This window comes from Ischnura elegans, chromosome 3, assembly GCF_921293095.1.
Source record: "Ischnura elegans chromosome 3, ioIscEleg1.1, whole genome shotgun sequence".
Classification (NCBI taxonomy): Eukaryota; Metazoa; Arthropoda; class Insecta; order Odonata; family Coenagrionidae; genus Ischnura; species Ischnura elegans.
The window spans coordinates 65885332-66029510 of record NC_060248.1 but is presented as its reverse complement, the minus strand read 5'-3'; the positions used below and the strand labels follow the sequence as shown (position 1 = coordinate 66029510).

Here is a 144179-nt window from a genome sequence, read left to right as displayed (position 1 = left end):
TGGAAGAAGACGTAAATCGATTGCAACGGAATATTTCCATAACTTCTCTATGCACTGGAAAACCATAATGATAGTTGTCATTCCCTTGATTTTTCTTCCTATTCTGATAAGTGGCAGTAAGGTGGGTGAAATATTTTCATACCCTTATAGAATAAAAAATATTAATTATTGATCATTCAATTTTTCAATGCAAAGTCGCAATTAGGCTCAATTCAAAAATGACCCTGAAAGACGTCATATTTAATATTATCTTCCTCACAGCCAGGCACGGAGTTTCCCCGTGTTTCGGGGTGCCAACCATCCAGGGGCAATATGAAAAAGGGTGGAAACACAATTATAAAAATATTTGGCAAAAATTACTATTAGTAAATAATAAGATTAAGATTTATTTCTGCTCCACAATCAATTTGATGATCACGGGAGGCTCGAGCGCAATCCACGATTTACGTAAAAAGTTATCATTTTTTTTCCTCACTCTAAATTCCTAGAATATTACGAGGAAAAAAAGCTGTGAAAAAATTCATCACAAATAAAGTAAACTGTGAAAAAAAACAACACAAAAAAGATGCAATCACTAAGCTAAACTAATCAGAACTTAGTTGTATCCATATTGTAGCTTAAATATTTTAAATAATAATTGGGATATTAAAACTAATCAAGAGGGCTTAATAGAATGGTTCAATGATGGTTAGGCTTCTAAAATTACCTAACCACATCTACATATACTCACCCCAGTCTACAAGCTACTGATACCTCTCAGCATCATTTTAACCACCGAAAATTTCACAGAAGAAAAGCTCTGTGCTGACCTTTATACGAACCAAGATCTCCCAAACTTGCAACAGGCTCACAGAATCATACAGGCTTTTTTCATACTGCCCCTGGGTAATCCGCACCCCGAAATACGGAGCAGCTTTCCGGGCCTGACTATGTTTCAGGAAGGAAGGCCGTTGGCTCAAGAATTCTCTGGCTTCCATTGCAAAATGTAAAAGTGAAGCAAAATCGAATAAGATTTCATTTTATTTACCTACAGAGAAAATTTTTTGTATACTTTTTCTTTAACTCGACACCGAAACGAAAAATATACTGCTATGACTGCATAACTTTACTCATGCCTTAGAATAAATTGATAAAGTTAAGTTCATTAAGGCCAATGATACGAGGCGAAATGCAAAATTGTAACTGTCTGATGAGATTCTTTTCCCTAAGGTATCGGGCCTCGTTAATCCCATTGCACCAGAGCCCTGCTAAGGAAAATGTTTTCCCAGGAATAGGCACCTCATGAACATTTCTACTTCTCTGCGCAGAGCTCCCTGGAAGAGTAGAACAGTTCATTAGCATTGACCCTTCAATCGATAAGTCCCTGTTTTCACATCATAATATAGCAGCAAAGCTTCTACATTAATAGTTTCATTCAAGCAAAAATTTGTTGAACTTTACATCTATTTTCGCTTAAATGTAGTATCCTTGTGTTCTTCTGAGCAATTGATTTTTTTAAAGAAATTTCTAGTGTGATCATTCACTGATAAAAGAATTTTGAATTGTTTTTGATAATTATGCTAATCGATATAGACAACAAAGCCTTATTTCGGATTCTAATACTAATTCAGTCTTACTTTCCTCGCTCAACAAATGCATTAGTGCTACTTTTGAGAAAAATAAGCGAATATGACCACACATATAAAGAAAGAAAATAAGAGAAAGATTAATTTAAAGCTGGAATCAAAACACAATTTATACCCATTATTACAAAACTGAAGATTTATATATCATTCTATTGTGTTGAGGTCCAAGATAGAACTCCATTAATTATAACACTATAATTTCCATTGAAAGTTGTAGGGAGTCAGCAATTGGTCCATATTTTAAATTTTCATTTACGCATACAGTATTTGTTCATAATAAAATTGCCAATTCTCTTAGTTAACCTTACATTTATATTTATAGAGAACCAAAGGGTAGAGTAGAAAACCCAAAGAGTGGTCCTAAACCATCATTAAGCTGGTTAGCAAAGGGGTGGCGGTACACCTGAGTTAATTGCTAAGGACATGGTCAATTCCCATTTCCTACATTATCAGTTTCTTACATCAGATGCTGTCGATGTTCATTCTTTAGCATAGGAAAAAACAAAAAACTTGTCAGCTATAGTCAGGAGAGGCATGAAAGGCTTACGCTGCCACGGCATCTTTTTCCCCAACAGATTTATTTCTACCAAGACATCTCTATCGCTGGCAGGAAAGTTAGTAATGTGGTAACTTAAGTAGTAGAGAGCACTTGGCATGGTTTGAACCTAGGATAAAGTAAATGATTTTCCTCTGGAAATTTTGCACCTCACGTGCACTGGTGGTTAACTCTCTGAAGGCACCACTCTGGCTACTCTGAGGTTATTCCCTTAAATAATAATTTTAATGAATTTCCAAGAGTTCTACAGATAACCTAAAATCCTGCAGCAATTAAAAGAAAGAAATTAACATTCTCCTGAGATAAGATAGATTGCGAAAACTGCATGCACAGCACTGGTGTTAACGTCATTTCGATTGGAAGTTGTAGGGAGTAGACATAAGCTTCATTGGTCCACATTTTAAATTTTCAATTATGCGTTAAGTATTTGTTCATAAAAATATTGCCACCAAAATATTGCTTACCTTACATTTACTGTTCTAGGGAGTCAAAGAAGTCCCTGCATGAGTGGTTTTAATCCATAATTAAGCTGGATCAAAAGAATTAATACCAATACCTTTATGTACCCAACCATGTATTATGTATGTATTTAACCCAATACCTTTTTTAACTTTAACTATGCTTATGCTGTGGATGGTATTAACACAAAGGCAACAGACAAAGTGAAGTACTTATGAGTTACGATAACCTCAAACCAATTGTGGGAAACACGTATAAGAAATATTTGTAGCATAGCCCCGAAGAAATTAAGATTCGTCAAGCGTGTTGTGGGAAGATTTTCATTTGAGAAAGTAAAAGAAAGGTGAAAGAAAGGTAGTTAAGCAATATTAAAAAGAATTCAAATCAGAATGTAGTTCCACAGCATTCCCTCAAAAATCCTCGAGCTTAACTAAGTTTTCCTGTAATAACAAAGACTGACAATAAGCATTATGTTTTTAGGAATTTCAATTCTTAACTTAGCTATAACTTAGATAAATTGACTCTTCTGTACCTTTTACTATGAAAAGGTTTGATCAAATGTTGGACTTCTCTCCATTGCCTCTTAATTCATTTATAACATGCAAAACTTATCATATCAACACACATAAAAACAGCACATACCCCTAAAACACTATGCATAAAATATATATGTACAGGCATCCCCCGAGTTACGTAAGAGATGCGTTCCGGCAGACTATGCGTAAGTCGAAATTTACGTAAGTCGAACCTTTGCGTTGGCGCTTCAGAGATTGCTGTATAACAAGTTGTATCGTAAAGAAATGAGCGCAACCACATACGCCACCACATCCATCGCTAGAACTGCAAATTTTCACGTTGATTGCTGACTTGGGATTTGTTGTAAATTTAAATTGCCGCCAAGGTGTGTTTTATTTTATGTATGTTTTTGTATCTCGTTTGTTTATGAGTGTCAAATTTTTTTTTTTTGAACTTCCGGTTCAATGCTAGTGTAATGGCTGTCGTATCAATAAACGTGTTGTGACGCATGATGCGGATCCAAGTTTATCTCTCTTATTATGGCATTAAATGAAACATCCCAACAGGTTATGGGCCCAGAACGTTTCGAAATGCCTGGATACATTGAAACGTAGAGAGATACGGTTAGAAATAGTTATATTTTTTTGTCTCGTGGTGCAGTTTTTTTTTTTAATCGGTGTGTTTCGGTTTAAAAATGTCGGCGACTAATAGTTCGCGTTTAGCCACTTTGGTGGAGAAACTGAAAGAAAAGGACGATTATATGAACTGGAAGTTCAGCATGCAGCTCATTTTAATGAGAGAGAAGCTGTGGACTTACGCCACGACTCCGCTAACAACGGATGCTGACGCAACGGTGAAGGAAAAGGACACTGATGCTTGGTCCTTAATTTGCCTTCATGTGGATAAATCCCTCTATCCATACGTGCAAAATACCACAACGGCAAATGAAGCTTGGAAGTCGCTGGAAGATTTGTTCGAGGGAAAGACAAAGACGCGGTGGATGAACTTATGGGATGCTTTGCTGGATGCAAGGTTAACGAAGAATAACGGTAACGTTCAGGAGTACGTTACCTCCATCCTGGAGCTAACAAATAAGTTAGCAAGTATGGGGAAACCTGCAGATGACGGCTTGGTTGCACTAATCATGCTCTGGGGTTTACCGAAAGTGTGTTTGCCATACCGTATGGGGATTGAGGCGACAACGTCGGATAAGGATTTCACCACCAGCACCATCAAGGAGAAGCTCCTCAATGGCAGCCTGGATGAATATCTAAAGTTGGAGAATGCGGAGGAGGAGTCCGTGTTGTTCACCAGGAACCTGAAGGGCCAGCATTCATCCGGTAAGCCGCCGAAGGAAAGGGAATCGACATTGAAGTCGTCGAATTACAAGAGGCCAGATAAAAAGAAGGTTAAGTGTTTTAAGTGCTGGCAGATGGGCCATTACAAGTCGGAATGTCCCATGAACGAGGCGAAAAAGGATTCGTCCTTACTATGTGCTCTAGGTGTGTCCTCATTCAGTAAAGATGACTGGATTATAGATTCAGGTGCATCAGCTCACATGACCCCACACAAGGTTTTAATGCGTGATTATAAGCAGGGAGTTGAAGGGCACAGTGTGCGATGTGCTGATGACTCCACCCTGGTGAGCACAGGGAAAGGAAATGTGCTAGTGAAATTCTCTGACCAAGAGATCAAACCTATCAAAGATGTAACTCTAGTGCCTGGATTAGCCACCAACTTAATATCTGTTTCCCAGTTGGCGAAAAAGGGTTTTACAGTGGTGTTTGGTAATGATGGCTGCAAAATATATGACCAAGGAAACTGTAAAATTAAGGGTAAAGCTGATTTTTCCGGTACTTTGTCAGAGGGTATATTTAAGTTAGATGTCCAAGAGCCTGTACCAGTTGACATTGCATGTGCTGTTGGTGATATTTCAAAGGTTTTGTGGCACAGAAGGCTTGGGCATGTCCTCTCTGATTCAGCTCTGAATATTATTGTGAAGGAGCATGGCGTGGAATTAGAATGTTGTGACTTAAAATTAAGTAATGATTGTATTCCTTGTTTGCTGGGTAAGCACCACAGATTTCCATTTCCTAAGGGTTCAGTCACTCGTGCTGATAATGTCTTAGATCTAGTGCACATGGATCTCTGTGGTCCAATGAGTGATATATCTGTGGGTGGGGCAAAGTACATGTTTGTTCTAGTTGATGATCATTCCAGAAAATTGTTTTGCTATTTTTTGAAGTCCAAAACTGAAACTTTTGATAGATTCTGTGAGTTTAAAACTTGGGCAGAGAATAGAACTGACTGAAAGTTAAAGGTCATAAGATCTGATAATGGTCGTGAGTTTGTAAATCATAAGTTTGAATCCTTTTTAAGGCAGCATGGAATAGAGCATCAGACTAGCACCCCATATACCCCTGAACAGAATGGTGTAGCAGAACGTGCTAATCGCACAATATGTGAAATGGCCAGATGCATGTTGTTTGATTCAGGCTTGCCTAAGGGTTATTGGGCGGAGGCCTGTAACACTGCAGTCTACATTAAAAACCGTGTACCACATAGAGCCATTCAGGGTAAGACACCACAAGAGTTGTGGGGAGGAAAAATTTCATCTTTAAAACATTTGAGAGTTTTTGGGTGTCCCGTGTATGACCACATTCCTGACCAGAAAAGAGGTAAGTGGGATGCTAAAGGGAAAAGATTAATTTTTGTTGGGTATTGTGAGTCAACAAAGGGTTACAGGTTGATTGATCCTAAGAATCCTTCAAAAGTGATCAAAGCCAGAAATGTTGTTTTCTTAGAAAACTTTGATAGACAAAATTTGTTGGATGAAAGTGTTCCCAGTAAGGTTGAGAAAAGTGGGGTGTACCATTTTTTATCTTTTTTCCCAAGTAATGAACCCAATTTGCCTGAAAATAATGTTGAATCAATTGGGATTAATGAAAGGATTGAAGGTCAAGATTGTGTCTTGGGTAGGGAATTGCATTCTGATATCCTAAGTGTAGAAGATGGTGATGGATCTTTTGAAGTTGGGGAATCAAATGTGGAAGGGGAAAGAAGGTACCCATTAAGAATTAGGACCCCTAAACAGTACCCTGACTTTGTAACCTCTCTTTTAGCATTGGGCAGTTCTGTAAGTAGTAAGGATCCCATATCAGTTGATGAGGCTTTGACTGGCCCAGAAAGGTCATTTTGGAAGAAAGCAATGAATGATGAAATGCAGTCCTTTGAGTTAAACAAAGTATGGGACTTGGTGACCTTACCGGCTGGGGCTAAAGTGGTGGGGAACAAATGGGTTTTTAAGAGGAAGCAGTCCTCAGATGGCTCTACTCAATTCCGTGCCAGGTTAGTGGCCAAAGGGTATTCACAGTCCTACGGGGTGGATTTTCAGGAAACTTTTGCACCTGTTGTCCGCAGGTCTACTCTGAGAATGCTAATTGCCCTAGCTGCTAATCTGGACTTGACCATCAGTCACTTTGATGTAAAGGCAGCATTCCTTTATGGCAATTTAAACGAAACTGTTTATATGTGCCAGCCAGAGGGAATGGAGTCAGATAAGCCTGAGAAAGTGTGCAAATTAAATAAGGCCATTTATGGCTTGAAGCAGTCAGCAAGAAGCTGGAATGAGAGAGTTACTGGTGTGTTACTTAATCTGGGATATGAGCAAACTGAAGGTGAAAGCTGTGTATTTATTAAATCATCAGTCAATTGTAAATTAATAATAGCTTTGTATGTAGATGACTTCTATGTGTTTCACAATAATGAAGCATGTAAGGATGATCTTTTGTTTGAGCTTCAAAAGCAGTTTGAAGTTAAAGATCTTGGCCAGGCTACTGAGTGCCTGGGAATGAGACTTACCAGGGATCTAGGTAAGGGGACAATTGTATTAGATCAGAGTGGTTACATTGAAAGTGTTTTGGAGCGTTTCCACATGACTGATTGTTTCCCCTCAACCACTCCAATGGATAATAACTTGAAGGTTAGCCAACTTAAAGGCAAAACAGTGAAAGTGCCATACCAAGAGCTAATTGGTTCTCTTTTGTATTTAAGTTGTAACACCAGGCCTGATATATCATTTGCTGTAAGTGTTCTTAGTGGGTACAATAGTAATTATCAGGATGTGCACTGGAATTTAGCGAAAAGGGTACTGAGGTACTTGAAGGGAACTATGAATATTGGACTTGTGTATAAAAAGGCCACAGATGTGAATTTAAATGGCTATGTAGATGCTGGTTTTGTGTTTGATGATAGTGATGGTTTATCGTATCGAGGGCAGGCATTCATGCTTGGGAAATGTTTGATCTCATGGGAAAGCAGAAAGTTGAAGAGTGTTGCCCTAAGTTCGACTGAGGCAGAATACCTGTCTTTGTCAGAGTCGTGCACTGAGGCCCTCAGCCTGCAAAGTTTACTTGCAGCCTTCACAGGCAAGAAAAACGAGGTTGTGAATTTGCATAATGATAATCAAAGTGCGTTGAAGTTGTGCAAAAACCCAGTTTTTCATGGAAGAACAAAGCATATATCTGCTAAGGGTCACTTTATACGTCAATGTCACAGAAGAGGTGAAGTGAATGTGCATTACTTGTCCACTAGTGAAATGCCAGCAGACATTTTGACTAAGCCATTAGGCAAGGTCAAGCATGGAAACTGTATGCAAGGACTATGCATGGCGTCAATTTATGGGGAGGTGTTGTAAATTTAAATTGCCGCCAAGGTGTGTTTTATTTTATGTATGTTTTTGTATCTCGTTTGTTTATGAGTGTCAAATTTTTTTTTTTTTTGAACTTCCGGTTCAATGCTAGTGTAATGGCTGTCGTATCAATAAACGTGTTGTGACGCATGATGCGGATCCAAGTTTATCTCTCTTATTATGGCATTAAATGAAACATCCCAACAGGATTTATAAGCGATTTTTCTACAGAAATTAATGTAATTTCCTTCGAGGAATGACAAAAATGGGTCACTTTGTTATTTTTAGCACGTAAAAAACTCTATAACTATTCGATATTTTTTCTACCATAGGTTGTACGAGCGAATATCTACTTCTTCGCGCTCGCATTCGAAAATTAACGTAATCATTTGAAATACGGTTATCGCTTACGTAAGTACGGATTTACGTAAGTCGAGACATACGTAACTCGGGGGATGCCTGTAGTTTTAAAAAATAGCTAGGGTAAAAACTGTGTGAACTGAAAACAACAATAGGGTGGTTTCCTACTTTTTTATGCCTAAAAAAAAGATTATTACTCCTAGAGTACGTATTTCAGGCTTTTAGATTTTTAAGTGACACTATCTATATTTCCCGATTAAAGGAAAAGTGAAAATTTTCAAGCGCGCAAAAACTCGATGGCTAAGTATGAATGCTGGGAACAGCCCGTGTGACGTCTTTCTGGTTCAGGCTACCGCTGTGTGAGGCCACCTTGGTGCAAGGCTATGAGCGCTGGTACAATGCAGGCTGCTAGCAGGTAGCAGAGTACCCTGCTAGCAGCTAGCATTTGGCTTAAATAAGGATTATTAATACCCTACCAAATGAAGGAAACTTTATGACCATAGGCAATTTTAATAGGTGATTATTAAAAGATGTTTCCCTGAGCTCTGTGCCTCATGCATGCATTGGTAATCTCAGATGATGTAAAACTCCTGACTATGTACTAATATAGCATCTAGGTCCCTCTGACATCACGTGAAGAGGCATTGCATGGGCACCAATCTGGCATTTTTCAAATGAGGTTAAAATTGACCATTAACAATTGTCTAAAGTGGGATTTCTAAAACCAAATATGTATATTATGATTACACTAATGGTTGGTAACAAATTGCAATTAATGCCTTTCGTTTTCTTTGATGAAGGTGTAGCAATTACTACACTGAGTAATACACTTGTGAGGTTTCTGCAAAGGGGCATTAATTACCAAATCAAAGTACAGACTAATTGTTGGCCGAGATGGCTTGCTTATATAGTGGCGGCAAACTCTCTCAAACTCCACGCCAGAACTTCCTCAAACATTATGGATTTTCTCTGAAAAGAGGCAGATAAAGTTCTGGCCGACGCCGGGAATCGAAAACGGGCCGCCCGATTGGTAGTCGAACATCTATCCACCGGTCCAACTCCGTGTTGTGGCGGATAATGCACCACACTACTCTGCCCTTGGAAGAGAGAGAGAGAGAGAGTGTCAGCCACAAAATGGTCCGGGGGACGGACGGTGCACCCAGAGCGAGTGATAATATCTGGTGATGGAGTAAGCCGAGAGTCCTCCTCAAGAAGATGGGCTTGAGATGGTTGATGGAAACAGTGGAAGGTTTGCCATTAATGTTTAGGGTATAAGTCTTCTTATTGCAGCTGAGGACAGGATATGGTCCCGTGTACGGTGTTTGTAGGGCTGGCCGCACAGCGTCTTGGCAAACAAAGACCAGGGAAGACGTGGCCAAGTCTTTGTGGATAAAGACACGCTGCAAGGAGATATGGCGTGACGCAGCAGTCAGACGAAGCTGACTCATGTGGTCACGCAGCTGAGAGACCAGATCCGTTGAATCCAAATGCTGGTCAGAGTTGACGAGGAAGTCCCCGGGAAGATGCAGTTGCTCCCCTAAGAGAAGATTGGCAGGGGTTGTCTCTAGGTTGGCTCTCCAAGTTGTGCGGAGGCCGAGAAGAACTGTGGGTAGTGCGTCCATCCATGAGTTGGAAGAAGAGTACATGAGGGCTACCTTGAGAACGCGATGTGGTTGTTCGAGCGACCCATCCAAGAAGAAAGGCGTGGGAGACGCTGTCTTCGGTGATTTATTTTAGGGGTTCTGCAACTGGCCAGCAGGAGAACCGGTCTATAATTGGGAGGAGGTACCAGTAGCCGTAGCAAGACGGGAGAGGTCCCACGATGTGCATGTGTATGTGTTCGAAATGCTTGGTTGGCGAAACGAAATCTCTGAGTGGCATTGCTATGCGACGAGACACCTTGCAATGCTGGCAGGAGAGGCAGCTGCGATCCAATGCGTGAGTCCTTACGCATGGATCACCAAACATATCGACGGGAGACGAGTTTCATGGTGGAGTTTGCACCAGGATGATTAAGTCAGAGGATGTTGTCAAAGATTTGCCGACGATATGGGGGAGTAATTCCAGTGAGTCCAGAGTACCTAAGTCCAGAGGATTATGAACAATCCAACCAGCATTCACGGTACTTCATAAAACTACACAAAAATAAACAGCTAATTTCAGAATTATGGCTTGATTAAACACTGACACGAAACTGTATACACAATGGGTAAAAAGTTCCATAGAGTGAAAAATGAATATTTAAAATTTTTCTGGACCCATTTGGTTTTAATGAAGGAAACTTAAAATGTGTGTGAGCCAAGAATATTTTAGAACAGCCTATTGTGCTTTGTGCTCCCTTTAAGAGAACACTATAATAAATCCTTAGACTTACGGAGCATGCTAATGGAACAGTAGAAATATTGAAAATAAAGGGCAGTAAGGATTCAAATGGTCCTGAATCCTGCAACCTCTGTGGGCCTGCATTCAAAAATCCATTCCATTTGTCCATTGTGCTTTTGTGCTCCACAGTCATGTATACATACAAAAAACCTTGATATATACATACATAATGCGATCAGCAGTCCATACTCATGCCACAACATAAAAATATCATCTTGATATCAGTCATTCCGGGTGGTTAAAAACTGAAGCCAATCAAATGACCTAGCAATATAAGTAGCCTAGTACTGCCAGTTTAGTAAATATAGTTGAATTACAACAAATGACAGAAAAATGATAACATGATTACATATTTCATAATAGAATGTTTTAATCTTGGCCCCAAATCTACTGAATTTTGAAGATGTTATTGTCCTATTATGAATTAGTAACTAACTATGTGCTTTAAATACGTATCTTAAGTTGGTACATATATTGTCATATACACATAATGCTGTCAAGTGTGCCATTTTGCATTTCAACAGCTATAATGTATGAATTATTAAAATTCACATGTACTGATCCATGGCTTGGATGAATTAAGATGTAAGTAACTGTTTCACTATCATTTACAGGAGGCCCGCTGCGCATATGTTGTCCTTCTGATGGCTGCATACTGGATGACAGAAGTTTTACCACTCCCTGTAACATCATTAATTCCTATTGCTTTGTTTCCTCCTCTTGGTGTAATGACGACAGACGAGGCATGTTTAAATTACTTTAAAGACGTGAATGTGATGCTTATTGGAGGACTTATCATGGCCAATGCCATAGAATACTGCAATCTTCATAGCAGAATAGCACTTAAAGTTATTTTACTTATTGGTACTAGTCCACGATTGTAAGTACTTTCAAAGCATTTGTTCTTGCATATTCCAATCAAGTACACTTTCATTCAACATTTTAGGAATAAAACCAAAGAACGTAATTTTTTTTAACATCCCATTGATACCCAAGCTATATCCTGCTATAACGTATTTACATATTAATTTCTCATTTTTCATAAACTATGGAAATCTGCCATAAGAAGTTAAATAAATCACATTTTTATGCATAACCTAAAAACAATGATGAGCAAGGGTTGAATTTTGTGGGGCTAAATAGTTCTCTTCGTAAAGTACTGCTTTAGTGCCAAAAACCTTTGAATCCTTTCGGGGGGGCTAATTCACCATAATTACCTCACCAAACACTCACTTGAAACACAATCATTTAAATATTTTTTGACAGACTGATGCTAGGATTTATGATCACCACAATGTTCCTCTCGATGTGGATATCAAATACTGCAGCAACAGCCATGACAGCTCCCATCGTTACCGCAGTATTAAAGGAAATCAATAAGGTAATTATAATACAAGGGTGAGTCAATAAATAAGTGGCAAACGTGCATACACCTTTTACCATTTGAAATAACCCACGCATCTTTTGCCAGCAGATCCATCCAGCATACAGTCCTGACTTAGCCCCCAGTGATTTTGATCTTTTTGGGCCCCACAAAAATCATTTCAGTGGCCATCGTTTTGACACAGATGATGCCATAATCTATGAGGTAACACGTTAGCTGAGACAGCAACCAACGGACCAGTGGCAATACATATGGGGGGTGCACGCTCCCCCCTTGTAGGGCTGACCGCATTGTATAACATGCAGAACCACAATTGTAACTTTTTTAAATCATAAGATAGCATTGTCTAGTACGAACTCTTCCAATATGCCACTGACAAACACAGACATAATTTTGTTACAAGAGACACACTTATCACCTCATCATTCCTTGCACAGTAAGCACTTTCACATTTACAGACTGGACTTCATCACCAGGGGAGGATGAGCAGCACTCTTGGTCCACAAAAGCCTTCCCAGTGCATACAAGCCTTTAATCAGTTTAAATAGAACTAAATATCTTAAAACTTTCCATGTAACTTTATTATTTTTCATTACTATAAAAGTATAGGTAGCTATCTTTTGCCCTACCCCCTTGAGTTTTTTCTGTATCCACTACTGCAAAGGACTTTGCAGCTGGATTTCAAGGACTTGTATAGTGATGGGATAAGTGCCTGAATGTACAGGGTGAACATGTGGACAAGCAAAATAAATGTCAGAACGTTACTTACATTATTTTCGCCTCAATTCACTTTTGTGACTTATTTATTGACTTAGCCTCGTATATTATAGAAGCATATATTTTCCACTATTATGACTAGGAGCCTTTTGCTATTCTTTTTTATTTTCTTTTTCATTGCATGAATGCAGGTAACATCTGGTAATAAAAAATATACTTTCACCACCTCTCATCTTCCCATATTTTTCATACTTCCCATTTTTTATGCAAGCCCCTCCAGATCAAGCTCAGACCTTCTCTTCGGATTTATTTATCCAACTTGATTGATTTATGTACTAAATGAAGTACCTACTTACAATTATGCACAGAGTGATTCCATGTAATAACCAACAAAAAAACTATTTATTAACAAAATATTGAGTGTATCAATGGGATGAAACTCACTTATAATAGGAGAGAAAGTGATCATTAACAGCTGTGAGGTCTTGTGCCAGATGATGGCTCGGTGAGCCAAAATGCGCTGTACGCAGTAAAACAATTTGTGGAAAAGTGCTACAATCTTTTATTTATTTAAATACCTGTGAGGAAATTTATGTGAATAAAATTGCTATAGTAACCCCTCCTCAATTCATATCAATTTTTAGGACAGTAGTCAATGGGCTTATTTTCAAGAGGTTAAAAAGTATTTTCAAATATTTTTCACTGCAATATTTCTTACAGAGTAGAAAAAATTTCAAAAATCACATTCAAATTATTTGGTACACAGCGTAAGCAACACTTCAGTATGCTAATGATACTATGCTTTCTCTCCCAAATTATTACCATCCTGGAACTTTGTGGGAGACCATCTTCTCCCAGTGACTCACTCAAATCAGATTTCAAATTCATGTGCAAACGTCATATTATGATTACAGAAGGATGACAGTGATGGTGCCCAGGGAGAACAAAATGATAAAACAGAAGACCAATTAGAATTTCCACAAGCTAATGAAGAGAAGGCAGAAAATACAGACACAGAAGACCTAGAAAAAGGTATTTCAGAAGAAGAAAAGAAAACCCAGGATGAGAGAACAGCAAAGGAAGATAGCACTAAAGCTGCAGAAGAGAGGCATGAAAGGTATGTAACTAATGAACTTGATGAAGAGCAAAAAGACATTTTTTTCACATATTGGCTGATTACTGTCAGGAAACTTGGGGAAACAACTCAATATTGTAATGGACATTTTGTACTACGAAGATCTGCCAAGCCAGATACAGCAGGCGATTCTTCACACATGTCCTAACAACAAAAGGGTTAGAGCAAAGAATGTCCCATATTTGGAGGCAGGAACTGTTATAAAAATTTAATTTAAAGCACATAAACATTGGACTAGGTCATTTACCAAGGCAAACAAGAAAAATAAACCCAATTGCTTTCTCCAGTTACATATTGAATTAATACTAATTGTAAGTAAATCTAACAATTCTGCATATGATCCTCTCTTTCTTTCAATGCTAAATCTAAAAACAACCAATCTTACAATTTTGTTCTGAAACCTCAACAGCAGCTTCATATTTCAGCAAGTAGCAGGGATTCCACACTAATTCAAGTATAGTATTCAAGTATTCCATATAATTCAAGTATTCAAGTATAGATCTAGCTAAATTAATATACAAAAATCAGTAACCGAAAATATTGCTTACCTCTTAATAAAAAGTCTTTGCAATGTGAACATACGACAATAAATGCTCATCTTTCCAGTGGTCCAGTTGAGACAGCAGACAAAATGACAACCGGGTACTTCCTAAGCCTGTGTTTTGCATCCACTATAGGTGGGACAGGAACATTGATTGGCACAGGTACAAACCTCATTTTTGTTGGAATGCTCAAAAGGTATGAAATCTAGCATCAACTTATATATTAGTATGAAATTATGTATCTCTATATTTCATGCATGTTAGCCACACAAATATTTTGCATTACATATTTTTTTTATTTTATCTCATGGGGAAACTACACTGAAGCATGTTCCCAGAATCTATTCCGGTCAATTTTGCCGCCTGGATGGCTCTTACAGTTCCCATCATGCTACTGTGCACCTTTTTTGCTTGGATTTGGCTACAAGTGTATTTCTTGAGACTATTTAGGTAAGATTTCCTCAAAATAGTACCTTTATTTCAACCTGATATTATGCTTACGAAAATTGGTGCATACCCAAGCAGTAATCAATATCCCAACAACATGCAGATAACATTGTCGGCATTAACATATGACATTCATTTAATATCCATATTGATCTAATTGAAGTTGCATGGATATCTGTAAAATATCCAAAGGACCTGCCAAACAATATTGCAATAATGTCTAAAAGTGTACATGGAGGTCCATATTGCAACATCTCTTATATATCTTCACAGCATCTAATGATTAGATAATGATTATTATGGTTTTTGGTACTCCCCAGACATTAAGCAAAACATTTGTGTCAATTCTATACTGAACATATGCTACCTATGGATAATGTTTGGAATAACAATTGTTTTAATATCACTGATATAACCATTTGGATATCTATGTAACATTATTTTTACAACTCATCATGGACATTTGAAATAGGATACCTATGTAACCTTGTCATACTATCCATCATGTATTAACAAAGTGTTTTGGATACATCAACCTTGTTTAGATATCCGATAGATATTATCTGCTGCTTGGTAGCATTCACAACATAATCACCAATACATTTTCCCAAAAATAAATTATAGCAGGCAATTGGGTAGTTTCCTTCATCAAAGAAAACTAAAGGCATTGACTGTGATTCATTACCCACCATTAGTGTATTCATAATATACATATTATTTGGTTTTAGAAATCCCAGTTTAGATGAAGGTCAATGGTCAATTTTAACCTTCATTTGAAAAAGGACAGATTGGCGGCCATGATATGCCACTCCGCGTGACGTCACAGGGGCCCAGATGCTATAAGAGTATTCAGGAGTTCTACATCGTCTGAGATTACCAATGCATGCATGAGGCACAGAGCTCAGGGAAACATCTCTTAATAATCACCTATTAAAATTGCCTAAGGTCGGAAAGTTTCCTTCGTTTGATAGGGTATTAATAATCCTTAATTGAACCAAGTGCTACCTGCTGGCCACCTCCATAGTAGCGGTGCTCATAGCCTCGCACCAAGGAGGCCTCACACGGCGGCAGCCAGAAACAGAATGACGTCACGTGGGCTTTTCCCAGCATTCATACTTAGCCATGACGTTTTCACCTGCTTGAAAATTTTCACTTTTCATTTAATCATGAAAAATAGATATTGTCATTTAAAAATCTAAAAGCGTGAAATACGTACTCCAGGAGTAATAATCTTTCAATTTAGGCAATAAAAAAAAATAGGAAACCACCCAATTCTAAAACAGCAAGGGAGCCATCAAACTGGCACACTGACACAGGGACCATAGCACCAATGGCAAAAAGGCACGACAGCAGATAAAGGAAATAATTTGAGACAAATATAATAAGATAAACTTAAATCGATTTACTACTCCGCCAAAAGGCTATTCTTTTATGCAATCTAGAAATCTGGCAGGTAAATTGTATAACATCAGAGGCATAAAAGTACAATAATGACATGAATGTCGTATCTATAAATGGAAACCATGCAATGTATATTGCCAGTTCGGTGAATAAAAAATTATTATTATTATTATATACCGTTGAAGTTTAAGGCCCCCAAAATGACAATGGAGTCATTCACTCAGATCTGAAATCACAATTCAGTACCTATAGGGATTCAGCATATGGATGGTTAAAGATAGGTGAAGACAAAAAAATCTACCTCATTCAGCCAGTCTCGTAATTTTAAAATAGAAAAATGCAAAAGTTGACATTCACTTCCTATGAGATGGTGATGTCATTAGAGTTTTGGTTCATTTACTCGTTCGTAGACAACTACACATTGAGGAAAAAAGTTAATAGCAAGAGTGCAATAATAACAATGATTATAACCTATGCTGTTCCAGAGACATTACAGGAATGCACAGGACAGATTAAGGAGGTAACAAATATGAAAATGACTAAAAAAAGGAACCAAAATATCAACACAGCCATAAAAAAAAGTACTCTTCCACACTAAAAACACTTTGACATCAAGAACTTGCTTGATTGGCATTTGAATGCACACTTGTAGGAATGATTTTTAAAATGCATAGGAAGGGCATCGTACTATTTAATATATGTTACTCTGCGACCTGAAAAAGCCACCTTAAAGTTTGGCCGAAACACATGTAGGTCAGTTGTATGTCTGGTATTGTGTTCATGATAAAATAAATTTTTAACGAACAAAGATAAATTTCCCCCAATAAAACACATGGTACAATAAATATAAATATGTAGATGGCACAGTAAGCAGGTCTATTTTTTTTAAAGATATCTGTAATGCCTCCGGTACCACAGACAGTACTCCAGTACTACAGATAGTAGTTCAGATAGATCTTTACAATCTTTTTTTGGATTCCAAAAATTTTGTTTAGCATGAAGGAAGAACCCTAAATAACAATACATTACACAAACAGCAATGAACAATGCAAGGTGTAAACAAGGAAAGGAGTAGCTGATATGTACATTTGAGTGGTCCTTATTTTTTAAGTTTTCAAATTTCTTCTGGGATGCCCCCCAGTTTTGTTCCATTTAGTGAGAAAATTAATCATGAAAATAATTTTTGCAATCAGATAACAGGAAAATGTACCCCATCGCACTCAAAAATAAGTCAAAGAGTTTTGAAATTTTGGTATTTTTGGGTGTTTTTCAGACATAAGTGAAGATGATGTCACTCTCGGATTATTCTATCACTTTTGTCCTCCACTATGACTCTTTAGACATTTGCGGAGTATCATCTCAAATTTCTTTCATTTCTACCCTTTGGTTCCCGAGATATCGCAGCGAGAGTGAGCGCGTGCCACCCCAGTCAGACAATTGGGGTGGCACGCGGGTTGTATACTCTCAATTGTGGGAAGATTTTCGGATGAGAAAGTAAAAGAAAGGTGCTATTTCGCTCTCGTCCGACCGCACCTTGAATATGCAGCGAGTGTATGGGATCCAGTGCAGAAAGACTTAATCCGCGAGCTGAATAAGATACAAAGGAAGGCTGCGCGTTTCGTCAAAAACCGCTACGGGCGTACAGACAGTGTTACCCAGATGTTAAGCGAATTAGGCTGGGAGCCGTTGGAGACTCGGAGGCTGCGCGCTAGGCTTAGATTGCTTGAGCAATTGAGAATGGATATATTTAAGAGCGACACAGAGAACATAATCTTAGAGCCACACTATATTTCCAGGTCCGACAGAAGCGATAAATTAAGAGAGATTTTTAGCCGAACGGATAGATATAAGAATTCGTTTTTCCCCCGAACAATAAAGGACTTCAATAAACGCTTGTCCCAACCTCGTTAGAGCACCTCTTCTTCTTTTTTTTTTTTAATAGCTGTAAACGGCTGGTGTCCTAACACCCCCTGCCACACGCCTTTTAGGCGGCTTGCGGGGTATTATGTAGATGTAGATGAATATTAGTTGATCATTCTCACTTGTCGTAAAAGCATAAAATTCTTTACATAAACTTTGAACTTCATTAATATAACCTTGAATGCTATATTTATCACTGTTTATTACCAAAACAGGCATAGTAGCTGTGGTTTATTCTCCATATTTAAATCTTATATCCAAGTGCTTCCATCTAATTTCAAAATCTTAAACTTTGGGGCCCGAGCAGTGGTGATTAATAATGTCCGATTTTGAGAAATTTCTGATTTGAGCCTCTGATGGAAGTTGGCAATTATCCCCCACAGGGCATATCCTATATCTTTCATTTCTCCCCGTTGGTTCCTGGGATATCTGTTGATGTTTTGTACGAACTAGAAAACTAGATTTTTATGAGGTATTAGTATTTATCTTCCATGTTTAATGAAATTAAAAGGATGACTGAAAGTATGCATATTTTAATTTGTAAAATGAACATATATTTTTTTCTTTCAACAACTCTTATTCTACATTTACAATTTTTATTAGCAAATCCATTTCCACAACTACCCAATATCATGGGATAAAATTTTTCCCATAGTAGTGTCCTTTTTTATTGCACACAAAGGTTCTCAAAATTCTTTTGATAAAGTTGCTCTTAGGCAGTCTGGAAATTTTCTCCTGCATTCAGTCACAACCTTCAGCAAAAATTGTTTCTGGCTTTTATTTTTTGTTAGATTTTATAAATCTCTTCCACCAATTTAACTCCTCTTTCAGCAGTATCATTGACTACTCGCAAATGTTTTACTAGCTTTATTCCTTTCTTATATGTCTCGTCACCTTTCCAATCAACCAGATCCTTTGATAGAAATGTCACAGGGATATTGAATCTTTATTAAAGATTTTTCGATTGTCTAGAAATAAAATCCTCGAGTCCCTTGCCAATGAAGTGGAAGATACCATTTGGAGAAACAGAAATGAGTTTCGGTAACTAGTCTCCATTTTCCATTATATCTGACTCTAAGGCCTCTACCATTCGCTTTTTCGTCTCCTATGGTACATTTTTAATGAAAAATCAAAAGGCTACAGCTTCTGGGGAAAAGTACCATAAATGGTTCCAAAATTTTCACAACGCCATACCACTAACTCCACAATCAGACTTTCTGTATTCATAAAGATTTTTGAAAAAAAAATCTCGCCTAGGAGTCTCTCCTGGATTTGGCACAGTAATCCTGGCCTCCACATAAAGATGCACAACAAACAGGCACACATCACGAGATTTCTCCTCCAATGCCGATTAAGGAAACTCCTTACGGTAAATAAATATATTGTCAGGCAATACAAAGCTTCGGACATTTCTTTAGCATGGTGCAAAGCCCCAGGAGTGCAAAATGACATCCCTCGCAGAGGATCCAGATACAAAAATATTAGTTGCTTCAAGGAGTTCTCTGTAGTCCTTTCTCAGGTGATTTTTTAAATATTGCTGCAATGCAAATTTCATAATATCTGCAACTGCGTCCTGTAATCTTCTCGAGAGCCCCTGTCCTACATGCCTAATTTGTAGTTTTCCAAATTTCATCACAGGAATTTCATTGGTATGAATTTTCTCTCAAGTGGCACTGATTGGTAAAAATTCCAGGAATATGTTAATGCATACAGGTGGATGGTCACTGAGAAATAACACTGTAAAAGTTCCTTTACGGGAATGGAAAAGAGGGGGGATTCATTTCTGGGAATTCATTATCCTATGCCCATATCGTCAACGCCCAGACCCATGATGTGCCATTTACTATTGTGCGCTGTGCCATCGCCAAACTTTCCTTTCTCCTCCTGCAATCCTACCCTCATTAGCAACCTCTGATGGTCGAAGATCCATCAAAACTCGGAAATCTACCAAACCTAAGGCCTCTCCTCCCCCACCTATCTAGTACAGTAGGCTCTGGTTAGGCTCAGGGAACCAAAAAACCGTAAGTTCACAATAACAAAGTTCGTATGAACGTTTCTTTTAGGAATCATTGAAAGAAAAAAAAACATACTTTGTCAAAATTTTTCGAGAATTTTATGCTTTTACAACGAGTGAGAATGATCAACTAATATTGAGAGTATACAACCTGCGTGCCACCCAAAGTGTCTGACTGAGGTGACGTGCGCTCACTCTCGGTGTGATATCTCGGGAACCAAAGGGCAGAAATGAAAGAAATTTGAGATGATACCCTGCAAATGTCTAAAGAGTCATAGTAGAGGACAAAAAAGTGATAGCATAATCAGAGTGTGACATCATATTCAATTATGTCTGAAAAACACCCAAAAATACCATAATATCAGAATACCAAAATAAATACAAAAATTTCAAAACTTTGAATGCGGTGCGGCACTTTTCCCAGTATGCGATTGCAAAAATAATTTCCATAATTAATTGTCTCACCAAATGGAACAAAACTGAGGGGCGTCCCAAAAGAAATTTTAAAAATTTAAAAATAAGGACCACCCTAATGCACATATGTCATATGCAATAGTATGTCACATAAACAACTTATCTTAAAGGGGGCTGTTGATTTTTCATTATGTATAGCTCAAGAAGAAGGTGATGGATTAAAAAAATTTAAGGTCTCTTAATTTTTTATGTTCTATAAAAATTGACTATTAAAATATTGGTGAATAAGCACAATGACCCGGATTTCGGCTGTGATTACTATAAGAAACCTCCGCTGCCCTGATGCTCCATGACCCCATGTCCAAATGTGCTGTACAAACCATGGGACAAAACATGATTGGTTGAAAAGAAAAAATGATAGGATAGGAAGAAAAATAAAATCATGATCATACCTATCAGTAATTGCACAATGAAAGAGAAAATTTTAAGAATCCACACAAAATAATTCATAGAACACGACTCTAGATGAAACATCAATTCAAGTAAAAATATCATCTGTTCTGAACTATATATGGACATTATGACAATACATATTGAAGATTTAGCAAGATTGATCATACAAAAGCTAATCATACAGTAGTAGAAGCAAGCCACATGAAAGAAAAACTATCACGGTTTATCCACATCACTGAGGAGAGGGAGCCTAGACAGAGCCTAACCATTGAAAATGACATCACACAAGCATTTCACTTTAAATACCTTGGCATTAAAAAGATTCAACTCAGAATGTAATGTGTTTCAGAAGTGAAAAATTGTGTAATGTTTAAGGTTAAAAAAATGAATGTATTTTAGTCTTCATGACCTAGATCCAATAACAATTAAGCATACAACTTATCTCACAGGGGTGGACTGGACACTGGAGGCCCAGAGGCAGAAAAACGAGTAAGAATATTGATACAAGATAAGTACAATACCTTGGGGAAAATAACTCAACATGAACTCTCTGTGCTCATTCTGTTTGGTACACTTATTCTAGCTTGGATCTTCCGAGCTCCACAATTCATCACTGGATGGGCAGAAATTATATCAGACAAGTAAGTTCTACTTTCACCCTCAGCACCAAGTCACAATTAAGAGTCAAAGATTCACTCAAATTAACTTAACTTATTCACTCACATTAAGATTTCACTTTCTGCAAAAATGAGATATGGTGTAAGACAAGACTTCATTATGCCCACAATAAGATATTCAATATTCTTGTAAGATATTACTGATCTATCCTCCACATAATAACATTATAAAACAGAGAAATGAAAATGAAAGAGTAGAACACAACTCTTTGAAAGGAGACCCAAAAAAAGGTTAATAAGGACCCAACAATGGATAATAGAGGTTATATGTATATCCTAGTTTATTTTAAAAAGGGTGACAAATTCAGTAAAAATAAATTATGCAATGCTAAATGAGCTATAGCTTTGATTTGGTTTTATTTTCAAATACAAATCACTCAAATCGTCATATCCTTTCGTAATATTAATGTAAATATTTTCTATCTTCTATTTTTACGGTACTCAGGGAGATAACTGATTCAACACCAGCCATATTTTTTGTGCTCCTTCTTTTCCTTCTGCCAGCTGATAGTAAATTTGCATCATGTACAGGTGGGTACTACGTATTATTCAAAATTAAATTTTAACACTGTGCATTCAAATACTTGCTAAAGACCAAGTGCAGATTCATCCATTATTTTGCTGCAAAAGAATCACAGAATAACAGTACAAAGTACAATTAATGTTCAATGGTCATCCTTACTTGAATTTGTGCATAGTTACTTCAGTATCACATTCAGTTGTAAATGAGTGGCAATTAACATGATCCCTGTCTATTTGTAGTAAGGGGCCCCATCTATTTCTTATATTTAATGTAACAATTCTTGTTGACGACGTGAAGAAACAATGAGAATAACGTGATAATGGACAACAATTCTTTCTGGATGACGACGTGGAACAAACAAAGGGGAGAGTATTTGTAATGAAAATAGTGGTGTCCAATTGTACGTGTCGGCACTCCCCATGTTTCGCCAGAAGTACTTATTGATTGTGTAGGCAATTTGTGTGTACATTGGATTTGTGAGGTAAAAGAACGAGTCGTCGCTCCCAATTTTCTTTGTGAATAATAACCCTGGACATGTGTTTTTGCGAAGAGGGTATTCATTTAAATTGATTGATATGTTGAATTATAAGTGAAAGTAAAATTATATTATTTATTTTATAAATACTTATGACAAAAACATGTTTTTAAGAAAAATTTTTCCAAGTATGTGTCCAATTCATACTGAGTTTATTATAAGAGAGATATGTATATAATTTTAAGGCCCAAAACCATATTCATTCGATCACACAGTATCTTGCCTTTTTGGATCCATAGTTTTTTTTTCAAGAAGTGCCTTTCCAGATCAGATGTAGTTCTTTGACTTGTTGAGTTTTTTTTTTTTAACTTGCAACGAATGCTGTTCAACAGTTTTGGATTTCGTGCTTTATCCTACTGGATAATATTCCTACTTCTATCAGCCATTATTTTTCCTTCTAAAAGCTGCATTATTATACACATATTTGCAATCACCTATTCCCTAATGTTAACTGTGAATCACATACAAGATACAGTTTTCAGTTTATTAAAAACTTGAACTTACCACGTTGGTCAGAAGGTTTACACAGCATTCAGTGCAAATAGATCTCTCAATCTTTTGGATGCTTTGTGACTTGTACATTCATACCATGATGCTATTTCAAGGATTCCAAACACCTGGTCTTCAAGTAACATGTCCTGGCTGCATTGCAACTTGTGGCACCTACAAGGAAGGACTTGTGCTAAGACTATATTCATAGGGTTGTCACTCCATTCCATCACCGAGGTTCATGTTGCAACATGGAGATTAGAGTGCAAACACACATTTTGATTACATGAGTACCAGCATGATAAGCCATTGAATCCTTTAAAAGATTTCAGGCATTCCCCCTGAGTAGTATTGATTAAATCTTCTCAGGTTTGGCACTGGATAAGGCTGTTTAAGGCCAATGTTTCGATGTGAAACTCCGTCATCGTCTTCAGGGCTAATACTGATGACTATGACGGAGTTTCTCATCAAAACATTGGCCTTATAAACAGCCTTACCCAATGCCAAACCTGAAAAGATGTTATCAATTGAATCCTTTGCTTGAATACCATTTTGGTTTAAAAAAATAATACAAATCATATAACAATGGTGAGATTTCCAGTAAATGGGATCTAGAACATAGATAGTTGTATGCAATAGCTCCATCAATTGTGAGTGTGTTCATGGCAAAGTGAGTTTGGTAAAGCTAAAGATTAAACCATAAAATTGTAGTAGTAAGTCAGGAATATGTCTTCTCAGTGAGACCAGAGACCAGAATTACAGTGAACATGTGTACACCGATTTTACACCGTATGCTCACTTGAAAATCTTTTTTTATGAACATTTGAGGAGAGAAATTGTAGCATATAAAATACATAATCGTATTAACCCTAGATAAAATTATGTATGATTTACTTTTTAGGAAATAGATACTGTCTATAACTTCAAGGTAATATAAAATGTTGGATTAATCTGTTTGAACTTAAAAATATTTTCATCTCGCAACACAGTCTTATGCTATGATTTTCCTTTAATCACTCATGACCCTAAACATATGTACATATTACTTCATTGTAACACAGTTCATAGTATAACAGTGGACAGGGATTAACATTAGAGACAACAGATATAAAAGTTCACCCTCGACCAATTATTCATGATTCAATTATAGAGAGGTTTGTAGACATAAGTGGATACCTGGGCATTGGCTTGGCCACATCAGCATACTGATTCCTATAAGATCACCAAAGTTAGGCAAAGCTGGGCCTGCACTAAGGTAGGGTGGCTGGCCATTCAGGCCTCATACCTTAACCATGCTGGTAATCTTAACAATGGTTCACCAAGTGGCAAGCAGGGTAAACATGGGGTTGCCACAATGAATAACAAAAGGTTTAAATGCGACGTGGCACCTGAAAAAGGCCTCCTCAGAAATGCAATGTCTTTGTCGATAATCAGAAAAGCAAAGCAAAAAATTTTATTACCAACCACAAAAACTATATTTCTAAGGATAAACCAAGGCTAAATTAAAAAAGTATACAGTACATACAGGAGGAGATAAATAACAATTCTATGGCCTGGGAAGTGTCATGGAATAAATGGTACGGAGGAAAACGTGATCCAGGCTTTGAACTAATTTAGGGATACTATAAAATAGAAATGGATGAGGATCTGGCACTTTTTTACAACCCACAACTACAAAATTCCAGAAACCATGACATGCAACATTAAAAATAGAGGAATGCATTGTCAGACCATGGCTAAATGGCTCCAACATCCTTTAACAAATAGTTCTTTTTTCATATTTATATTAATACATTTGAAAAAACTTCATTTCCAATATAAGTTATATTATATTAGAAACTTATGTTCTAATTACAGCCACCATACCTACTTCCACTTTTCTATTTACATCACAGATTATGTAAGAAAATTGTTTCTTCAACAGGAAACCATGAAGTAAGCCCAGCTCTCTTGAAATGGTCCTTTATACACAAGAAACTGCCATGGGGCTTAATTTTATTGTTAGGTATGTCATTTTTAATAGATTATTTATAATATCAAAATATCAAAGGGTCAAATGAGCTCTTAGGCCTCAAAGATGCAGTATGAAATGAAAAACTCAATTGGCTGCATATTAACTCTGACTGCTCGTCCCACTAGCAAAAATGAATCATTGTGTTCGTGTGCAGGAAGGGGTGGTCTCTCAGCCTCCTCATGGGACCCCAGCCTCTCAATGGGTTAAACTAAACTCACTTAAAACAAAGAAATGTCAATAACAAACAAACTTAGACATCAAGGTAAAACGCTAAAAAATTGACCAAAAATTCATTAAAATCTCCGATAGAAATTGAAGTAGACCACTGCTGTAGAAAAATTGATCAAAAATTTTGATAGTGATTTTATGTAATGCAGTATTGAAACTGATGAATGATGACATGATCTTACACTTTTAGGTGGTGGATTTGCTATGGCCACTGGCTTCGCCAAATCTGGTCTTTCTAAATTGATTGGACAAAAAATGACAGTCTTTTCAAGTTTGCCTCCTTTCATGATTGCCACAATCGTATCAAGTTGTGCTTGCTTGTTAACTCAAGTGACCTCAAACACTTCATGTGCAAACATTTTCCTGCCAGTTTTGGGTGAAATGGTAAATATTGAGAATCCAATATCATTATAGTAACTAAAATACCTTTAAAATAACAAATTTTCAAAAAACACTTATTCAAATTAATGGCCCCTTCCGGGTACACCATCACACTACTCCATAGCAGCTATACCTATAGTAGCTACAGCTATACCTATAGTAGCTACAGTATACTGTTGGTTACAGATACAATCCTAGCATTGAGAATATCATGGCCTGCCACTACACAGAAACAAAAGTTTCTCGATCACTGTAGTTTTTAAACCAATATGTTATGAACTATACTTTGGCATAACCAAATATATGGGTATTAGTGTAATAAACTCCCAGAAGAGATATTATCACAAAAGCCCAAATCCAAAGGGTTAAAAAAGCTATCGATTAAAAAGAACCAAATGATTTAATTAATCAAATGTATTAATATGTTAATTTATTCCAGGCTAGAACAATTAAAATCAACCCATTATACTTGATGATTCCCACAACACTGGCATGTTCGTACGCATTTATGCTTCCAGTGGGGACACCAGCTAATGCAATCGTTCAAGCTGCATCTAATTTGAGAACAATATATATGGTAGGAATTTGTATTGTTTATTACATAATAGGAAGAATTTTTAACTCACAAAATTCTGATAGTGATCAGCAAGAGGACACCCCAGGTTTATCATATAACGTAGCATAATCAGGCATCAGAAAACCAAGGCTTGGAAGGAGAGAAGAAATAGGCAACAGCATCTAAAGGAAATCTAAACTACCTTTCTGAAAAATGAAGCAAACTGTAATGAAAAAATTAGCTAGAGTGGAGCATGTATAGCCAAATAACATGCTATAATATTTCTCCGGCATTGAAATTCTTTCCTCAAGTCAGATGGCAGCCCAAAAAACCTTAACTAATTAGTAGCAAATTCATATTTTACCATGCTCGAGATTGAATCATTATTATAACCAATTAATTCTGTGTAGTGGAAATATACTACTGCCAATACTGCATATCGAGAGAAAACTTTAGAGAAAATCCTTCCATAGGATATCCTCTACAATTATTAAATTCTGGATTTTGTCAGTTCGTTCATATTGCCTTCGCATGATTATGCCAATCCCATTTTCTCTCTCCTTCCAAGCCAAGATTTACTGATGCCAAACATGCCCCTGGGGATTCGTCTTGCTTATCACAATGGGAACCCCTTATTACTTTTCTTCTCTGTGTCCTTCCTCTTCCGGGTGGGTGTGATAAAAAGTTGATGACAAAATTAGGGTGGCCACTCAAATGTTGATTTGAAATTCCCTGACTTTTTGCAATTTTTAAGACAGTTTGATAATATGCATTTTGAATGTATAATATTTATGCTTTCAAATTTTAAATCATCGTTAAGTGCAGTAAAATATTAACCTCAAATAAAATTCACATTAATCAAATACATTTTAACACGTTAAGAAGCACTTTCTGAATGACAAATAGGAAATGGTACATTCAAATATCAAAGATATACCTTTATAAGAAAATGAGCCAACATGTTGAATTGAATTTTACAGTAAAAATTATATTTCCAGAATTTTTCGTCATTTTCCTCAACCTTCTAGACACAATGAAATTCCAGACTTTCAAGTTTTTCCATAGAGTGGCCACCCTGTAAATACAAAACTGGTATAGGCATGGAGAGAAATTACCCAGAGTGGCTAACTCTTTTTCAAGTCAGTACAATGAATATCAATCATGAATAAGCTTTATGAGGATGTTCACAACAATCAATGACAAAAAGCCATGTTGTATTGGTCCCATTTTGAGTGACATCACCTTTCCTCAACTGATTTTACAACTCAAGTCACATATGCAGTCAATTGTAAAAACAAAATGAGACATCAAAGATTTTTGAGGCATAAATATTCCCCAATGATTAGGTTCACAGATGAATCTAGTCTTTCAAAAACTAATCCCTTGATTTGAAAATAATGTTCCCAAATCAGACAAATATGGTTGAGATTAACCATCCTAACATGTACATTGAGGCAACTTTGAAAGCTGCACAATTTATCAGAAACTGCTACTGGCATGCAGAAAGTGTTACACAGATGTTAAGCCAATTAGGCTGGGAGCCACTAGAGACTCGAGAGATATTTTGCCAGATGGATAGCTATGGGAATTTGATTTTAATAATAATAAAAGCTATTTGTAATTTTGTTAGAGCATTTGCTGTACATGTGTAAACGGCTGGTGTCTAAACACCAGGGGTGGCGACTTACAAAAAATATTGGGGGGGCCCAAACTGGGGACCTTGCCCCGGTAAATTTTATAAGTAGTGAATTTTAAGTTTTTTTAAGCATTTTAGAAGTCATATGATCAACATTAGAACCCTGATCACTCGAATCTCTATATCTGGACACTACGAGAAGCCTGATACATTTTTTCCTCGCATATGTAATGAATTTTTGGGGGGGCTCGGGCCCCCTCAGGCCTCATGGAGTCGGCGCCATTGCTGAACACCCCCTGCCACATGCCTTTTTGGGTGGCTTGTGGGGTAGTAAGTAAATGTATATTGACAGCCCTTTTTCATTACAGTTGAGTTATAGGAAACTGAAACCACGGTTTGTAGATATCGAAATCCAAAATATAAAAAAATGTAAATACATTAACTAGTGAGTCAGCTATTTACCCATTCAGAGATGTCACTTAAAGTTGTAAACCAAGGTTTACTTTTTTCCCCATGAATGTTACGCAACAATGAAATGCCATTGAGGTTTTAGAGTATCTTTTATTTAAGATGTGCTCTTATTCAATTGATTTTCTCCCATTACTTGATATAAACAATTAAAACTTTTCACTCCTAATTTCATTACAGATGAGAGCTGGTGCAGTGATGAGTATCATCTGTATGGTAACGACAATGACTGTGTTTCAGATTTTAAACCCAATTTTGTTTGATACCACCGAATTTCCAGACTGGGCAAAATAAACCCTTTTTATCTATTTAAACCATTGACTTTCATTACAAACCTCATAGGTGAGAATAAATTATATTTTAGTATTGCAATAAGAGCTAGCCAAGAAAACAACATTAGGATCAATTATTTTTGGATGCTCCACTAACATTGGAACATACATGAAGATGGATACTAGAACATAAAAGGTGATCAATAGGTCTCTGTCCTTCACTGCAGCCCGACCATTATCATGTGCTCTAACTTATCAAAGCATTTGATATGCACTGAATAGTAGAGGCCTTCACGTAGTAGAAATCCATCTTACTAATTTGTGAATGAAAAACTTTGCTGTTTCTACAATTTGGAACTTTATTTTCCTGACTAGTTTCGATACACTGTATCATATTCATAGGACTAGCCAGACTAGGCTAGTCCTATGAATATGATACAGTGTATCGAAACTAGTCAGGAAAATAAAGTTCCAAATTGTAGAAACAGCAAAGTTTTTCATTCACAAATCGGCATTTGATATCCTCGAGAAAGGGGAAGACCACATACAAGTTTACATAGGTAATAGTTACTGCATAGATTTTCGTGACAATGTGCAGATGTAATAAGATTCATTTCTTCCTGTCTCATAAGTTGACATTGGTGGACAACAGTTTTGCCTACATTCCACCAGCCATCTTAAATATTAAGGGAATAACTGTGAACTAGCCAGCAACATACCTCCAGAGTTACCGATAACTGCAAAAATAAGAACATTACACAGAGGAAAAATCATTGTTAGTTCAGGAGATTCAAGTTCTAATTCTGGTCAAAGCAAATAATTTTTCCCGAATGGAATTTTCTCACTCACACATAAGCCATCTTAAGGTCAAAGTGCTTTAAAGGAAAATTGGGCAGATTACAAAGATGAGCATTGGTCTTGTTCGGCCAAAAGTGAAGGTAACAAATCAGATGCCGCGAATGGACCAGAAACTGTTGTCCACCAAAGTCAATGCTCATGATGGAACCCAGAAGAAATGGATCATTCTACAGCAGAACTAGAGTTCACAACATAGAGGGCTGCTGGGGGATCAGTAAAAGTGATAGTGGACAATTTAGTTTTCTTCAAATACCATACCAAGGGCCAATATTGATTACCGAGGTTCCTTTAATGGGCCAAATAACAGTTGTATGGAAAATAATTACATCATTATTACCACTATCATCATGAGGATATTCTACTAAGTTGACCCAACAATGTCTGAATCATTCTTTAAGGTTCTTAAAATATGTATACTGATATTATAGATTTGTTAACTTTTCCAAATAATGAATATTATCAGTAAGATTTTTTGCCTCAAAGTTTCGAAAATTAAATCCGTCAAAATTGCTGGAAACTGTAATCTTTCATGTAGGTACCACATACACCTAATTTTCTTTTCTTGCAGCATTAAAAATGGGGTGCATGTCATAAGTGAGGATACTCTGGTCACCTGAGCATTTCCATTCTTTGGTGGATGGTTTTGTAATACCAATCATGAGGTCTGGTGAATGCTGTGTAGCTACCAACTGCAGACCCATTGTGATACAATATGTTCCAGGCAATAGGGTGGTTTCCTATTATTTTTTTATTGCCTTAATCGAAAGATTATTACTCCTGGAGTACTTATTTCGCACTTTTAGATTTTTAAATGACAACATCTATTTTTCGCGATTAAATGAAAAGTGAAAATTTTCAAGCGCGCGAAAACGCGACGCTTAAGTATGAATGCCGGGAAATATCTCCGTACGTCGTATTTCTGGTTCCCCCTCCCGCCCGGTGAGGTGACCTTGAGGCGAGGCTTAGCGCTGATACATCGCAGGATGCTAGCGGATAGCTGAGTACCTTGCTGAATGGTAGCGCTTGGCTTAAAAAAGGTTTATTAATACCTTATCAAACGAAGAAAACTTTCCGACCTTAGCCAGTTTTAATAGGTGATTATTAAGACATGTTTCCCTGAGCTCTGTGCCTCATGCATGCATTGGTAACCTCAGACGATGTATAACTCCTATCCTCTCGTGTAGAAACTAGGTCCCTGTGACGTCATGCGGAGTGGAATCGCATGGGCGCCAATCTGGCCTTTTTCAAATGAGGATAAAATTTGACCCTTGCCATTCGTCTAAACCGGTATTTCAAAAACCAAATAATTTGTGTATTATGAATACACTAATGGTGGGTAACGAATCGCAATCAATGCCTTTCGTTTTCTTTGATGAAGGAAACTACCCTATTCTGGATATCAGGCAACCTCTCCTCGATAACATTCTCATCGATGAGCAGCATGGATTCTTTGTCGGCAGGTCAACGGATACTAACCTGCTGACCCTCCAGTGTTTCATAATGGACTCCCTCAGTCACTGAAAACAAGTTGATGCATTACACATCGATTTTAGTAACACTTCTGGCAGGATTAGCCACTGGCGTCTTCTTGGAAAGCTGGAGGGATATGGAGTTATTGGTACGGTGCTGCTATGGTTCAAGAGTTACCTCTCTGATCAAAGTTCAGGCTCTCACTGAGGCCCCTTCTACTTTATATGTTTTCTTAATGATATCAAATAAGTCATTTATGACCTCTTTCTGCTTTTTGCTGAAGTTGTATCCCACCATGACTGCCATGTTTTGCAAGAGGCTCTTAGTGACATTCTGCGTTGGTGCTCCTGTAATGAGATGTTTGCAAAACCCAACAAGACTAAACCAACAACTTACAGTAGAAGGGCCAACATCTTGAGATCAGATTAGTTCCTAGAGCGGTCGAGAGGTGTGATATGATTAATGACCTTGGTGTGTGGATTGAGCGCATGTTTGAATTTCGCTCCCACATCAACAAATTATGCTCTAGAACCTTTATATTCCAGGGACTGGTTGGACTGCCAAGCATGGACTGGATACTGATGCTGCAGCTTTTTAGAGCACTGGTTTGTCCACCGTTGGAGTCACTGGCGTAACTATGGGGGGGATTGAGGGGGCACATCCCCCAGCCCAAATCCTCAGAGAAATAAAAAAGTTATTTAAAACTATTGCCTAGTTTTGAAATTTAATAGTTACATCTACTTTAAGTTAGTTTTTTAGGGCCAAAATAATGGAAAATGTATATCCAGGCATACCAAAAATTTGATCGAAAATTTTCCCAGTTGCCTGGGAGGGTCACCACTCGCCACCCTTGGCCATCCCATCCCCCTCAAAGCATATTCCTAGTTATGCCACTGTCTGGAGTACTCTTCTATGGTTTGGTCTTCCTAACAACTGGATCACATTAACCAGCTAAAATCTGTACAAAGACGCTTCGTGAGATTTCTGGGTAGCCAAGGTGGATTCTGATACCTAAATGTTACAGTCGAAGAGCTGTCAGCTGCGCTTGGGTTACAGAGCCTTGAGAGTACACCACTGGTGTCTCTCTCTCTTTCTTGCAGAAGCCTATCAATCACAAAATGAACTATTCTATTCTACATGAGAAAATCCAGTATATTGTCCATAATGGAATTAGGCATCAGCATTTTTTTGAGGATGCCCATGCTGCCGGGAAATATCTTATTCTCAGATTAATGTGTCATGGTAACCAGATATGCTCTTCTATTCATTTCTTCTCCTACAGCCAGCAACACATATAGCACTCTGCTACAGACCCCAGCCATATGAATTATTGAGCCGCCTCTCCCATAGCTTTGCTGCTATCTTCATTTTTATTATTGCTTCGGTTACAGTCTCAAGTTATGATATTATCCAAGAATAGTATTAATAGTCACCAACATTAATATTTAATCGTTATTCATTAGTATTATAAACACACTTTTCGTTATTGTTGGAACTTATTTTAAGTCACGATCTGCCGACTATTTTTTTCCGTGGCCATCTAATTTCATTAGACTGTTGTGTAAAGTGTTACTTGCCGTTGGAATGATCAAATAAATGTAATTTCAGTCAAATAGCAGCTAAAATAATGCAAACCCTCAATCGGCTCACACCATGTGTTCCTTTCATCAGCTAAATAGGGGTTAAGGCACTTTTAACTCTGCCAGGAGCTACAAAATTGAATAAAAGTGACATAAGCCAGTCTCGGCGGTGGGGTAAAGTGCTAGCCAATAAGAGGTCGCGGGTTCGAGTCCCGCCCGGGTAGGTTACCACTGTCATAGGCATGGATGTTCGTGTACGTTTGATTGTTAAGTTAGAAGCCCCGATGTAATAGGTCAAAAATGCTGTTTTCAGAATTACAGGTATAGCTAAATAACCACATAAAGCTATAGGCTACAGACGACGACGGTATTTCAATGCACATATCGCAGTTTCTAGCCGTAAAATAAAAATAAATTTACTTGAAGACGAATATTAAATAATACTAGAGAGCATTTCAACTTGAAGGTCAATTCTCTTGCCCTATCTAATAATTTGAATAATTTTATACCAATTGCGACCGCACAATACATAACACCAACGCCTCATTAACAGATACACAAACCTACCAAAACCTGCCTCGGTGAAATGAATCACAAATTTCTTCGGAACAGCACTCTTAAGCATAATTGATTGTGATTTATAATTTTCCCTCCGACTTTCACTGAAGGTAGGACCATGCTTTCAATCATGAACATGCATATGTTCATGCTTTCAGCTATGTAGGGTTCTTGCCGTTCTTGCTTTCAGCTTTCACCACTGAATTTCGATTACCGCCATAACAACTTGCGTTTATCGTATGGCAATTGTTCTGCGTACAAATTCGTCGAATTCGAGTGGAGTGGGGTTGTCGAAGGCGATGCGATGCTTCATTGGGTTTCGTTCTTCGCGTATTCAATCATTGGATACGACAGCGGTTGTTGAAATACGTTATTTCAAGTGTACTGGATTCCAGATATCAAAAACTGACCTTCTGTGATTTAACGGGACCCTAATGTTGACGTGGCGGTAGATTCTATTCATCGTTTGTGTTGCCATTATCATCTGTCAACATGAAAATATTTCTCGGTGATAGCTTTCCATGTATTTTGAAGTTAAAATTACACCTATAAGGTTACGTGTCGAATTATGATATATTTCCATAGAATGAAGAGTGAGTATGAAATAAAACTTGGCATATGGTCTTCTAATGAATTGTTTCTAACTCCATTGAAGTTTGGAGTGAGTGGATAATGGATGAAGGCCCCAGAAAAAGGCGTATAAACACTCAAGATGGGTGTGAAAATGTTGGTAACAAGGAGAGGAATTCTATTCAAGAGTGTACGAAAAGACCCTCGATTGATAGAGAAAGCACGAATGCTAGTTTTCCAAACGTTCCTAAATTTGAGGTAGAAGATGGGTTGACCAGTGCTGACAGTTTATATAGCAGTACATGCTCCTCTGGTGAATTTTATGAATGCTCTGGCAACATTAACTCAAGTAAGTATATTCTCATAATTAATTATCCAAGTATTTATTTAATATATTAGTTTTATATAATGTTTACATCGTCTTTTAAATACAGACAAGGTTAAAACAAGCAGAATACTAGCTGCTCTACGAAAACCTGTGGATCGGAAATTGCTTCGGTCTTTAGCTCGTTCCGAAGGAGGTTTATTGACTGGTTAGTGGGCAATGCTTGGTTAAAAAGTCAAATAGTCGTATACAATTTCTCTACCTTAACATAAATACTTGTTCTTACAGACGTAATCAGAAGAAAAGCTTGGCCAGAACTTCTTGATATAAATAATGAAAGCACCATATCTTGTGCACCTGATGTTGATATTGAACAGCACAAGGAGTATCATCAGGTTGTCCTAGATGTTAGTCGATCGTTGAAGAGATTTCCTCCTGGTGAGATGTTGTCCCTGCTGTGCAAGAATGGCCAAATGGTTTTCTTAATATATAATCAATGTTTTATTATTTTTCAGGGATTAGTGATTTCGAAAGAAAAATTCTTCAAGAGCAGCTCCTTAAATTAATTTTGAGTGTGATAATCAAACATCCATACCTTTCGTATTATCAGGTAACAATTACGCTATTTTTCTACCGCCGTAATGGAACTCATAAAAATAGTTTTTGATACGCATATGTGTTTTGTGTGCATTGATTCTCAATTCTCCATATTTCAGGGCTATCATGATGTTGCGGTCACATTGCTGTTGGTTGTAGGAGACGAGAAAGAGAATGTACATAATGGGGATGAAGATGACACTGAGGGGTTTGGAGAATCGGTTAGTTCCAATAATGACTTCGAAGATTCCAGTGATCTTATAACGTTAACCGAGAATGGCTTGAATTTCGAACAGGTTTTTTCCCACGCAAGAGTGACTGAGGATAATGGTGCAAATATTATAAGTCTTACAGCTGTGACTGAAAATAACACTGTTGGAGTTGAGGAAAACAATGTCAAAGATGCTGAGCATGCCAGGAAAACATCCACCTGTGAAGACTTACTTTCTGAGGATAATGCTATAGGAAGTAGCGTTGTGAATGATTCAATAATTGTTGAGGGAAAGCCCGTCGCTAAGTGCTTGAAAGATATATCTGAATCGGGTGTGGAGGTAACGGATGAGGAAACTGATACTGTTAAAACATCTCTCAATGGAGTGAAAGTAAAAACAGAGAGTGGTGATGAAAGCGAGAGCAATTTTGGTGAAACTTGGGATCAAGACTGGGACTCCACTATTAGTGAGAAGGAAAACTTGGATAGTGCCTCTAGTGGACATCTAATTAGCATGTGGTGCAACAGTGTTGCTTTAAAGATGCTGGAACATGTGTCATTGAATCATTTTAGGGATTGCATGGGCCGTACAATGGATGCTACCAGTCATTTGCTGCATCATGTGTTCCCCATTGTTGAACGGGAGGACCGTGCTCTGTGCGACTTCCTGGATGAGTAAGTTTATACCATATGTGGAGAAAAAGTATTAGTTTCTAGCTATAAACTGAAACCTGAGATGGACCTTCAGAAATTTGCTTTCAAGTATTAACTTTTTGGTACAGTATTTTTATTGAGTCATTTTTGAAAATTGTAACATTTAGGAAATTCTAGTTTTGAATTTAAAATACTTATGGACAATGGTCATTAACTCAAATTAATAATTTATGTTTACAAAGAAAATGCTAGCAAAGACATATTTCTTCCATCAACTTGGGTTGATAAACTATTCTAATTTATCCCCTAATAATGTACATACTAATTTTTTCCTTATCTTGACCTCGTTTAATTCATGTTAAAATAGTTCTTGGAGTGTAGGTTCTTGTAGTGAATGAGCTACACTCCAATAACTATTTTAACATGAATGTACATATGTATTAATAAAAACATCGCACCCCAAGCATCACAGTGTGACATCATGGGGTCACTATTGGCCAGTAGATAATTCCATTGGTAGTTACAAGGCATGGGCTAATTTTTCACCAATTATTATGAACTTACAATTGTAGTTGTCAACTCTCCTGAGCAGTAGTGTCATGGTAAAATTAACAGTGCAGGAACGCACTTTTCTTAACTTACCTTGCTTGAGCATAGGCAGATTGGGGGACCAGATGCTTAAAAATTAGACAAAATGTTTTATACAGTTATCATGATATTTGTTTTGTTTTGTGTATTATGGAGCATCAATCATTTCACATTAAGATAAACATAATATTTCATAGGGTAATTGTTGTATCTTGTTTTTAATCTCAAGCATGAGTAGATTGTTTGTCTGTCAGACCCCTGTGCCCGGTCCCCAGGAACAAATCCTGGATCCGCCCCCCGATAACAATTGAAATGTTACTCTGTGTGATTCAATTATTTCAGCAAATAGAGAATAAGCAAATTGAAAAAAAAATGTTATGGTTATGAACGTAAATTGGAAATTTTAAGGCACCAAAATTGATAAAAGTGTCATTTGACTGTTATGTATTCTCTTAATCAATGCCAGAACGGCATTCCAGCACCACTGCTCCTGCGATATTTGATATTTCTCTGTGTGCTGAAGCACAATTTCATAGATGAACAGGGATATTTTCGATTCTCTAAGCTACTTGAGATCCGTTATCTTTATGTTGGGGCTTACCTTTATCCTATTTCATCCTAGGTCTGGAGTTGGAACCATGTTTTGCCTGCCATGGGTGTTAACGTGGTTCAGCCACAACATAAACAACCATGACATTGTTGTGCGTCTTTATGACTACTTCCTAGCTTCACCTGTGGCATCTCCATTATATATTGCAGCAGCAATCATACTTCACCGGAAAAATGATATTTTTGAAACTGAATGTGAAATGCCTGCTCTTCATGGTTTGTTATCCAAGGTAAAGTTTCACAAAAAATTGATGCATTCTCTGAAATTGTCACTCCCTGGCTCAATAGTTGATTTTTGCATCCAATGGAAAAAATTTTGCCAAAGTTTTTTAAGGCTAAATATGACTGGCATATAGTGTGAATCTTCATTAACCCTTTCGCTGCTATGAACATACCGGGTACATTCGCATGGCTAGCTGCTGTGAACGTACCTTTACATCCTCCTTGTTATGCATTCAGCGCTTTCATCACATGTGACGGGAAGGTTTACGAAGGGTGGCCTGCAGCGAAAGGGTTAATAGATGGAATTAACACTGGGGAACTCCGTGTTGTAGGATAGCAACTACATAGCACATTTCCTAAAATCCACTGTCCCCCTCCCCTCAGCCTATTCCTCTGCATCTAACAGTAACTTTCAGCCATTGGTTTCGTAACTTTATTGGAATGAAATATTAGTACTTATTATTCATGTGTCATACTTAGAAAAAAAGACCAAGCATGAGCTTCCTTTTTTTGACCACCTCTTCCTCTCGCTAATCGGTTGTCTCTTTCTGGTTCCCCCAACTTGCTGCAAGTGACTGGGGAGATGGGGGGGGCCATGTTTTTGTCTTTCTAATTGTCCAATATATTAGTTAAATCCATCCATTTCTCATGGTTTAAAAATTTGCACAAGACCTTTCCCATGGCCAACATTGTTTTCATCACTTTCTATTATGCCAATAACAATACATTTAGACTTTGTCCATACTACACTTTTTCTATATTATCTCAGTTTACATATTCTTTTGATTTCATTATTATATAGAAAATTAGACCTGTGGTCTACATGCGTTACAGCTGCAGCATGAAGATTTCACACTGATAATTATATCCACCTCCATTCTGGTGGTAAAACAGTATATTGTGTAATTACCTTTTGACTTATGGAAATTCGTCTGTTCGGAGTCAGAGGTTATTGCTTATTTCCAGTGCACCAAACCTTTGACTGAAAGTGATAATGTGGGAAAATAAGAGAGATGAGGCAAGAGATGGTACAGTGGAACCTCGATCTATCGTTTTTCAGGGGATGGATGAAAAAACGATGACTGTTTGGCTAGGTTGCCTATGTCCCAGGAAACACTTGCTTTTGGCGAGTAATTATGATATTCATGACGGGATTCAAACAAGATTTTAGCTGATTACAGGAATATTAGTACTTTATCGAAACACTTGGGTCAATTGTTGATGCGACTAATATATCTTTCAAATATCCTTAAGGAACACACCACCTTGCTAAAAAATGTTTGCACTCCACTCTGCATTTGCACTGCTATTTTGGATTTCTGTCTAATGTAAAAATTCTTATCCATCAAATACCATTTCAAGTACACATATATACAAGAGCAATGTGCATGTTATGCCTAAAATAACTGCTTTCCCTGATGCAGTGATTGGTTCTAAGATGGATCACTAAGGCCAAAAATAGTTAATTATTTGAAATGTTCCTTTCTAACAATTAAATTTTTAATACCATTGAGGCAATGTGTAAAGTGTGAACAGTGTTGCCTTAATCGTCAGTGGCACGCCCACCTGATCTTTGGCGTCATCCCACTTCTTGTTTTCATCAGGCATGTCGCTCTACCCCCACCCCTGCCGTCATGTACTAGTGGACAACCCAAGGTATAGCAATACTCACGCACTTCTAGCCCAGATTCTTTTCTTCATCTTCAATTATTATGAGTTCATCTTTTAAAGTTCTCACTTGTTTCTTCGTAAGGGCCATGTTCCGAACACGAATAAAAATAAAACTAATAAAAATGAAACTGTACTTAACTGAACCCACATGGAAAACACTTGCTGGTTTGAAGTCAACTCACCCTGGAAAGTACGGAACCACTCGCATGAGGTGAAGTTCGGCCCTAATGCTAATGCATACGGCTTAAGCAGAGTATACTGCAGAGGGTGAAGTATGACCATATGACTGCACAATGAAATTTTTTGTCCTATAGAGAAGGCAACTTACCCACTCATTTCTAACAATAAGTAGCATAGCTCTAGATGTGCAGATGAATTCAGGTTGCTAGTAGGGAGAAACAAAATATCATGAGAAGATATCGCTTCATTAGCAACTCTGACAAGTGAGACTTGTAGCATAACTCATAAATTGTAACCTGATGTCCTGTTTTAAAAATAAATGCCGCATCAACTGCCGAGAAGCTCAGCTGCGAGGATATTGAGATTTGCCAGAAATCACCATTATATTATTCCAACTATTTCCTTGATTAAAATGCGTAAATAACGTTAGAAATGCATTGTGTCTAGTCATTCTCTTTTGAATTACGTGCACATTACTAATATTTCAATCTAATAAAAGCATAATACCAATTGCCGAAATTAATTTTTAAAGACCTTTTGGGGTAATTGGTGATTCATCCAGCAGTTGACCTCCACAAACTGGGAACTTTGAAGGGGGTAGGCTGAAAAAATTCAGTGGACGAGAATCGGAGAGGCACCAGACACGTTTATATTGTCGTCGTGTAACTTGATATTTTCTTTTGAAGATAAGGTCTTTGTAATTTGATCCCTGCACGAGCTGGGACCTTTTGTTTGATTTCGGAGAAGAGGAAAGCACAGAGGGGGGGAGGCGAGTGCTGAATGGAGGGGGATAGCGGCTCTTGGGAATGCGTTTATGTTACTATCCCACATTATTGAGCTTCTCCCTATGGTAGTTTAATCACCTTAGAGAAGATTCAAACTATGTCTGTCGTAATTAGCCTCAAATAACAAATTGTCTTCAAATAACACTTTGTATGATTTTTGTCAAACCATGCATGCGGGAAAATTGCGGGACCACAATCTTCAAACAATCAATGCAGGAAAACGATACTTCGGGGAACGATAGATGCAGGAAAAAATTACAATGTCTTTATTGAACTTTATTTGGGACCAGGAACGTCGAACGATGAATGCGAGAAAGATAGATCGAGGTTCCACTGTATTATTTTAGGTGTGAGCGTAATTGTTAAACAAAAACATGAAATATGCTTTTAGGAAAAATAGTCGTTCTAAAAAATGGAAGAAAAATTTTGTTTGGATGAGAAAAATTGTCTGAGAAGATATTTACGGAGATACATTTTTGTTGCATTATTTTGTTCAACAGCAAAGTAAAGCATGTTGAACCATAGTGAAATATAGGAATTAGCCACCCTTTTTACCGCGCGTTCGTCTTTATGACTTCTGATATAGGTAATTGGAAATATGAATTTACCCAATTGTAAAAAAGTTTGAAACTAACTGATTTTGTAGAGGAGCCTTAGGGCTCAGTCTATCGATCTTTTCAATGAGGTAACCCTTCTCTTGTGTAGCACCAATGTCTCCTTTACGGGTTGTAATCTCTATCATTCTGGGTAGAATAAATTATATGCGTTTCCTTGGTAAGTGTTGGGTGTGCTCCTTTGCACTGTTTGATTTTTGTGTTGATAATTCAATGGACTCTCCTTATTACTAACAACCTTATTATGAATTTCTCGTTATTACGAAGTAAATAGTTGGTCCTGACGAAAAGGCCTATCCAATCTTTATAAAAGAAACATAATTACGAAATTACTAACCTCAGTCCCGGTGGTTACAAAATGAACTTTATTACCAAGTTCTGCAAAAAGCAACGGCATTTAGGTGGATATATACTACTCTACATTATCATCTTTGATCTACATTTAAGTTCTCTCCTTTTACTGTGCTCAAGAGGGTTAGTTATGGTTATTTCTTATACTACAATACGAACGCAACATCATATAATAAGCTTCATACCTGTGTAATTATGGTGACTCACTCACTAGCACGTAAATTGGACGTACAGTCAGTCCTCTTCCTACGCTCATTAGATTTACTAACTCTCAGAGACGAACATTCGAAAAATTCAAGCTCGGCACCTTTGGAGTTTACCGATGCGACATGACATGGCGTAGAGGAACTCGCACTTAGGGGATAATCTGAACAAAGAATCATTTAATCCAGTGTGAATTCAGGAACTGCACAGTATTTCGCCCATTCTTTCTTCCGGCGGACAGCAATTTTTTCGGCTCCGGCTACGTTGCAAGCTAGATCAGTTCGTCACAATCGTGAGTTAACGCACGATTATTACGCAGTATTGCATCCTGCTGGATAACAACTCTCCTTGATGCCTCGTTTAGGTTTATGAACTTACAAGCAAGGTCTCAGAATGCATCTTCTTCGTATATAGAGGACTTGTGCATAATTTAATCATGTATACTATAACTTGACTGAAGATTGTAACTGCGGCAGATTGAAAAGACAAGAAATTTTGACAAAGTATGTTTTTTTCGATGATTCCTAAAGGAAACGTTCATATGAACTTTGTTATTACAAACTTCTGGTTTTTCGGTCCCGTGAATTTCGTAATAATGAGAGTCAACTGTATTCTAGTTTTAGTAATTTAAAAATAATAATTTATTTAGATGAATGTATGTGCTAATAATAGAGTATGTATTGGTTTGCATTGGCTTGTGTGGATTTTATTTTATATTTTGTTGTCTTATTTTTTATAGATTCCTGATGACCTCCCTTTTGAGAAGGTGCTTGTCAAGGCCTCTGACTTGTATGAAGCTTATCCCCCTGAAAGCCTCAAAAGCGATGTGGAAGAAAGATCAAATAGGGAGTGAGTATTATTGATTAAATTCTGGCCTTTCGAAACCTTTTTTATTACAAGAGTTTTTGTCAAAAATTCGTTTCTTTTAACTCTCTCCTTAAAGTCCACAATTTTCCTCAAACTTCATGAGTCAAAGTATATAATGGGACATTCTTCACTCTTATGTTAGTTGACATCCATGTCTGCACATCATTTTTGTAGCTTAGGCTCACCTCGGCCTAAAATGGCCATACTACCTGGTTTGTCGAGGACAGTCCCCATAAAGACTGCTTTTGAGGTTGGTTTCTCTACTAAGTCCTGGTTTCGTACATAAATTATGGGAATTATGTTTTTATAATAACAGTTCATAACAGAAAGCTTCAATGCAGCAAGAAGAGTTTAGAATAAAAAAGTATCTTAGCAACTTAAACGTACAATAATCAAATAGCGGTGTTATCAAATAACACCACGCTGGCACTGGCCTTCAGCTTGGAGCCAAATGTCATGGCAGCAATGGTAGTGGAACAATGTCCCTTCCTCTTCGTTAGACCCCATCCCCACCACCTCGTCACTCACTTCCACTGAATAATAATAAAAATAATCTTGGTTTTGATTAAAAAAATCATTTCCATGGAGTAAGGCTATAGATTTTTAGTCTTCACTGAGCCCCCCTTCCTTGTACTAAGATGTCCCGGTCAAGGCCAAAACATTTATGGCCACCCTATGTCAGCCATTATCCTTAAGTGTCACCAGTCCCGTAAGTCGTTTCTTACTTCACCTACCATTTCCCTAAAGATCCTCCTCCCAATTTTTGGAGGTCTGATTTTGAGAAAAGTAACATATTGAGTGTGGAAGCATTTGAGCAGCTTGGTGGGCATTTTGTTACCATCCTAGCTAGGCAGTAAGGTGTACAAAGTCAAGTAGCTCTGACTTGTTGCTACCTGACATTATTTCACCTTATACCTCGCTGCATAGGAAATGTTTAAAGTTGGACCCTGGAAAACTTGATGGGGTGATGGAAGGCGGTACTTGAAGTATTGAGTTAACACTATGGCAGTCGTGTACATATACTCACACATCAATGCAAATATTGAACTACCATTGAAGCTGATGATTGGCACCCTGAAGCCATAGTGGACCTGGCTTTATAATTATCATTAACTCTGCATTATCAAAACATAACCTCAAGTTGTTGAAGTCCATTATTTATTAAAATCTATGAATATTAATTTAAAGAATCAGGTTAAAATAAAAGAAATTGAAAATATACTTTTATCCTCCTGATGGTCAAATTAATTTGCTAACTAGATGGTGGTCTAAAAAATGAGGTCTATTTTTTTTAAATACCTGATAGTGTAATAGAATCACCCTAAAGTTCAGTGTTTGGAAAAAAATTGGTTTTGTGTCATCTGAATAAGTATTCTAGGTTATTCTAGTCGTAAGTTTTCTCTGATGAACTAACTCAGTGGGAAACGACAGAAAACTTATTTTTTGTAACTCTAATATTTGTCCTTTTTTCTTCAATAAAGCCGTAAGCAACTAGAAGAAAGAAGGAAACAAATTGCCCTTAGAGGAAACGCTGTTAATCCTGACTTAGCTCTTGTACCATGGAGATTGTTGGCCCTACTACCTCCAGGATATGCTGACCGTCTAGTGCCTTGGTTTATGATTCCTGGTAGAATGTGGTGGCTGACCAGAGTGATTCCAAGAAGGCATCTTCGGAGTCGATTCGTATTGGCGGCAATTCCAATTGCAATGTATTATGCATACTCCCACTTGTTGACTAATACAAGTGGTTAATCCAGGAATTACCAGGTAAATATGATATTTCTTCTATATTAGTTGTATTCTAATAAAAGTTGCAATAATGATCGTACTGTTGGTTATGATATATGTAGAGAGAAACTAAAATGAGAATGTGGTTACTGGAGACTTTAATGCAAAATACACAGGCAAAATCCTAAAAAGAAGAGTTTAAGAACCTTTACTGCTGTTAGGAAACCACTGATAAAAATGAGTGGTAGTGTGGAAAAACTCAGTTGGACTGACTGAATGACATCTTAAAAATTTCAAGTTGCTGCCCTCATTTCATGAGTTGTTGGCATCACTAGAATTTCAGTTAACTCACTCAGAGTGAATTAAGGAAAGAATTGCTCTTAAGTCTAAACAGCAATGAACTATTCAAGACTGCTCAAATCACTCAATGCAGAAGCCCAAAGAATAGTGGAGAAGTGGTTTCTCTTTCTGCATGAGTTCATCTCATCATCATCTTGAGGGTGTTTTTATGAGTCTCATAGGATTGGCGGTGTTGGAAACGGATTCAGTCCGAGTCGATCGGGAACCTACCCCACGCTCGTCTTCCATGCATTTCACTCATACTATCGGAAAGCATTCCGCTTTTGGTATGACCTAAATAGTCATCCTAAATGGAAAACGATTTTCAAGAGACAAGTGAGCAGCAAAAACAACATTCCACCAGGTTTGACACTTCACAAGGGAGGCGAAAGGTATATACGGGCATACATAAGTGCTAATTGATAGATTGTCACATAATTGACGTTGTGGGGTAAAATAATTTTAGAATTGTCCGTTTGTAGTTTTTTTTTAAGTAATCACCTGTCGTTTTGAGCAAATTACGTGAATGAAGGTAAATTTTAATCGAGTTTGTTCTTTCATTCTCGTGAGAGCATAGTTAATCGTTAAGTTCATGTATCAAAAGAACTTAACTACAGATAGTCGCAAAATCCATTCTTTTTTCCAACAATATATGGTTTACTTACTCAATTGTTTAACCAAATTGTCATATTTTCATTGTGTATCTCATTTCAATATGAATATTGAGCATTATAATATGGCCTTCATGATATGCCGTAAACCCCTTTAAAATTTTCAAAAGATTTCATATAGTTGAGAATGGGTTGCTCACATAAAATTAAAATGGTAATTTTTGTACATGCATAAATAAGAAAGTTAAAATATATAACATATGTAAAAATGACTTCATAATTCTCAATATTCTTGTTGCTACAGAGCGTCGAAGTTCACGAAAATTGCTAAATTCTTTCACGCTACAAGAATGCCCTGTGACTTCAGAGTGCGAGTAAGCAGATTCGCCCCAAGGTAGTAACAAACAGTAACGACGATCACAAACAGCTACGACAATACTGATTGATTGACTGACAAACTGATACAGATGTTTCTAACAAGGGTGTGTCAAAAAGTTGTGAATAGTTTTAAAGATTTTTCGTTAACGTATTACGCATTGGTTGACCCCGACTTCGTAAAGGTGCATTCTGGGAACATTCTGAAGGTAGATCAATTCATGGTCACTTATTTCTTCTCCTGAAATGAAGATTTCTTGGCGTGGAGTGGAGAAGCCGTAAAATTGAAATTTAAGATAAATTAAATCAACTATCTCGTTCGCTAGTAAGAGCTTGGTTTGTATCTTATTAGACTACTCTCATTTACTCATCACTTTTAATGTGTACTGGGTGCAATATTGGAATATGTGAAGTTAATGTTTTGGAGAAATACTACGGACTATACATTCGACGCAGATTTACGTAGCATATCTTAGGACTGGAAGAGAGACATACGGTGATTCAGCAGTTGGATAGGTTCAACTGAAGATAAATTTGAGTGTTTGCACTGTGGGGGCTAATGTGACACCAGAATGTAAAGTGAAAACTAATAATGATCTTATTTTGTGAAAATTGCCGTAGATTAGGAGGGTGAAAAAGTAATAAGTGCTATTTGTCAAGACTCAACTGCATCTTCCAGTATTGGTTTTTTTTAAACTGGGACAAATAGTGTACTTGTACCACGTAAACATCGTTTACTGCACTCAGACGTCACGCTTATGGCAAACATGACGATGGGTCGTTAAAAGTGCAAGATTACTGTATATGTAATTTTCATTGTGGAATTTTACGAATAATATGCAGGTTTGATAAGAATTGTTTTCACTGAAATTTTCAGTGTGGAGGATATATTTTATCGCATAATCATCCATTTTAAGTGGAATTCCCAATTGTAGGAGTGAAGATGTCGCAAAATAATATCTATGCTTGGCCTTTTTTATTAATCCCACCCTTAAACAATAGCTTGCGTATGCTATACAGTAGACTCGTTAATATGAAGTTCACGGGACCAAAAAACCGGAGGTTCATAATAACTAAGTTCGTGTGAATGTTTCTTTTAGGAATCTTCCAAAAAACTGCATTTGATAAACGCGATTAAGTTACGTGGAAATATATTATAAACAGGAAAAAGCATTTCAGTTTCTCAACAGAAGAATGCGGCATGACATAATCGAGGGTTGATATCTTCCCAAATACAGTAAGTCCGATATACAAACTAGATGCGTTCCAAGACCTTGTTCCTTAGTTGATGAACCTACAGTCCGGCCGCTGAGAGTTTTCCGATGAGAATTTGCAGAATGATCTAGGTCGGGGCAGCCTTGCCAGGTAAGAAAGGAAACGCCTACAAAAGGCTCCGTGAAGAAAGGAGGCGGAAGAGACGACAAGCGTGAAGGACCCAGAGGAAGAATCACTTGTTTTGGTGGATCAGGCTTATTTCGGTGCTCTTTATGCATTTGACAGCGTTGTATGACTAGGCGATGGTGTTAGGTGCGTTTGGGGGACAGCAATTGGCTGTAAACCGTGCTGGTGAAGGGTTATCTGCCCCTCCTATTGTGCCGTCATCGGACAACTAACGTAGGCCGGACTGTATGCAAGGAATCGAAGAGTACGGTTATCCTGCAGAATGCCACACTGCATAACAATTGTGCTCTAACTCACGATTGTGACAAACTGATCTAGTTCGGCGTTCAACGCAAACGGAGCCGAAAAAAATTGCTCTCCTCGGCAAGGAAGAACGAGCAAAATGCTGAACAGTTCCTAACTTCACACCGGATTCAGTGATACCTTGTTCAGATTATGCCCAGAGTGCGAGTTCCTCTATGCCGGAAAACGTAGCAATGGCCAAATCCAAAGATACCAAATTTGAAATTTTGAATCCTGGTATCTCAGAAAGTTCCTAAATCAAAAGTGCGTAGGAAGAGGACTAACTATACATCAAATTTACTAGCTGTAATGAGTCGGTCACCATAATTCCACAGGAATGAAGCTTATTATATGACGTTGTGTGTATGGTGAAGAAAGAGCCATAATTGACGCTCTTGGTCACAGTACATGAGGAGAACTTAAATGTGGCGCAATTATTGAAACTTAGCGTAGTGAATATCTACCTAAATGCCATTGCTTATGCGTGGAACTTCGTAATAAAGTTTTTTTTTTTTACCACGGGGACCGGGACTGAGGTTTGTAATTTCGTAATAATGTTTCTTTTCCTATAGCATGGATAGGCCTTTTCTTCGGGACCAACAATTTGCTTCATAATAACGAGAACTTCGTAATAACGTTGTTCATATTAACAAGTCTACTGTATAGCTTTTATATGCTATTGAATAAGGGTGGGAACCAGACCTGGTTTTTTATTTTTTATGAAGGGAAGGAAGAAAACCAACAAGTTTGCTCGCTCTGGAGGAAAATGATGCCTTGCTATTCCCATACTGTGGGAGATTGGCAAACTTTTGGCGATTGGCTTTGTAAAATGGAGGTGAAAACTCCTAGGGACGACCTATGTGCTTTGCAAAATAATCAAGTGGATGTTTCACAGCTTGGATGTTCTCTAGCATAGTTTTCCCTGTGTGTTTACGATCACGTCCGGGAGAGAAGTCAGTGAATTCATGTGTATCGTAAAAGTGAAATGAGGATTTCTTTGTGAATGTTGTGTTAAAAATCTACCTTAATATATGTCATGATTAATTATCTCAAGTTTATTCAATTTTTACTTCAGTGTACCTAAATGAAAAACTGCAGTCATGTCGTGTTGTAAGCACATGTTAATGCTATAAAAACTGTTGATAGGCCTTATTTTATTTGATAAAATGATTTGACTTGTGATCTGAAACCCTCTTTTGGATGAAGTTCTTCAGTTAGCTGATGCATACATCCTTTTCATTCTGCAGTTAAATCAATACATTTATGCCAAGGTATCTTAATTATTTTTCTTTCACATTATAAAAATATGAGACTGAATTAGTGAATTTTATAATGGGTGGTGTTATAATTTTATCTCAATTTCTTTCAGTCATTGCACCTGTTATCGGCTAAAATTACCCTTCCCAGAGGAGGTTTTTCTTTAAGGCTGTGGTATGCATTTCTTCAAGTCAAATTTTGCTCCAAGCATTGTGGTGCTGACCAAGAAATTAAGGCTGGTTGCTTTAAATTAAAGTCACATTGTTGAATTTTGCATTGTTATTAGCACTTGTACGTATTGTTTATTTGATGTACATTTAGTTATTTTTCTCTTGATTTACCAGAAGCAATGATTAATTTCATTATCTTTTTTATGTACTTGGGTGATAAAATATGAGGTCAGTGTGTGTAAATTAGTAATCATACATTAAATTATTTCTTGTTTTTTTTTTGGAAAATCCATGTACTCGTTTTATCCAGTATCATTACTTTTAACATGACACCATTGGATAAAGTTGTGGTACATTGAAATAAGTTTTTTTTTCAATTTTTATGCTTCACAAATTATATATGAAAATTGGAAAGATGGACAATGGTGTGAAGGGTCCTCAAGCATCTGAAAATATACTCTTCAGAAATTGGAACATAATGAGTAAACAGGCTTGGTTGGTGCCATAATAATTTTGTTTTAATTTTTATATGGTTTTTCTAGTGGCAAAAAAGAGGTAGTTCACTATATGCCCCTGATCCTAAGATCTGTTATACTTCAATTTAAAGTAGGTAAATGTATAAACTTTATTCATTGCTATAGTATGAAGACTATCCTTCACTGTTAATACCTTTTACCTATACCTTGAAGGAATTATGTTGTAATGCCCATGAAAAGCTATGCTTTCTGAGTTCTAATCTTTATTTTTGGGCTTCAAAATGGTCTGGTTCATTCTGTACGAGGATCTCATGATGATGAGTCATTATTTCATTTCCTGCTTGTTGCTAGTGAAAACTAGTTAAAGTCTCTGTATCATTGCTTTACGGCATTAATTGTTTTTATCTGGATGCCAGTTTATCCTATCTGTCTTAATGTTTAGAGATTTTTTTATAAGAGGGGAAGTATTTATGTATAGGTTTCCTGTTTTAAGTTACCAGCTAAATATATATTTTTTTAAGTATGATTTAATGAAGTGCTGCAATATGTTATTCTGCCCAGTCTCAAGTATGTTAAATCATTGGAGTTCGACATTTTATATGCAACTGTATTGCTAATGCTTAAAAAGCCATTTAGGAAGGTCGGTATGTTTCTGAACCATAAAGTTAATATTTTGTTATGACTGTCAAACATTAAATAACCACTAAATATTCAATCACTTGAAAAGATTAGCCTGTTATGGAAAATGTTGAGCAAGTATCTTTTACTGTTGTAGTTGGTCATATTTTTGTACATGGGTTCTCAAGGTAATCGTTGGTCTTTGTACTGGGAAGCAATCGGAGACAATTTAGTCTGAGTCATTTTCCTGTGAGCTATCGTAGTTAGGAGTGAATACAGTTTTAAAAAGTTAGAGCTTTTATAAATGATACAGATATTTGTACTATGGTGATACATTATTAAAGTAGCATATTGATTGCACCTGCATTTTTCAGGAAATGTGTTCTGGATTTAAATCCATGTTGAGTCATTGTTATAAAGTCTTCTGCCTTACCAGAATGGTAATTATTTTCGCTTGTTGAAGTAATGGTGAATAACATTCTTCATCCAAGTAATTGTGTGCTTTTTTGGAATATGTGCTATTTTTATTAAACATCTAAAGAGGTTAGTTTTTTATGTATAAAAGAGTATTTATTTACTTAAATGACCCTCAGGTTTGGGAATACCTACACCTTTGATACATTTTAACCTTTTTCCTACTAAAGACGAAAATATGCATCTGGACTTTTCTTGACCTGGGAGACAAAAGCAGCAAATTTTCATCAGAGATTTTCGTGTGCAGGTGAACGAATGCCGAATATATGTTTCCTAGCTCTCTCCCTTTTATGACAGTCGTGGGTGTGCGATCCATAGTGAAGTTTGTAAGAATGTTTGTTACGAATCGTCCAAAAAAATTCTTTGCCAAAATTTCAATTTCCTGTTCTTATAGTCAGGCTGAAGAATGGCTTCAGAGTCATGTGAATGTTATTTTTGATTAATTATGTGCAAAAACTAAGCACACTTGTTTGATTTTATTAAAAGAATATTGCGGCTGAATGTCATCAATCCCATCACATTCTCGATCATAACATATTACTTGTAAAAAACTAAATTACAGTATAACCTCTATGTAGTGAACCTCTTTACATCGTAAACCTCCATACTTCATACCACCCCTACAGTCCTGTCTGATTTACATGTAAATTTATAGGCAAACCTCTACGTAGTGAACCTCTTTATCTTGTAAAACCTCCACTTATCATACCAAGAAGACACCCCTCAGATGGCCAAATTACCTCCGCAAATCATACCGAGACAACTAGAGACCATTAATGCAGCCGCGATTACATACATGGAATGACATTTTATTACCATAGGCTAGTTTAGTAAGGCCTCTGTCACACGTGTGCCAAAATTTGCACATTTTGTGCACCAAGGACAGTTCTTTTCCCTATAGGCCACCTCACAGATAAAAGATTTTTGTATGGGGGTGTCCAAAGGCTTCATTGGGATCCTTCTTACGGTAGCAAATTTCTGTACCCAGTAGTCTGCCCTTCTTCCATTTATAATTTCATTATACTTACTAACATTCAGGTACTATTAGCAGTCTTTATGTGAATGATGGAGACAATTACTTGAAAAATGAATTAATGAGTGATAAGGTTAGGCAACTATGACTATATGGGAGCATTTATTTCTCCATATGGCTGCATGGGGGGTGTTGATGACAGTCTACCCTAGGAATAACGAAGATTCCGGCTGAAAGAGGTTCCAAGTAATTCTACCATTCAGGAAAAAGCAATGCTCCATATGGTTAAATGGAATTCATATACAGTGGAACCTCGATCTGTCGTTTTTCAGGGGGATGGATGAATAAAACGATGAATGCGGGAAAACGATCGATGCGGGAATGTTTGTTCGGGTTGCCTATGTCCGCTGGATTTTTGCGAATTATGATATTCATTAATGGATTCAAACGAGATTTTAGCTGATTACGGGAATGTTATTACTTTATCGAAACACTTAGGTCATATTGTTGATTCGACTTATCTCTCTTTCTAATATCCTAAAGGAACAAGCCGCCTTGCTAAAAAATGTTTGCACTCCACTCGGAATTTTCACTGCTATTATGCATTTCTGTCTGATGTAAAAATTCTTATCCATCAAATGCCATTTCAAGTACACATATTTACGAGAGAAATGTGCGTGATATGCTTCAAACGACTGATTTTGCCGTCGCAGTGATTGGTTATGAGATGGATCAAGAAGGCCAAAAATAGTTTATTATTTGAAATGTTCCTTTCTAGCAATTAAATTTTCAATGTGATTGAGGCAATGTGGCGTTAATCGTCAGCGGCACGCCCACCTGATCCTCAGCTTCATCCCACTTCTTGTTTTCACCAGGGATCTCGCTCTACCCCCACCCCTGCCGTCATGTGCTACCGGACATACCGAGGCATTCTGCAATATTCACGTATTTCTAGCCCGGATTCTTTTCTTCATCATCAATTATTTTCAGTCCATCTTTTAAAGTTCTCACTTGTGTCTTCGGAAGGGCCATGGTCTGAAGACGAATAAGAATTAAACTAATAAAAATGAAACCGGACTCCATTGAACCCACATGGAAAACACTCGCTAGTTTTAAGTCAACCCACCTTGGAAAGTATGGAACCACTCGTACGAGGTGAAGTTCGGCACTAATGCTATCGCGTACGGCGTAAGCAGAGCTTACTGCAGAGGGTGAAGCATGACCATAAGACTGCACAAATTTTTTTATTTTATGGAGAAGGCAGCTTACCCACTAATTTGTAACAATAAGTAGCGTAGCTCTAGATGAGCAGATGAATTCAGATTGCTAGTAGGGAGAAACAAAATATCCTGAGAAGACATTGCTTCGTTAGCACCTCAGACAGGTGAGACTTGTAGCATAACTCGTAAATTGTAACCAGACGCCCTATTTTCAAAAAAATCCGCATCAACTGCCGTGAAGCTCACTATCAGCTGCGAGGATATCGATATTCGCCAGAAATCACCATCGTATTATTCCAACTATTTCCTTGTTAAAATGCTTGAATAACGTTAGAAATGCGTCGTGTTTGGTATCAATCTTTACTGAATTACGTGCACATCACTAATATCTCAATATAATAAAAGTAAAATACCAATTGCCGAAATTCATTTATAGATTTTTTTTATAGATACCTTTTATTTATTATTAGATTATAGATACCTTTTGGGCTAATTGGTGATTCATGCAGCAGTTGACCTTCACCTTTGAAGCGAGTCGGCTAAAAAAAAGTCAGCGGTCGAGAGAGGGGGAGGCATGAAAAAGGTTTCTTTTGTTCTCGAGTAACTTGAGATTTTCTTTCGAAGCTAAGGTCGTCGTAATACGATCCCTGCTCAAGCTGGGACCTTTTTTTATTTCGGAGAAGAAGAAAGCTTCAACCGGGGGGAGGCGAGTGCTGAATGGAGGGGGATACCGGATCTTGGGAAATGCGCTTATGTAACTATCCCACGGCACTCTGCTTCTCCCTATCGCATTTCAGTCTCCTGGGGAAGATTCAAACTATGTATCTGTTGTTATTAGCCATAAATAACACGTTGTAAACACTTCGTCTCATTTTTATCAAACGATGAATGCGGGAAAATTATTCGACGGGACCGCGATCTTCAAACGATCAATGCGGGAAAACGATATTTCGGGGAACAATAGATGCGGGAAAAAATTACATTGTCTTTATGGAACTTAATTTGGGACCAGGAGCGGCGAACGATGAATGCGGGAAAACGATGAATGCGGGAACGATAAATCGGGGTTCCACTGTACCGTATTTCTCCGAATATAGTCCCCCCCCCCCTAATTTAGAGGCTTCAGTTTTGGGAAAATTAAAAAAATGCATTTGAATATAGCCCCCCCCCCTTTACTTTTACCACAGGCATTTTTGGAAAAAAAGGGGGGACTATATTCAGACATATACGGTATTTGCTCAACGGATTAGAAATTCCCAAAATTGCATTTCACCCATCCCAGAGGTTGATTAACCACTCCCTTGGTCTATCAACATCTTGAAGCACTAGCAATAAAATTCAAAATAAACTTTATTCAGCTTATAAAATATATCACACACATGGAAGCACTAGTGAAAATATGAACATATTTCTTTGAACACAAATGTATTAAGAGCAGTGACTATACTGTCTTAGCAAGTCAGAAGAATACTCATATTTCACCATATCTCTAATATGAAAACATTTTTCAAACTGCTATTTCCAATCATTTCATGAAGGTTTTCCTTCAGTAAGATCATTCATACCAAAATTATAGACAGTAGGCAACAGACCTGGTATTGAAACAAAAATAAACTAAGCAATTACAGAGGTATTTCAAATTTACATTTCCAGGAGCAATAAGGCTCCAATGAGAGAATTACTTATAAAAGACTGACCTTGGCTACTAATGCAAATTTCAAGTTTTACATTTATCATCTGTACTTAATAACACTTTACACTTGGTCAAAACACATAATCTCTTATAGTTGCTGTATGATCAAGGTACACACATTTTTTAACATAAGGGCATGTTCAACCACTGTTTAGTTTCTCCATAGATTTACTTGGACCATTTATTTTCCCCACATCATTTTCCTTACTTGACCGTGCGAGTTATTTTGCCCCACATTACTTGGTAATGGATTTTCAGAATGTATTTATTCAATAATGGCAAGTTTCAGGATGAAACCTAAATATGTATTGGAGCAAAATTTTAAATGATTACTGCAAAAATCGAAGATTCCAACAGTAGAGAAGCACCCTACCTTAATTCACAGACTTTCCATGTAAACATAGAGGAAACACAGAGTTACATTCATAATAATAATATTTTTGGTTACACAAATCATCCTGAAATAACTAGTTTCTCCGTGGTTTCGATTTATAAAAAAGAAGATGGTGAAGAAGATTTCATACATCTCCGTGCTGTAACAAGTCTTGTCCCAATGGACTTATTTCTTAGTTATGCTCAAAAGAAGAAATAATTTGTAATACAGCTCAGTTATGCTTGTACAATAATCAGGGCTGTTATTCACATTTAACTTTTATCGCCTTAAAACATGAGAAGATGCATTTAATAAAGTTAATCTGAGCTGCCCCAATATTGTGAGCTGAATCAAATGACTATCAATCTATAAATTAAATAACAAAATATGTACTAAGACACCTTACAACATTCCATTACAAATTCATTTCGAGTGAAAAAATAATTTTGCCACCATAAGACCCTCATCATATTGGATATCAAAACCCTTCCAATTCCAATTGGATATCCAACCCTTTCACCCGCTAATTCCAAATAATATTAATGAGCTTCCAAAATTTAATAACTTCGTGCTTAGATATCTTTCAAAATATATTCATCATTTTGGCAAAAGCCAAATGCTATTTGCATATCAAACATAGACATTATCAAGGGATAGGTGGGTATCAATACAGGAATTGTCAAATATCAATATCTCACAGCCACTATGACTAAATTATGAAAATATACATCAAGAACATCACTTGATTTTCCTTCCTTTACCTACCAACAGTGATCTGAGGTATTGGATTACCCGATCATCAGTCAGGATATTCATATGAGAAACATCAGGGAGAGGCTGATGGTACACCTTGTTTTTCTGCTGCCACAATGTACAGCCTTCCAGACTTCTCCTGTTCACAGTACCATCTCCATCGCCATAAATTAAATTGGGATAACCATCAGGAAACTTTCCAATTCCGTAGTCTAACCTGTGAGAGAGGTAAGAGTTGAAAATAATTAGTGCGTAATTCACCAACTGTTATAGTACCGACTAAACACACTATCTGAATGAAGCATGTAAACAAACCGCCATGTTGTTTGTTTAAACATATAAATTAAATTAACAATCGAGGTGGAGGGAGGCAATTGCTGTGTACGGCTCGGGATGGAGTGTAAAGGAGGGTTGGATTGAAATAATCATGGCTTGTGGATGTGTTTTTGCTCCCAAGTTTCAAATTATAAAACGTGTTATACAGTGTAATAACAATATTTGTTAAGTTAGAGAAGGAAAATTAAATAAACGTAACATATTGGTGCCCAACGTGGGGCGCCAAAATGCAACGTTTTAATTTATTTTCCTTCTCTTTCTTAACAAATAATTTTGTTACACTTTATAAAGAAATTTTATAATTTAAAACTCATAAGCAAAAAAACATCAACAAGCCGCCATGACTATTACAATCCCATTTTTACTACCCGTACTACCACTCACTGAGCCACTGCCATGACCTGCACCAGTGGGAATCTTGAGTTCTGCTGTATCCCCTTCCTCCGGTCTCTTTCTCTCTCGTAGGCACCTCCTATTTCTCTGCATCCTTTTCTTCTTTCTGCCGATCTTGAGTTCTGCCGTACCTCTTCCTCCGGTCTCTTAATACACCACTACCTTAGCTTTTCTCCCGATCTTTTTTTTTATAGCACGTCTCTCTCTTCCTTCTCCCCATACACGACTACCTCGTTTTTCTTTTTCGGGTCCTTCACCACCATTCTTGCCTCCTCACTACCATTGTTAATTTTAAATTATTTAAACAAACAACATGGTGGCTTGTTTACAATATATTATGGTTTAAAAGACAGTAGTAACTTCCATTTCTGAATAATATGAAAAAATGGTGCTCTCCTCTCCGTAGTGAACCTCCGTACATCAAATTGCCCAAATTTTGGTCCCATCCATTATGATATAAAGACGTTTTACTGTATTAGAATTGTGTGAAAAATCCACAGAGAAAAAAATCATTCGCATTGACAGGGATTCGAACCCAGATTTCTAGTTGAGTGCTTTAGCTGGTTATGCTACCAAGGTGACATTCTCCTCTGAGGATATTTGAGGATAATATTGGACAAGGTGGTATTGGACTGCTGAGCACATGATGCAGCAAGCAGTCCAAATTGTGTGCACAGCGCCACAGCCAGAGACTGGGTGACTCTCCGCCTGTGGCGATAAGATAAATGAAAGAGCTACACTGGCTCAGTCAATACATACTTAAAGATGATTTGTCACTTATTTCAAACATTCTTAAGGGGTATCTATGGTTTCAGAAACTTTTCTCAAGCCTCCACATCTCCTTACTTCTATCCCATCACAGGAGATCTATTTTTCCAAAACTTCGTCTTTGCTTTCTCCTGGATTCTCAATAAACTCACCCTTCAAGCACTGTCCTTTTTGTCTCCTAACTGAATACTAAAGTGATTCAGCACATAGTAACTCATATACCAGCCAGAATCAAATTCCTTTAACCTAGCTTATTCCTTTTACCATCTCATGACCAGGGCCGGTTCTGGACATTTTTCAAGTGCAAGCAAATAATTTTCTGCCCCCCTTCTCAAACTGAGAGGATTCTCTTAGGATAAATTTTAAAATACATAAATGCAAATACTTTAGGAATAAAGGTCGAGACTGATACATCAGAGTGAACTTATACAGTACTTGCTCTTATGTATTGAATGTGATATTTTTAGAGCTTAAAAACCAATTTTGCATGTATAGGACTGAGCACTTAGGTACCCCCTTTTGCTTTGCTTACCGGCCCTGCTCATGACTCACCGATTCCAATCATGTAACACTACCACAAGTCTACGCTTTGATATTATCACTAGAACCTTGCATATGACCGTTCCTTCTGAGCAGATAATGCAAGATGTGCTAACCATATCAATAGGGCATATTCATTAACACAATCAGAACAAAATTAAAATATATATCCAGTCATACATACCTATCAACAGTGTTAACTCCATATCCATGAAGGCAATGGATCTCAACACCGGGAAAGGTGAAATCATTTGCAATTGACAAAACGTCCTTCCGCATCTCCCATCCTGTTTTGTAGTCTATGTCCCTGATACAAGGAAATGACCATTAGAAATAGTATCAATGACTTCAAAGGTGAAGTATATAAGGCAAACTATCTCAGTTTTCAATGATTAAAAATGAAGCACCCTCAAAAGATACTTCTATTTCTCCACTCAAAATATGTTTTGATATTACATTACTTAAGAAAATGTATCCAATTGTCAGAATGCAATGCAGTATTAAGCTAACATAAAATAATGATATTTTACACCACACTTTTAGGAAAAGTTGATGGTAAAAAGTAAAAAAAAAAAAAAATGTCACCATCTTTGAGAGCCTAGAAATGACATGAGTTGTTATAAAAATTTATTAGAGCCTTGATTTTCCTTTGCTCAATTGATCACTCGTTGAATTGCGCAACTGACAGTAGACGGTAGCCGATGGACAATCAGGGAGGACAAGCATTTGGAAAAAATGCGAAAAGGCTGTCAACTCTCCCCCTCGTTGTTTACCAAACACATAAGCAGAGCAAATGGTAAAGGGTACATACTTGGAATGAGGTAGATGCCTGAGTTAAAGGGTTGATGTTCAAATAGGTAAGATTTGTGACCAATCAGCATCATTTAGTCAATTAGCTTAATATTAGCAGGACAAGGTGAATATATTATGTAATTTATGAGAGAAATATGAATTTGAGATCAAAGACGACTGAAGTCTTACTTAGTTAACTATCAAGAGCAAGAAATTAGAGGTTTTATACAAAAGTAGAAAGTGTAAGTAGAAAAATTTCACAATTTGAGGAGCACAGAAGAAACCTGGACAACAGTATGTGCATCATGAAGAGAATAGTATTGGCATTAGAAGGGTTCACGAATATAAAATATGAATATAATAAAAAATAATGATTTGGCTTCAGCCAACATCAGCAAACAACTTTCCTTGGTAAGATAGAGGAAATTATCAATTTAGTGGAATAGGTACATACTTTATAAATCAAAAACAGGAGGTTATGCAAACAAGTAATTAATTTTACATCCTAGTACCAAAATCCGATATTCAAGGAAAGAATTTTTAAATTAGGGTCAAATTGTAAATTAGAAGTTCACATATCTATACTCATTTTGCAAATTTTCAGTTGAATTTTGTGCAATTTCAAACAAAATATAGAAGTCAAAGATTAAATAATATTTTTACAACGGTGTTACAAACAAAAAATTATATTCTTCCTAGGCTACCTGAAGAATTCTTCGAAGTCTTGGACAGTATAATTTTTTGCATCAGCAGTTGTAACAAGGACTTCATCATGTTTCCAAAAATTAGTAGATGGCAACAACCAGGCTAGACTAGGTGATGAACGCTGCTCTTCCCTTAAAACTCCTTCCCGTACAACAAAAACTCCTAAATTGTCACCTGTGAAAAAATCATAAAGAACAATTATTTTGAATTGATGAGTTAGCATTCATTCAATGACACATATTTCATAGCCCTCCGTCTCCATTATATGTTTTCAAAATTCTGGCATGAATGTGAGTTTAAGTGAGGCCATATAAGAATGTGAGTCTGATAGATTCAAAATGAGGCCATAGCCAACATTTTTTCATAAAATACCGTGGAACCCCGATTTGTCGTTCCAGCATTGATCAATTACCCGCATTCATCGTTTGCTGTTCCTGGTCCCAAATAAAGTTCCATACAGAATGTAATTTTTTCCCACATCTATCGTTCCTCAAAGTATCATTTTCCAGCATTGATCATTTCAATATCACAGTCCTGACTTATAATTTTCCTGCATCCATCATTTGACGAAAATGAGACAAAATATATACAATGTGTCATTTATGGCTAATAACGTGTCACGCCTTCCCTCGGCCTATGATCCGATGGGACCGCCTACCATAGCTAATACCCGGCAGCTCTCGGCAGGCTCCGATCTCTTGAGTCGTGGGCTAACCTCATAGGAATTTCAATTTTATGGGCGCCAGGCAACCAAAGTTGCCTTCCTATGGACAGCACTGAAGGGAGGCTTCACACAATTTGTCACACTTAACATGGCAATTAATTTATTGCACAATTTAACAAACATAAAAATTTCCTTTTAAATAAATACCAGTAAATTACAGTGCAACATACATACAAGATACCATGAGAATATTGTCTTTTCTTCTGGTACCAAACTTGAAGATTCGAGACAGGAGAATGCTGGATCTCGGCTCATATCTACCAAAAGGCAGCCGAATCTCTGAGACAGGAGAATGCTGGATCTCGGCTCATATCTGCCAAAAGGCAGCCGAATCTCAGCTACGTATATCCAGGAAATCACCTGAGTGGTGTCCACAGCCCCAGAGTACTTGCCCTGGAGAGAACAAGAGATAGGATCGACTCATGTCTTAGCAACCGGCCAGAAACCAGTTAATTGCACCCAATGCTGTGCACTTGCAAAAATGAGGCTGATCCACTTACCGAAGAGCGTCGGGAGACACGGCTTAATATCCTTCGGGCGCTTTCTCTACACATAGGCTGGACACTCTCTGAGTCGACCACTGTCGACCGGTCTCCTGTCTACTCTCTCTCTGTCTGTCCTCCGTCTCCCTGTCCTCACACACGCGTGTTCGCTCGCCTCTCTCACCTAGACTCGCTTCCTGGCTAACGCATGGTTACCTGGGCTCTCCCGGCCAGCCCACCGACCTATCCAGGAGGGGAGGGGGGTTTTGGTGGGAGGTGGGTGTGTAGGTAGGGGAAGGATTATTTGGGAAGGGGAGGGGTGGTTGCCTGAACCATGACTCTGCACACCCAGCGAAGGGAATACGGGGAAATGGGAGAGTGAGTCACCGTGGAACCGGCCGGTTAAGGCAAGCCCAGTGGAGTTTTCAGGGTGAACGTTACAAACGACAGGCACATAGTTTGAATCTTCCCCAAGAGATGGAACTACCACAGGGAGAAGCTCAATGCCATGGGATAGTAACATTAGCGCATTTCCCAAGATTCGCTAGCATAGCGTTTGATGGATAAGAATTTTTACATCAGACAGAAATCCATAATAGCAGAGCAAATACCCAGTGGATCCAAACATTTTTTAATGAGGTGGCATGTTCCTTTAGGATATTTGAAAGAGATATTAGTCAAATCAACCATATGACCTAAGCGTTTTGATAAATAATAATATTCCAGTAATCAGATAAAATTTTGTTTGAATCTTTTAATGCGTGGGTTGCCAAACTTTTTTGTACCACGCCCTCCCCCCCCCCCTCGCTACACATATTAGCTTTCCATTTTGCAATACCCTATTTCCACGGTGCCGTACATACCAACTCCTACTTGTACAAGTACTTGTGCTCGTACAAGTATGTGCCTACTTGATATGGTGAGTAGGTAGATTTTTTTGTTCACTGTTGAATGCGGTAACGCAGAATGGGAAGATTCAATAATTGTACGTATGATGAAAATTAAAACAAGTATTACATGAAAAACGAACATAATTACTGATACAAAATTTAACATTGTAGCACAGATACATTTTTAATTTAAGGAAGGTGAAACAATAGGCCTACCGACTTACAAAAACAAAACATAAAATGTAATTTAGTGAGATGGGTGCGCTTGCATGTTCTGGATAAGTTGACAGATCCTGGGTTGAGTTTCAGACAAAGCACAGCGTAGGTCACTTTCGACATCAAGTTTGTTGCGGTAGTTGGTTTTGAATGCCACAAGAGTTGAAAACGCTTTTTCATATGTTGTTGAAAAAGGCAAGTACATCTGAATAGCTTTCTCTGAAACTATTTCAAAGATCTGAGGAAATTATTTTTGTATTTTTTTTATTTATTTCATTTGGGTGTCACGCCCCCCCCCCTGGACTTTCTCCACGCCCCCCCAGGGCGGCGCGCCCCCCAGGTTGGGAATCCCTGCTTTAACCCTCATATGGATTTACAAAATTAGTTACGTCGTTGGATTCTCGGCGCCGCAGCGGCGCCGCGTCATTTTTTGCTATTATCTTTCAAAGTTAGCCTGAATTTACAAATTTTTTGATTGATAATGGTAAATACATCTATTATCTTTATTTCTTACCGTGTTTTGCTAGATTTAAACCCTTATTTTTGAAGTAATAACAAAAAAAATTGAACGCTGCATTCTTTTCCATTTCTTGCCGTAATGCTCTTTATTTCAGTTCCCTTTGTATGTTATTTTTGAGTGAAAGTTTTAATTTCGTGAGTAATTGTTGTTTGAAATATTTTTCTGATATGCAGAGCTCGGAAAAATCCGCTTTTTAATGTTTATATTGTTTATAATTTTATGTATCTAAATGCTAAAAATGATGACCAAATAAAATTCGTTTATGCCCATATGACATAATTTTGCTTCAATGCGTCCACCCATATGTTATATCTTTGCAGTGTATATAGAAGGATAAGTTATTAAACGTTAATAATGGAACAGATGTAGGTTAAGTGTGAAGAGACGAGTGTAACTTTCGTGATTTTTACAAGATTTTGGCGATCAAGACAAATCTTACGAATATTCTGGGAGCTTATGTCCTGAAATTAAAAAAATCAAGTCTTATGGCTTTTGAAATATAAATAATATGGGATGATAAGCGGCGTGTCAAAGAACTCAACGCTTCTTTGGAGATGGAGCTAGAAGAGTCGGTACTCATTTCCTACCTCGGAGCCCCATTCCCCCACTGCGGACGTGTAGCCCAAGCGAAAGGTTTCCTTAGATATGGACGGGTAAATGTTTTGCGTGGGAGTGCATAAGATTAGGTTTTACTCCTGGATTGGTGGGAAGTCCAAAAATAATAAATTCTTAGAAGTATGTGTTATTGGTGGTAGGGGAGAAGGTGCAGCTGCCTTATTTCTTTCGTCCAGCCCTGCGTGAGAAACTGTTGAAAGAATGCTCTGGGGTGACAAAAATACCCTCACTTTGGAAGGACTTCCCTTACATTTTCTTTCCGTTTCCTTTCTTAGCGTTTCACTGACCCAAACATTGAGACTCTCCATACTTTCCCACTAAGCTCCCTTATTCGTCATTCACCACCTTCTTACCCCCTCCCACAAAACTTGATTGAACTTCTCACCACCCTAATGACCCACCGAGCTGGACCTTCTTGGAATGAAGGGAGGGCCACCGCGGGGCGTTTTGACAAGGCTTTTGTTCCCTGTCCTTCATGCAGCGTTAGAAGGATGAAGAAAAAGCAGGCTTTTGTATCTAATTGCCTCCTTGCACTCCCAACCTTTTTTGCGATAAGGATTTTCTACTCCTACCTGTCCTAACGATCTGGGCATTCCCCGATCCTTGGCAGTCTACACACTACCGCCCCTTTACCTCAAAACAACCTCCTGGCATTCCTTCTCCTTTCTCCTTCTCACTCATCCCTTTACGTTAGTAACACCCCCAATGCATAAAACATCTGTACATTTCAGTACACATAGAAACGAGATATATGTTTACAAATTTTCACCTCATGGTAAATTGTCTTTTCATCTATTCATAATGAAACGATTTTTACCATGTAAAGTCTAAACTCATCGTCAGGAAAGAGAAATTATTTTCTATCACGAAATTAGTTGGGTAGTTATCTTGATTTCACCTCAATGGTAAACTGTCACGTCATCAGTAGCTATATAAACGCCAGCAATTTTGTATACACTATCGTAGCCGCAAAGGGATTTTTTTCGAATGAAAAGTACAAGACATATAACAATAACTGTGCGATGTGTTCTTCACGGTAGTCGGTGAAACTTCTGAATCTCTTGGTAAGTTACAGTTACTCATTCAGCGAGAAATATTCACACAACGGTGAGGAAGCATTATTCTACGAATTCGGATAATGCATTGTGTTAAATTTTTCTTAGAATTGCTGCTTGGAGTACTTCTAAACAGAGTCACTCTAGTATTTACCCAAAGCTGACTATCACCACGGCAGTAACATGGACGCGGAGCGGAGAAGGTGCCCAAGCAAAACTAAGTCGGAAGCCATGGAAAAACAACTTTGAATAGCCATGAGTTTCTATGAATAATTCTCGCAAAAAGATGAAGTTTTGTCAATGAACATTATAACGAAGCAAACGTAATGATTCTTAGCTAAAAGAGAAACCACAATTGGTATTGTAATATTTTCCTTTTGTTAAACAATTTCACTTGGTTTATAAGTTAAAAATTAAATTATAGGATTAAAATAGATTATAGCATTTCATATGAAACATTATTGCTTTGACATTAGCGTTGAAAGTGCAGACCCTGACGTAACGATGAGGAAATTCTCGGTCCAAGCAAAACTAAGTCGGCCGCCCATGAGAAAACAACTTTGACTAGCCATAAGTTTTTATGAATAATTTTGTAAAAAGATGAAGTTTTGTCAATGAACATCATATTGAGGCAAATATTTTGATTTTTAGCTGTAATAGAAAGCAAAATAGGTATGGTAAAATTTTCCTTTTGTTTAACAATTTCATTTTGTTTATAATGTTTAAAAATATAAATAATATGATAATAAATATATTATAGCATTTCATACGAAACATAAATGATTTGACATTAACATTGGGAGTGCAGTCAATGACGTAGCGACGAGGAAATACTGAGCGCCGCAGCGGCGCCGAAAATCCAACGACGTAACTTTTTCCATTAGAGGCCAATAAAATGTAAACTATCAACACTATGCTAACAAAATTTTATACGTAGACGAAGAAGGCAGAAAAAATAGACTACTGAAAATTTCAGAATGAGCCATTGGAAAGGAAAATTTTTACACCACTTTTAAAACCACGAGCGCCGCTAAGGCGCAGAGAATCCATATGAGGGTTAATGAATATCATTATTACTCGCCAAAATCCTGTTTCCTGGGACATAGGCAACCTGGCCAAAAATTCCAGCATTCATTGTTTTTTTCCCGTTCATCCTCCTGAAAACCAATAGATCGAGGTACATAGTTGACTGACATAAGAACTGTGAAGCAATTACCTTGAAACTTTTGCTGATGTATCTTCCTGGGATATTGATCCCAATTTCTTCAGTTTTCTAATTGACACAATGCCTCATTGACTGTACAGTTGTATGGTAATTAACTTATTAGACGTAAATCACATAAACACTACACCTGCACAAGCAGTACTAGCAGCATAAAAAAAAGAGTGAATAGTATTTTCTTTTGAAACATGGCAATGCTTCAAAAATAATTTTCCTAATGCCTACATAGGCGCACAATACAACTACAGCAGACTCCCGATTATCCGGCTGCAGTTTTTCCGGGTTGCAGATTATCCATTCATGATTTTCACTCTCGCTCAGTTTTTTCCGCGATCTTTATAAAAAATGAAATCGGACACAAAATCATCAGAATTACTGCATTAATGCTAGGATACACCACACTTATCATTTCCGTTAGATTCCCCTTAATAAAACGAAAGTGATCACGTGCTAGCTCCATTCACGAGAGTACCATGTTCCTGTTTTCTAAGCTTCGCAATGCACCATCACAGATACACCTCCCGCAGCAGTTGCAACCTGGACAACTTGTGCCACACGCGACTATGTGGCGTGGTGCCTGACAGTGTAGTTTCCAATGTCAAGCAGTGGTTTTGAAACATTTGTGCAAACCACTTTTCTCACACAACCACGGATGTGTGGTTTTCGAAACCAGGCCTTACATAGAGCATTGATAGTACGAGTAAAACCATGTTATCGCCGCTAAAAAGATAGCGAACTGTCGAAGAATGGTCTCAATGAGTCCGGGATGCACTCTAAAATAACAGAATAACTGCATACATAATAATATATTGTTCGTTTTACGTAAATTATGAACATTACAAGATATTTAAGTGAGTTTGGGTTATCCGTGTCGTCTCTCCCCATCATTATCCCAGATAATCGGGAGTGTACTCTATAATGAAACCATGATTTTAAATGGTATAAGATACCTAAATATGTGTGTTGAAAAATCAAAGTACATATGTAAATTCAGTATTTAGCATAGAGACACCCTAAAGCAAGGAGTATTGACTGAACTTATTGGTGTGTATAATCAAAAGATACATCAAATCGAAGAGGGTAAAATCTAAGTCTTCCTTTAACAGCTCTATTTCAGTACAAGGATGTGTGTCATGGATAGTTGCCCAAAAAAAGATCAACACTTCCAAACTCCCTAAGATGAAATTCTGCACTATTTCAAGATTTCCGCACAATTTCATGATACAGAGTAGACTAATGCTTGCAACCTAGAAAGCAATGGTCGAAAAACTCACACATTTACAGTTAGGAAATTTAGGTCCTTTCCGCTTCATAAATTTGAGGCTCTTCTGAGCACCTTTTGCCATTTATGATGGCAGTTATATTTACAGGGAGTGAGCACTCCAAGAACTCCCTAAGGATGGGTATAGCCTGCAACAGAGCATATTCTCAATTTTCCAAAATCGTAAAGTCAAATGAGAGCTATAGTGGGGACAAGAAAATAGCCAGGGAAGGAGAGTCAAGAGGTTCAAACTCCAAAATTTTTGTGTTCCCACTTCTCCAAATGGATCCCTGCCCCAAAAAAAGTTTGGCTACTACCATTTTCAGGGCTTTTCAACCCTCTTGAAACATTATCAGCTCACTAACATGACCACTTTAACTATCATCAATCAGTCACAATTTCTCAGGAATCCGATGGTCAATTAGATTTCCCCAAAAAATTAATGAGGGCTAAAAGCATAGCAGCTATAAAGTGGCATCACTCAGGAGGGAATTTTCCAACTTTTGTTTGACTCTCACACCACCTTAATGGACTAAATCTCGCATTCTTAGCACAGAATGAACATGAGGATTTTCATTTAAAGCTTTTTTTCATAAGTACCTCCTTATGGTATCCACACTCACCAACAGCAAAAACTTTAAGAGATTTTACAGCACCTCCCCATGGAGCAGCGAGGGTGACAAGAGCTCGTATGTATTTATCTTTCCAAGTTTGAGTTTGTAGTTGCAAAAACCTTAGTGCCATTACCCCGCCCATACTATGAGTTAGAAGCACAACACTCTTCTTCCCATTGTCATTGTATGTCTCCTCCACCAAAGATTTCATTCTGGTAAAATAATCAGTCTGCTCATCTGAAAGAAAAGTAAAACAAAAAGTTATACCAGAAACTTCATAATCAATCAACTACTAGGAGGAAACTTTAACACATATGAATAATGACAATTTTACAACTGCAGATGCCTTGGAAGCATATAAAAAGTACATATTCAAAATGAATTTCAAGGATATTAAAATAAGAGGATTTCCTCTTGCAGCCACATAAGGGTGAATAGCTTCTGACAAAGAATTTTAATTAAAATTATAAGTGTATTATGCAACCATATCTGCTTATCTATTAAATGCTCCACGTAAATATCAGTGCTCAATTGAAGAATCCCAACAGATTTGAAGTTACCAAGAAAGTTACCAAAAAATAACTGATTAAAATGTATTGTTGACGAAGTAAATACATAATTAAAAAGTACTTTTCTGAAAAAATAACTGATAAAAGTCAAGATTAAAAATATTTATTAATCATTACTTTCTAGTTGACTTGCCAGAATTATTTATTAATATTCACTTATTCATCAGGTCACTCTACTCTTTCATGCCTGAACACTGAAATTTTGACAACACTGGTATAAATCTACTCATTTTCCCCATTTACTGCTGGGTTAGCTTAGCACAAATTCAGCCATGTATTCAATATTCCCCATAGATGAATGGATGAAATCAATCCAAGTTAATAATCTTTAGCTAAACCTTTTGTGCAAATATGGCAAATGTCCTCATTTTTTGTATGCTTTAGAGATTCATCGATGCATACGAGGTACAAGTGTAAAAGAGTAGTAGTGGAAAAGAAAACATAGAGAAAACTTGACTTCAATGCAGTCCCAGTAAATGGGTTGACATGATTCATAACCATGCTTGAAGGTAAAGTTCAATTTGCAAAATTTCCCTTAAACAACTGAGAAATATTAAGTCTTAAACAAATATGAAATAAAAAACTGAATAAGAAATAGGGAGTTTAAAACTGACTGAACATGTCATGTGGGCCAAAATTACCAATCCCACATCCTTCTGGTGCTCAGTGAACCCATGGGCAATGTGATTATAAAATGCACATTAAACCATACAATACTTGTACTAATAAGAAAATTAAGGCACCAGTCTCATATGCATCTAATCTCAAAAATCACAACCTTGAAACTGCAAATACAAGTAATTTCAACGACAAAAATCAAAATGTCTGCACTGTAATATAAATATTAACTGACCAGCACATGAGAGAAACGAGGACAGTTGTGTGAGATAAGAAATAACAAGCAAAAGCTAGGATAGTGATTGGTGGGTAGACACTAACAAGTGCATTTATTTTCAAATTTTGTAAGTAAAATGATGGGAAATCCAACTCAGCATAAATAAAAAACAATTACACCTATCGTTATTTTCATGGTTGCAAACTAAATAGTAAAAGTTGATATAATTTTGTGACTCCTGAAAATTTGTAAAATTTATATTATACACCCTATCAAATTGGAAAACTTATTTCTTAATAAGAGTAGAGCAAATACTTAGAAATCGCTTCAAAGTAAAGACATTTTCAATAATTTAGGCTAACTATTTATCAAATTATAAACACTATTTAAAAATTGACCCCTAACTTTCTAGACAGGCCATTTTCAGTATTGTATACATGGCAAAATGTTCTTGGTATATTAACTCAGTGGGTCAAAAGTGGCCAATTTTTTTATGTATGTAGATCAAAAACACAATTTTTTTTAGAAATATCCCCGTTGGTGACCACACACCAATTGGCACCTGCATGAATTTGAATGGGATTGCCACTAATTTGTGAAAATAAATTTTTTGACAAGACCTAGGTTTTGACGTGTTACTTCATCATCAGATACAAGAAACCAGGGTCAAGTTCAATATACATGTAGATGTGGAATTACTAGAGGAATTTATTCACAATTATAGGAGCTGGATATTAATACATTTTAATGAGTGTTATGAAAATTCAAATTTCACCAGGCAAGGTAGATTGTATCATTTGTTTCAAGAGAGTATTTTGAACTGAAAATAAATTTTTTCTGAACTATTTGTGCATTGAAGTTGAAATAAAGCTTTTTGGAGTAATTTCTTTCTAAAAATATACCTGGTATATACACGGCCATCTCTGGTTATAATAGGGTGGTTTCCTATTTTTTTAATTGCCTAAATCGAAAGATTATTACTCCTGGACTACGTATTTCATGCTTTTAGATTTTTAAACAACAATATCTATTTTTCGTGATTAAATGAAAATTGAAAATTTTCAAGCAAACGAAAACGCGACGGCTAAGTATGAATGCCAGGAAAAGCCCATGTGACGTCATTCTGGTTCTGGCTGCTGCTGTTTGAGGCCACCTTGGTGCGAGTCTATGAGCGCCGCTACGATGCAGGCTGCTAGAAGGTAGTGCATGACTTAAATAAGGATTATAATACCCTATCAAACGAAGGAAAATTTATGACCATAGGCAATTTTAATAAGTGATTATAAAGAGATGTTTCCCTGAGCTCTGTGCCAAATGCATGCATTGGTAATCTCAGACAATGTACTCATATAGCATCTAGGTCCCTGTGACATCACATGGAGTGGCATTGCATGGGCACCAATCTGGCGTTTTTCAAATGAGGTTAAAATTGGCCATTAACAATTGTCTAAACTGGGATTTCTAAAACCAAAGAATTTTTATATTATGAATGCACTCATTGTGGGCAACAAATCGCAATCAATACCTTTCATTTTCTTTGATGAAGGAAACTACCCTATTGTATGATACGTGGAACGAAAATTTCTATAGCTTAGTTGTCACAATAAAATGGTTTAACAGCATATGCAATGAAGTTTTCTTCCACCTTGATTACTGACTAAAGTTAAACACCATAAATAAAGATGTACAAAAAGATAAAAGAGTATCACAAAAAAACATTCTAATACTTTTGTCCACATATAGCAAGAAACTAGTGGTTTTAACTTAAGGGAGAGCCGGATGCACTATGAAGCAAAGCATAAATTCATGTTTTATGAAACAGGAAATAAAGATTTAGAAAAAAATGCAACCAAGTTTTTCAATAATTTATAAGGAAGCCTTAATGGATATATTCAAACCAAATTTATTGGAATCATTGTTCTCAACAAGTCCCAAAAATGAAGCCCTCATAAATTCCTAAAATGAAACAACCACAGGAGGTGTCCTAGGGGAAGGGCATTAACCCCCTCCACTATGAGAAATTATCATAATGGCAGAGTTTATCCCAGGGATAGTTCCAGGCTAAATTATCCAAATCAAACCGCATAGTATACTAATATTGGTTAACTTTGCTAAACTACAGTTGGAGCACTTAACGAAAGAGCAAAGAGTATAACTAGAGCAGAGAGCTACGATTGGAACAAGTGTAAAGAAAAGTATTTAAACAATCAGGCAGTAAAATGAAAAGATTACAACCCCTTATTTAGTCCAACACACACCCATCACTTGTTTGAGACCAAAATTAGAAAAAAGAAGGCCGGTAAATAAACCACAACAGGTAAGAAATAAAATAACTATTCATAAGAGCAGAGGATCAGGGAAAAATATCGTTCAGTTGAGAACTCTAAATATAAGTTCCACCCAAAAAAGATACAGAACAAATATTCAGGTAAATTAAAAAATTACCTCTTGTGGGAAGAATGAAGAGAAAGAGAGCAATCAGGGTATTTAACATAAAATTTCCAGTAAATAAAAAAGATTGATGTGACAGCTACTTGATACATAAAATGAAAGTACATAAAAATGCAATGAAACTATCAGTAAATAATAACTCAAATGCAGCATGCTGCCATTTGAGTTATTAGTTGCAACTACAGATCTGTTTGATCATTTGATCACAGTATGTTGTTGCATATCCAAATTTCACAGAGAAAAGAATTAATTTCACCGAATATTATTCAAAAACCTTTCATACTCCATTATCTGTTAAAAGGTCTCAAAGAAAAGGGATGGAGGAGTAGTGACATTGGCTAACCAACGAAGTAGGAGGTAAAAATTATGAGATACTAAATGATAAGACGTAAGTGCAGAACCTTGACAGAAAGCTGAGCCACTGTAAGCGAGAAGCTGTTCAAAATTGGAAGGAGCGACTACGAACTTCTTTCAATAAAAACTTGAAACATTGCGCTGAAAGTTTTTCTGCGCTAACTTACACTCAAAACATATCGCAGGATTTCTTCACTGCAGTAAACACGGAGGTTAATAACAACTGTGTTCAAATATCTGTGGCAGTGTACTTCCAATGGAGGACATCTGCACGATGAAATTAGAAGAAGTGCATAAACCATACGGCTATATGAAGAAAAGGTTCTTGACAAAGTACTTTGAATATCATGTATTTTTTAAATGCAAGCAACAAACCAACTTACGAGGCCCTTTCCTAAAATCATAAGGTGCGCCCCGGATAGACGTCCCTCGCTCATAGCCAAATCCCACTAATTCATTGGCAATCATTTTGAAATATGCACTGGGAGACGCTTGACTAGGGTCCAGCCATTCAACCGTAGATGTATTACCGAATCCTGGAACCCTAATGTCCACTCCGGGAGAATTGGACGTTGTTCTCGTTTTCTCATCATAAATAAGTTTCATGTTGTCAACCTGTAATGTAAAAGTTTAAAATAACATCATACGTGAATCATAGCGGAATAAAATTTTTTAAACAAATGAAATTATACAAACCCAGCAATCAATGACCAACGGAACTAAAAGCTCAAGGTTTAGCCACAAGTCGAAATAATCGTCCGTAGTTTTCGCGCATAGATAATGAACAACGGAAGATTTATTCAATTTAGCTTCCAATTGACTTCCACCATCTCCAGGAACTATAATGCAAACATAAATGCAATGAATAAGGTTCTATCCTCAAGCGATAAGGGATTTTGTAGCTCTGTTTACGTGAACAGCTGATTCACTAAGTGGGATATTTTCGACATTTATAACATACCCAGAATGACGGGATGTCCTATTTCTGCTTCTCTCTTACATGTCAGTAATCCAAAAACATTTACCAATATCACAAGCTTAATAAATGGTCTATACATATTGTTTTACAACAATTTCACAAACATATACAGTCTCAGCGACACTTCGATCACGTTCAAACAGCGACGCAACAAATCTCATGACCATGACCTGCGATGATAAGAAAATGAAAAACAGATATCAGCGTCATTGAACTCGCACAATATAACCTGTTTTTGTGTACATTGAAAATTACTCCAGAAGTGATTGCTTCCATTCAAATAATGCTCCAAATGAGGAAAATGTTGGGTTCGGAACGGAAATTTTCCGACCTATCCCGAAAATTGTTTGTTTAAAAGTCAAAAGAAAATCGAAAATAAATCGATGGGGATTGGATACCTATCTCCGCTTTTTCAAACAAGCATTGAATAAACCTAATTTTAGGGGCAAGAGGTTTTCAAATAAAATTTTGCTGTGCTTGTTGTATTCTCGCGATGTTGAAATCAGAGCGAACGCTACGCGTCCCTAAGTAATTATTTTCTGATTAGAAAACATTTATATGGTTTTGTTCACTTGTGAGTTCTTAAGTATTTAATCTTTTTACAATATCTTTTAAACCTTTAGTGAATTGCAAGCTAGATTTGTACTTGAGAGAGTGCTATCTGTTGAGAAGAACTTCTCGGAATTATGCTCTGGATTTTCGGCTTATACCAGAAAATATGCCCGTCTGCGGGATAAAGGCGATGAACTTGCTAAATCCATATTGTCTTTCGCTGAGTCAGAAATATTGAACAAATCTTTGAGGTCCAGCCTAATGCGATTTTCTAACTCTCTGTCTGCAGTTGGAGATTTAAGGTGAGAATCTGACTTAAAACTACCGATAAATTTTAATGTTTGTGACTGGTTTAACTATTCTGGCAGTGTTGTTCAGCATTTCTGTAAGCTTCCTCCAACACAGGGCACATTTAACTAAGTTTCCAAATTTTTGCACTTGAAGTTAGTCGATAGAAAATGGGAATGCTTGTGAAAACATGAAATAACTTTCCTGTATCCATTAGGGACGCATTTGTGTACCGAATTGAGAAGAAAGTCATTTCTGAGCTTTCTAGTTATGGCAATGCATGCCAGCTAGCCAAGGAAGATGTCAAAGGTGCTATTACAGCGGCAGAGCGGGAGCAGCAAAGGAAAAGACAGTTTGAAAGGATTCGGGAGAGGAATCCAAGGAATCGACAGCAAATTGTGAGGTTACACGTTTTACTTACAGTTGAAATTTGTTTGGAGAAAATTCCAATCCTTGAACCCTCCATTTAATGAAGCCTATATCTTATAGAATTTACTGTCGAGGTAAAATAATTTTGCCTATAATGTACCTGAATAGGGTGATATTAAAATTGATTTAGAATAGTTGATTGATTCAACTAGTAAATAAGATAAGTAAGTAGGAGTTAATTGTAATACGAGAATATAGAAAATATGACCTTGTTCGTTCATATTTGGTTGAAGGAAAATAACTCTCATAACAGTGCATGGAAGTGTGCAAAACAAGAGAGAAGCAACAAAGAGAATGCTTGGCTGGAGCTTACTGAATCCATAGTTGTGATGTTTGTTTCCCTTTCATATTTTTGTACCATTATAATCGAAGTACAATGGTGAACCATGTATCCTCATGGAGGATGGGCACCCCATTTTTAACTCTGCTGAAAAAGAGAAAAAATGTTTGCATGAGAAAATGCTGTAGTTGCAATTATAACCATAATTGAAATAAGAAACTGTAGTTGCAATTATAACCATAATTGAAATAAGAAACCAACTTAAGCTTTTACTTGTAACTGTTTGACTATCATAAAATTTAGAATTTGATGTTTTGGCTTGTGGGATCATTGTTTTGGAACCAATTTAAATTGGTTCCAAAACAATGTTCCCTAAGAAGATACAATTGTATCTTCTTAGGCTGAAATTGTGTGATTAAGTGGCACCCTTTAAGGCTAGACCTAAATGATGATTATTGTGGTTAAATCTTCTATATTATTTCTACTGTACAGATACCTTTTTCTCAACTTATTGTGGCATCCCACCCCCGACTCGCCCGGATACCACAATAGAACCGGGGGGAGACGTCGCACAAAAATAAAAAGAAACATACAAATCCGCGAAGATCCCTCCCGCATGGGACCTACGGGACAAAACTATGCCACTCACTTCTCGTAATTCACATAAAATAAAGAAAATATTCCCCTTCTGTGAAGATGATTGCGGGTGGGGGGTTCCCGATTCAAACTGATGGGTGACGTTCGGGCGCTGATGCACTCGTCCAACACGCATTTACGGGAAGGAAATCAGACGGGGCGAAAGGAAGGACGAAGGATATTGTCAATGGGGTGACCCGTGGAGGAATCAGAACAAAACACTCTCTCAAAACACTTTCAATTAAACAAAATATAATTCACACAAATAAGGTTGCATATGACAAAAAACAAAAGGAACCCTCTTATATGCTAATGAAATATGAATTGGTGAAAGCCACTTATGAAACATCGATGATAAATTAAAATAAAAAACAATATAACTTGGTTTCTAGATGAAAATCAATATAGAAAATGATGATAACAAAGTAAAGTTCGGTGGTGAACACGTAAATATGATACAAATTCAATGATTTCTTGACTGGGGAGGTAAATGATAGTCCATCCCGTCGAATGTAAATTTGGGGTGCGAACGTTAATTGTACTTGGTGACTGATTTCACTTTCACTAATGTAACGGGTGCGTTCCGTGACTGTTTGTCTTAACTTGGCTTGGCAGGAGACACGAGGGGGCTTTGGGGGGGGGGGGGGATAGCTGCAATCTTACTTTATCGTAGTCCGAGTCTGGACCAGGTTGGATCCAACACTCTCTCGTTCCATTTACTGCACTCCTTTCTCCCTTGTTGGAGGAAGCTGCATCCGGAACGGAGATAATGCGTCCTCTTCAGCTGGTCCCTTGCTCCTTCGGACGGGGGGGGGGGGGGGGGATTCTTCTTTCAGATCAATCTTTCTGAAATTACTTGGGCCCCTTGTCTCCTCCTGCCGTGCGTCGCACTGATTTTGGGCATAGGCTCCGCCCGACAGTCACTTAGGAATTCTCTCGGTTCTCTTACGTGCACCACCTTTTATTATACCTCAACTTGGGGTGGGGGTAATGCACAATGAAGAAAGGGAGGAGTAATACGCCACTCATTCAGGGAAAACCCGAGCTCCCCTCCTCCCACACACACACACTCACACACAACCATTCAAAAATCGACGAAAACACATTCATCCCCTCTTACTCATCCACGCCTTCCTCCACGGGCCATGGTTTGGGGGTGGGGTTTTGGGAAAGGTCGTGGAACGAGCGGGTAAACTGGTAGGGAAGAAAATGCGCCGAGTAGAAATGCACTGTAATGGGGCTTGAACCATTACATTATACGCAACCAAACTCTACAAGTGAGGTACCAAAATGCACAGAATTTATCAGAGAACATGCGACGGCATATCTTACTTCCTAAATATTGTTATTGTTTCCTACGATTGGTTTTTAAATAATAATAAAAAACAAAAAAACTGGTAAATATTTCTGACATTAACGGCGCACAAGCTGATACATTTGTTCATTTGCAACCATATCTCGTATTCTTTAAATAACTTGTATCAAAATGTGGCTGATTCCACATTCAAGTCTCCTGTTGATACGCAAGTATGAGTCATCATGTGCGTTTAACGGAGGATAGTGTAATTACTTCCAATGTTGTGTTTAAAGAGGTCCTCTGACCTCAATTTTTGCATGAACATTCCAATTAAATTTGTACACAAGACCCTGCCTTTTATTCTACATTTTAAAATTAGAAACGCACCTATCCCTCTGTGGACCTGCATTGAAAAGAGCGGGGGAACTCGGCTGGTAGAGGGCGCATCACGCTCATATATCTTAAAATAGATAAGTGACCTTAACATACACCAGTGGTTCACACCCAACTCCCTCCCTTTGCGTAGGCAAACTTACTTTTTCCTTCATTTTCCTGCTTTTGCCATTTGGCAAAATAGAAAGTTAGAGACATAAAACTTGCTATGTCTTTACTGCACATGGTCAACTATATTGTGTGACCACTATTAAAATGTGACCCACCACTGACTCAGCCTATCCAGGACGGAACGTTTCACAAATGGGCGAGCATGGCGCACTAGTGGGCTATGCTTGCCCGACCGCCTGACCTGACTGGGTGGTACCCAGCAAAAAGGCTGACCATCCATAACTTGGCCTCCCTCTTACGATCACAGAAAACCTGTTGGTGTCCAATTTTGTGTGAATGGCATACATTCTATGTGTTACATGACGCCACCCCTTGATGCCACTTCAAAATGGAGATTTAAAATGAAATTTGAAAAAATGGCATTGGTTCCACCTGGGTAGTGCTGCCAGGTGGCTCCATGAGGCACTCGCCTAATGAGACGCTCAGGTTTGGAAAGGCCAGAAATTGGCAAACTGGAGTCCTAACAGTGGGCCATAGTCATATTCTTGAGGCACTGTGCTGGGAGGGCCTCTAGCATATTCCCTACTTGGTTTCGGCTGACCTGTCTGAAAATTACCTCTTAATGTATCTCTTGCCTACATTTCCACTCATATTGTCTCTTTTTAAACCTAATATTGACAATTGATATAATTTTTTGTTCACATTATAATCACTGATTTATTATTATTCACTTAGTCCAAAGCAGAATCAGAATACCAGCGTGCCAATGCTGATGCTGTAAGAACTTCAAGGATATTAGAAGAAAGAGCCACAGCATTCGAAGAAAGAAAATTGTCAGATGTAAAGGAATTGCTGTTACATTTTGCCAAAGCAGAAGTGGCTTATCACACGAAAGCTCTAGAAATGTTCACACAAGCATATCAAGAAATATCTAAACTGGAAATTAATGATGACTTAGAGGTATTTTATTTTTATTGTTCTCATTCAGTCAAATGATGCCATGGGGAGTATAACATTGTATTACTCCATATGAATGATTAAGAGCATGGCATTCTCTATTATGTTTAAGGTTTTTTTTTATGAAAGCTGAAATGCAAAGTTAAAGTTTTAGTTTTTACTTTTGATAAATGGAGGATGCTGGGTTGATGTTGTAAGTGAATGAACCCATTTTCACCTGCATATTAATATTCTCATGCGTTTAAGTCCATTGCATGTATTTCTTACCACCTCACTCCACTTGCACCAAAATCAGTTGCCACCAAATGTGTGCTTTTACTTGGAAGGAGATACGAGGGTCGTCCAGAAAGTAACAGACGTTTTATCATAGCACAGCAGTGGGTGGGACTAGCACCGCTATCTTGGGTCAGAGTGTTCATACACTCAGTACGCAACCAGCCGGGGTATCTTGTGTATTGTGCCTATTGTACTTTGTATACAGTAGAGTGTTATATCAGCGCTGCAATTAAAAATCCCGCCAGTTGTCAAGTGTGAGCTGTGATAAGTTTTTTGTTAAAATCACAAACCACTTGAAATTTATCACCAGGTTTGCAATGTGTACGGTCAAGGAATAATCACTCAAGAAATTAACATGAGTGGCACTAAAGAAGCATCGGGTAATGCTCAGCAAGAAAGTTTTGTTTCTCTGCGACAACAATCGTCCACACATGGCAATTCGAACACAGGAGCTCTGGGATGGTTTTGGAAGGGAAATTTTCAATAACCCAACGTAAAGCCCATATTTGACACTGAGGGGCTACTGGGACTTACACTTGTTCCCATTGAGGAAGAAGTGGCTCGTTACGCAATGATTTGACGCTGATGCTGAACTGCATGACTGTGTACCCAAACCAGTGGTTGAACTAGTTGGTGGCAGATTTATACGGAGAGTGTGTTGAAAAGCTTGTACCACTTCACGATAAATGCCTTAATTTAAATGGTGATCATGGATAAAAATAGGTAAAGATCGTTTCACTTCAAAACATATGTGATAAAGAATGTTTTTTTTTTTCACTTTATTTTTTATTTCAAAATGTCTGTTACTTTCTGGACAGCCCTCGTACATACTGTTGACCAGGTGTGGAATCCTCCATTCACTACTTGCACATCCACCAAATATTCTCAATGAAGAATTCTGGTCTCAGAGGATACCAGCAGGAAAAAAGAAATGGTGTAGTGTGTGCCAATTTCCCAGGCTACATGTCTGTAATTCTCTTTTTAATTTTGTCTCATATTTTGGGAAAGAGGAAACCAGTAGGCCAAGCCATCCTCAAGGAAGAAAGTTACAACGTGGAAGGAATCTTTTAAAAATTTTATTACAATACATTTATGTAGCTTGTGGGAAAATAGACTGTAATCGAATGCATTCAGCTGGTATGAATGGAACTCATTAACAAGTATTTGCATGCATTGTTTCATAATTATGTGCAAGGCTCGGGAAACTTAAGTTTCCTTAACATTCTTTTTTTAGTTCATTTGTATTTTTAATTACTTCGGTAATTTCACTAGACTAACCTACCTTGAAATATTTTTTTTGTTCTTGGTAAAATGGTCTTAAGTGTGGCATTGATATTTTGACATAGGATCAAAGTTGTCTTTTTGGATTTTGCCCAGGAATTTGCTCCACTTTTCATATCTCTTCCTTAATTTAGGAATTTCAAAGTGCCTTGAAGGCACCTGGTGACTCTTATCCATCACGTATGGAAGTGGTGAAAAGAACAGCACTAAGAGTGAACCCTTCATCATCTGCTCCCTCCCTTTTATCCCTAACTGGACTCTTTGGAACCCCTTTGTCAAGTAGCCGAAAGTCATCTGAACCATCCCTGACTGCATCCTCAACTCCTCACTCCTCAGCACGTTCGATGTTTAAGAGAGGATCTTCTGAGGTAGGTCTTTTTCTTGTTTCATTTTTTTAGATGACTGGCTATCCTTTAGAATTTGGAGGTAACTGTGCATGTATTATAAACAGTATAATTCACCAGTAGAGTGATTTTTTTTCTCTCTATGGTCTATCAAGGCTTGATTACAAGATGCATAAACATGTACAGGTTGATGTGGAAATGGATACACTGTTTTGGTGGAGTAGAGCAGTGTGTGTATGAGCAGAAGAACAGCTATGTACTATTTTACATTCAATCATCTATACTAGTTGGTTGGTTACATAACACATATCTCATTTTTACTCACACCTTGTGTAACCAGGCCTTACCAAGGGGAAATATTGCAGGTATGAGAAAGTAAAGTTAAGAAAAGGCTGAGGAGATAAAAAAAAGAGGGAAAATATTTCATGCTCTTCCTACCTGCATTTACAGGTTATGTATTTGATAGGGAAAAGCTAAGTTCACATCTTTCGGAAGATCTTCCATGGCACTCTTGAATTTCTGGAATACTGAGGAATAGGTGTTCAAATCTATTCCTTGACCTTAGAAATCAGAAGTAATTTCTTAATGTTTTTGATATTGGTGATTCCCTCCAACATAGATTTTCAATGAAATTTTACTAATGTATTGTAGGCAACCCACACAACACACAATTTTAAACTTTGAAGTAAGAATAGGGTAGTTTCCTTCATCAATGAAAACGAAAGGCATTGATTGCAATTCGTTACTCACCATTAGTGTATTCATAATATACAAATCATTTGGTTCTAGAATTCCCAGTTTAGACGAATGTTAATCGTCAATTTTAACCTCATTTGAAAAAGACCGGATTGGCGGCATGCGATGCTACTCCTATGCTTTTGTGTAGGTAAGGATGAATAATGAAGAACTCTTTGTTGCTATAAAATTTAATTTTCCTCTAAGTTATTTCTTAAGAAACATGGCTGGGTTTTAATTTCAATGCATACCCAGGCACTTAAACATAGTATATAACATTAGTAAAAAGGTACACACCGAACATTTCAATCTTTACTCTTGGCAAGCACCATCATAGGCCTGCTTATAAGCGGCTGACCTTGGGGGAAACCTAGCCATAACTGACTTAATAATTATACAATTTATTTTATGACTAGGATTCTGTCCGAAAGAGCAGTTCAAGGTCAGCAGAATCAGTTAAAATTGAAGAGTATAAAGATGATGAACAAGAGGAGGATGAAGATGATGATGATGAAGAAGAAGAAGATGACGATGAATCTCAGTCTGAAGAATCTGAGGAAGTGGTCAGTAGGCAAGTAAGGTTCCGATGACTTTGAGCCTGAAAGCATACGTGATTTACAAAAACTTCATGTGAAGTCATACATGCAATGGAAAAAGGTTGATGGCAGAATGAATCCATCTGCTTTCCTTAGAGAAAAACATAGGTTTATAGTATTTTTGAATGTTTTAATCCAAATAATTATTATAACAAGTCCATTGTTATGAAAAAGTATTAATCATTGTCCACATTGGCTATAGTTTTAGCCATTTTTGCACCATATTAAGTTCAATATAAAATGTAGGTGAATAATGATTTTTAGATGAACTATCCAAAATCAAGCATTATACATATATAAATCTTTGGTGAAAATAATTTCATTGAAGAACTGATGGCTACTGATGATGTATTCGACATTCTACTTCAACTTTTAATGCAACACTACGAGATGGCTTATCTCATCAGGTGTAAATCCATACATTTCTCAACATAAATACAATAATTGTGAACATCAAAGAATGAGTAACAAAGTGTTACACAATAATTATGGTATGATGTTGGCAGCAATGTGCATCAAATCTAGTAAGTGAATGAAAAATAAATTTTTGATATTATGAATCCCTGTGATGAATCGAATTTTCATTTATCAGGGCCTTCAACACCAGCTTGAGTCATAAGATCAGCTATGTTTTTCTCCAGGTCATCAATGCGGTTCCCCATGTCATCTAGTAAGCCTAGTTAAGGAAATACCAATAAAAATAATAAGAAGTCATTTGGTATTCATTAATAATAAAGACACCGCATATTTCTTTCTAAGTAAAGCATCGAAATTATAAATACAGAAGGATGCACTAGTTAAGCATACAAGTTTGTAAAATGTAAGCAAAAAATAGTTATTGTAAAATTACTATTATTTCTTTAAGTCAAATAATTGTAGAAATCATAACCTACTCAGGGAACTAATACGCTTGCAAATGAAAGCAATCAAAAATAGAGCTAATATTGGCTATACAATGAGTAATACCTTAAGAGTAGGCACGTATACGCTATTTGAGAGATTCAAATCCTTAAGTCACAGCATTTTCATTTTCCAGCTATGACGTTCACATTTAGCAGTTACAAATATGACAGGAATTGCTTTGATTCCTCACCCAATATAATAATTACATAATTTTGAATGTTGAAATTGTTTTAATCCACCTAAATTTTTGATTAATAACTTAGTGAATAAAAAATAAGCAGGAAATGCATATATAGTGAAAACTCTGATTTCCGTAGAATCCAGTGAATCATTTAAAATGAATAATTTGAATTTGTCAAAGTTTCAACAGAAAATGAGACAAAAAAAAAACAGGGAAATGAATTGACATGCATATGTAATATCGTTACTTCTTAACGTGAAAAAATAAGCCTGAAAAGTGATCCTTCCATAATTAATTATCCTTCGTAGTACATATTTCTCAAACTTCCACTAAAATAGAGTGAGGGAGGGAAGCATTATTCCCAAAAATGGCAATAGGCCTCGTGTATCACAATGGAAGAAATTTAACAGGTGATAGCAGGACATTTTCAAAGCCAAATATTTTTTACATTTAATACCTACATTCCTCTACAAGGAAATACGTTTTGCAACATACTTTAATGAGAAAAATACTCCTGAATTTTGAAAATTTTTCTTCAACTTGACTGGAATTCATTTGAACTATACTTGCAAGAATCCAATAACAAAGGGCTCAGAAAACAGACTATGAGCTGATGCTTACATTTAGCAGTTGCAAATATGACAGGAATTGCTTTACTGCATAACTGACTATAATCCATCCCAATACAATAAAAACTATGTAACGTAATAAAGCCATTACCAGTTACATTTTTACAACTTTTTTTTACAAGGCACACAAATAATAAGCATGAATCAAGGTGATGCCTTTACTAAACAAGAAGCAAATTAGATTGGCCAACATTGAAACCATTTAATTTCAGAAATATGCTGAATTAAATATGGAAACTTGAAAAAGTGTTAATAAAATAAAATTTTCTTTTGAAATAAACACAGTAGACCAAAAGAAAAAAATAAACACAGCTGCACTTCAAACAATGCTGCTAATGTGACTTATGCTAATCACAGATTTCCCTTCCACAGAAATGTTCGGAGAGGTCAGGATGGAGTAGTAAGGATTATACGATTTGGGCGTGTCCCATTTCAATCTTGTTCGCCTGAGCGAAGCCACAAATTACCCTCTCGCGATTAACTTGATTCTATACCTAGACCACCCCAACTAATAGTATAAGATATATAAGGTAAAATGGCCTTTCACTCAAAGTTCCCTTTTCATCAAACGTACTCCTCAGTAACTATGTCACTTTCTGGAATTCAAATTCTTATTTTTGTAATTTGCATTAAGTATCCTTGAAACAAAGGGTAATTTTAGAAAATCAGGGACATTCCCCTACCAACATACCAGATGTTTTATGACCAGTAAATATGTGGTTAACTACAAGTCAAAAATTCCCCATTGACTTGGTTAAATACGCTATGGTTATACTCCAATACCAAAAGTGGCGAGGAACAACTTTCAATGATTGACAAACAAACAAAAACGGGAAAAATCCAATGAGATAATGTCAATAATAAAGTGTAACAACAATAAATTCGAGAAAAAAATCAAAAGCCTCTGGGATACGCTCTTGAATAACAAAATACACCCCGAGGCCAACCAAGCTGTATTGTTCAATAGTATGACCATACATAGGGCAGGCACTATAAAAACCATCATAGGTTCTTCAAAACTACTGCAGTAACTTAAATAGACAACGAAAAATACGTGTAAGACATACACTTTAACCTAAAAATTATTATTATTGCGAAACATTTGGGTGATATATATTTTAATTTAAAGGATATTTCTCGTTATTATTTGGTCGGACATAGTTTGAAATTTATCTTGCATCTGCTGAAGTAATGATTGTACCTGGAAATGAAATCAAGAATTAAATCCTTTATATTTAGCGTGACGACACAGGAATAAATTTATAGTAGAAATTACAACAAACAAAACTTATTGAAAAACGTGAAAAATGATATCGTACGCAATAAGCTGCTTAAACAAAATACACAGAATAAAATGTAGATATTGAGTAACACCAAAAAAGAATAAGTTTGCATTTTCCTTAATATCTAGTTACACGTTTATGAATTCATCATTAATGCTTAAATTTTATTTCCCGATACTTGGATGTGAGACTACTCCCAAGGCCTTATCTCGGTTGCTTTGAAGATAGGGAGGGGGACACGAAAAAAATCCGCATTTGAATTACTTTACAATATTATAAAGGAACTTACGTAAGTTGTCAACTCCTGTAAATTCTTAGGATCGCCATCCGTACCACTGTTGTAATTCTGCTGGTCTTCTACCACCTTCATCTCAGGTTTGACATCAGCCATGTTTGTTGCTGCTTTTATAATGGGAAATGAAAAGCGTTATGCGCCTGACACAAAGCGCTCGGGTAATTCGGTACCAATTCAAAATAGCCGTAACAGCTGGCGACGGGTACGGGGCAAGTTGCGTGTCAATCGATATTTCCCCAGACAAAATTACGAATCCTTTGTTTGAATATTGTTCGTAGAATATACTTTTTGCTAACAAACATATATCAACAATTTCAAACTAGACTAGATGAGCACAAAAATAGTAGTAATGTGAACGCACATAAAGGTATTTACTCTAACGCCGACGTGGCTGAAGATACATTTTCCCAATGAATAGGATTTCAAGAATTTCTCCTCAAATTTAGTTTAAGAATTCTTCGAAATTTAAGCCGCCGCTGTCTTACCTACACCCCTCTACTCCGGAGTAAACTAAAGGATACAAATATGATTGGTAGAGAGTAATAATTGCGGAATAATTCGTCACAGTGGCGTAACTATGGGGGGATGAAGGGATGTATCCCCCTCAAAGCCTCAGAGAAATCGAAAATTTATTTTTAAATCTTGTCTGGATTTGATATATAATAACTGGATCTGCTTAAAGTTAAATTTTAAGAGCCAGAATGATGTAAAATGCATTTTCAGGCATGTTATTTTTCAAAAAAATTCCTGAACTCCCCGTTATCTGGGGGGTGGCCCCCACTAACCCCTTCATCCCCCTCCAAAGCATATTCTTAGTTACGCCCCTGATTCGTCAGAAATCTTCACGCTAATTCTTTCTTTGGTGTCGAATTGGGTGGGAGGCGTCATCATAAGACATTCACTTTGACGAAAATAATTTTTGGACCGTCATATAAGGGTAATATAAGTCATCATATTTAAGGATCATATATGATACGTATCCGTAGGGTTAGGTGCAGTAGCGGCGCTAAGGGTGTACCTGGGCTCACCCAAATAAGGTGGACACATTTCAGATTCGAAGTCCAAACTTTAACTTTACTTTATAAAATTAAAATAAATTGCATACATTTATAGGAATGAGAAAGCCACTCTGTTAACTTTCCAAAAAAATTTTTATTGTTTGTATTAGCTCCGTAAAAAAAAACAAATACAATTGAAGTGGATTTTATGACGACGAAAGCCTTCCCATTTCACAATCTTGCCCACCCATATGACACATGCTAGAGCCATTGCTAGTTAGGAGGGTCGCGTAAGAGAAGGTCAATCAGGCAAAATAGGCTGGCTCAATAGGTATACCCAGCGAGGGGCCGGGGGGCACCTACCCTTCAAGAAGAAGAAAAGAAAGTAAATGGTAATTAAGAGTTCAACAAGTTTTCTTCAAATCTCAGAAAAAAAGATAAGTGTAAGATATGTAACTATAAGAACATTTTTTCAAGCAAATAATTATAATAAAAATAATGCACTTCTACATTTGAATACCATTTCCTTAAATTTTTAATTTCATACACCTTTTTCGGAATGAAATGTCGCAACCTGTAAGACCATGGCTTGCTTCCTCCCCCTCCCACTCCTATTTCTGATCGTGTACGATGGGTACGCCAGAAGTTTTCCCCTCTCCTCTCTTCCGCCCACTCCCAAGTTCATCCCCGCGGAGCTCCATCACTCATGCTGCCTGAAGGCCCCCTAGCCTAATGCGCTCATCTGGCCTTGGCGACAGCGAAACCCCCCTGCCACTAAAAACGCATTACTATTGATATATTTCATTCCAAATCTTCAGGATATCATAATAATTACGAGATTTAATGCAATGCGCGATAGTTTTTGCATGGTTAGATTTCCTATCTCCTCCTGTCCTCCATGAAACGATTCAAAAAATATCCTCAGGGTAAAAGGCGGTGGTCGTTCATCTTTTCCTACGATAATGAGAGTTTATGATAAATGCACCAGAGTATAGTGAAAAATTGTGGATAAATATTCATGCAAAAATCAAGGAGAGTTTCGGCATCGGAGAATATGTTTGTGATAAATTAATACACTTTAAATAATTCTTAATATGCTCCACTACATTCGTTGAGAATACAGGGCGGGTTAAGCCATGTCCGCCTATAGATAGTATCTAGATACTGAGTATCTATAAGGTCATGGCTAGGCCCTCCTAACGAGCATCCGTTTCGGCGAGTAACTTTCTTAGGGAACTATACAACATTTGTCTTTTTCTCAGGGGAGGGAAACAAGTTTGGATATTCTAGGTGGATCTGAGTGTGTATTTTTTGTACTGAAGGGAAATAAGTCTTTACTTGAAGTTGAATCAAAATATTCTTGTCTTCGGCTCAGGAGCCAAATAGCCACAGAATTGGCACATGCGCACAAGTAGGAACGTCTTCGATTTTCTTCGCCCCATGGTTTACTTCTGGTTACGAAATAATGATACTCTTTGGGGCTGTCACTGCATGACACGGGTATTGACTAGAGAACAGCTCTTGGCTTCGGGGGCCAGAATGTATATTTCGACAAAGAGGTAAATTACTGTCATCGAATGAACCCTGCCCTATAAAAAATCGCAAAAGCTATACTTAGAACTGTGGCTGAAATACGAAAGGTTATGCTACAATCGGAATACAGAAGGAAAAGTAAGCCACACAATAAGTCGCAAGAAAATGGCGCAAAATTAATAGGGAGAGCACGTATCGAAACTGTGCAATTCGAGTCGCAAATAATAGAATGCAGAACACAGATCGAACGAATGCTGGAAAATTGTTACACAGCTACAGGAGCAGTCTTACAACGTGGGTGTCTTTCTCAACTGCTCGTATGGAATTCCAGAATTCGTCAACGAAAGTATGCTCTTCGTCCTGCTTTTAAGCATTTGCTGAGAATCCCTCCGCTCATGCACGCCATGAATACGATTTTTGATTTGCTGAATTCCATAGAGAGGCTTTAAAGGGTTTAATTCTTCTCAAATCAGCATTACCAACGGTCCCATTAGACTGTGGAAAACTGCTAACGATGTTTTATAATTCATGAAGCGCTTAACTCCTGGGAAATTTTCTATTATCGTAAGGAGTTTCACATTCTTGTTATCGCATATTTCGCGCGCCCTAATCCATCTCACGTGCATTTATAAGTTACCTCCTCATCACAAAAACCATTATTTACCAAGTAATAAATTCAATGAAATTATAGGACTCGTGGTACCTTTGCCCAATTCAAAACGCACAGTATCGAATACACCTCACGATGTGGTATATGGGTTGGAACGGTTCACAATAAGTGGTTCTTGGAAGAAGTTGAACTAAAGTGTATGGAGCTTAGGAGGGCTTTGGCGCCAATCAAGCTTGGTTTACTGCATGAAAAAATCACACAGCTCGATTCACAGAATGCACTAAAAATTAAATGAATAATGCTAATACAAAATAACCTGACGTTTTTCCTGATTTATTTCGGCAGATGGCTATTAGTGTGAAACTGCATATTTACCTCCTTAATACAAAATCAGACTATGCATTTTCACGCGGATCACCTCGTCCTTTATATTTATACCTAACCCAGCTTCACCAAACGCTCAAATATGTTTACTTCTTTTGATTCCCCACGGCCTGAAAGTCCACTCAAATAAAACCTTAAAATATTGGCTGATGAACTGGCTATTTCAAGTTTTTTTTTATCTCAAACTAATGGGCAGGAAAAAAGTGAGTTCCATAAGCAAAAGTGCAAACAACACTGTCACCTTAAATTCAAATGGATTTCGTGGATAACCCAAAGAAAATGTGAATGAGGTAAATAATTACCGAGAAAATATTATGAACAGCCACTTTATTAACTTTAATACAAAAAATTATTTTTCAATGATATTTGTTTTAGATCCAGGAGAAAGGAAAGAATTAAGTTTTGGGTAAATCGGACCCAGCAGCATTAATAAAATTTTAGTGGAAATACATCGAACTTAAATCCACTCCAAAATTCCACTTTTAAAATGTTCTGCTTTTTTCCAATGGTGTAAATTTCAAGGGATTCGACTGAATTATATTTGTTCTAGTTTACTTGATCATGTTTTTAATGTTACTGATAATGTCACATATAAGGTCAGTGACCCAGTAGCCCGTATATTTCATCATTAATGTCCGTCGTTTCGGGTATAAATTCAAGCACCAAGCCCATAAGCACAGAAAGATAAAAGCAATTACCCTAATGGTGAAAATAATTTTCACTAACGCATTAGTGAAAATTCTCATGAGCTTCTCGACCACTTAACTACGAATCATACACCAAAATAACCCATTTTTAACTATTTACACATGTTTCCTCAACCACATCCTTTATTTTGCATCTTCCTCTGCGAAACTGATGCGTTCATATTGCATCCAGATATTATCAGCCATTTTTCCTTTCATCATATATTTCTCTTATCTTTATTTCTTTTGTGTCTGAATATTATTTTGCACTGCACTGCGTGTTGTTTCGTGAATGAACTAAAGAAAAATAATTCATTCAGGATTTAATCGGCAATTTTTTTGTTTCGGCCATTTTTAACTTCCATATCATCATAATCCACGACTGATATAAATATATCTTATTTTTCCTGAAGTATATAACATTAGCCTGAGTGCGGTTTCTTGAATGAAGTATTAAAAACCGATCATTCAAGTGAGTGGTACGAAAATAAAAGCCCAGTTTTTTCCCATAGATTCTCCAAAAATATGAACATAATATTCATGAAGTCCCCAATACTGAAATAAATCCAAACGAGTTCAAAATCCTTCGCTGCCATTTCCACGCGCGGGTAACACTGGTACACTGATTGTACGGCAACCGATTTTGCCACGAAAAGTATTGAGGGATGAGCATGGGAAGAAATGAGAAGGTGACCTTAACGCCTGTGATTTAAGGAGGCAACTAGGTTGAAATGCACATCATCATTTGTGAAAGAAATACGATCTAGTGGCATCACTGAGAGATGCTGAAATTGCGCGTCGAGGCACGCCTCTAATCACGGGGACAACGCATGATATGCCCACTTCCATAATCACTCTTTCAATATAACAAGGCTAAAGACGGAAGTATAGTATCATAACATACTGAATCGTAGGCTCATCATTCACCGATATACAAGCTGGTATCAAACTTGATGAATTTATATTTCCGCCAAATGTTGTGGAATTTTTTTCCTTTTGAAAAACATATTTTTGAAGTTCCAATCACTCATGCGTCGGAAAAACACCCTAAAACAAAGGAATAGAATGTTTATATTTCTTGTAAGTTCTATTCGGGAAATGCTGCATTGAAAACGTCATTCTCCGGAAAACTCTCCCAGTAGGAGGAGTGAGTTGAGCGAAAAATATTTTCAACGCAGAATTTCCTGAAAAGAACTTACGAGATAGATAAAAGAAGTTGCGAATTTTTTAAAACAAAATGCTTTTATATATTTGAAAGGTGATTAGGGTTTTTTCATATTTCTAAATAAAACAAAAAATCGACCCTGCGAATGCCAAAACACATAACGTGCAAACTGCTGGCTCGAAATTTTAATTTTCAAAATAATGCGCTTGGGTACGGCCAGTGATTCACTAAAACAAGAAAGATAGCTGAAGGTATCACCTTAACAAAAAACGTCGTTCTCACACGGTTAAGTGAGGAGCAATATCGATTACTTGATAAAGATATTAACGATAGATGATTTCAGCATAAAGAATGTTAATAAGGTGTTCGCCAAAAAATGTGTGAAAAACAAAATGATACTCCTTCGATGGTAGATTTCTCGGAAGAGAAATGCTAAGTAGTCACTTCAAGTGAATTTATCCTCTTGCAGCATTCGACTTAATTTTTCTCTACGAATTTCCAAACGCAGCCGCCGAATTTCTCGCCACCTACCACTCCATCATAGAAAAAAATTTCCTTCTCGAATTAAAGGCCAATCCTAAATGGTACTGAGTGGATACACACTGAACGGATATGTGTAAAAAAAAACATCGTTATACTCGCAGTTACTTAGTCATTATCAAGGGCAGCATTAGATAGGTGAAATGTAATACGCCGTAGGGAATGCAGCCATTGACGCACTTAGCAAAGATGGGCATAACAACAACAGTGGTAGAAAATAATGAGTTGGCTGCGTTTCTACCAGAGTGTCGCGCCACGAACCGCGGTTTCATATGCAAGCCACAATACTGGCGGAAAAAATGCGGGATCTTGTTCGTCTGGAGGCCGCTCGAGGTCGCGGGAGTGCAGAAGGGAGAGTCAATTTCGAGAAGGTGTATCACAGGAAAGCATGCGTGCAAGGGAATACATGAGAATCTGCGCGGGAGAAAAAAACTTTCTTTGCACTCTGTATCCTCGAAATCTTCCGTCGTGTTTTTTTTTCGTCGACATTTTCCATAACGAAAAGACAGAGGTCGATTATCAAAAGAACAAATAAGCAAAGAAAAACAGGAATATTAACAAGTCAAAAACGCGGCACAGTAACTATCTAATTCATTTATTGAATTGCCTCCGAAAATGTAATGTTTGGTATGCATTCTCTCGCATGAGCTACGCAGTGCCATAATTCTAATTTTAGAAATAACAGGTTTGGTGAAAACATGGTGGAGGGGGAGAATCAACCGCCTTTGGAAAAAATAATTGGAGTCCAAACATATTATATCACAATCGTTGTAAAATACTACACAGAGATATTTCAAGCATATTTGGACGATAATTTTAATTCATTGTGGTGAAATAATGAAAAAACTTATTTCTATATTAAAAACCTACTGGTATTTACATATTTCCCTATACCTTTGTATTTTACTCGACCGGTTTAAACACAAAAAAGCTATTATCAGAAAAAATAATAATTTCACACCACATAAGATTTTAATGTACCTCTTCCACAATCCACCACGTTCAAAATTTCAAAATAATATAATTTATCTGCATACGAAAACTGTCTTTGCACTATTTTCGGTTCAAATTCATAACTGCTAGTCACGTCAAAATACTTTAGGATTATAGGCTGAAGAATACAACAAATAAAGTAGCTTCACGTAATATAGACATGCTTCATCACGCGATGCACTAGCATATCTCCACATCTAAAATTTATTTTCTCAGATGCCAGTATTTAAGCATCAATGAAATCTAAATGACAGCAAGTATTGAGTGCTAATATAAGTGACATGCATATGTGCAATCTTAAATTCATAATTAACCACTGAACAACCAAATTTTAGTTTACGATAATTTCTATATGATGAAATCATCTATTGTTAATACATATTTATTTGAAAGACTGCTTCAATTAAGTACATTAACGTTAATAATGAACTCCGCCGTTTTGACATGGTAACTAACTCCAGATTTGCATTCCATGACTGAGAAAAACTATTAATAGAAAAGCAGTGCTTACAACAGGTACGAAAAAAATCACGAGGCAGGTAATATCTATTTTTATCTAATATCAAAATATGACATTTCTGGATAAGTTTTATGCATCATTCCAGCGGAAAATCTTAATATTTTTTCAATTTTACGTTTTTATCATTATTAATGACTTTTTCCATCAAATCATACGTACGAACGATATTTAATGGCTTGTATTTGGAAATCCGAAAAGTGTAATAAGAATATTTTAACTCTTGGTACAGATCTTGTGAGTGCGCCTGTACTCGGCAACCCATTGCGCAAGAACTGACTCGAGTTCCAACGCACGCTGGCGAGAGCAACGTGTCTTGTGATCTAATCAGATCTCGTGTTGTGATAAATCCCCTTCGAAGCCTATCGTGCAAAAACCTCCTTTTCCACCTTTGAGAAGGTACTTACACCTATACTCTAATATTGAGTGGAACCTATTTCCTTGACGCTCCTAAAATTCAACGTCACCACATAAGGCATAGGATATATATAGGGGGCCCAGCCCCCTTCAATTCCCAAATGAGAATTTTTTATAGAATTTAAGTTATCTACCACTCACCGTTTAGAGTTATCGTAGTACTACCTATCCATTTACTAATACTATTATTCTTATTTCTTTTTTTTTAATTTGACACTAATTTAAATATAAAATATCATAGAGTGCTCGATATTAAAATTACTTAACCTATACTTATTTACTCTCGGGCCCCAATGTGTAATCAAGTAATTATAACCTATATAATAAATTGACAATTGACTAAAATAATTACCTCATGGGACTATGTTTCATTAGAAGCTGGCAACTCATCCCGAGAGCTAGAATTCCAAATCAATATTTTTGAACTTAGAATTCAAATACTAATTCTGACGTTTTTTAGACAATTTTCAGACACGTAAGTAAGATCAATCATCACATGAGAGGCTAAATTCATTTACATTCATTCACTCACACATTCATTTACGAGCAGAATCACACTGAAAACAGGCTTTCCTTCACCACTTATCCTTTTTCACTGTAAGTTTTCCTTTACTAAAGCATTCACCGTGCCTCATTGCACCGTGCCCTAACTGTCATTGATCGCTTGCATCCGTAACGGCCGTCCAGAAGTTTTTCTCACCAGATCGACTTGGGGAAAAGGCAGATTCAAAGTCTTGCGCGTTAAAAAAATTTCAAGCTTTCACCTCGGAGAAATTCTACGCAATTCAAGCAGCATTCGAGCCTTTTGGATATAGACAATAGGTTTGACTATTATGAAACGAAGGCAACTCGATAACGTACCACCTTTTAATACTAATTTTTTACGAGAGCCCGAAAATCGACTGAGAAACTTTATTATTTCCACGGTAACATAAACGATATTTATCAAAAATGAAGGAGAAGATTGTGAACATGACTATATTTCCCAGAGTAGAGAAGGTCCAATCCGCTTTGTCTCATGTTAACTCTAACTGATAACCATTGAAAGTGAAGATTCGAATGAGAAGAAAAATCGATTTTCTTCTCATTCGAAATTCGAGGTTAGTTCAAAATGCTAGGATTCTAAATTCTAACATCTCTGTTCATGATGTAAAGGGAACGCACACTGTACAGTTGACCAGGACAATTAGATCGTTAGCAGCCCTCAATCTGTATAAAAGTACAATTTTTTCATAATTTTTCGTAGATGACAATTTATTTTTTTATCTCCGAAAATGACAATTAGCCATAAAACAATCAAAGAAAGAAAATACTTCTGCTGGGATAAATTTCCAAACAACCATCCATCACATGGCATGCAACAACATTCAATTTTGCTTCTCGATTAACCGGTATATGATGATAAAAATTCCTGTAATTTATAGGAAAGCTCAGTAACATACGGTTACAAACAAATCGGTTCTGTTGATTGTAAGACTAGCAACTTTATACTGAAGGTGGATGAGAATATCAATGGTAATATTGCGTTTATATAACAAAAATAATGTGATGACCACTAAAAAAGCCAACTTAAATCATCAGGAACGTCTTAGAAGTGTTTAAGAAAGTCACCTAGTACTACGGTATTTATCTTTCACTGATGACCATGGCCACTTGCTTAGGGAATGTACGATAGATGCAGTGGACAAATTTTGTGACGAAATGAGGAAAAAGTATCGCTGGTTTAGCACATTCACGCACCACTTAAAAATGCACTTCAGTTTTGGGGGTTGGGAAACTTCGCTGATTGAAAAACAATTATATGATGCTAATAAAAATATTAAGCGATCTCAAGAATAGAGGAAAATAAATCTATACTTTTCGATTACATGGACCATCTTCAATTAAAATTTTGGCCTCAAATTTTCAATTGACTTGAACTAACATAGGTATAATGTTAAAGAATTATTAGTAAACCGCCTTCTGAAATTAGAAGTCTCACCTTTTGAAAAACATTTGATATAAAACAAAATGGGGCGTTTAAGGGCCTCATGAAAACCATATTTTAACCATGACCAATTGTATACTTTCAGGATGAAACCAATTAAACCCGTATTAACATCGAAATCAACTATTTTCACTGTCACGATTATGAGGCTCTATCATTGCTCAAGCAGTAGAGTAGGTGAGTGGAGTTCCTATTTTCCGGAAGTTATTGTTGCAATTTCATAGCTAATATCAAATTAACATTCTTTATAAACCAGGATGTAGAAATGGTTGATGGGACTTATTAACTTTAAGGGTGTCGAAATAAAAACTAAGTTTTATCGAAATGCGGAATTCCAATCGCGAAAACTATCGGTCGTATCGTAAAGAGCGCATTTTCCATTCACTCTGGAAGGTCGACGCGCAGTGGTCGAGTCCCGATGGTAGGAGGTCGCGGCAAAATGCCAACGGCAAGACGCCTACTCCTATGGGGTAATCTCTCAGCATCTCTTTCCCCGGCTCCAAGAGGTGTGTATCACATCGGAACCAATCGAACACGCGGACACCGATCTGCCCACCGCGACGACCAATGGGACACCAACGGGGAGGAGCCTCGGAGGAAAACAGGTGAAAAACCAAGTGGAATGCCGTCGGGTCGCCACAAAACGTCTCTAGACGTCGTAACGCGCAAAAGGCTTTCTCGTATAGGGAGGAGTCCATCGCGAAGAGCTTTAAACGAGAGAGGTACGAGTCGCAAGCGACACGTTCGCCAAACTAACGCATTGCCGAGCGAAGTGAGAGAAGCTCCTGAAGGAGACCGAAGGGCAAACCAGTCTATGCCGAATACACACGAGCGACCACCGGTCAACGAACAGCTCCAGCCTTCGGTTCCATCGAGGTTCACCGAGAACAACAACAAAACTTGCGGGAGGACACCGGAGGGAGATCTGTTCTCGATCGATAGCCTCCGCCACGGAAGTCGAGAGTTGAAGTCTCCGCGGGGTCCGCTGCTCCTGCCACCACAGTCCTACAGCCGATCGCGTCACCTTCGAGTAAAGATGAAGAACGGGCGCGGCGGATGGAACGTTAGGGCGTCTGCACTCGCCCGCAACACTTTCAACCCGATCCGATCCATCGTGGAGAACCTCCGGCTGGCTCCGCACCCGGACAAACCCATGATCGCGCTCTCAATCGGTGAGTCCACCCGTGATCGGACTTTCCGCATGCTCGGAAGCGAAATTCCGCCTGCGAAAGGGAATCATAGTGTGAACCTAAGGACTATTTTCGTTTTATTCGGGCGATGGGGAGGGGGAGAGCGGCGATCCGGATGTCGCTCGAGGGTCTCTGGGTTTCTTCCGCGCTGCCAACCTACTCGATGGTTCCACATGCCCCAGCTCGAAGCCGACTCCGTAGCGGGAATCAGTCTCGAACTTTCTCCGCCACTTGTGCCTTCGACCTGGATTACAGGGACGATGATCTTGTCACTAAGCGCACTTGCGGCGGCATTTCACAGAAAGTTGGAAGTGTAACATGTTGACCATAATTTTGATTCGTAAGACATAAAAATTAATCGAGACATAAACTTTGATTTCACTGTTTTATACACTGAAAAATGTTTATGACAGAAAAATTGAAAATTGGTTGTATGAGATCATTAAACTCATGTTCAGTCAATACAAAGGCAATTAATATAAAAATTTAATTCTAACTATAAGGCTCAAATAATTAAAAGGCTACATTAAAGCACTAAGCACTGATAAAAACATTAAGATTACAGAAAAATTTAATCTGAAGCTAATGTGCATGGCTAACATTCCATTTTACTTGAACTATTATTCATCATTAAATGCAGTTCCACAACACTGATGCTCAAATTCGCGTGACTATGAAAAAAGCTCGACGCTTTCCGTGAGAGATGAAGTTGATGATACATAGAGTGACTGCCTTGATAATGCTCGTTTTTATTTTGTCTCATTTATCCTGAAAGGTGGTATTAGATTTAATTGCACAGACCGCGTCAGGGATTTACGCGTCGAACAGATGAAAAACGTTTTTCTGGATATTGTATCAATGCCGAAAACCCCCAGAAGATTAGTTCCCATAAAGTTACTGAATGGTCAGTTCCCGATACTTAAGTCATCGTACTATGCATTAATGGGATCAATTTTTATGACTACGTCACAACTTGAGCGCGCCAAAATCCACTTTTTTTTTACGCCGCAGCAGCCTAGACGAAAATGTGCGCAGCGGTTAGTTGCAGCAAGAGTCAAGGACATAAAGAAGATTATTACGTTGACACCAGCTGTAACCACGATCGTAAGCAGCCATTGCGCAAGCGGCCCTGACTCGTCCACTTTAGTTCGGATGACGATTCCACTGCCGGCAACGGAAGAGACTTCGAAACGTCTACTTTCCTATATGCATGTTATTCGGGTGTGCTAACTGATCATCAGATATCGCCTCGACGTTTCGTGATCTCGGCTCTTCTTCAGATGGATGTGATGTACTCACCGACAATGAAGACATCAAATATATCTGAGGAAGTGACCAACAGAAGTCACGAAACTTCATGGAAATTTCTTATCATCACGCGTCACACACGATGCATATCACTACGCTCCACTAGGGCTTCAAGGAAGATTTACTCTCCGAACAAAATTTTTATCCAGTAAGTCGGAAAACTGAGTCGATACGAACGAATTAATGGTTTATTTTAGTATAATTTACTCGCTGAAACAGTGACCAGTAGAGGTCACAAAACGTAGGGACAGTACCTTATCGTCGCGCGACATAACTTAATAACAAGCATGTCACCATGATCCGTTGAAGCTTCAATGACCGTATACACTCTGAACAAAGTTTTTTCCGATAACTAGGACCACCGAGTCGTTACGAACGAATCTGTAGTTGCCCTCCATTTCCTACTATAGTTGAAGAAGCGACCAGAAGAGGTCACGAAACATCAGTACGATATCTGACCATCATGCGACAACCCCAAAGTCATAAGCCGATAAAGCTTCAATGGGCGTTTACATTCCGAACGAATTCTTCCCCAGTAACTCGGATCACCGAGTCAATACGAACGAATCAACCGTTTCCCTTCATTTCTTTTGCTTGTTGAAGACGGGCGAAGTGGTTACGTGTCACCCCTAGCGACGGTCCCCCTCTTTTGACTCCTGGTTGACCTTGGACACTGGAACCGCCCGAGGCTGCAGCCGCAGAAGCAGTCTCCTCCGCCTCCTCCCGCTGGACCTCTGCACTCAACCCCCACCGCCGCCACCACCACTTGACCGAGCCTCTTCTCCGTTCCTCCTCACCCGTCCATGCCTCCTCATTCTATATTCAACTCCCATTCTTCCGATTATCCCGGACACCTTGCCCCTCCACCATTCCCTCCCGCCATTCCTGTTGCTAGTTGCCTCCCCTACACTGAACCGGTACACCCGATGTGCCACGAAAAAGCGATTTATTCGGGAGTGCCGACCAAATTAGCTCCCTTCACCAAATCGGAGCAGACCCATGGAACGCGGAGTACAGAAGGACGTTGTGTGCCCATGGGGCTCCGTAAATATAAAAATAAATAAAACGCGAAATGAGGCGGCGGAGCTAGATAATAAAATGGAAACTCGGTAAACTGGAGTACAAAAGGGAAAATATGCAGAATTTTTCAATGGTCGTGGAGTAACGGATGCCCCTGATTTTAGGGGAAAACTTGCATAGTGCACTATAGAAGAACGGCATGCTACGTCACAGTTGCTTCACTTTCATAAACATTAATTGAATTATGTGAGGTGAAATTAGGACTTAATTTGTAGTAATGAAAATTGAGGGATGAAAAACGCGGGCATTCTTCCGCGGAAGCTGCTGACATTGAAAATTGTTCCCGGAATTATTTAGCAAAACAAGATCCGTTACCTTAGCTTTCTTTTCTTCAGAATGGGATGTCGCGCAAGAACGACCTTGCGCAGGTGATTGACTCGAAGCTGAGCTAAATATGGATTCACAACTCAGAGCGCTCCTTTCAACAAACCAAACGCAAGGTCGCTTGCTGGGTTGAAAGAACAAATCCTTAGGGAAGACCTGTTTTCTGTCATGAAAAGTATCTATTGTACCTTCGCATTCTTTCCCGCCAGGAATAGTAAAAGAATTTGAAAACAAGTTAGTAACGCAAGCCAAAATCCCCGTTTCATGTTTCTAATTTTAAGCCAGCCTCTTCCTTCATCCACATAAGCATAAACCCAAAGGTTATCAATGAATATTATATCCTCAGAATAAGCATAAAAGAGAAAATAACTTCAATTGCGATGGATAAACCAAAGAGAAGAGACGCTGAGCTTGGCTTATCCTTTATATTTTCGGATACTAAGCCCCGAGTAAATCTTTTTAACACACTTGATAATACGTATTTTCCCAGTAAAATCAGAATTTTTGCAGCCATGAAATATTTAAAGTGAATGTGAAAAAAATTCAAGGGGATATAAATATTCCTACTACCATTCACTCACGGTTAGCTTGACCACTAAAAGGAGATATCCTTGAACGCTAGGTAACGCCCATTATGCTAATGGCAATTCAAAACTATCAACCTAACTATGTTTCTCATCGACTGAAACAATTCTACACATATGGGCGTCGTTCCCCACGTTAGATAAACTCTTCTAGTACCATTCAGAATCTGATTCCCCTCAGCTGACCTTCGCCTTTCTAATTTAGCGCTTCCCGACCGTCAATACTATCCTGTCGAATCATTCCGGGCCAAAATAGCAGGGGACTACCGCGCCCAAGATGTTTACTCTTGGATTTTTTGTATTTTCCTCTCTGCCATCCTCAGAGCGTGGAGAGGGGAAAGAGATTCTGGAACTGATTTTTCTGTCCGCGCTTTCTATATCAGCATACTCGCCATTTTTTTCGTCGCCTCATTTTGCTGTTATTTGAGAGGGGCCGACACAAACTGGTTTTGGCCTTTGGCGGAGGTGCGTCACGCTGGAGAACTTCCGTTTCAGTCGAAGCAAGTTGCGTCAATTTCGACGATAACCAGTTGCTAGCTCGTGTGGCAATACATACGATACTTGTGATCGACAATCAATCAAGTGTCGCAATACGTACATTTTATAAAATTATACGTTGAACTTCACGCTGCAATAGTTCGATTCCAGAGTAAATGATAAATATAATTTCTTTGACGCACTTTCATTTGATATGCCCTGGAAAAAAGCTCAAAATTAAATGCAAATACACAGAATATAATCAAGAATCTAACTGATCGAAAAAAATCGATCCTAACGGAGTTGATAGTCGATTTTCAATAAATTACCTGTCATGAATAGTTACTTCTCGATTACTTCGCCTATCCTAAGCCTCAAGTTGTTCATGAATCTAATATAGGATGCAATATGTTGAAAACGAGATAAATATATAGCACGCAATTCGGCTCGAAAGTAAATGTATCTAATTTACATAACCGTAGAAAAAATACAGTGAAACTAGCTGAGAATTAGCATATTTTGGGATTTAATTATTGCCAAATGTTAAAAATTTTTCCTAAACTTGATAAGTTAATGTGCGCTCAAATTATGCGGTAGTGTAAAGCCTAAGATGTCTTACTGGACTGTGTCAAAAATTCAAGGATGGAAAGCTGAGAGTGGGAGATGTAAGGCAAATCTTTCGATAATGATGAGGGTCAGGTTCATTAAAAAATTTAACTCATTTTAAGTGATTCTAGGACCAACCTCAAAAGTTTTTTTTCAAATTCCTACGGGCGTGAATGGAATCTTTTTTTTACAGATGGCATTAATTCATTCAGTGCCACCTTCCATGAGAGACTCTCCGAAACATAGTAAAAAAATCACTTCATCCCATCTACCTGTCTTGCAAGTCATCAAGAACAGGTCGAAACAGATTATTATCCCAAAATACACATCGCAAACGATTTCCTTTCCTTCCACTCCGCTCTTTTTATAACCTGGTGTCTTTACTCTTTACATCTCCCATTGCGTATTCCTGAGGAGGATGAGTAAAAATGATCAGTTCCCGACCATACTTGATAAAATATTCTTCGTAATTTTTAATTACGCTCGCCAGCCTCGATTTTGAAAAATATATACGTGGTAAAATTCTAACCATGCTTTGAGATGTTTTTTAAAGTTTCGTTTCCCAAACTTCCGCTACTTTCTTATTTAGAATCCCTAATGAAAATACAGTGTCAATTCTCATGCCTGCCATGCCTAAGTAGGATCCGAAAACGTCAATCACATCGCTATTTTTCTAGCCAGTGGGTATGGCAAATTTGTGCTCATTATCTAAAGCCCACAATAATCATCACCAAATCCGCTTTCATCCAGATTCTAAAGCTTCTAATTCCTTCCTTTCCAACTGCATGAGAAGATATTAAAAGATTCATAGCTTATGCTCCGATGATTCTTCTCCAAGAGGAGGATAAGGACATCTCAATCTAGTTGTTTTTTATAGCAGTCGACTGAAGTCGAATTTCAACGCAGATTTTTATGGCCCTTAATTGATAACTTCGCCAACCAGGCTTCTGAAGATGGCGCTTAAACTACACGCATATTTATACCCCACCCCTGAAAGCGTTCTCTCGCGTCGATCAACATTTTCTCCTCCACACTCAAGAAAAAAATTCACATCCCCACACACTACGAAATTCCACACGGTGGAGCTAGAGCCCAATCCAGTTCCCATGTGAGAACCCGCTTTTTAATTTTTCTTTTTCACCTCACTCGTTCTCCTTCCCCAACTATTTTCTGGTCGCTTGGTTTGCAAACCCCACCCGCTCTGTGTAAGCCGCACCTTAGATATTCTCCAACCACACTATTGGAACGTTTCCAACACCGCATGAGCACCATCTCCTTCACAACCTCTCCACAGTGAACCGCCCGCAAAATTTACCTTAAAGTGTGGGTAGGGGCTAACACTAATCTTCCGGAGAAATCAGCGATTAGTGTTTGTAAACTCCTTTCGATTATTATTTCGTGCATTCGACTCGTAGTCTGAATTAAATTAAATAAATTTAAAAGTACTATGAGCTTCGGGAATCGGGTTGATGCGGTGGCTAGAGAGTTGGCTTCCGACCCCGTAGGCTCGTGTTCAAATTCTGGCGGTGGCAGTAATTAATCATCGGCCTCCCGATCCTTGCATGAGTGCGGTGTGGAGGGCACTTCAGGTATAGCACTCTGTCCGTCGAATGGGTCGTTAACCCATGGTCTTTGGTGACTTTCGTAAAGAGCATGCTAATGCGGACGCCGAAAAAGTTTCTCTCCACTCATAGTTCCCTACTCGTACCTCATGGGGTAAATGACTTTAGCTACTGGCCGCCTCCTCCAAATACCACACGACAATGAGCATTTTTCGTTCACATGGAGCTATTCTAGTGCCCAAGAAAGAACTCTGTGTACTTTGTGAAGAGAAAGAAGATGGTTCACAGACTTTTTGATTATTTATTTGCAGTTTTAAAAATTAAAACACCAGTAAGTTCCCTCTTTTTAACCCATTGCCTATTTCTTTGGTTAGCGGCAGTGAGCTCTCAACGTTTTAAGCAATTGACACGGAAAGCAATTGACGTGATTTGATGTAACGATGCAACCATTGGAGGCACTATTTAACATTCACTAACGCCTCTTTCCAGGTGATGAATTTGGTGCCAAGTTAGATCTTCCATTACTACCACGCCGCGGACTTCTCCAGATGGCGGAAAATTTCTCGAAATTATACAAGCAAAAGGCCGGACGCAGGTTTATTCCGCTGAAAATCTTTTGTACCATCGAGGTATGCAGGTGTCGCATTGCAATTTTGCGGCAAATTAGATGATGCCATCAGTCGAGACAAGTCTATGTTTAGTTTTAAAGCCTGTCCAAATAGCATAGAAAGCTTATTTTCTACTCAAGATGAGTATCATTACGTGACGAGGAGTCAGGGCGTTTCCCGGGAGTTAATTTTCTCTTAGCTTTACTTTTATCGAGGGCTAAGAATAATCACACCACTGTTCATTTTTTTCACATGCTGTCGACATGAAGATTTTAAGCGACAATATAGAGATCTATAATGGTCTGCGAGTTCGTTTTGGCGCGGTGTAGAAAAACCCTTGAGGCGTAATCGGCCCTATATCGACAAAGAAAATGTGCCAGTGTCAACAAAAAATGCCTGATTCGACCCACGGAGTTTTATACGAGACTAGAATTCCTCCAAACTTAAATTCAGGAATGAATAAGAATCCTACTTTTCATTACGCTGTGTTGATTAAACAGAACCATCAGTTAAGGATATTACTTATAACACCAGCTAGAAATTTTTAGATAGGAACTTTGATGGGGTGAGGAAATTCGAACTACATATGACAAATGTGAAATACCAAAACAATAGCACCTGATTAATAACCTCTATACTTTGTTTGGGGAATTAGATGTAAGAGCCATGAAGTGGAACAAAAGATTAACAGACTATATGGTAGGTTTTTACAATACATAAATTAATAGAAAAAATTGATTACAACTTGAATTATCCGGATTCCGGGTCATACGATATTTAAAAGTTGGGCAATCAAACGATTAGTATATAATATTCAGATGAATATTTTCTCTTATAGTTTTTCAAACAACTTACGAGTTCTATTCCCCAGTATAATCAACGCAATCAACGTCCCTCAACCAATACCATACATTTTCTTACTTCCCCATAATTACTTTCTCCAAGTCAGCTTGCCAACCCTCTTATTTGGCACCCTACTGCTATCCAACCGCACTCTTTCCTAGACATAAAAAGTGCTATAATCGAGTCATTAAAATGATACGCAAAACGAGAAAATTAACGCTAACAATTATGCCGATCTGGTAAGATGAAATTATTTTACCGAACTTTTTATCATTGAATTGACATTCAATTCTCAATTGAATTTCACGTGGTTTTTCATCTTACTATCGTTCGGGTTGTGTTCACTAGCCTCAAATATGAGGAAGATATTGACAAGAAAAAATGTAGCAAATAGGAAGAGATATGAAACTAGAAGAGAAATATAAACGGTTGTGGAATATATGTCGACAAAATGCGTCCAATTCTTTCTACCTTCCGCTGCCGGACACCTGCGTGACGTTGATAGCAAAAATGAATTCATCTTCCTGACACTCCGACAGGATGTATGTCTTCTTCGGAAATTAACATTTGCGTAATAAAGTCAAGCTTTCAAGAATGTTACGTCACTTTGAGTCTCTTTGATTCTGGCAAAGTTTCAATTGCATTCCAGCTTCCATTTTCTGACTGAACTGACTTCTCCCTGAAAAATAGCAGCCAACCGATATGTATCAACATTTGCTACGATGACTGAAAAGGGCTGAATATTCCATAAATCTTCATTTAATCAGGATAAAAACTCTACGAATTCCTCCAAGGGAAAAATAGCATATGGGTAATAGATAAAACTTGCAAAAAGTAAACTTTAGTAATTGCTTGAACTTGCTAAAAATATAATCTGGCACCAGTCTAAAAATAGGAATGAATTTTTCAAGAAATGCCAGCTTTGCGAGAGGTTTCTGAGTTCTTATTCCCTCCGAACGTATTTCTACCGCAAACAATTGAGGACAGAGCCGTTTATGCCCAATCATGCACAGGCGCGCGCCGCCGACACCGAAAACTAGTGCACGCCTCTGCCGACGCCGAGTCCGCTGAAAAATAAGACCGAGGATCTCCCAGAATATGCTTAGTACTATGATGCATACTCAATACATTATATCAGTTTTGCACTTCTTAATTCATGGAACTCACCTTTTAAATCGATTGGCACTATTCGCTTTGTAGTGAATCGCATCGACGTGAACGCCATCGCGCGCCGCACACCGCAAAAATACACCCGGACGCCGCCGCCATCGGATTTTTACTGTCTACCCTAGTTTGAACCATTATAGACACGTAATTTTTATTCGGGGGAGGAGGGAGAAATAAGGGTGCTTGGGTGGCATGTGGGTTGCCTATAGTGATATTTTTTGTCGTCAAAGCCCACGTACAGGAAAATCATGCATTTCATTACGCCAACTACATATTTCGTTTGCATAATGATGAAAGTTGAATTAATCGCACTTTAATCGCACACATTACTGTACCTATGTACATAAAAAAAATGGAGTGTCAGAGGATAGATAATGGATACCCTTGGGCTAGTAATCTCCCCAGCTGATGTATCTCGGGTAGTCGCCATAAGGGAAATATTTTGGCGTCTAGAAGTATCAGGACCAGTATTTTCCCCTGTACTGTTTACATTACCGAAGATTCCAACCACAAAAAATTCTTGATGCAGCCGTTTTATGCCAACTCATGCCTCCTTTCTATAAAACCAACGCTCCCGCTTGGAGAGTAACACCGCTGACATAACGCCCTTGATAAAGTGATACTCACGCGCCGATCCCATCACCAGTACCTCGGATCGTCTCACAACAGCCACTCCTCTGATGTCTTAATACTTCCATCCCCACCCTTAGACCGTCCTCCATTTTCTGTCCTTTTTGATTTTGGTCCTATACATCTCCAGCGCCGGGACTCCGATGCCCTTAGTTTGCCCTCAGCATCCGATCACCTTGGCATGGCGTGATAGCCCAGCAGGTTTCTTCTCCGCATCTCCCTCCCTCCGCCCGCTCGCGGTGGCGCTTTATATTTATTCATTACCTCTCTACGCCTCTCACTCCCCCCGCTTATTCTCCAGTACCGAGTTCTCCGAAACAGATATTTTGTTTACCGCAGATCTCGGAATGTCGGAGGTCGCAATCCTATGTGTCACAGAAACCACACGGCACTCTACGCCTCGCATTTCAGATCGGAACTCGGATTCCATTTAAGATCGAAGATTACATGCCGTGAGGTGATCTTAGCTCCGGGCAGACGTCTGTACAGAATATTTTTTTCTTCCAGTCAGATACCGTCACACTTCCAGGAAATTTGGCAGTTGTATCGTAAACGCAACTATGCAAGGGAGAGTAACAGTTTTTACCAAGAGGTTGACACTATGCAAGTTAGTTTGAGTGATGGGAAAAAGTAATTCAAAAGTCGGGAAGAGAAATATGATTTACGATGACACGTAAATACGTACGATAATGCGTACTCGTATTTTCTAATGAAATCTCAGAATTATATTTTTCACATATTTAAATTAAATATTCCTAACTCATTGAGGCGACGAACTGATTTTTGATAGAAATGAATAGAAATAAACAATCAACCCAAACGCGCTGTGAAACCGAGAATAAAGTCAACCAACCAATCTATTTTACATACTTAACACCAGAAACGAGAACATAAAAATTGAAAACTACATTTAAAAACGTCGAATTTCACGTACAATTTCACAAACAATATTCAGGGAAAGTTTTCAACTAATTTCATATTTCCATCCGAATTATAGAATCAATAGATAATCGGCTAATTTCACTACGTGCAAATGTCACGGAGACTACTTAGAAGGGGTGTTCGAAAAATTCATTTAAAATGCTATAAGGATAACAAATCAAATTAAAACATAAATATTAAACACTATAGCCTTAAGTAAGTTGTTTTTCTCCCATCGTCGCGGAGAGATTGTTAAAACGCTTTAAAGAAAGTTTTAGATTAAAGTTATGCGTAAGAGTACTCCAATATTTTGGTTCCGTTTCAGTATAAAACTAGGGAATCAATACTTTTTGGAAGTGAAAGAAACGAAGAAGGGCTAAAAAAAAAAACAAACAGCATATTAGAATACTAAAGAATAAGAATACCTCGTAATTAGGTTCTGATGATAATTTTTTTTAGGCTGCAGACGTGATTTTGTCTTTTTCCACCACATTAATTATAATATTTACAGTAAACCTCAACCAAATAGCAGTATAAAATTAAAAAGAGAGTCGGACATTGTGCAATGTGTTTGACACGTACTGTCGTTGAATGATCTTTTTAAAATTCCAATAAATTACATTAATACCTTCATTATCCGTATGACATAACAATTTTTCTACGTCATCAGCGTAAAAATGTCATTTTATTATTCTCAGTAATTACACATTCTTTCACTCAACAAGTAAACATTTTTCTCTCTGCTTAGTGCGGCCAGTTCCTTGTTATGCGAAATTCTATCGTCATATCAAATATAAAGCGAAGTCATAAGATATGACTCATCCCTTTACCACTTTGGTTATAACGTCATCCTCTCAATTATTGGCGTTACTAATACCTCTTCTTTATTTAAATTCTTCCAGCGAGTAACCTCTGCCGGTCAACATGCTAGGACTACGTAATGAGCGTCAATGTGACTTCTACGACTAGCATTTTGCCGCAGCGGAGAGCAGGGCGTACCTCTTCCATTTGCGGTTGTCAACCATCTCTGGAGATAGACTCCGTAAATCTGCTGGCACTTGTCTCCGCGGTTCACATGGCGCCTAATAAGTGAGCTTCACGGCTATCACGCCGATGGAGCATGGAAAATAACCAGTCCGGTCGGTGGCGATGCGCAGGTCATATACTAGGAACGGAAATGGCCACGTTGCCACATGTCGCACTTGGCAACTCGGATCCACTCCACGTAGTTTCCAAGCATTCAATCTATGCACAAAGCTTCTACAAAGGTGGTAACATCCAGTATCCCTGCGTTTATAAATCCAGGGGTCAAAGTGCGCAATAGGCTTTCTTCAACACAGTATAACCTCGACAATGAATCGACAATTTTCTGGTGATTTCACTTGCCAAAGATTTTTGGCTGGTTGGTCTCCACGGGCGGGAGAAAGTGAGAGAGCTCAATTCCCGTTACTCAGAAAGTACTCAGAAGGTTCTGCATCCCATGTATCCTCTCCACATACTTAACGCCATACCACCACGCAAGAATTCTTTTAGCACGGCATCACTATGGCAGCAAGGAACTGCGCATTAAATTGGAGTAGGGGAGGTAAGATCAGTGCAAGGTTTTCTTTTTTTTTAATTGTACCGGTTAGGGTACATTAACATGAAGCGTTTTGGGAGTTAGATCAGCCTGAATAGAATTTACCTCTCTTTTATTTCCTCACTTCGGAGGGGGCCCGGGACCCCTGCAACCCCTGACAGCAAGCGATTTAAAGTGGAAGGTAACAGGAACTTCTAAACTAAACCCTGTGTTGAAAGCTAACGCTCGGCCAAGAAGTTTGATCAAATATAAAACTGTAGTCTCTTTAATCAAATCAATGTCGTTCATCAACATAATTTAGACCTAATTCAGAATAAGTGACATGAATAAGACACATTTTTACGGAAATAATCAGCAAAGCACTGTATGTATTCTTTTCTAGTTCTTTCGCCGTGTGAACTACAGCAACTCCATTTATCTTTCCCAAAGAATATTCAGTGACATTTCAACCACGCGAATGAACTGAAAGACGGGCCTTATACCATTAATGACGATCACTCAGTAATTACGAAACTGACAGTTTAATGTCTGTGAGACTTGAATAAAGCTTACTGGTGGAGAAAGCAAATCTCATCTTAACAGAATCACATCGCGACGGGACACGATTTTTCCGGAAAAATATACCCCAATGATTGCATTCACGAAGAAAAGTACACTGAGTGAACATATTTTGTAACTAATCGTAATAATAATGGGCCGGCCAGCAAAGCAGCTGAAACAGGACTTGAAACTTAACGGAGGAACCTCCACAAAACAAATACTCGTATTTATTCACGGTTAACTTTGAAGCTCGGAGTTATTTATCGGCAAGAGCCAATTATAGCATGCTAACGGCTATGGAGAGAATTTTAAACCTGGATATATGTTCCAAATTCCTCAGCGAAAATATTCCTCCCTGAAGTTAAACGTTGAGTGTTTATGAGCACGAATTCAGTCGTCTTCGGACGTCTCGCGGCGAAGGCATGCTAATCACGTGGTCCTTTAGCTTGTTATGCGTAAACTATCGGGCTAAGTTCCAGCCGTTTGTAGAGTGCGCAGTAGCAAACGCAAAGGTCATTTTGCGCAGTTGAGATAGCCTGCATTTCGACATTGGCAGGGTAAAAAGTATAAATTAAATCAGTGAGACTCCGATAAATCACACAAATTTTGTTGATTTATTGTTTTTTGAATTTTGAGGTTAATCTCGGAGCTTGAAATGCAACAATATGCTAATTTTGAGGTTATGCAGAAGTGAATAGAGAAAAATTAGCTAATGAAATTTGGCAGATTTTAACAGTCGAACATAAGCCAAATGTTCTACAGTCGCTAATTAATTAATCATTATTAAAATTTGTAAAATTTCATTAATCTGATTATTATTATTATCATTACAAGTAACATGAAGTTTCAAAAAATTATACCATCCATCATCAAGTCTATTGTATAAATAACTCATTCACTATCTGAATTCAACAATGGCTATAATTAAAATAATTAATACCCGCTAAAGTTAGCACTCATGACCTATCATCCAAACGGAATAAAGGAACTTTTTAAAGAATATTTGGGAAAAATTAGGAATTTTTATTAAACTGACTTCGTTCGCTAGGATATACGCCTGGCGACACAAATCTAAGTCTTTGCTCTTATTCGCTGCATTTAAAAGCGAATTTCACGATACTAAGTGAACTTATATTTTTTCATTATTAACATTTTCATCAAATCACTTCTGCCGTCGATTCTTATTTTGTGGCTTACATGAAAAATGATTTGGGCATACCTCGAGGATAGAATACCTCTCAGAATGTACGAAAGGTAAACATAATACGCATAGCTGTTTATTCCCATTCTATGTTTACGCGTATTTTTCCCTAAAGATAGGAAAGTAGGACCGTACTTATGGCTTGCACCTTACCCCCCCACATCAGCCATTCTTGAGGAAACTTGTATTTATTGTTGTAAATTCTTTAATTTTGAAAATGTGAAAAATAATTATGCTATGATAGTAAAATAAAATATCGAAGGTAAAGTATATCGCAATCATTTATTCTCATATAATATGCGCAAAATTGTAAAAATAACGTCCTAGAGCCTACAGAAGAAGCGATTTAATCATAATAAGCTTTTCAGATGCAAGGTATGGATAAATTGCCATTAGAAACATGAATTAAGTGTAATATATGAGCAATTAATATTTGTTGAAATTTAATGTCCATATTCTTAACTAATTAAATTTGCGAAGGTAAATTACCAATAAACCGTAAATATGCGTAGTAAATTTAAATACGTCGTATAATCATGAGGAAGGAATGAAATTTAAGTTCCTTCTCTGTGCTGTTATCTTTTTTAACCATAATAAATTTCAAAACACTGACTAAACATAAAAGATGACTGAACAAACTAAGTTGGAGAATGGATGAGAGAAAAAAATATCAGAAGAGCTCGTGATTTTCAAGGCAAATAAAAAAGAACAAAGAATGATATGATGAATGAAATAGAAAAATTAGTAATTTCAGGTAGTTAGCCATCATTTTAAGAAAATTTAACGTAAAGTTTCCGATGGAAAAGACGTCATCGGGCTTTGACCAACAAAACAATGCAAAGGTTCACGAGTACTTCTATCGATAATGGTCTCGAATAAAAATTTTTAATCAGTATAACGAGATGAGTTTACAAAATCAACGATATTAAGTTTTCCTAATTGTTTACCGAGGTGGTATCTGCAGCAATAAATTACCATTGCCAGTTAATAAAAGCTTGAAATTCCGTTTTGCGACGCGCAACAAATCAATGAAATGCCGACGGTAAAAACTGGCAATACCGGTAATAAGTAGTAAGAACTCTTACCAACAAATTACATGAAAATTTTAATGACCACACAAAAACTATGACGTAAAATTAATGATTTATTTTTGAAAATGAAATAATTTTATGACTTTTAACAACTCTATCTTTACTGAATTTATCATAAGTTGACTTTCAACGGCCTATAATCGATAGTAATAATCCTAAGGCTTATCACCGCCTCCGTATAAGGCGATACTAAAATTTTTATTTAATCTTTCACAGGGGACCCCACCATTTTTGGTAACCTAAAACCTCCCCAAGAGGCAGTAGAGGCTGTCTGTGCTAGTGTCCAGTCCATGAAATACAACGGATATGCTCCAAGCGTCGGTAAGTTTGGTGTTTTAATTGCTAACTTTAGCGCACAAAAATAATTAAAGCCACTTTTTATTATGTTTTAGATGTCAAAGTTTATCCGATGTTGACATATCACCCTTCAATCAAAACTTAAATTAATTGAAATTTTCTGTAAAGAGGAAATCCATTCGTTCGTCCCTGTTCTAAAGTTTGTACAATTTTTTTCAGTTATTCGGTATGGGAAGGTAATGGTAGATTTGGAGGTGTTACAATTTAAAATCCTAAGGCGTATTGCATAAACATATTCTCATTTAGTAAAAGTAATTTTCATGTGTAAAATATTTTTAGGAGAATATTCTTGCTTAAAACAGCATCTGTGGTCTCCGTCGACTTCAACAAAAAAAACACGCAAAATAAAAGTTAGTCAAACAAAGATGAAACAGTAGTCTCATAAGCGCTCGGACATATTCTTAATTCCAGTAGACCTTCCACAATGGGGAAATCATATCATTTATGCTTAAAGCCATCTATATGAACTCTAATTCTTCAGTTTAACTATAAAATTATAATTGGGACAATACTTTAATACCGTCCACATAAAGAATATTACTGCTAATTTTTTTGTAAATTTTTATATTTTTTTTATTTTCCGAAGGAATTATCTTATTTTTCTTATGACAATGTATTGTGAGATCGTAAAAATATATCTTTTTGCTCTGGGTATATATTTTTTCAATGCACACGTCGTGAGTATTATCTTATTTCATTTAGAGAACTAAAGTGTAAAACAGAGCGAATGATAAAACGCAAATACAATCAATTTCTGATTCCTTCAGATTTTATTTGTCAATTACCCTCTTCATAACTCACGACATCGCCTCAAAATTTCATCGCTCATCCAACTAAAAAGCGTCCATACAAGTCCCCGCGTCGCCATTGGCGCCCGCTTCAAAATCACGTCGGCACAGCCAACGAATTTTGTAGATGCCGGCTTCACTGAGATGGAAAATAGGCTCAATTCCAGCGACTATAACTTCTGAGCCATTGTCGACTTAAAGCAATTCAACTAATAAAGGACACGATGGAAGCTATACGCAGCGAAATTCTTAGGCCGTCTTGAGCCAAAACATTGAAGACGCATCTACACTTATCGACTTAAATAAAATCACACTTACCGAGTTTTGAATTCACATGGGTCTGAAAAAAAAAAACCACATTTAACGGATTAAAATAAAATATTCAAGAGTAATATTCCAACATATGTTATTTTTATTCCATCAAAAATAGGAATGACGAGATAACTTCAGAATTCAGAATTAATCGCGATGTCTCGCTTTTCCGATGATCTTCAGCAGGTGGGTCTTCTGGAAGATATTCTATCAAATCTTCATGCTCAAATAAAAATGAATGATGTATTTTGGGATGCTAATATTCGTTAACTCACAATGCATACGATAAGAGGCAGATCATCCTGGCAACGGACTTCTACTGCATTCACGCGTGATGAATCCTTAATATCCTGCGGAATTATGCATTTTGCAATACACATTAGTAAAACATTGCAGATCCTGTAGGATAAACCTGGTGAAATGCCGGAATTCGGATGGCTGTCGATTCTGCCCACTGTAATGTCTCGAGGGATGATATTTTGGTCGTGAATAATGCGTAAAGATAATTACGCCTTCATAATGCAGTCATCTGCTTTTTATTATTTCTAGCGCAGAAAATCCATCCTATTACTTTAATGTATAAAAACTTACTCAAAATCATAAATACACCAGCAAGAAGGGAAACACAAAGAAATGTTTTATTGTTACCTTAAAATATTTTAACTTTAGACTTAATATTATGGATATTAAAATCATTTTAAAAAATTGTATAGCAGTTACTTACCATCTTCCTCTTGAAACTTCTCATTTTAGGATACCCAGAAGCTCGTGAAGCAGTTGCAAAATACTGTTCCACTCCAACATCAGTGGTGGATGCTAAGGTGAATATAATGAAATTTTCTCAGATAGCATATACCTTGAGAAGAAGTAGAAAATCTGTAGAATGAGGATGTAAGAACTGGAAATATAAATATGAATCACTACACTGATAATTAAAACATTTTGACACGCAAATGATGCAGACATCTTTGACAAATTGGATGTGAGGGGAAAATATTGATAAAATAGAATAATAAAAATTTGAACAATTAAAATTCAGTATTTCAATCAATAATACCAATAATTTTTAAGATTCTTATTAATTAATATATCTAGGAATATTACAGCATATTGGAATACAACATCATTTTGGAGAACAGTGGGTGTAATAAGAGCAATAAATGAATGTAAATGAAGGAGTTAAGATAGTTTTATGAAATAAATCATTATGAGAATCGATTAAAAAAAACTTAATACACAATTTCACGCATAAATATTCATTTGGTAGCTTTTTGCTCTTAAGCTAATGGTGCATCATAAATTCCTAAGTGACCTATGTGCCTATCTAAGGATAATTTAGAAAGGGGTCAAATACAATATCTTACTTTTGCAGGATGTCATTCTCTGCAGTGGCTGCTCACATGCACTCGATTTGTGCATTTCTGTGCTGGGGAACCCAGGAAAAAATATTCTTGTGCCTCGCCCAGGATTCTCCATCTACCGCACCCTTGCTGAAGGTCTTGGACTAAAAGTCAAGTCTTATGATCTCCTGGTAAGTGTTCAATGTTAGCCCTTTGGCCTTAATTATTACTATTAGCCCTCATCATGGCTCAGATTATCATGAGGTTCTTTCCTCGAGAGGTAAAAGCAGAATAAATGAGCACAAATGGCATGACCACAGCACAAAGCTGTGCATCTAAGCTTACAAAATAATATGCTGGGTCTGAGATTCTGGATATTTACAGAAAATAGGATTAAAATGTTCAGAGATTCATTTTACCAGATGCGATTAAAAAATAAAAGATGATTATTTTTGCATTCATTCACTAAAATGTGGACAAATAAATATAAATGGCATAATAATCTTCTTCTTTTCGCCCTCCCACTAGCCTGAACAAGGATGGGAAGCAGATTTGGAGCAAATGGAGTCTCAACTGGATGCAGACACAGTTGCTATAATAGTAAACAACCCTTCCAATCCATGTGGATCAGTTTTCTCCAAGGAGCACCTCCTTAAAATCTTGGATATTGCACGAAGAAATTATGTGCCAATTATTGCTGATGAAATCTATGACCACTTTGTAAGTGAAGTTTAATTTGGTAAAAGCTAATCAAATCATATAAAAATTATTTTTATGCTCAGTTTATGAGGAACCTTTCAACAAATATGGAACACGAGTAATAATAATAAATTCAACTGATTTATGTAATAACACCAGAATTTATTTATTTTAAGCATTGACATAGCACAAAAGTGTGATTTTTAATTGTAACATGTTCAATTATTAACTTGACATTAAAAGAATAACACAATATACATTTTTTACAATGTTTCAGGAATTATAAATGAAAAAACTAACTATTTTTGTTGTTGATAATTTATCCAAGGTAGTAGAATATGAGCAGTATCCAGTAACCTTCTTTTCTGGATATGACTTAATTTACATTATATATAGATTTAAGCTTAACTCTCATAAATCTAAAGGAATATGTTTGAATGATTTTTTTTAATGTACTGAATTTCTATATGATATAACTGAAAGTGATTTGAGCGAATTTTCCATTTGCATTCTAGAATGCATGAGCTAACTCAATTGTTTCATGAGAAACTCAATTTTTTCTATCCTTCCTGTTGCTGGTGCCACTCTCATCTATCAAATCTCCAAAAAGCTGTTAAAGGGTCCATACTCGGGCCTCTCCTTTTTAGTATTTTATTAAGTAATTCAGAGATTAAATCACCCGTTGCTGGTATCACTTCTATACTGATGACCTGCATATATATCTAGAGTCTCACCATTCTATGATCAACCATCCTATCGTGCTGATAAATGAGGATCAAAAAATCCAAATAAGACAAAATATATAATACATGGAAGCTCTCATGCATAAAACAAGCTCAATTCAAGGGAACTGCCAAAAATTATTGTCACAAACATCCAAATCAACAAATATCCCACTCAGTCAAAAGTCTTCGAGTTTACCTTATATTGGGAGGATAAAAATTTGGTCACGAAATTTTAACCCTTATAGCTGATGCCACTAGGAACCAAAATTAACAATGATCTTTAGGTGGAAAATGCAACATTTCTAACTACAGAAACTTTAAGGCAAGCACTCCGATTGGCTGCGTGTTTGCCCTGTAGCCAGATCCCTTGGATAGATCACGATCTGCGGCAGGCATAGTATTTGAATGACTTATCCAAAGCATCCATTAACATGGCACACTCATGGCCAATAGGAGTGCTTAGCTTTAAGTTTCTGTAGTTTACTAATGGTGCGTTTCCAACATAAGCATCATCAGTAATTTTTGTTCCTACTGGTATTAGCAATCCAGGGTTAAAATTTCGTGACAATTTTTCTCCACCCTGTATATAGTGATACCTAAGATTGGTGTGATCAAGTTACTTCACCTACCTACCTACCTCACAAAAACATGTTCATATAAAGCTGTAGGATGAAGTATTTTAGATACTTAATCCCAATATCTCTGCGCCAGAGGCTAGTTGAGATTGTTACATTCCCAAGGACCCCAAAATTCTTGTTTCTGATTTATCTTTAATGCCCATTATGATGAACACCTAACTCCATATTTAACGATACTGTACTGGATAAAACTTGATAAGAAAAGAAAACTCCAATAGTCCAACCACTATTTAAATTACCTACATTCAAAACTCCCTCATACTCTTATGACAATATGATTTTTAATGCCCAAGTTGAAAATTGATTGACCCAAATCACACAATATTTTACATGCCTAAATACTGTCCCAATAAGTTTGAAAATTCTTTTCATTCTTCTTGTAAACTGAGGAATTCTTTGCCTGATAACATCAAATTCTCCATAGATGTGCTGCAATTCAAAAGAAGTATGAGCGACTTTTTGTCTAAGTGATCTTGTCTCTTCAAAATTTGAAAACATGACTACCTTAGACGATAAACCTAGCATTTTATGACCTCTGTCTGTGTTTTTCCTCTTTTTTCTTCTTTTTTTAAAACAAATTACTTCCCATCATGGCATGTGTATTTCACTGAATGTTCAACAGGACACATTCTCAATACTACTTAAACTTACTTCTATTTCTATTACGTAGATATTCCTTGTAGACTATCATAGACATATTTTGGAAGTTTTTTTAGTACAAATAATACTTCAACTCCTATACTTAACAGGTTTTCCCTGGTCGTGAATTCTACTCTTTGGGATCACTCTCAGAAGATGTTCCAATCCTCACCTGTGGTGGACTAACCAAAAGGTAAGAAAAGGGATGCAATACATTTATTTGCAAAGAAACAATTATTATGTGCATATTTACATATCCCTAAAAAATTATTCTTAACAGTGTTATTTTTGATTCCAAGGTTTCTGGTGCCTGGTTGGAGAATGGGATGGATTGTTGTACATGATAAGACAGGTGTTTTTGATCAAGAGGTAAAATATATAAAACATAAGAATGCCTTAGTGTAGAAAACTAAAACACAATTCATATAAATTACAAAAGTAACATTTAGATCATTTCCTTTTCAAAACTAAATTCACTATTAATTAATTTAACATTCTCAAACAATTAATTCCAAGAAAATTAAATTTTATTTCCCCTTCATTTCAGATTCGCAAAGGACTCAACTGCTTAAGCCAAAGAATTATTGGAAGTAACACCTTAGTTCAAGGAGCCTTACCATCAATTTTGTCAAATACGCCCACAGAGTTTTTTAAAGAAACTTTATCTGCCATTCAGGTACGGTAGGATAACCTTATTAAATATGTGTTAATTAAATCCTGTATTTTTATCTAAACACTCCAATAATTGCTTGTTCTATGTAATTACAGGGAAATGCAGAAATAGCGTATGAAATTTTAGATAGAGTTCCTGGATTATCTCCAATCATGCCAGAAGGTGCAATGTATATGATGGTAAGACAGGAATAATTTTTTTCTCACTACAGATTTTAAAAATTTATCTATTGTATTTTTGCCACTATTATCACCCATTGGAAACCAAATTAATGACTTCAGTATTTTTTATTACATTTCAAATAATAATTTGAGAAAATACTTTCGTTGATGATTCATTTCAGACCCCTCAAATTAAAAGAGGTAAGAATCTTTACTAATGCGCTTTCTGTGCCTCATATTTATTTCCTCAACTATTAGGTGGGAATAGACATGGAGAAATTTCCAGAGTTTAAAACAGATTTGGAGTTCGTGGAGCAGATGGTGACAGAAGAATCAGTATTTTGCCTTCCAGGAAAGGTAAACAGCTATTTTGACCGTAAAATTAAGTTAGAAAAATATTTCGGTTTAAATTTATAGAAAGAATATTAAATAAAATAGCTTATTAACCCGGCAATGAACTGCTGCAAAACATTTTTATGGAATTATGATATGAATACTACCACGATTTCAATAAAATTTACCTAATACATACATTGATGAACTTGAAAAATGTTTTCTCCTTAAAATAAAATCTCCTTAATGCACCCACTGTTCTTTACTTTTTATTATACGCAATTATTCTACGAGAAAACTAACTGGATAAATCAATATACATAAACAGAAATTAAAACTATCAGATCAAACTATAGAATTCAATATAGTAACAATGCAATTTTCTTTTCAGTGTTTTGACTACCCCAACTACGTGAGAATTGTGCTAACCGTTCCAGAGGCACAAATGAGGGAGGCATGTGAGAGAATAGAAGACTTCTGTAGCCGTCATTTCCAAGTCTTCGAAGAGGAGGAGATGGATATGATGGATATAATCACCTATGAAGAGGATGATGGAAGGAAAATCAGAGAACATAATGCTCTGTTTGAAGAAAAGATCTTTCTAACTGCTGATGGAAATGTCAATGAGGAGGATTGCCTAATCAACAAAGTGCACTTAATGTCAGATGAAGGGCGAAGACCTTGAACTCTCATTTTTTGAGGAGTTGAAGGAAGAGCATTCCAATCAAAATGATTAATATACATATATATGCTGAAATCCAATTTAAAGTCAAGGATGTTATTTCTACAAAGGCTCTTTATTACATTTTCCGACTACATCTAGACACAGTTAGATACTGTTCTACTTGTTTGGAAAAGGTGCATTTTATTTCCAGGATGATGGAAATGATTGGCAGCCAGTGAGCTTTATTAAGCTTTTGAAGAAAGCATTCACGTGGATTGTGTTTCTGATGCTACAGTTCAAAATGATCTTAATGTCAGAGAGCACACCTGTAGCTTGTAAAGTCGGAATAGTATTATAAATACTACTACCAGACCTCAAGGAAAAATTTAATGTAAAAAATGAATTTTTGAATATTGGAAATCAAGACAGTAAAAACCTCTCATGTGATGGAGTAATACTGTGCAGAGAAAGTGGACAAGATATTGAATGCATATTAAAAAAATAAATCTTCAAGTGGTCACTAATTCAATAGTAAAATTATTTAATTTGGGCAATGTGGTATGCAATTATTTGTTTGGACTGTTTCTGTAAATTCCATGTTCTTGGCAGCTCCAACTGCCCAATTCTTACTCATTCATGGCCTTATGTTATGAAATAAATTTACTCTCAACTTGAATGGTTCAATCATTCCAATATGCATGCAGAAATATGTGAAAGATTTGATGAAGATATTTATAAAAGAGAAGACTGTGAAGGCACGGAGTTTACGTAGACTTCACTTAATGAGAAGACAATCACATACAGGTTCAGCTAATTGTTACACATAATGAAGAATGGGTTACATAAGTTATGCACCTTACAAATTCTAGAGAGAAATATCCTAACTCAAAACAAATATTGACAGATATAATGACAAATTTGAAATATTTTATGTGCAAGGGCATATTCAACTGAATGGATTCCCTATACTTAGTGTACGGATCTTCTTTATCTTGCATTATTACTTCAATGGTAAAGGAATTAAAAACAATCTTTTTAGCCTAGCAAAGATTATGAATTGTGGTAGAACATAATACCAGTTTCTGTATTTGTTTCTTATATATGGGTTTTATGTCTTCCAGGTTTTTGTATGGAAATATTGTAGTATTGCTTTATGATAATGTACTAAGCAATAATGCCAATAAACTAACATTGCAATGAGATTAAAAATGAAACAGAATTAACTTACATTATGGGATGCATTAAGTCAACATTTCCAAGATATAATCCACTAGGAATGAGCTTAAAGCTCCAACTAACAGGCAGTCTTTTGAGTTTCCCATCGGATTAAGCTCTCCATTTATACTTGTTGAAACTAGCAACTCGCCTATCATCTTCAGGGATCCAGAAATCCAAGTGTATCCCATTCATAATTGCCATTTATATAAATGCCCCAGGGGTAGTGTGCTTTCCTCTCTCCTTGTCACCTATGTGTTGGCTATCAACGCTTTCAGGAGATTGTTCCAAATTCTGCTTATGTAATAGCTGATGTCTCCATCCATTGTATGGTCATCCACGGTAAAGTTGCAGCAGGGACTAATTGAAACATCAGTGGTATCTGAGCAAAGAGTTCTATGAGAACCGCATAATACACCACTAGGACACAAAACTTCTTTTGTGCTCTCGTGGATACTGGGATCAAATAGAGAAAGATGCCATGCCAATTTGGTTGCACCTATTGCTGTAGGATTTGGATTCCTGGTTCGATGAAGACAATGGGCGATTTGCTTACGAAAACATTGGTCGGAGAAATGGAGAACTGAACCCAAGGTGCAACTCAAAGAAGTCTTCATCCACATTGTTTGCCAGGAGAGCACCAGACATTATTTCAGCTAGCTCCTTTTAGAGCATTCACTAGAAAAACCTGAACATAGATTTTAGAAATATCTGAAGGTTTTTAAATCCCATAATTTAATGGAAATTAGCTTCAAATATCATTCATCATTTTAAATTAAATTCGAGGTGATAACAGCAGTAACTAACCATGTAGTTTGTGATTAGACTTACCCACTTTGTCAACTCATTAATAATCAAATACAGATAAAAATGAACTTATTACCTAGCATCATCTGTTGAATGCTGTCTAAATGAACTAATGACCTACATCTTACCATAAAATAAGGCAAATTGATTAATTATCCATTTGATATCAAAAGCTGAATTCCAAAATACTTTAAGCAAAATTTTTCTAGTAAAAAAATAATTTTAAAATAGATTGTTTTAACCATATTTCTCCCACACATTTTTCGTGAATGGTTAAAAATAAAGACCTAAAAGGTAGTAAAAACGGAGGTTGGCACAGGGAGGACCTTGTCCGTTGCCCTTCTGTCAGCATCTCTCTCTCTCGCAGCGCCTTCCTGGCGCTAGCCTCAGCGTACCTTGGTGGTATCCGCAGGGACCTCAGGGTCCCTGGGCAACGACCTCAGCCAGGTGGCTGTCCTTTGTGGTGGCATTCAAAACTAAGAGCTTCGCCACAGTTAGCTAGAGTAAGGAATGAAGATAAGAACTAATTAAGAAAGACAATTGAAGCCATGGCTCAAAATCAAATAATAAAAACATAGGGCAAAAGCTATTGACCTCAGTGGCATCATAGTTGGAGGCCTTCCTTACTTTTTTTAGAGTTTGTGAAATATCTGAGCCTTACAGATTATGGCATGGGTGTTTGCTACCTTCTATAGTTGTTAAAACAATTGAGATGGTAAAAGACAAGCCACTGGCTCATCTGAATCTAAGGAGTATATGGACAATAGTATTCATGGGCAGAAAAGAAAAAAGTCACTTCCAAAGCTGTATTGAATACTTGAGAAAGCTGACCATAGATGATGATCAAAACAAAACGAATGCCTTAATAATTTGCTTTAAATTGTTGTGAGGTTGATAGAACAGTGCTTAAAGCAAGCTCCACTGGATCTTAACCTGAGAGCACTGATCAATTGATGTTCTCTTTCTAAATTCACGCACATGTCTCCTCAAAAAGCTAATGCTCTAAGAGCAATGAACTTGCACAAATAGGAGATCCACATGATGTTGGTGCGATGCCGAAGGAAAAATCTGAAGGTGCAACATCTTCACACTACAGACTCATGTAGTACAACATCTCATAGGTAGTGATAAAAGAGATGTTTACAAAATATTCATCACTTAATTATGCAAAATCATGAATTAATGAAAAGCAAACACCAAACCTATGATCTGAATTGTTTAAGGACTTCTTCCAAAAGTAGCAGATGGCTAGAATTAGAGAAACAAACATTTTACAAAACAACTGGATTAGGAGAAGAGGCAAATAAAATTTACAAGAGATTGAATTTCAAAATACAAATATCAATCAACTGTGTACATCAAAGATACTCAAATTAGAAACCTGACCTGCCAGGAGACTTATTACAAACTTTCGGCAATCATAAATAATGTGCACGAATACCAAAAAACCATTGATTTGACCACATAACACCTATAGTGCTGACCTTGAAACATATGGGATCACTATTATGGTACAGTATTTGGAGGAGGCAACCTACAGCTTAGGTCATTTGTGCCATGAGGGAAGGGCAGGGACGAAAGGGTGGAGAGAAACTGACATCAGCATTAGCCTGCTCTTACAGACGTCCATGGCCTCCCATCTATCAGAAAGTGAGCTGTACTTTAAGTGCGATCCAAAATGCACTCAATTGGGTAGTCTCCAAAAAATTTCCACCATCACCAGGATTTGAATGTGGCCCAACCGGGTGTGAAGTCAACACTGTGGCCACCACATCAACCTGATTCCCAAAGATTATTAAACTTAGGAGACAAACCACCTCCCTATATTGCATGGAGGCAACACATATCATGTATTTTGAGCCACTAAAAAAGATTACAACAGGTAAGTTTATATGATAAGACACCTCTTACCGACTAAATATTTATTTCAGCTATCAAAGTTATTACGAATGGATGATGACAAAATGTGACCACCTGACATATCTTCACCAAATTGTCCGATTTCCTTTAAAAAGGGATAAAATTTAGCTATTTGAATAAATAATTACATATTAAATTATGAACATCTTGTCTGCCTAATTTTTACTGTATGGAGCTGCATTTTGGCAGAGCTTAGAGAAGTACAAACATGGCGGGGGACCTGGGACACTGCCCAATTTGTGGCATAGCCAGGATTTCCAAATCCATTCATTTAAGAAAAACATGTTAACAAAAAAATGTTGGGGCATATTCAGATACCAGGACCCAGAGTGAACTACCTCGTCTGTCCCTTATTCATTCATATCCTGTCAAATTAATGTCATATTACTACAGCAGCACGATAAGGGAAGAATATAAAATATGTACATACTTAGGAAAACTTTTTTATATAATTAAGTTTTCCTAATTAAATATTGCGTGTACTCATAATTGCTCATGTTGAAAGATATGGATGTAATAGTTACATACAATATTGTTAACATTGCAATTGCAAAGAGTAACAATCACTCACATTATGGTAATACGTACTAAATATTAATTGGTAAGCAGAATTCAGTTCATTTTAGTTTTTCTGCTAGAATTTCATAAATTTCATGTTGATAAACACCCATTCACAAATAATAGCAATAAAAGACCATATAGCTTACTTGATTATAATTTTCTTGGCCTTCAATTTTGATGAACTCCCGAATAATTTATTAACCCTAATACGGGCAACATATTTTTCTGACGTAATCGGGCAAGGTGAGTCCAATGGACTCTTTTAACTTATGCTTTTAATATAAACTATTATATAGTGAAAAATATTACTTTTCACATTAATTTGTACATATTGTGCACTATAGACTCATTTAACATAAAATTGATTATTTTTTGTAAAACAAGTTTTAAATTACTTATTAATTTCATACATAGTCAAACAGCGAGTACAGTGGACTCTTTTGACTAATTCTTTCTGTTTTCACTACATAAAACACCAAATATTTATCGTTACATGTACATAGTGATAATTTTACATTATTTTGACAATTCAAACCAAATATTTGTAAAATGCACATTACTTTTTACATTTCGTGCAAACAGACTCGCCTTGCCCGGATTTGTGGGAATTCAGGGAAAAAAATTATTTCTAAGTTACTTTAATTCCGAAAGAAGTTTGAATTGCTCTAATTAATAGGAAATGTACAAATAGAAGAAGTAAAAAAATTACAACATGCTGACATTTCAATAACATAATAAAATTCTCAAAAATGTGATGCGATGAGTCCAAGAGACTCACGTTGCCCATATTAGGGTTAAAAGAGGTGAAATAACTAATAAGTGTCATCTTAATGAAGGTTTATGTCTTTATTTTACTGATGAAACCGAGGATCCTCTCCGATACAATGTAAATTATAGATTTCAAGATGATACACAAATATGTTTGCTCTTACCATTTTGGCAAAATAAGTCATTCTTGGATATTATTTATGCATATAACCCATTTCATCCTTGCTATTTTCTGGTTTTTCCTAAGGTTTGATGGAGACCTGACCTTGTACCTCATGTCACTGCAAGAGAAATTTTTGGGTCCTCAACTCTGAATTCAAATCTATGGAAATCTCTGACTACAAACCTGCTCCTCTGAATTGGAGAACTCACACAGAGCTCCATGATTATAGTTTCTCCATTCCTTACGAGGGTGTAATGGATGTTACAGCAGATAAATAAATTATAGGTAGGTAATATAGATTCTAGGGCATAATTGATCACATCTCAGTACAGAAATGCTTAGACATATATGTAATGGGTACTAACACTTTTAGTTCCTTCACAGAAGATTTTATGTGAATTTCCTAACAAAGCTAGGGCTAAAATTGAACTCAGAAGAACATTTAGTAGGTGATAACAGGTTTTCTCTGGTTAAATAGTAGTTTTAAAGAACAATATAGTTCATATATAAAATTAAGTCCATTCCATGAACACAATATGATTATCTTGGTAGCAATGAGTGCATTCATCCATGATAGCGCTGAGCTAGCAAAGCAAACACCAATGATGTATTAGCGCTAGATTTGGGTGAATACCATGCGCAGTTGCCAAGGGAATGACATAACACAGACATAACATGTCTGAAAACAGTTTCAGGCGTAAGTTTGGATAAGATACCAAAATGGATTTTGTGGTAAAGATTTTATTTCATGAGTTGGATTATGATAATGACAACATTTTAAAGGCACAGTAGCAGGCAATATGCTAATTAAATAATGGTTGAATACTGTTAACATTCTTGAGGAAGAAGTGGAAACACTGTTCCTGTTATTTAACGTCTATGTTAATTATTATGAAACTGTCATTCCCAGATCTCCACCTAAAGATTTTTTTTGAACATTGAGAAATGTCATTCAGGTACGTAACAATGCCTATATATACTATATTTGACAAGTTCTTAGGTTTTCTCAAAATACCAGTAGAAGATATGGCAATTGGGTAAATATATGGGTTTAGTTAACACAGATTAAATTGATGCCATTAGTTGGCAATCAAACTTCATTATTAAGTTTCAGAATTTGAATTTTTAATTTTATTAATTTGAAAATAGTAATCCCTTATGAATAGGTTTTTAATCCATGTTTATCATATTCCTCAGATTCTGATTGATGAAATATGAAATAGAACGGAAAAACAATCGGTAATACTGATTGAAAAAAAGTACTATTTGCTGTTTGAATGTGGCCCAAATCAGAATCTTCCCTCACATGCTGTGACTGGTTTAATTTAGGGAAAAGTACAGGCCACCTAATATTTGTCGATATTTGCAAAATTTTGAAAACTATGATAATTGATTACATAATAAGTGGTCCAATGAAAATGAAACATTTAACTTCTGAAAAATTTGAACAAAGAATTGGCGTTACAAAGAACTGGAATTATAGGAGCAATAGATACGTGCCATGTTCCTATAAAGTGCCAACGTAATAATGCAATTGATTACTTCAATCGAAAATCATTCCATTCAATGGTATTACAAGCAGTGTGTGATGCTAGACTTCATTTCTTAGATGTTTTTATAGGAATACCAGACCGTGTGCATGATGCTCGAGTGAGACCTTTATATGAGCACATAAATAGTGAGGATAACCCTATGATTCCTCCACAATTCCATCTAATCAGTGATAGTGCCTATTCTCTTTTGATTAATCTCCTTCTGGCATTTAAAGAGAATAGGCTCTTGACAAATGAACAAACAAATTTTAACTCTGTTCTCACAATCAGTGCAGCCTGGAGCAAAATTGAGCAGGCATTCAGGAGGCTTAAATGGAAGTTTAGGCATTTCAAATACCTTGAGATGAATCTGGAATGTGGTATTTTGACAGTATCAGCTGCTTTTGTTTTGCACAATTTTTTGATTCAACATGAAGTTGATCAAAATTATGAAAACAAATCATTAGAAGATGAAGAAAACAATGGCAATGCTGTAAATATAAATTTATCCGAGCCCCTCATGAGAAATGCACCAGCTGCAGCCAAAAAGAGAAATAGAATAATGCATGATGTTTTTCAACATGCACCCTAATATCATGTTGAATATATAATCACATATTAAGTGTCATTGAGAAAAGGCAAGAATTTTAAATATATGTAGAAGAAATACAATGGTTAAACAATGTAATCAATAAAATATGTTATAAAATGAAAATGGTTCAAAGGTGTAATGTATTTTAAATATTTTACAACCAATTACGGATGAATAAGAAAGCAGAAAAAAATTAAATACATATTGAAATATTCTTCGGTGATTCTCATTGTTCTTTTTAAACTCCTTAAAGAATTCTCTTAGCAGATTATTTCTTTCTTCTTGCAGGTTTACACTCTTTTTCTGTTTCATTCAAATCACTAAGTTCATTACTAATTTTCTCCTGTAAATCAAGGAATCTTTTTCCGAAGTTTGTTAGGTTCTGTTTTTTTTTTTGCAGTTTCACACAACCACCAATAACATCCCTCATATCACTATTTTGCATATTGTTCACAGGATTGGTAAATTAACTCAAAACGGATGGTTTTGACGGTGTAGCACTGGTTGTAGATTTTGGATGTGGATGTTACATGTAATCATTCTGCAATAGTGCATTCTCTTTTCTCAATTAATGTGGCTAAATTCTTAACAGACTTAATCGAAGCTAGTTTTCCGTAAATGAATTATAATAAAATAATATAAAAATTGTTTTAAAATGCTCTAAATTTTTATTATTAATGTAGATTAAATTATTTGACTCATAATTTTTTCCTTTCAAATTCATTGGAGGGAGCTTTGAAAATGTGGTGTACAGAAGAGTGATGAAGTTCTGAATAGATCAACAAAATGAATAATATTACAGCCTAAGAATAGTAGGAGAAAACAAGCCTCACATAAACCTTGAGAGGAAGATAAGGAATATAATTTCCCACATCATGAGATGCTATGGTCGGATAAACACCAAAGAGCAAGTGAATAGTAGTAATAGCAAAGGAAGGCTTCATATTGATCACATACTCTTGGATGTGAATGAAAACAAATTGAGAGACCCAAGAGGATTAAAAAATATATGAATGACTATTGTTAATCAGTATTAAAATTATGGTCTTGCATAATGTACAATATTTGAAGCCAGAGAGAACTAAACCCATAAATACATCAATTGACAGCCTGTCAAATCTGGTCAAAACTAGAAGCCTCCGAAGTGTTTGGTGTTAGTTCTTGCAGAAATGTAAAACTGATTTATTCAACATTGGGTAACTGTTCATGGTATTGCATCCCTCAGCAGAGCCCAACTAAACTTAATATTTATATGACTTTTTCCATGTTATAGCCCAATTTACAACAAAATATCAGCCCATATTTTTGTATTGCAGTTGCTGTTTTCTTGACTTAATAATAATCAGTATTTTTACATAAAAATAAGTTCTACTTCTGTTACAGTGAAATGTATTTAGTCCCCCTGCAAATAATGAAGTGGGTTTTATGGTATAGCAGGTTGGCCTCAAATTACAAAAGTCAATACTCATGATTGCATACGGGGTGAACTCACTGTGCAAAAAGTCACTTTAAATGTACCTTTTGAGCAATAAAAAAATAAGGTGACATTACCAAAAGACATTAAAGTAAATATTCAACTTTCATATCAAAATTATCAGTTTCCCTGACCTCAAAACCTCTACGTACATTTGGAAATAGCAATACATAAAAATGACAGCTTTGCTGACAGATGGTCAACTTCATTGTTAAATTTTTCCTGCACCCAGATAAACAGAAGATTTTATGTGTTCCAAGATGAAATGAAGCTTATTAAAAAAATATTGAAAAAAAAACATGAAATTATTTTGCAACATATGCAGGTTGAGTGGATGGTATGGATTAAAATATGACCTGTTGCATACTACAAAAAGCTGTAAAATGCAGAGATCATAGGACTAATAGCCTAACTTTTAAAGTAAATGGCCTAAGAGTCTAAAGGAAAGGTTAGCGAAGAGTCTGATCAGGAGTGCGGAGCTTTACGGTTTGGAAACATGTGCAATTAGGAAAGAGATGCTGATCTCTCATGCATCTCTCTGCTGCTCACCTCTAGCTTGAATGGTAAGTGCTCTCGCAATGAGTCATTTTAATTTTTTATTTGAAATTTGATCTGTATAAGCTTGACAAAAATTAAATTTTGAGTGCACACCAATCCTTTCCAGTGCAGTCGTCCTACCTCTGCAATCGGAATAAGACTGCTTAAATACCTATAAGCCATAATGACGATAAAACATTTCTCCTCCTACCTAGGCTTTCTGCAATGAAAATTAAATTGAAACGGGGCAAAAATGATCGAACTGACAACAACAAAATTAATTGCCATGATGACGCAGCAAACCCTGATTTTCAGTGACAGTAAACAACACTAACCACTATACCACCATGCTTTTTGCATGTAAGAGTGCTATTTTCAAATAATGTAAGGCATGTTAATCACATTGCATCAGTGGCGTAATTATGGGGGGGATGAGGGATAGATCCCCCTCCAAAGCCTCAGAGAAATAAAAAAATTATTTGAAACTATTGTCTAGTTTTGACATAAAATAACAATATCGGCTTAAAGTTAAATCTTTAGGGCCAAAATGATGAAAAAATGTATTTTCAGGCATGTGATTTTTCAAAAATTTGCACTTGACCTCCTCCTCTCTCCCCCGTCACGACAACCCATCGCCCCCCCAAAGCATATTCCTAGTTATGCCACAGCATTGCATGAAAAGTAATTAATTATTGCAAAAAAAAAGGCCCATTCAGTGAAACCACTACCCATTTTGAGAAGCATTCGGCATTCTGAATGCCATAAAAAATATGGCTTTTATAAAGGCATATCAAAGAATTCCCCTTGTTAATCTAAAAATTTTTAGTGTAATAAAATTTTAATTTTTTAAAATTTTTCTGAAAAATGCACTTTTATATTGCACAATATTCAACATGTCATACAACAAATTTGCTGAAATGTTATTGCAGCACCACCGGTGGCAAAATATGGAATTAATTTTCCATACAAAATTAATTTTAAAAATATTTTTTGAAATCTAGCCAGAATCATGACTGAAAGCATATAAATGTGCATTGTCATCAAGATCTGAGCTAGATATAAAGTTTCATTGCTCTAGCTAGAGGTTAGTTGTGTTAAAATAGAGTTACTAAATTCCACCGTAACAAATAGACACGAAAGTAAGTTAAGGAAAACTTTGTAATAAAAAATAGATCATTTTGATTAGACTTATCATGACATGACCCATGCTCTACTGTAACAGTAAGTACTCAGATGATTTCCAATCATTAAAGTGATTCACTTCACAACTCTATTTCTTAAGGCCGCTATACACGGTGGATGATTTCATTCGCATGATCATGCGCATGACCATTTACCGTGTATAACAGAGCAATTTTCGAATGAACATTTATGCACATGATCATTCAGTGAAAATTAGAACATGTTCTATTTTGCTCGCATGATTCTGTGAATGATCACGTAATCATTCACCGTGTATAGCAGCCTTTGGGCAATTTAATGGTTTGAATACTGCTTTTAAAATCATGTGAATAAAGAGCATTATTCAAGATATAAGGGGTAATTGTCTGCAAATACCAATTCATAAGTACCATTCCTAGATATATCCTGGTCTGGTGAAATTCAGGTTTGTGCCGGATTTCAAGGCATTGACACCATGAAGGGAAAAGCAACTAAGACAAGCCTAGGGTGAAATATTTGAAGCAGGCGTGCTTGTTTTAATAGTACAGTATCCAAGTCAGGACAGTACCGTACACAAAGCACAAGAATTATGCATATTGGAAAAGATAAACTGACAGTAAAAATGTGAGGAGAGCTGCGTCAAACCATGGTAAATTCTTAGAACATTCTGGCTCAGTACAATCCATGTGTTCACCCAGTGGTATTCCCATTCAGTCAAATGATGGTAGCAATACTAACTCAATAACGTTAATTTTTCTACCAAGTAACATTGATAATTTATAACATTTAATTCAGTCATTCATTCTGCGGATACACAATTGGTTTCCTACATGTCACCCCATGGGACATCCTAACGAGTTGCCATAGGAGAGGAATCTAATTTGAAGCCTTCGGGGCCTCCAAGGACTTTCCAAATAACTGCCTGAAATGTCTCTGAGGCACCCTAGGGGAATGTATACATGGGATAACCCAAGAATTTTCAGGGACATCCTAATTCTTTGGGGAAAATTTAACCAATTACTTGACAATACACCCTAATATGCAACAAGATATAATTTAGATAGAGATAAGTAATTTTGATACCTAAAAAGTATAAGTCATTAAGAACAAGAAAACACCTTTAACAATTAGATACCAAGAAGAGTGAAATCTTGCCAAACTGATCTAATTGAAAGAAGTCAGTGTTGGTCTAGTTACGAATCATTACAATGTAAGGAAACTAATGTCCCAGCAGAAGAAAATAAATTCTGGTTAATAGGAGGGAACCGTTTATATTTACAATAAAAAATACGATCATTTAATACAAAATTAAACTTGTACCACACTATTTATGACCACGCAAAGATTTTCATGCTGGAATGTTCTACCTTTGAGATAACCATGTCACGTTCATAACTTCCGTAAAGAAAAAGAGAGTCTACGGAGTCCAAAATTAATCAACTTTGACCAGAAAATCCAAGTGAAACACCCGCTGAAACCACCACCACTCTTACAAATTACGGGGTCCATTATCTTGACCCACGTAAGGTCATCCCACGCCCTGGGAAATAGCGACAGTGAATATGTAAAGAAGGAATGGTTTGTATTATTGTTATTTAAGCGAATTTGTTATTGAAACGAGGTGGAATAGTTAAAGTAACGATAATGATTTAATTTAACAATATGAAAATAATGTATTTTTGATATAATGGGTGAAAATAAGACTTTATCATATTAGTGTAGACAAAGCTTTATTGGGTTATTCATGAATACATAAAAGCGACAATGCTTTGAAAACAAGCGTACAAGTAGAGGTAAGCAATCAATATATATGTAACGTACCATTGCAACCCGTTTACAGCAAATGTATGTTAACAATAACACTGTAATTACTAGGGCGCTATTCCAAAAACAGACCCCTTGGGAAACGAGAAATCAGGTAAACTTTGACATTGGATGTTACATAGCATAAAGACAAGGCACGAATGAAATTATTCCTTAATGGAATGGGAAATATTATAATCTGTGAAGGGGATCATTAAAAACATCGTAGTATAACGATAAAGAAACAGAAGACATTATATAAACTGGAGCGCTATCGGAATGACGCCTCGTCGAAAAAAGTGATTGCAGGCCATATGTCACTGGGTCATTCATTTGAACACCTATACGAATAATCTAAAACAACGAACTTCATAAGAAAGAAGAAATAACAAAATTTATTAAACATAGGATCCCCATAACCATTCAGCTCACATAGAAAAACCAAATTTTTTTTAAAAATAGGGCGCTATTACATTTCGACACCGAAGAAATCCTCAGTAGGGGTTAACATTTACACCCCAACAGCACACATTTGGATATACATAATGTATTTATATTGTATTTTCATGGGTCACATACATATGTATTTTTGTTATGTATAACATGTGTAATACATATGTATTATTGGATGTATTTCCTTCGTATTCATACATATGTAAAAGTGGTACGTGTTTACACGATAAATACATTTGTATTTTTGAAATTTGAATACTTATGTAAATGTGGTCAAAAATACAAATGTAAATATCGTGTAACACTTGTTACTTTTACATATGTATGAATACAGAGGAAATACATATGTAAATGTGGTCAAAAATACACAAAATATACATTATGTATATTTCCTGTAATTTTTGAGAGGTGGATTTTCGTGGCGTCTAGTGAAATGTTCAGAAACATTTTTGCAGAAATAATATGTTCACTGCAAACGCCAGATTTCCTCATTTCAATGATCATTCATCCATTCGAATTTATACCCAGGAAGCTTAAAAATAAATCATATACTGATCGATGTGAGCAAGGGTAGTATGGCGACCATATTTATGTTAATTTGTAAATGCACGCGAAATACAGACGTATTACATATGTAAAATTCAGTTTCCATCCGCGAAATATACACATGGAAAATGGTTCACAATACATGAAAAATACAAAAAATAGTTCTTGCACAGCGCAAAAGTAAAAGCGAAGTTTAATTTTTTAAACGATATTTAAAATTAACTGTTTAAACAAAAAAATTAAATTCTCAATTCTGTCGCAACAAGCTAGGGAAGTGAGTGGGAGTGATAATCTCGTTAACAGTTAGCTCGGCATTTCGTTCGAGACTACGAGAACGTCAAGAACGTGCTGTAGGAGGAACTCCGGCTACTGATGTATAGTTAATTTTATATTTGTTTGTATTATTATACGTATTGGAAGAATTGACATAGTGTTTTAATCCTCGATAACCGGTGCGTGTGGATGGTGTGCTCAAACCGAAGCTATGTTTTGCTGGAAATGTGCTTCAATCCCGCACGTTATTGCGATTCGTGCAAGCCAGCTCCAACAGTTTCCTGTCACTGGATAATTAAGGTAAGGTATGATTTATCTTTTATTATATTGTACGCATACATAGACTACATTAATTATGTTATTTGAGTATATTTGGATACAACTATTGGCGCAATGTGTTGACCACATTGCGCCAATAGAGGTAATTATTTTGTTTATGTTTGGCTATTGTTTTCCTTTTTAGTTGAGTTATGTATCGAGGAGACTGGTCTCCATTGAAGTTATATGGTAAAACATAGTAATGTCAATCTTGTACGTATAAATTAATAGATTATGCGTCGTATAGTAATTCCGTGCTTCGCGGCTGAAGTTACATTTTTTCTTCTCTTAATTAAGAGCAGAAAAAATTGTTTAAAGGAATGTTTTCGTTCACGTGTAAGTTGTTTTATCGCTGTTTATTACCACAACCTACTGTATTGTAGTTCTTGCATTCCTAGTTATCCTATGCTTTAGTCATAACATCTTTGACCTTAGACTTATCAGCGTAGCCTTGTCACTAATAGATTCCTCGAGGTTCCGAGCGGTTTTGCCCTCTACTTCTAATTATTTAACGAACAAGAAGTATTGGTCGTGTAATATCGGTTCCCTTAAAGCAAAATGTAATATTTTTTTCATCTTGAAATGCAGTCAATCAAGGTGCATTTCGTCATTATTATTAACACAAGATAAATACGTAATTTTCATGCGAAAGTTTGTCATTATATGAAAGAAAAAGGTGCGTACGGGCCAAATTAATTAGGTAATTGTAATTTTCTTTTCATGCTCTTTCGCGCATACCCAGCAGGCGACGATGTAAATAGCTTGGCCTGGACAAGAGGAGAATGGATTACGGAAAAGACGACGAAGCAAAGCCAGAAGACCAGGTGGAATTGTTAATACCGAGGTAAGCTTTGAGGGAAATTTTTTTTTTAACCATAATCGAGAGGTTTCTTAAAGTTAAGCCTGAAATTATCTATTATGTATGAAATTTATTTGTTTGAAAATTTGATATCACAAGTTTATATTTTTCTGTGTGAGTCATCCGCTACTTAATCATGGTACTAATATATTAGTATCATGTACTAAATAAGCATACCAATGGATTCACGTTTTCCTAGTTAATTTATATTTAAAAGTAGTCATATGATCTTTTCTCATATTTCTCATTCTTCTCAAGAGAAAGGCTATTAATTTTGTAAAATGAAAGCATTTCCCCAAAATATATGATTTCTCAAAGGACAAGGTCTAATCTGCTCTAGCTGGGACCTCGACATAATAGGGAACTTGCATATATTTCAGATATAATCAATAGCCCCAAAATTATATAAAAATATATGCTTGCATACCTCGGTGAAAGTTTTTTTTATTATTTTATGACGTGGTTTGCGATATTTAATGCATCAAAGTTCACGAGAATTTTCAAATGCAAGTGAGAAGCGAAAACGCCCGATGATTGGCTGGCAGAAAAGTGACGTCATAGTTCAGTACAGGCACAGCGGACGGCGGCACGGCCATAGTAGAGGTTGCACACTTGAATACATGCGACGGCGTGGTTATGATTCATTTATTGAAGTGCAGACGTATCGGAGTTGTTCATTGTGACTTCAGGGCTATTATTTGATCTATTTCTCCTCCATTGAAAGCGATAGATTGCGTAAAGATGAAGGAATATGGTTATTCTTAGGCTGATCCTAGCAAGCTTCCTGTTACTGATTCCATAATGATAATAGGGTACTTTAGTGAAACTGTAGACTTCGTCGGCGCGGAAAGTCGACTTGATCGATGCCGAGAAATGGAAAGGTAGCTGATGTGCATCTGAAATGTTTTATAGTTCATAACAAAGTGAGACTTGCGTATAATATTGGCGAAAGCGTATACTCATGTGATGTGTGTATTCTTTTGGCAGTCCGGTAGAGTCTTATGGTGAACTTATTTCAACCTCGAAGCTGTCAATGATACTTTCAACTTAAAAATACCTTGCCTGGAGGGCGACAGGAAGCTCTGAGGAAGCCAGACTATTAATGTTTCAATTTAGTTGCGATAATATAGACGAACTTCCAACACAATCTACCATCTTGTAACTCAAAACCCCGAAACCATTTCCTATTCTGCAGAAAGAATCGGTCAATCGCATTTCGATTAATATAATAAATACAACGTCTTCAGGTGTTAATAAGTTACTTTTGTAATTAGAAGGCCTTCCTAAAGTAACATTAAAATTTGATTATTTTCCAAACAGAGTCTTTAATACATTTTGGGAGCTTTTCTCACGATATATCTGAAACCTACTCTAAAGGCGAGCTCATCGTCATTGCGATCGGTTGTCACTTAAAAATTCCGTATCGGAAATCCTAGAGGGATGACCTTCGACGATGACCATGATCACCTGCACTCTCACTATCACTGGAACCCGTGGTGAAAATATCATCCCAATTCAATTTCTATTTGGTTTTAACTGGGAAAGAGCAACATAGAACTGCACATTCTTTGGACAACTTTGGGTTTGACTTTCCCTCAAACATCCCATTTCCCCTGTGGTGCACATCAGTCCTATCTTTATACGATGGCCTAACAACCTTTAAATGGATCCTTGATTTATCCTGACAACCAACTAAATGGAAATTGCTGATCCACACGTCTTCCTCTATCTCCACAGTTTCCAAATCAAGGGCCGCGGAACATTCCTCATTGTGACTCAAATTTTTCTGAAAAGCAAGCCGGCGTAGAATAAAATCAAAGAATGCTGCGATTCATTTTTTGTGACCACCTCTGGATTCCATTCTTTTTCCATCTACAACTTCCTTTATCTTTGGGACAAGATAATGTTTAAATATTTTCATTAATTTATGACAAAATATAAGTTCTAAAAATACCCAAAAGCCATTTTATTAATCCACACTGACGAGTGTAAATTAATGTGGAAGATGAATGCTGTAGACGTAGTAGTTTTCCTTTAGGTTGAGTTGCAAAGTTCATGAAGTTGACAAAACGGCTAATTTTTCGGTGCGCGGAGTCATTTATATTGCTCTGGCCGTGTCTGCATTTTTCAATTTTTTTGTAATAAAATAAATCAGAATTTAGGATAAAATTTCCTTAAAATGACATATAGTTCATTATTATAGCTTGCAGTGAAGCCAGGATATAAATTTGCAAAGTACTGCGGCACATCATTTTGACGCCGACAGTAGAAGAAAACGCTGTCTTCTTGGCTGGCACTCGAATGCATGAGGATCAACGTTGCTCTGTATTTTCATATTTCCTCCCTTGATTTTAAACATCATGGAATTTTCTATGTCCTTCCGTAACTGAAATTGAACAAGTGCCATAAATAATTTGAGTCCATCATAACCATCGAGAAACACCTATCTCGATTTTTGTTGTGAAGTTGAGTTTTTATTCTACGGCGGCCGAATTATCGAAAAATCTCAGTTTCAAGTTATTCAGTCAATGAAATATAGATATATTATTAATATTAAAGTTATCTTCGCTCACATAGCACACGGGTTTATCATTCCGTTTATTATACTCTTAAGAGCTCTTAATAAGCTTATTTTTCCGTAACGCTCATCCCGACAGACGGCATGCATCGAGGCTTTTCTTCTTATTTCCTCCGTGGGAATGTAGACGAAAATTTTTTCTGGGGTGTTATTGCACAGAGGAACAATGCACCACTTGTAATTTTTCCTTATTTCAGCCATGTTCTCCTTTAAACGCAACGTGGCTCTTCCAAACCTGCAGTTACTGGGCTTGGATCTGGACTCCTACTGAACTATGACGTCACGGCCAAAGATTAGTGGGGGTGGTATTTTTTAGCCCGCGAAACTCAGGAGACTTTTGGGAGTCATTTTTTAGGGTAAAAACTGAATTTTAAGCGGAAAAAAGTATATTGCGGTACTAAGTGTTTACTGTAGTATATCAGCATACTGTTTATAAAAATTATGCAATTTCCCTATTGGTAAATGAAAAATTTTAAAACTTATGTCTGGAATCTAGCAGAGAAGCCAAACTTTCATTTGCATTCAGAATACAGAATTAGTACTAAAATTACAGACTTCACAGAATACTGACTGCCTATATGAATGGGAAAAAATAAAATTGAAAGGCCTTGAGCTCCTATTCAGATCTTACAAAAAGATATATTTTTGCATGACTTTTAAACTTGACTTCTTCTTTTCTCCTTTCAGAAAGTGGTTAATTGTGCAGTTGGTTTCCTGAATTCAGGTTTCTTCTTGTGCAATGGGTTACAACGCTTGTTCCGTGCTAACATTTTTTTCTATTTTCCAATTCAAACCATTGTTTGTACTTGATTTATCTTTGTGCCATTTTTTTAAACTAAGTTTCACCTACTGTTTGCTGCTTGTTAGCAATATTCATGGCCACACTTGTTATTTGTGTGTATTATTTTATTTTTCTCTTTGAATAAATGTTTTATTATCTGTATGTTCTGGTTTCCTTATATTTATTCATCCGTTTGATCCATATTGATATTAAGTGGATGTGGGTCAGAAAATCAATATGTATAATTCGTGTACGAGGGCCTGCAGATACATATGTATATTACATGTAAGGATATTCAGATTTCCAATTTGTAATACGCATGTATACATACATCCTGAGGGACTTTTGAGCCACTTTTACGTGAAATATACAGACGTAATACGATTGTATTCCTTTGTATACATATGTATTATTCATGTATGGGTATTCAGATTTCCAATTTGTAATACGCACGAATACATACATCCATAGGGACTTTTGAACCACTTCTACGTGAAATATACCGATGTAATACGATCGTATTCCATCTTATACATATGTATTTGGGCACGTATTTTTTGTGTATTATTGATGTAATACAAATGCCGTGTTATCTGGGCACTGACACATTCAAAAAGGTAAAAAGCGAATTTTATTCAAAACGCAAACCTAATTGTGATATGCAATGACGAAATAAAGACACAGCCGGAGCAGTTTCTAAAATTGGAATTAACGAAGTAGGAAAATAAATAATAATAATTGACCTACCAACAAATCGAAGTAAAGTTTCAATGGGTAATTTTTTTTAAATTGCAGGGAATTTTTTTGTCCGAACTCCTCTATAATACGATAAAAAAACATCGAAGATTACAAAGCGTCCATAGACCAAATCGTTTAATAATAAATACAGTAACCTGGAGTCAACAAATACTAGGGCGCCCACCAGGGGCGGATCCAGGATTTTTTCCTGGGAGGGGCACAAGGATACCTCGCAATACAAAACGAATGCAATGATAATGGGACCGTATTAAAAATCTTGCATATTTTTGAGGGTCTGGGGGGGCACGTGCCCCCGTGCCCCCCCCCCCCCCCCCCTGGATCCGCCTATGGCGCCCACACGAAATCACGCCCATGAAAAAGGATTGAACAGGCTTGGAAGTCATTTTTTTCTAACGACTGTGACGTACCTAGAGCTGAGATAAAGCATACATAACAGAAAAGACATACGAGACCAAATGGAAAAAATGAAAAATAATCATATAACATCACTTAGCCTCTTTAAAAACTAAACTTGTGCTTGCACAACCCACAGTCTCCGCACCAAATCAAATTCAGGAACAGTAAAAATTTTTATGTCTGATTAATTTGCAGCTGCGATGAAAGGAAAAAGTATAGACACTTTAATAAAATCAAAATAATAGGAATTGAGGGTTTGAAATAACTTTCACACATAAAAGACGGAGAAATAAAATAATTTGCCAGAAAAATATTCGAGAAATGGGTTTAAATTCGTCATTTTAAAAAACCGTTAAAGCGAATTTCAGATGTAAAGTCACCAATATTACGTGTGAACACATCTAAGATTATGGGAATCCCATAACCCAAATCGTTTTAATAGAAATGGAGAAACCACGAGTAGAAAAATAATAGGGAATCCACACCAAATCATCCATATGGAAGGGAAGTGACATGAATGAGAAAGTATTTTTTTCCGACGACTGTGCCCGGCGTAAAGCCGTGAGAACACCCTAATCATAGTCAAACATTTTCAACCAAGAGATGAAAATGAACTCTCCATTCAAATTTCGTCTTTGAAATCAAGGCCTGGGATAGCCAAAAAATACAGCCTGCGACAAAAATAATACATGAAAAAGTAATAAGTTTTTAAATTCTTTATTTTCGATAGCAATTTGAAGAAGTTTACAGAGTCGCAAGAGAAATAAAAACACGGCGATAACACCGTTTTAAAAATTAACTGCAAAATGTAAAAAATAGAGGAAAATAATAGACCCAAAGAAATGGAAGTAAACATTTAAAACTCTAATTTTCAAAACTCTCCTTCAGAATTACGGATCGAAACTCATCTACATTTCGAGGCAACAAATCAAAGATTACGCTACACCCATAGCCCATACAGATTTACATTACATAGAGATACCACGAGACGACAAATACTTGCTCGCCCACACCGAATCAAGCGCATGGAAAATAGGTGATGCGAATGGGAATATATTTTTTCCGAAGACTGTGCCCGGCCTACAGCTGTGATGACACCCCAATCGTAGGAAAATATGTTCAAACAAGGGATTGAAATAAAAAACGACAGCGTAAGTACACCCTTTGAAATCTAGGTCTTGGATGGCCCAACCCACAGCCCTGGACGCCATCAAAAAAATCTGGAAGAGTGAAACATTTTTAAAATTTTTATTATCGGTAAAAATGGAAAGAAATTTACTACAATCCTAAAGGAAACGAAAGCATGACGAAACCTCTGTTTACAAATGCATTTGAAAAATTTACGACACTAGAGGAAAATACTTGACCCACAAAAAAACTGGAAGTAAAAATGTAAATGTGACATTTTAAAAAGACTCCATCAGAATTTCGGATCAAAACTCATCTACACTACGAGGTAACACACCAAAGATTACGTAACACACATAGCCCATACAGATTTACGTTACATATAGATACCACGAGTCGACAAATACGAGGTCGCCCACCCCGAATCACCCGCACGGAAGGTAAGAGGTAATGGTAAAATATTTTTTTCCGAAGATGGAGCCCGGCGTAAAGCTGTGATGTCAGCCTAATCGTAGAAAAACATGGTCAACGAAGGGAGTAAAATAAAACACAACTACGTAATTACTTTTCCCCTTTGAAATCTAGGCCTGGATGACCCAACCCACAGCCCTGGACACCATCAACAAAATCTGGAAAAGTTAAACATTGTTAAAATTTTTATTTTCGGTAAAAATGAAAAGAAATTTACCGCAATCCCAGAGGAAACGAAAGCACGACGATACCACCGTTTCCCAATTCAACTGAAAAATTTACGACACTAGAGGAAAATAATAGACCCAAAAAAATCGAAGTAAACATTTAAATCTCTCAATCTCTCATTTTCAAAACTCTCCTTCAGAATTTCGGATCGAAACTCATCTACTTTATGAGGTAACACATCACATATTATGTAACACCCATAGCCCATACAGATTTTCATTACAAAGAGATACCACGAGTCCACAAATACTTGCTCGCCCACCCCAAATCAAGCGCATGGAAAAATAGGTGATGCGATTGGGAATATATTTTTTCCCGAAGACTGTGCCCGGCCTTCCGCTGTGATAACACCCCAATCGTAGAAAAAAATGTTCAAACAAGGGATTAAAATGAAAAACGACTACGTAATTACTTTTCCCCTTTGAAATCTAGGCCCGGGGTAGCTCACACCACAGCCTGCGGCACCAACTAAAAATCTAAATAAAATTTTAATTCTTTATTTTCGGTGAAAATAAAAAGAAGTTTACCATAATTATTATTATTAAATGTATAGAAGAAGTAAAAACACGACGATATCACCGTTTTAACATTTAACCGAAACATTTACGGCACTGCAGGAAAATATAGAACTAAGCCAAAAAAATCGAAGTTAATTTTAAATGTGACATTTTCTAAGTTTTCCATGAGAAATTCAGATCAAAACTTATATACATTACGAGGTAAGACACCAAAGATTACGTAACACCCGTAGCCCATACCAATTTACATTGCACAGGGATACCACGAGTCGACAAATACTAGGTCGCCCATCCCGAATCATGCCCGTGGAAGATATGTGATATTAACGGAAAAATATTTTTTCCCGAAGACTGTGCCAGGTCTTCTCCTTAGATAAGAGCTTAATCACAGAAGAACATATTCCACCAAGGGACGAAAATTTAAAAACCTCATCCATTAACTTTTCCTCTTCGAAATCAAGGCATGGGATGACACAACACACAGCCTGCGATGCCAACAAGAAAATATGAGAAAGTAAAAAAATTTTAAATTCTTCATTTCGGGTAAAAATTAAAAGAAATTTATCACAATCATAGCAGAAATAAATCACGACCATATAACCGTTTAAAAATTTAAAGGAATCATAAAACGGCACTACAGAAAAATAATTGACCCACCAAAAAATCTAAGTTAATTTTACATTTGACATTGTCTAAATACTCCATAAGAAACTCAGTAAGAAACTTATATATATTACGAGGTAATACATAAAAGATTACGTAACGACTATAGCCCATACCAATTTACATTGCATAGGGATACCACGAGTCGACAAATACTAGGTCGCCCACCCCGAATCACCCGCGTGGAAGCGAAAAGACATGAATTGGAAAATTATTTTTTTCCGACAACTGTGACTACAGCTGTGATACCACATGGATCACATAAAAACGTGTTGAACGATGCGGTAAAAATCAGAAACACTCATATAACAATTTTAATCTTTAAGAAATAGGCTTGGGCTGGCATAACCCACAGTCTCCGCCACCAATTCAAAACAGGGAAAGGTAAAAATTTTATATCTTCCTTATTTTCTGAAAATTTTTAAGGAAACTTTCCACACAACTAGATGGCATAACGACACGTCACCGATGTTAGAAATTGGATTTAACCAATGGAGGATACTGAAGGAAAATATTTTACTGACAAAAAAAATCGAAGTAATGTTTTTAACGCGTTATTTAAAAAAATTGGAATCGAATTTCAAAGCGTATTACAAGATAAAACATCAAAGATTGCGGGAGAACGCCATCCCAAACTTTTACTATGTATAAAGTAACTGCGAATCAATAAATATTACTAGGGCGCCTGCACGAAATCGTCCCGGCGCGGCGGATGAGAAATGGCACGTACTGGATTATATTTTTCCCGTCGACTCTTTTTGTGCCGATTGCTGATATTATTCCAGGATGTTTTAAATAGTAAAAGTATGTTATTCCATAACGTAATAGTACATCAGAATCATTTCAATACTTTTCCGCTTTGATAAATAGCCACTGATTCGCAGTGGCGGATCCAGGATAGGGACAAGGGAATGGGGCTAAGTGGGGTCAAAAATACCAGCAGTATATTGGGGGTCGGAAATAATTACCATGCTATCTAACGTAAATTGGATTCCCAAGGAGGTTAACGTTTGCTATAGCCCCAGTAGCTCCCCATAGATCCGCCACTGCTGGTTGGCCCACCTTAAAATTAATTTTATCGTTATTTTCGGAGAATAAGAAAAGAAATTTTCCACACACTTATATTTAAAATGACACATGGTAAGAAATGTTTGCAATTTTATCTACTCTTTGTTTGAAAAATAAGAAAAGACACACGAAATAATCGAAATATAATTTTCACTGGGTCATTTACAAATAATATAAAAGCAAATTTCGAATAATCCTCTTGTCAAGATATAAAATCAAAATTGATGTAACAGGCCATCCCGAGACCCATAAATAATATTCAGAGCACATGCAAGTCGCGAAGTACTACAACCCATTTCATTGATTTTTCTTCCTGAAATTATGCTTGAATCTATCTTGAAATATCTTGATATCTATGCCCACCTCATTTGCCCAGCTAGAAAATCACGATTAGGAAAAGTAAAAATTTTATAATTTTGTTATTTTCTGGAAAGTAATAAATGAAATTATTCATGATCTTAGATGCAACAATGACGCAACGCGTGAAAAATTTCATTTGGAATTTAAGACAATTATGACAATATTTAAGACAAATGTATGGAAAATATTTAACCTTCAAAATTTTAAATCATATTTTCACCGGGTAATCACGCAACAATTGAAGAAAATTTTTAAATGAAATTCAGATGGATTGATATAAAAAGAAATAATAAAATGAAAGAAAGAGAACTTCCTTAAAACCGTAATCGATGTATATTCAGGGTACTCCCGGGTCACCAAATACTAGTGCGCCAACCGGTAATCGGCCCTATGGAAAGAGAAATCATACGCATCGGAACTTATTTTGTCCCAACGAATTTGACGCGCCTAAAATTGTTATTAAATCTACATCAGCGTATAATCATCTTATCTCTAGCGTTAAAAAAACGCAAGACCCATTTCATTGCTTCTCCGCTTAAAAAACCGTTGGGCCACTCCATCCCAATTTCATAACAGGTACTTCAGACTCAGGAAAATTAATTATAATTTAATCATGTCGTTATTTCTGGGAAATAAAATATGCAATTTTTCATAAACTTAGATAGAAGCGAGGCACAGTAAAAAAAATTTAAAACGGGATTTCAACAAAATACGACGCTAAAACAAAATAATTAGCCTGGAAAAAAATGAAAATATATCTTTCACTATGTCATTCATAAAAAATAAAGATAATTTCCATTGTAAATGCACCTCAATCTAAATATTACACATGAAAAGAATGATCAACAACTTTGCTATTTTCACATAGTAATTTATTGAGGCCGACCATGGTTTCGTTACACAGTAACATTATCAAGGTGAAAAATGCAAGTAAATTGACAGTATATATAGCAGAAGGTTGGGTAGGGAAATCTTGTATTATAGGAAAATCTTGTAATGTATTTCCACACCCAACCCTCTGCTATACATACTATCAATTTACCTGCATGTTTCACCTTGTTATGTTACTCTGTTACGAAACCATGGTCGGTGTCAATAAACTGCTACGTGGAAATAGCAAAGTTGTAGATCCTTCTATTCCTGCGATTATGTATTTACACCAAGTTACGCCCGCTACTATTAATAATATTACACATCATTATTTGTGAAGCAGAACATCCCCAAACCAATAAACAATATGCAGAATCTTCCGGAAATCGGCCCAGTGGAAGACTGGCATCGAAAAATGTTTTTACGGCGACTTTAACGCGCTAAAAACTGTTATTGCTCTTAGATCATCGTAAAAACATGTAATCGCGTACGTTAAAAATTCACAAGACTCATTGCAATACTTTTAAACTAGCCTTGGGCCTGCCCACTCCAATTTTCGGGCCAGATAGATATGGGAATTCGTTTTTCCCCGGACCATATAGGACTTTAATAAACGCTAGTCCGAACTTCGTTTGAGCACTTCATTTTTTTTAGCTGTAAACGGCTGGTGTCCTAACACCCTCTGCCACACGCCTTTTAGGCGGCTGCGGGGCATTATGTAGATGTAGATGAATTTCAAATCAAGGATTTCACACTCAGTACAATTGAAAATTTTATGACTCCGTGTTAACGGAAAATATTTACGAAAATTTTATGAACGTATATACAACTGAGCTGCGGTGAAACAAACATTTGACGAAAAGGCACGAAACGATCCGATTCATTTCGGACCAGGCCGGCATGAAGCTTTTCACTTTTGAAAGTTAAGGATCCCATACACTTTATTTTCCGCGTCGCATAGTCTCATGCCGTGTGGCACGAAATTATCCGAAAAAGTGGTTAAAGAGCCTGACCGTGCGTGCGCACCGCGCGGGGGTTAGGAAAGGGACCGCCGAGGACACAAAAGACCAGCTTATTGGATGTCCCTCGAGCCCATGCCCTTCATAGAACTGAATGACCCTTTCCTATCCCCTCCGCGCGGTCTTCCACTGCTATTTGTGGTCTTTTTTCCGAAAATATATTCGTAGCTTACATCTGAAGTTAGTCATGAATTCTTCGTTTTTCGCTTATCACTTGGAAATTTCAATCGGAGTTCTAGCGTTAACATCAGTGGAGTTCATTTCAGTTCCAATTCAGCCATTATGGAATAAAAATATTTAGTCTAAATCCGTCAATATGATCGTAAGAACTTCGCTTAAAACTTCTTAACGCTCAGAAAAACACAAGGAATTCATTTTATATATTATTAATCCATGGGAACAACAAATACTTGATTATAAATAACACGGCTAAATTTCACGGCCCAGACCTAAATTACAAAGGGAAATAGTAATTACGTGATCGCTTTTTATTTTAATCCCTTGGTTGACCATGTTGTTCTATGATTAAGGTGTTATCACAGCTGTAGCCCGGGCTCGATCTTCGGAAAAAAATATTTTACCATTCATACCACTTACCTTCCATGCGGGTGATTCGGGGTGGGCGACCTTGTATTTGTCGACTCGTGGTATCTCTATGTAACGTAAATCTTTATGGGCTATGTGTGTTACATAATCTTTGATGTGTTACCTCCTAATGTAGATGAGTTTCGATCCGAAATTCAGAAGGAGTCTTTTTAAAATGTCACATTTACATTTTTACTTCCAGTTTTTTGTGGGTCCAGTGTTGTCCTCTAGTGACGTAAATTTTTCAGTTGAATTTTAAAACGTTGGTATCGTCGTGCTTTCGTTTCATCTATGATTGTGGTAAATTTCTTTTCATTTTTACCGCAAATAAAGATTTTAAAAATGTTTTCCTTTTTTTAGATTTTGTTAATGGTGTCGTAGGCAGTGGGTTAGGCCATCCAATACGTAATTTCCAAGGGAAAAAGTAATTACTTTGTCGTTTTTCATTTCCATCCCTTGGTTGAAAATGTTTTTCTACGATTAGGCTGATATCACAGCTTTACGCCGGGCGCGATCTTCGGGAAAAAATATTTTACCATTCATACGACTTCCCTTCCATGCGGGTGATTCGGGGTGGGCGACCTCGTATTTGTCGACTCGTGGTATCTCTATGTAACGTAAATCTGTATGGGCTATGTGTGTTACGTAATCTTTGATGTGTTACCTCGTAATGTAGACGAGTTTCGATCCGAAATTCTGAAGGAGTCTTTTTAAAATGTCACATTTACATTTTTACTTCCAGTTTTTTTGTGGGTCAAGTATTTTCTCTAGTGTCGTAAATTTTTCAAATGCATTTGTAAACGGAGGTTTCGTCATGCTTTCGTTTCCTTTGGGATTGTGGTAAATTTCTTTTCATTTCTACCGAAAATAAAATTTTTTAAAATGTTTCACTTTTCCAGATTTTTTTGATGGCGTCGAGGGCTGTGGGTTGGGCCATCCAAGACCTAGATTTCAATGGGGAGGAGTAATTTCGTCGTCGTTTTTCATTTCCATCCCTTGGTTGAACATGTTTTTCTACGATTAGGGTGACATCACAGCTTTAGGCCGGGCTCGATAGTCGGGAAAAAATATTTTACCATTCCTACCACTTACCTTCCATGCGGGTGATTCGGGGTGGGCGACCTCGTATTTGTCGACTCGTGGTATCTCTATGTAACGTAAATCTTTATGGGCTATGTGTGTTACATAATCTTTGATGTGTTACCTCCTAATGTAGATGAGTTTCGATCCGAAATTCAGAAGGAGTCTTTTTAAAATGTCACATTTACATTTTTACTTCCAGTTTTTTGTGGGTCCAGTGTTGTCCTCTAGTGACGTAAATTTTTCAGTTGAATTTTAAAACGTTGGTATCGTCGTGATTTCGTTTCATCTATGACTGTGGTAAATTTCTTTTCATATTTACCAAAAATAAAATTTTTTTAAATGTTTAACTTTCCCGGATTTTGTTGATGGTGTCGTAGGCAATCCAATACCTAGATTTCAAAGGAGAAAAGTACTTACTGTGTCGTTTTTCATTTTCATTCCTTGGTTGAACATGTTTTTCTACGATTAGGGTGACATCATAGCTTTAGGCCGGGCTCGATAGTCGGAAAAAAATATTTTACCATTCATACCACTTACCTTCCATGCGGGTGATTCGGCGTGGGCGACCTTGTATTTGTCGACTCGTGGTACCTCTATGTAACGTAAATCTTTATGGGCTATGTGTGTTACATAATCTTTGATGTGTTACCTCCTAATGTCGATGAGTTTCGATCCGAAATTCAGAAGGAGTCTTTTTAAAATATCACATTTACATTTTTACTTCCAGTTTTTTGTGGGTCCAGTATTTTCCTCTAGTGTCGTAAATTTTTCAGTTGAATTTAAAAACGGTGGTATCGTCGTGCTTTCGTTTCATCTATGATTGTGGTAAAAATTCTTTTCATATATACCGAAAATAAAAATTTTAAAAAATGTTTAACTTTTCCAGATTTTTTTGTTGGTGTCCGGATAGCGCCTTAGTTTTTGAACATGCGTAGTATAGCGCCTTAGTTTTTGAACATGCGTAGTTTATGCTGTATATATTGTCGGGGTTGGGAATGATATGTTACCATATGTTTGATTCTTTGTGTTTCATTTACAATTCCCTGTTGTAGATATGTCGCATAGGTGAAATAATAAATGACCAGGTTACATATACACTGCAATCTCTTATTGCGACTTGCCCACCTCTCGATAGCGCCTAAGTATTTCATGTTATGAGGTTTATTAACGGATAAATTAAGGTCCCTTTTAATGTCTTTTTCAGTGATACTTAAGTTTATCGTTAATTCTAAGGTGGATTCAGTCGGTTTTTCGCTGTAATTTTTCGTAAAAGTCAGTGTCAAATGTTGCCTTACTAGCGCTCTCCACGGGACACATCAGGATAGCGCCCTAGTATTTAACGTACCTTTTTTTTACATATTTATCCTTTATGCTGGTTGAAGTGTTAAGTTACATCAATTTTGTTTACTTCTCAACACTTTTAAGGTAATTTTTTTGCTATATTTTGTTTTATGACTTATTAAATGACCGAGTGGAACATTGCCTGTACTTATATTTTAGAGTGTTTTTCCTGCCAATATGTGATAAGAAAGAATAAGTTTCTTGCTGAAAATATTAAAATTAACCGATTTTAAGGTGTTAT

General features: G+C 36.8%; 6 protein-coding genes and 3 long non-coding RNA genes across 11 annotated transcripts in view; 4 read left to right on the top strand and 5 right to left on the bottom strand.

Annotated features, from left to right (window-relative positions):
* The window catches only part of LOC124155962 (solute carrier family 13 member 5-like), a 29284-nt gene extending 448 nt beyond the window's left edge, over window positions 1-28836 (top strand). The window contains exons 2-13 of one of the 2 annotated variants that reach the window (XM_046530201.1): window positions 1-121; window positions 11203-11468; window positions 11855-11969; window positions 13604-13806; window positions 14431-14562; window positions 14694-14816; window positions 21465-21656; window positions 22138-22223; window positions 25164-25244; window positions 25672-25865; window positions 26302-26439; window positions 28703-28836. The exon at window positions 1-121 is cut by the window's left edge and continues 53 nt beyond it. In XM_046530201.1, the coding sequence (XP_046386157.1) occupies window positions 1-121; window positions 11203-11468; window positions 11855-11969; window positions 13604-13806; window positions 14431-14562; window positions 14694-14816; window positions 21465-21656; window positions 22138-22223; window positions 25164-25244; window positions 25672-25865; window positions 26302-26439; window positions 28703-28816 (1765 nt within the window). In that variant the 3' untranslated portion in view covers window positions 28817-28836. The remainder of the gene's footprint in view (window positions 122-11202; window positions 11469-11854; window positions 11970-13603; window positions 13807-14430; window positions 14563-14693; window positions 14817-21464; window positions 21657-22137; window positions 22224-25163; window positions 25245-25671; window positions 25866-26301; window positions 26440-28702) is intronic. The other variant, XM_046530202.1, reaches the window with a different exon arrangement.
* On the bottom strand, window positions 22226-33445 carry LOC124155963. The gene is made up of 3 exons (XR_006864248.1): window positions 33270-33445; window positions 23255-23413; window positions 22226-22313 (listed from the first exon to the last, which is right to left on the bottom strand). It is a non-coding gene; the product is annotated as an uncharacterized LOC124155963 (long non-coding RNA).
* A 68-nt stretch (window positions 33446-33513) lies between these two features.
* LOC124155961 lies at window positions 33514-49524 on the top strand. Its single transcript, XM_046530199.1, has 10 exons — window positions 33514-33813; window positions 33916-34179; window positions 34265-34363; window positions 34444-34593; window positions 34671-34765; window positions 34872-35638; window positions 36828-37044; window positions 41581-41690; window positions 43190-43475; window positions 47814-49524. Exons 2-9 carry the CDS (start codon window positions 33933-33935, stop codon window positions 43458-43460), a joined length of 1956 nt encoding a protein of 651 aa, XP_046386155.1. The 5' UTR covers window positions 33514-33813; window positions 33916-33932; the 3' UTR covers window positions 43461-43475; window positions 47814-49524.
* Window positions 49525-52964: 3440 nt separating this feature from the next.
* Window positions 52965-71114, bottom strand: LOC124155958 (phospholipase A2 group XV-like). Its single transcript, XM_046530195.1, has 8 exons — window positions 71028-71114; window positions 70755-70942; window positions 70490-70632; window positions 70177-70408; window positions 65594-65821; window positions 57985-58159; window positions 56673-56795; window positions 52965-54668 (listed from the first exon to the last, which is right to left on the bottom strand). Exons 2-8 carry the CDS (start codon window positions 70849-70851, stop codon window positions 54437-54439), a joined length of 1230 nt encoding a protein of 409 aa, XP_046386151.1. The 5' UTR covers window positions 70852-70942; window positions 71028-71114; the 3' UTR covers window positions 52965-54436.
* A 61-nt stretch (window positions 71115-71175) lies between these two features.
* LOC124155959 (protein FAM92A) lies at window positions 71176-78992 on the top strand. 2 transcript variants are annotated; one of them, XM_046530197.1, is made up of 6 exons: window positions 71176-71300; window positions 71396-71626; window positions 71881-72010; window positions 75494-75718; window positions 77407-77640; window positions 78768-78992. In XM_046530197.1, the coding sequence occupies exons 1-6, from the start codon at window positions 71266-71268 to the stop codon at window positions 78939-78941; spliced, it is 1029 nt and encodes a 342-aa protein (XP_046386153.1). In that variant the 5' UTR covers window positions 71176-71265; the 3' UTR covers window positions 78942-78992. The 2 variants fall into 2 exon arrangements, with proteins under 2 accessions (XP_046386153.1, XP_046386152.1); XM_046530196.1 differs by having other exon boundaries at window positions 71830-72010.
* A 64-nt stretch (window positions 78993-79056) lies between these two features.
* LOC124155960 (heat shock factor-binding protein 1) lies at window positions 79057-82374 on the bottom strand. Its single transcript, XM_046530198.1, has 3 exons — window positions 82233-82374; window positions 81795-81861; window positions 79057-79617 (listed from the first exon to the last, which is right to left on the bottom strand). Exons 1-3 carry the CDS (start codon window positions 82332-82334, stop codon window positions 79529-79531), a joined length of 258 nt encoding a protein of 85 aa, XP_046386154.1. The 5' UTR covers window positions 82335-82374; the 3' UTR covers window positions 79057-79528.
* A 996-nt stretch (window positions 82375-83370) lies between these two features.
* Window positions 83371-110027, bottom strand: LOC124155956. Its single transcript, XR_006864246.1, has 2 exons — window positions 109961-110027; window positions 83371-83600 (listed from the first exon to the last, which is right to left on the bottom strand). It is a non-coding gene; the product is annotated as an uncharacterized LOC124155956 (long non-coding RNA).
* Window positions 92479-116310, top strand: LOC124155955 (tyrosine aminotransferase). The gene is made up of 11 exons (XM_046530194.1): window positions 92479-93240; window positions 107996-108100; window positions 109990-110057; window positions 110609-110767; window positions 111105-111296; window positions 113388-113470; window positions 113577-113646; window positions 113825-113953; window positions 114046-114129; window positions 114370-114468; window positions 114836-116310. The coding sequence occupies exons 1-11, from the start codon at window positions 92487-92489 to the stop codon at window positions 115127-115129; spliced, it is 2037 nt and encodes a 678-aa protein (XP_046386150.1). The 5' UTR covers window positions 92479-92486; the 3' UTR covers window positions 115130-116310.
* Window positions 110679-127332, bottom strand: LOC124155957. The gene is made up of 2 exons (XR_006864247.1): window positions 127206-127332; window positions 110679-110848 (listed from the first exon to the last, which is right to left on the bottom strand). It is a non-coding gene; the product is annotated as an uncharacterized LOC124155957 (long non-coding RNA).
* Window positions 127333-144179: the final 16847 nt, after the last annotated feature.

Excerpts from the sequence above, each read along its gene's own strand:
- LOC124155961 (XM_046530199.1), top strand. The coding sequence starts at position 33,933 with ATGGATGAAGGCCCCAGAAAAAGGCGTATAAACACTCAAGATGGGTGT. Across the intron at positions 34,180-34,264 it reads CTCTGGCAACATTAACTCAA|ACAAGGTTAAAACAAGCAGA; the intron begins GTAAGTATATTC and ends TTTTAAATACAG. Across the intron at positions 35,639-36,827 it reads CTGTGCGACTTCCTGGATGA|GTCTGGAGTTGGAACCATGT; the intron begins GTAAGTTTATAC and ends ATTTCATCCTAG.
- LOC124155958 (XM_046530195.1), bottom strand. The coding sequence starts at position 70,851 with ATGTATAGACCATTTATTAAGCTTGTGATATTGGTAAATGTTTTTGGA. Across the intron at positions 70,633-70,754 it reads AGGACATCCCGTCATTCTGG|TTCCTGGAGATGGTGGAAGT; the intron begins GTATGTTATAAA and ends TTTGCATTATAG. Across the intron at positions 56,796-57,984 it reads GACTTCGAAGAATTCTTCAG|GGACATAGACTACAAAACAG; the intron begins GTAGCCTAGGAA and ends TCCTTGTATCAG.
- LOC124155959 (XM_046530196.1), top strand. The coding sequence starts at position 71,266 with ATGTTGAAATCAGAGCGAACGCTACGCGTCCCTAA. Across the intron at positions 71,301-71,395 it reads CGAACGCTACGCGTCCCTAA|TGAATTGCAAGCTAGATTTG; the intron begins GTAATTATTTTC and ends TTAAACCTTTAG. Across the intron at positions 71,627-71,829 it reads TCTGCAGTTGGAGATTTAAG|GGACGCATTTGTGTACCGAA; the intron begins GTGAGAATCTGA and ends TGTATCCATTAG.
- LOC124155960 (XM_046530198.1), bottom strand. The coding sequence starts at position 82,334 with ATGGCTGATGTCAAACCTGAGATGAAGGTGGTAGAAGACCAGCAGAAT. Across the intron at positions 81,862-82,232 it reads TACAGGAGTTGACAACTTAC|GTACAATCATTACTTCAGCA; the intron begins GTAAGTTCCTTT and ends TTTCATTTCCAG. Across the intron at positions 79,618-81,794 it reads CGACCAAATAATAACGAGAA|TAGATGACATGGGGAACCGC; the intron begins ATATCCTTTAAA and ends AACTAGGCTTAC.
- LOC124155955 (XM_046530194.1), top strand. The coding sequence starts at position 92,487 with ATGGTAGGAGGTCGCGGCAAAATGCCAACGGCAAGACGCCTACTCCTA. Across the intron at positions 110,058-110,608 it reads CATCAGTGGTGGATGCTAAG|GATGTCATTCTCTGCAGTGG; the intron begins GTGAATATAATG and ends TTACTTTTGCAG. Across the intron at positions 113,954-114,045 it reads AAACTTTATCTGCCATTCAG|GGAAATGCAGAAATAGCGTA; the intron begins GTACGGTAGGAT and ends ATGTAATTACAG.